At 36.5% G+C, this 128,267-nt stretch overlaps 5 protein-coding genes and 1 long non-coding RNA gene across 7 annotated transcripts; 1 reads left to right on the top strand and 5 right to left on the bottom strand.

Moving 5' to 3' along the window:
- Window positions 1-4,420: 4,420 nt before the first annotated feature.
- Window positions 4,421-22,508, bottom strand: LOC135692890 (uncharacterized). Its single transcript, XM_065211227.2, has 8 exons — window positions 22,364-22,508; window positions 22,179-22,254; window positions 20,613-20,677; window positions 14,755-19,676; window positions 13,105-13,429; window positions 11,710-11,888; window positions 10,390-10,770; window positions 4,421-7,428 (listed from the first exon to the last, which is right to left on the bottom strand). Exons 4-8 carry the CDS (start codon window positions 16,591-16,593, stop codon window positions 5,098-5,100), a joined length of 5,055 nt encoding a protein of 1,684 aa, XP_065067299.2. The 5' UTR covers window positions 16,594-19,676; window positions 20,613-20,677; window positions 22,179-22,254; window positions 22,364-22,508; the 3' UTR covers window positions 4,421-5,097.
- Window positions 22,509-28,913: 6,405 nt separating this feature from the next.
- LOC135692438 (dual specificity protein phosphatase 6) lies at window positions 28,914-36,343 on the bottom strand. Its single transcript, XM_065210555.2, has 3 exons — window positions 35,786-36,343; window positions 34,187-34,612; window positions 28,914-29,871 (listed from the first exon to the last, which is right to left on the bottom strand). The coding sequence occupies exons 1-3, from the start codon at window positions 36,201-36,203 to the stop codon at window positions 29,573-29,575; spliced, it is 1,143 nt and encodes a 380-aa protein (XP_065066627.1). The 5' UTR covers window positions 36,204-36,343; the 3' UTR covers window positions 28,914-29,572.
- A 4,996-nt stretch (window positions 36,344-41,339) lies between these two features.
- LOC135692957 (uncharacterized) lies at window positions 41,340-93,362 on the bottom strand. 2 transcript variants are annotated; one of them, XM_065211319.2, is made up of 58 exons: window positions 92,360-93,362; window positions 91,655-91,899; window positions 90,695-90,809; window positions 89,240-89,413; window positions 88,730-88,836; window positions 88,011-88,148; window positions 87,065-87,231; window positions 86,330-86,372; window positions 86,069-86,123; window positions 85,790-85,853; window positions 85,102-85,152; window positions 84,040-84,488; window positions 83,146-83,205; window positions 82,743-82,800; window positions 81,337-81,689; window positions 80,451-80,631; window positions 79,888-80,066; window positions 79,328-79,391; window positions 77,551-79,010; window positions 76,827-77,239; window positions 75,668-75,909; window positions 70,447-70,798; window positions 69,491-69,575; window positions 68,148-68,352; window positions 67,527-67,659; window positions 65,768-65,947; window positions 64,614-64,764; window positions 64,026-64,196; window positions 63,755-63,859; window positions 62,935-63,069; window positions 62,601-62,680; window positions 61,984-62,068; window positions 61,382-61,438; window positions 60,926-61,045; window positions 60,771-60,817; window positions 60,385-60,484; window positions 59,860-59,907; window positions 59,550-59,675; window positions 59,165-59,227; window positions 58,511-58,576; window positions 58,096-58,245; window positions 57,354-57,473; window positions 54,924-55,094; window positions 54,745-54,795; window positions 54,526-54,599; window positions 54,295-54,364; window positions 53,723-53,821; window positions 53,304-53,385; window positions 53,116-53,144; window positions 52,868-52,939; window positions 52,469-52,537; window positions 51,356-51,412; window positions 50,643-50,732; window positions 50,208-50,291; window positions 49,669-49,763; window positions 48,923-48,983; window positions 46,389-46,443; window positions 41,340-45,460 (listed from the first exon to the last, which is right to left on the bottom strand). In XM_065211319.2, exons 2-58 carry the CDS (start codon window positions 91,891-91,893, stop codon window positions 45,333-45,335), a joined length of 8,478 nt encoding a protein of 2,825 aa, XP_065067391.2. In that variant the 5' UTR covers window positions 91,894-91,899; window positions 92,360-93,362; the 3' UTR covers window positions 41,340-45,332. The 2 variants fall into 2 exon arrangements, with proteins under 2 accessions (XP_065067391.2, XP_065067393.2); XM_065211321.2 differs by having other exon boundaries at window positions 41,341-45,460; window positions 79,367-79,391; window positions 92,360-93,359.
- A 1,642-nt stretch (window positions 93,363-95,004) lies between these two features.
- LOC135692958 (transmembrane protein 209) lies at window positions 95,005-114,974 on the bottom strand. Its single transcript, XM_065211322.2, has 17 exons — window positions 114,642-114,974; window positions 112,563-112,621; window positions 112,325-112,456; window positions 110,380-110,603; window positions 106,537-106,607; window positions 105,122-105,171; window positions 104,492-104,578; window positions 103,084-103,180; window positions 101,620-101,680; window positions 100,694-100,756; window positions 99,991-100,087; window positions 99,447-99,572; window positions 99,169-99,266; window positions 98,530-98,644; window positions 97,533-97,627; window positions 96,972-97,045; window positions 95,005-96,097 (listed from the first exon to the last, which is right to left on the bottom strand). The coding sequence occupies exons 1-17, from the start codon at window positions 114,824-114,826 to the stop codon at window positions 96,040-96,042; spliced, it is 1,692 nt and encodes a 563-aa protein (XP_065067394.2). The 5' UTR covers window positions 114,827-114,974; the 3' UTR covers window positions 95,005-96,039.
- An 841-nt stretch (window positions 114,975-115,815) lies between these two features.
- Window positions 115,816-128,056, bottom strand: LOC135692956 (uncharacterized). The gene is made up of 4 exons (XR_010516903.2): window positions 126,794-128,056; window positions 126,041-126,122; window positions 120,693-121,028; window positions 115,816-120,065 (listed from the first exon to the last, which is right to left on the bottom strand). It is a non-coding gene; the product is annotated as an uncharacterized LOC135692956 (long non-coding RNA).
- Window positions 123,959-125,995, top strand: LOC135692955 (transcription factor HES-2). The gene is made up of 3 exons (XM_065211318.2): window positions 123,959-124,117; window positions 124,271-124,463; window positions 125,397-125,995. The coding sequence occupies exons 1-3, from the start codon at window positions 124,067-124,069 to the stop codon at window positions 125,816-125,818; spliced, it is 666 nt and encodes a 221-aa protein (XP_065067390.2). The 5' UTR covers window positions 123,959-124,066; the 3' UTR covers window positions 125,819-125,995.
- Window positions 128,057-128,267: the final 211 nt, after the last annotated feature.

The raw sequence follows: 128,267 nt of genomic DNA, 5'->3' as shown, positions 1-128,267 counted from the left end.
AGAACATTTTTAAAGAACTTCATGGAGGTCAATTTTAAAGAAAAAAAGTAAGGCTATAGGCTTTGAAAAATTTTGATTTTTGAGTCACTATTTTTATGGAAAAAAGTCTATTAAAAGTTCATAAAATAGAGATAAAAACCAGTTGAAGTACATTTAATGATTATTCAGAGCATTTAAAGAACATTTTTGAAGAACTTCAGGGAGGTCAATTTTTAAGAAAAAAGTAAGGCTATAGGCTTTGTAAAATTTTGATTTTTGAGTCGCTATTTTTATGGAAAAAAATCGATTAAAAGTTCATAAAATAGAGATAAAAACCAGTTGAAGTACATTTAATGATTATTCAGAGCATTTGAAGAACATTTTTAAAGAACTTCAGGGAGGTCAATTTTTAAGAAAAAAGTAAGGCTATAGGTTTGGAAAATTTCGATTTTTGAGTCGCTATTTTTATGGAAAAAAATCGATTAAAAGTTCATAAAATAGAGATAAAAACCAGTTGAAGTACATTTAATGATTATTCAGAGCATTTGAAGAACATTTTTAAAGAACTTCATGGCGGTCAATTTTGAGGAAAAAAAGTAAGGCTATAGGCTTTGAAAAATTTCGATTTTTGAGTCGCTATTTTTATGGAAAAAAATCGATAAAAAGTTCATAAAATAGAGATAAAAATAAGTTGAAGTACATTTAATGATTATTCAGAGCATTTAAAGAACATTTTTAAAGAACTTCATGGAGGTCAATTTTAAAGAAAAAAAGTAAGGCTATAGGCTTTGAAAAATTTTGATTTTTGAGTCACTATTTTTATGGAAAAAAGTCTATTAAAAGTTCATAAAATAGAGATAAAAACCAGTTGAAGTACATTTAATGATTATTCAGAGCATTTAAAGAACATTTTTGAAGAACTTCAGGGAGGTCAATTTTTAAGAAAAAAGTAAGGCTATAGGCTTTGTAAAATTTTGATTTTTGAGTCGCTATTTTTATGGAAAAAAATCGATTAAAAGTTCATAAAATAGAGATAAAAACCAGTTGAAGTACATTTAATGATTATTCAGAGCATTTGAAGAACATTTTTAAAGAACTTCAGGGAGGTCAATTTTTAAGAAAAAAGTAAGGCTATAGGTTTGGAAAATTTCGATTTTTGAGTCGCTATTTTTATGGAAAAAAATCGATTAAAAGTTCATAAAATAGAGATAAAAACCAGTTGAAGTACATTTAATGATTATTCAGAGCATTTGAAGAACATTTTTAAAGAACTTCATGGCGGTCAATTTTGAGGAAAAAAAGTAAGGCTATAGGCTTTGAAAAATTTCGATTTTTGAGTCGCTATTTTTATGGAAAAAAATCGATTAAAAGTTCATAAATTAGAGATAAAAACCAGTTGAAGTAAATTCAATGATTATTCAGAGCATTTAAAGAACATTTTTAAAGAACTTCATGGAGGTGAATTTTTAAGAAAAAAGTAAGGCTATAGGCTTTGAAAAATTTTGATTTTTGAGTCACTATTTTTATGGAAAAAAGTCTATTAAAAGTTCATAAAATAGAGATAAAAACCAGTTGAAGTACATTTAATGATTATTCAGAGCATTTAAAGAACATTTTTAAAGAACTTCATGGAGGTCAATTTTAAAGAAAAAAGTAAGGCTATAGGCTTTGAAAAATTTTGATTTTTGAGTCACTATTTTTATGGAAAAAAGTCTATTAAAAGTTCATAAAATAGAGATAAAAACCAGTTGAAGAACATTTAATGATTATTCAGAGCATTTAAAGAACTTTTTTAAAGAACTTCAGGGAGGTCAATTTTTAAGAAAAAAAGTAAGGCTATAGGCTTTGTAAAATTTCGATTTTTGAGTCGCTATTTTTATGGAAAAAAATCGATTAAAAGTTCATAAAATAGAGATAAAAACCAGTTGAAGTACATTTAATGATTATTCAGAGCATTTGAAGAACATTTTTAAAGAACTTCAGGGAGGTCAATTTTTAAGAAAAAAGTAAGGCTATAGGCTTTGAAAAATTTCGATTTTTGAGTCGCTATTTTTATGGAAAAAAATCGATTAAAAGTTCATAAAATAGAGATAAAAACCAGTTGAAGAACATTTAATGATTATTCAGAGCATTTAAAGAACTTTTTTAAAGAACTTCAGCGAGGTCAATTTTTAAGAAAAAAAATAAGGCTATAGGCTTTGAAAAATTTCGATTTTTGAGTCGCTATTTTAATGGAAAAAGTCGATTAAAAGTTCATAAAATAGAGATAAAAACCAGTTGAAGTACATTTAATGATTATTCAGAGCATTTAAAGAACATTTTTAAAGAACTTCAGGGAGGTCAATTTTTAAGAAAAAAAATAAGGCTATAGGCTTTGAAAAATTTCGATTTTTGAGTCGCTATTTTAATGGAAAAAGTCGATTAAAAGTTCATAAAATAGAGATAAAAACCAGTTGAAGTACATTTAATGATTATTGAGAGCATTTAAAGAACATTTTTAAAGAACTTCATGGAGGTCAATTTTTAAGAAAAAAGTAAGGCTATAGGTTTGGAAAATTTCGATTTTTGAGTCGCTATTTTTATGGAAAAAAATCGATTAAAAGTTCATAAAATAGAGATAAAAACCAGTTGAAGTACATTTAATGATTATTCAGAGCATTTGAAGAACATTTTTAAAGAACTTCAGGGAGGTCAATTTTTAAGAAAAAAGTAAGGCTATAGGCTTACAAGAAATTGCGATTTTTGAGTCGCTATTTTAATGGAAAAAGTCGATTAAAACTTCATAAAATAGAGATAAAAACCGGTTGAAGTAAATTTAATGATTATTCAGAGCATTTAAAGAACATTTTTAAAGAACTTCAGGGAGGTCAATTTTTAAGAAAAAAGTAAGGCTATAGGCTTTGAAAAATTTCGATTTTTGAGTCGCTATTTTTATGGAAAAAAATCGATTAAAAGTTCATAAAATAGAGATAAAAACCAGTTGAAGAACATTTAATGATTATTCAGAGCATTTAAAGAACTTTTTTAAAGAACTTCAGCGAGGTCAATTTTTAAGAAAAAAAATAAGGCTATAGGCTTTGAAAAATTTCGATTTTTGAGTCGCTATTTTAATGGAAAAAGTCGATTAAAAGTTCATAAAATAGAGATAAAAACCAGTTGAAGTACATTTAATGATTATTCAGAGCATTTAAAGAACATTTTTAAAGAACTTCATGGAGGTCAATTTTTAAGAAAAAAGTAAGGCTATAGGCTTTGAAAAATTTCGATTTTTGAGTCGCTATTTTTATGGAAAAAAATCGATTAAAAGTTCATAAAATAGAGATAAAAACCAGTTGAAGTACATTTAATGATTATTCAGAGCATTTAAAGAACATTTTTAAAGAACTTCAGGGAGGTCAATTTTTAAGAAAAAAGTAAGGCTATAGGTTTTGGAAAATTTCGATTTTTGAGTCGCTATTTTTATGGAAAAAAATCGATTAAAAGTTCATAAAATAGAGATAAAAACCAGTTGAAGTACATTTAATGATTATTCAGAGCATTTGAAGAACATTTTTAAAGAACTTCAGGGAGGTCAATTTTTAAGAAAAAAGTAAGGCTATAGGCTTACAAGAAATTGCGATTTTTGAGTCGCTATTTTAATGGAAAAAGTCGATTAAAACTTCATAAAATAGAGATAAAAACCGGTTGAAGTAAATTTAATGATTATTCAGAGCATTTAAAGAACATTTTTAAAGAACTTCAGGGAGGTCAATTTTTAAGAAAAAAGTAAGGCTATAGGCTTTGAAAAATTTCGATTTTTGAGTCGCTATTTTTATGGAAAAAAATCGATTAAAAGTTCATAAAATAGAGATAAAAACCAGTTGAAGAACATTTAATGATTATTCAGAGCATTTAAAGAACTTTTTTAAAGAACTTCAGCGAGGTCAATTTTTAAGAAAAAAAATAAGGCTATAGGCTTTGAAAAATTTCGATTTTTGAGTCGCTATTTTAATGGAAAAAGTCGATTAAAAGTTCATAAAATAGAGATAAAAACCAGTTGAAGTACATTTAATGATTATTCAGAGCATTTAAAGAACATTTTTAAAGAACTTCAGGGAGGTCAATTTTTAAGAAAAAAAATAAGGCTATAGGCTTTCAAAAATTTCGATTTTTGAGTCGCTATTTTAATGGAAAAAGTCGATTAAAAGTTCATAAAATAGAGATAAAAACCAGTTGAAGTACATTTAATGATTATTCAGAGCATTTAAAGAACATTTTTAAAGAACTTCAGGGAGGTCAATTTTTAAGAAAAAAGTAAGGCTATAGGCTTTGAAAAATTTCGATTTTTGAGTCGCTATTTTTATGGAAAAAAATCGATTAAAAGTTCATAAAATAGAGATAAAAACCAGTTGAAGTACATTTAATGATTATTCAGAGCATTTAAAGAACATTTTTAAAGAACTTCAGGGAGGTCATTTTTTAAGAAAAAATTAAGGCTATAGACTTTGAAAAATTTCGAAATTTGAGTCGATATTTTTATTAAAAAAAGGTTGAATAAAAGTTCAGAAAAAAGATAAAAACACACCCTGTACAGTAAATGATTATTTAGAACTTTTTTAGGACTTTTTAAAGGAATTTCAGGTAGGTCATTTTTGTGAGAAAAAAGTAAGGCCATAAGCCTTTGCCGTTTCACTTACAAGTGAGATAAATGCTTTAAAGGTTCAAATATTTTGACAAGAAAGTATGAAAAAAAAATTTAGAAAGACCTTTGAAAAAGTAGTGGAAATGCTTTTCTATCACTATGGAGTACCTATTGCGTAGCTTGAACTATACCTGCTTTTTCGATCTCCGACTGGGTATAAACATTTCATAGCCTAGACTCTTCGATGATTATTCTGGCGTTTTATACCCTGGGGTGAGTAATGTTAGACGAAAGGCATTAATAGGTCTTGCGATGTCTGCTTTTATCTAAGTTATATTGAAATATTCAACCATAGTGAAAAACCTTAAATGTTGCTTTTTAACAATGCCTTTTGAATTTCAAGATCAAATAGATTGCATATGACAAATACTTTTAAAATAAGAAAGTAATCAAAAGTTAAACGGGTAAACGTAAAACTGTCTTTCCTTTCCCCGTCTTTAGCTGCTTAACTTTGATTTAAGCAGAGTGTTTTCTTCCACTAGCGCTCGAATCGACTTCTTTTGCTCCAATAATAGTCGCTCAAGTCTGGAGTTTTCAGCTCCAAGTTTCTCGATAGTTATTTCGGCGCGCTTCTCGTCGTTTTCTGTCTTCTCGTTCTTTACATTTCTGCTGAAAACCTGCTGGCCTAACAAAATTGTGTGCATCTGTTGACAAGCTAAACTGGTCACTTTAATTAACGATCCAAATACCCTTCGTGGAACCGAACAACATCCCTTCTCTCCAAGGAGACTGGGATCTAAGCCTAGCCGGCCATCTCTTCCCAGTCCCCATGCATAAACACTATCTGCAGTTGTAGCCACAGTGAAGCCATCACCACAACCAACTCTGACAACTTCCTTGCCTAAGAGAGGGCCTTTCACAACAACCGCAGCTGATTTCTGCCTGAAATCACCGGCGCCCAGTTGTCCATACATATTATTACCAAAAGTGATCACGCGGCCTTCGTCATCAATGGCTGCTGAATGGCTTCGTCCAGCGTCGACTGCAACAATCTTGTACGACTTGAGGGCTCTTATCGGCAGAGGGGAGGTCCGGAAGTCTTGTTTGTTAGTCTTCTTGATTGCCATTCTGTGCACTGAAACACGATTGCTAAACGCCATCTTGTTAAATTCATTGCTGCCACATCCTACCACATGGCCTTGTTCAGTTAAAATCAGCGTATTGTTCAAGCCACACTTGATTGCAATGATATTATTGCAATTTGGAGGCAATGGCATCGCTTCGGGCAAAGCAACATCATCTTCTGTCCCATGGCCTAATCTTCCAAATTGCCCGCAACCCCATGTATAAACCTCACCGTCTTCTGCCAGCGCGACAACATGGGCATCTCCACAGTCAACTTGTAGAACTTTTAAGTTAGTGAATTTGTCTACTTTGCGTGGCAGCAGAACCTCGTCTCCCAATGCTCGATCACATCCAATACAGCCATCCAAATCAGAACCGGTCATAAACAAGGTTCCATCGTCTGTCAATATTGCAGTAAAATCCTTCCCACAAGACACCTGGGTCACAGGAATCCCTATGAAAAACTCTACTCTTTTTGGATACAAATAAAGAGCAGTGTCTCCATGACCAAGCTGACCTTTGATAGTTTGGCCTTTGCCCTTTTCGCCCTCGTTGACCTCATTTGCCTCATCTTCGTCTTCCTCCTCCTTTTCATCTTGTAAGATGTCTGCCCAGGTGAACAACTCTTGCTCCTCGTTTATAACAGCAAAATGCTTTCTTCCAGTTGAAACTTGCAGCCCTGGATTTTCCAAACTAAACTCCTCGACTTTCTGCGGCATTGGCTTCGATCCTCCCCAGCAAAATATCTCACCAATCTGTGACGAAAACTTGACGGGAGCATCAGCATGACCGTTTATTTCGCCATCTGTTTCGTCTTCTTCGCTAAGAAGCTTAAGATCTTTAGCAATTTTAATGAATTTGTTTTTAATTTCTACAAACAAATCATTAGACAACAGCTCTGACGCAGACGGTCTTTTACCACTCTCCTCACTCAGCATTTGTTCCAAAAGATCACAAAGCTCTTCAGAGTAATCCTCCGGTATTTCGTCATAATTTTTCACTGCGATTGAGACAGCAAGTGATACCAAATCTTCGGCATCGAAGACATGTGACAAAGTGAGCAGCTCGTAGACAACACAACCACAACCCCAGACATCGCTCTTCTGGCTATAACGCTCTTTTTTGCTTGCCACCTCAGGTGATATGTAGTATGGTATTCCGCCAGACGCCTCTACGTTCATTTTGGGAGTGTTAGCCATTACTTTTGCTATCCCAAAATTCGCTAGTTTCAATATGTGCGACTTTGTTAGGAATATATTCAAAGAGTTAATGTTTCGATGCAGAATCTTTTTAGAGTGAATAAACTCGACAGCCGACAACAGTTGATATAGATACCAAAGAACAGTTGTCTCTGAAAATGGACCACACTTGTTCATGATCTTCTGGTACAATGTGCCAGCCTCACAGAATTCCATTTCATAGCAAAGATTTGTGTCATCTATAAAAGCATCATGATACGAGACGATGTTTACATGCCTCAATTTGCTCAAAATCTGCACCTCTCTCAACGATCTTTCCTTGTCGTCCTCTGAACAGTCTCCGAGATCAATTGCTTTCCACAAAACCTGCGAGCTATCCTCTTTCTTCCTAAGAACAATTATCTCTGAAAAATTCCCACCGCCAATAACTTTAACTGGAACATGTGAAGGGTTCAACTCAGCCATCTTTTCTGAGATCTGTGTGGCAAATACAAATATCTGAGGCTATTCTCCCTCATCAATAAACAAACTACTACAATCCGAGGAATGTCATCCCTCAGAAATCAGATTAATTAGTATTGTATTCCTATTGGCTGTTTATTGCTAACTGGAGCTAATATCCAGGGATATAGATAAAGGAGGTTAAACCTCAGGCCAGGGGGTAAAAATATTCTTACATAGAAATAACAGGATAGGGCAGTTTTTTTCCAGAAAGATTATCTTTGGAAAGATATATTTCTTCTGTTTGACTTCTGTTTGACAAGGGAGAATTATTTCCCAATGGTTCGGTTTGTAGAAGTGTGATTCTTCACTAACTAAAGATGTTAACAAGTTTCGCAATGGTCTGACCAACTGAGTTGTAGATAAACAAAACAAAAAAGACGATTTATAATAAAGCGCAAATGAAAATTGAGGCAAATGTTTAAGTAAACCTTTAGCTTCTCCATGCTTGACATTAAAAGCGTCTTGCTGAGCACAATTCTCTGTCAATTCTCTGTGTTTGGCTTCTTTTCTCACCCAGAAGAAAGTCCGCCAGTGAATATAACGATTAAGAGGAACAGAAAAGCTTTCGATCTGACTGTTTTCAACATGGCGAAGAATTAAAATTCTTCAGTGTTTTCAAAATCACTTCATGGGGATATTTAGAGAATTAAATTTCTCAAAAGGCTGAAATATTCGCAGTAAATATATTGAAGAAAATAAAAGCTTAAAAAGAAGCGAAAGAAGTGGGTAAAACAAAGAAGAAAGGTTGCAGCTTCAAATAACTAATAAGTATGTTAAAATACCCGGAGGTAAAACAGTTGCCTTTGTCTTGCAATCATTTATTATGGCTTTTTTGGTTTTGTTTCATTGTTAACCTTTCCTTATCAAAGAAATTCCTGACCATGAACCATTTTAATCTTGTCAAATAAAAAGGCCACATCAGAAACATAAACAATTGCAATAATCTAAAAGCGATCAGCTTAAAACCGACTTTGGTCTTTCAGCTGGGTGATATTGGGGGCTAGATAAAGAGGGGCCCTCCTAGCCTGCGTCACAGACCATCACTACCATCACCATCTCCTCCTTGGTGGTGATGGTCTGTGACGCAGGCTAGGCCCTCCGAGTAATAACCGAAATTGAAAACGATTCTGATAAAAACAGCATTGAGCTATGTTCTGATTCGGATGTCTTGCTACACAAATTTATCTTCAGAATTATGTCAAGGGTGAAGGGGCACAGATAAGAATGGGCAGAATTTCTCAGAAAAAATGGCACATTTCCAGAAATCTGTAAGCGTCTTAGAAAAAGGAGATTTTCCCAAAAGTTTAGGAGGAATGACAGATTTTCAACCAAAGCGTGTAAATGTGCACCTTTTAGCTATTTCTCTCAATTTCTGTGCTCCAATCATAATTCGTAATAGATCAAAGAGTTGATTCAGAAGCACAGAAGCAAAAGTCGAAGCCTGAATAACATAGGGTGTTCTCGCATGGTGATGACAACAGAATGATTTAATGTTTATTTAAAACCAACATAATTCATCCAAAACTTTTATCGCTTTTAAACGAATATTGTTATGATGATGTTAAGAAGTTTAGAAAGTCATTTTTTATAATTTTTTGAACTGTGACACATACATCTTCATTTCACTGAATGGCACAGTTTATGATATACTTAAAATATCTTTGTCTATAATCTACGAGTTTTCAAGAATTCAATTCTTACTTGACGTAAATACATAAGTAAAACATAGCCTTGACTGCATTCAAAATATTAATATAATAATTTACAATCTATCAGCTCAGGTATTATGCTGTGGGTTAAATAAAACTTTATGTAGTTTATCCCTTCAAATTCGAACTTGACGCAATTGAAGTTTCGGGTTTATTACGTATTTGGCAGCTAAAATAATTTCAAAGTAAACCATAAACCTTAAGTCATTTTTCAGTGTATTATTTTTAAATATTTCAATCGTACACCCAGAATCATATCTGGTATGAACAAACACTTTATCAAGGTCTATATATTCGGAACTTTTCCAAATCTGAGTCCTGAGATTTTTGCATAAAGAACTTCTTATTGATGCCCAATGGGCCTGCTACCTATCTCTCTCTCTCTCTCTTTATGTGATTTAGGACAGTTTTGTCTTTTGGAAATCGATAGGGCATTTGAAGTCCACAGAATAGGCCCATTACATATTACTACCCTCTTAAAACAACGAGTTACGAATTGTTCGAGCCAATATTGAAAAAGAGTTGACCTTGTTAGGTTACTCACTCACCACCTAGTCTTAAGACTGAGGTAGATTAAATTTTGCATGATCTGTCGGATTCTCAAAAAATTATTGAATCGAACGATTCATAAATACAACTCACTGAATTTATTACACAAAACTAAAACTAAATGTGACTTAACTTCTTTGGCATATCGACTACAACTACGTTAAACCACAGAATAGAGATCACACGTAATTTTAATCAATTTCCATTCTTTGATTTAAAGTATTTCTCTATTCTGTCGAATGTCCTGAGCTTTGCCTAAACAACATTGGATGCAAAGACAGCATTTTGTATGTTAGCTGATGAACACATTAATAGGACACTTGTTGATGGAGGTCATCTGCTTGGACACGTGTACGACAACGCGCCATTCGAGCCTACTTCCTTCCACAGACATATTTACATATACGAGTATTATGCAGCCTTACTGTGCTGCCCCTTCGAGTAACTTTATGCATCTTTGACAACAATCCATGAACAAAATTCCTTCGGCGTGTGGGGAAAACACATTTAATGACTTCAGCAAAATTGTAAATTAGCCTACTACTGGCTACGGATATTCGAAGGAAAACAATAAAAGCCTCGTAGTGATTCACAAATTAATCGCAGCCTCGTAAGAAGCAGATCTAAGAATCAAGTAATGGTAAATGGAATAACTTGAACATTTTACTTCTCTTGCTATAATGAACGTACCTCACATTCATTTTAATCCACCTGATAACGTCAACAGCCTCTTGTTGGACGAAGCATAAATTTCGTTTTGCTTCCTGAGAGTATTGATTGTAATCTCTTGTTCTTTATTCTTCTTTCTCAACTCCTCGTTCTCTGCTTCCAGATCGCTTATTCTTGCAAGAAGCTCTTGATTTAGGCTATTTACTTGACGTAAGGCTGCATCGCTTTCTGCCGCCGTTGTCTCACACTCGTCGCCATCCTTCCATGCTTCTTTAACACCATTTTCAACTGACTCTCCCGGCATAGGTATAAAATCGGCGTCCTCAAGCTCCTGCACAAGCCACGGTGGAAGGTCATCGCCATTCTTCCCTGGTTCATCAGGACATGATCCAGAAGTCGACTTTAAATGGATGATCTGTTGACAAATAAAAAGATATCACCCTCAATCCGTCATAATAGTGTTAGAAGATTTATCAGTTAGCAGAGCTCCTTGTCTCACGATCCTTAGCACATCACCTTAAAGCCTGGTTCCCATAAAATCGTAAGAGGGTCGGCGACGGTCTGCGACAGTCTGCGTCAGTCTGCGTTGGTCTCCTGATTTTAATGGAAACACTTTCTTCCGATTGTTACGACTGGGCCGACTGTGAATCGCAAGAGTCGGGAGAGTTGATCTGAGTCCAACCCAGATCGATAAAAACAGATGGAAACACGGATCGCCGACGTCGCCGATTTACAATAGTTAAGAAACAGTCACTTGGGTGTAATTAACCAATAACAGGAAAATGATTTGGCGCGTTTTTGCTTGCTATTGTTTTGTTGTAAAGATATCTTATCGCTTTCTGACAGTTGTCAACTTGTCCCCGTTCAATGGGAACATTTTTCCTTGATCGTTATGGAGGATGGAAGAAGGGATCGGCGACACGTTCCCGACTCTTACGATTCTATGGGAACCAGGTTTAAAGCCAGGATAAGCAAAACCATCGCTAGTTGTAAGTTGTACCCCGTGCGGAGGAGTGAAAGGCCTAGAATCGTCAACAGAAACTTAATCGCTATCTTTGTATGTCTCAAAAAACTGCAAATAAACCAAACAGATAACGACTCAGAGCATTCGTAATTCGAATGATCATTATTGCTTATATCTTTTAGGATTCCATAAGATTCAAAATTCAATTCCTTCTGACGGTTTTTATGAAAGCTTAGGCCATAGGGTATTGTCGCCAGGAAGGATGACCAACTTAAAACTAAATTCAGAGAAGACAAGCCCGAATCTGAAACGGCAACAAGCATTCCAGAAAAAAACGGAAAAAACTGTTCCGAGATTGATCTATAAAACAAAATACGTGAAAAACTATACCTCTGCATCTTCAAGTTCTTGCTTCAGCCAAGATGGGGTTGTTTCATTTTTCGTGTCCTCGGGTTCCTGAAATTCGGTGGATATGTTTGTAACGTCATCAAAGCAGGAAGAGAAAGTACCGTCAGTTCCCGAGTCTGATGAATGGAATGCTGAGAAACTTTTCAATTTGAAACTTTGATCTGAAAAGCAAAAAATTATGGTTTCAATCATCCTAAAAGGCCAGGTTGTAGATGAGGATTGGACCAAAGGGAAGGGGCATGTTTCACATTTTATAAATGGGGGAACTGAGATAGGAATTTGACTGGGAGCAAGTGAAAACCACTCTTAGGTCTGGCATAGAAGAAGGGGGCTGGAATTAAGGATGGGTGGAAAAATTTCTCGAAGATTTTAGTAGAAGATTTTTCAAATAACAATAAACTCGAATGACTAGCAGCCTCAACAAATGGAAACAGAAGGAATGTAAGCAAGACATTGGAATGTAAACAGGACAAAAAAAGTGTTCATAACATATCAGTAAAATCAAAATATTAAGTTCTTAATCAGGTTCTCACTTTTTTTCTTGTTGATCTCACAGAGCTTCCTTACGCTACTATACGCTTTGTTATAAGAAGCGGAGGGGGGGCATCAAGGAAAGACTCGAAAGTAGAAAAAAGTAATATTCCATCTGGTACATACTGCATGTTTGAGGAGGAACAAAGAATATGTAAAGAATATGGGAACTTGAAATGAGAAATGACCTTGAAAATATTAAATTGTCAGATCAGTGGAGGGCTTCAGAGAAGGGGCAAAGATACCAAAAGGGCAAAGCAAGAAGGCACAAAAAATACCAAATATGAGTTTATGCCAAAAAATACCAAATATGTTCTCAGTCAGAAGAACAAGTATTTTGTTTCGAGTCTCGGTAATGAACAAACTGTTGTGCCAATGAGAGAAATTTTTTTCCTCGAAATACAAATGAGGAGTTTATTTGTTCCAGTTTCGTCCATACATGTATATATATGTATTCAACCAACGGAATGAGAAGAAACATTTGGCCAAAAATGGAAGACAAAATAATAAATGACCTTTTTGAAAGCAAAATATTGAAATGATTCGGATAAGTGGTCATTGTAGTTTTCTAGTTGGTAAAAAAAAATCAGCGAACAGTTGTCGATTTGTTTGAGGTTTTTCATTGTTGTATGCGGTGATTTCTTTTCAAGAGCAGTAAACCAGAAAATGAAATGAAGGTCGTGGCCTCTTTACAGGATTTCAGTTGGAGAGAAAAGCCTTCGTTATTATAAAAATAGGACAAAGTTTAAGGCTTAAAACAAAAACAAAATAACTAGGGCTTGAGGGGCTGTCGTCTGTCGGCAATTACGTTAGTAGAGGTTCTGATTAGAGTAATGAATAACAAACCTGAAGATGACAACATAGAATCTGGGAATGAGGCTGTTTTCTGAATAACTTTAGATCCATGAACTCTCTCACCAAGGATGATCGTGTGCCAATGACGGCATTTTAGGCTTGCCACTTTATGCAAAGAGCCGAAAATCGGACGTGGGACTGCAGAACTCTGTTTGCCTCCAAGAATATTTGGATTAACTCCCAGTCTTCCGTTATCACCGCAACCCCATGAGAAAACCTGGTTATCAGAAGTTGCAACAACCGTAAAACCATCTCCACAACCAACTTGGGTAATCTCTTTGCCAACAAGACTTCCTTTCACAATATAAGGAGATATCTTAAAGAAAAATATGTTTCAGACTAAAGTTCTCTTCAAACATGACAAGATGTGACTAACTTGGATTAAACGTGACTATCAAAATTTTGATATCAAAATACGCATCAAAATGCTAGCTATTTTAACATCTACAGAATTTAAACTGTTTCGCTAAAGAGTGATCTTACTAAAGAACACATTTGGAAACTCTAACTTATACATTTAACAGCACATTTTTGTTTCTGAGAAGATTCTTCATAAACAATAAGCAGTAATATCTGTTAAACTGCTCTATTGAAAGACAAATTTGGTTTTTTCTGAGAAATCTGTATGGAATACTCAACAAAGAAAAGTATCTCAAATGGGATCTGCTGCACATTAGAAAATTATTTCTATATAAATAAAAAACTTGTTACAAAAAACTAGTAGAAAATTAGACCAATAAAAACTTGCCATTAAAAATTGTGACCATAGTCGCAAGGAAAAACGTACTAGAATGCCACCAAATAAACATTTAAGTATAATAAAAAGAGTTGGATTATTCAACATTGAGTCCCCCCAAAAACAACAAAATTTAGATAAAAAATTGACTGTTCCCACACAGCCCTGTAGCAAGCAAATATATTTTGTAAAATTTTTGCATTTTGCTAGAAAATGGGAAGTGACGGACACAGATAATGATATCATTTTATGCACATGTGTCAAAAAACATACAATTTCAGAAGAAATTTTTGAAATTTGTTTAAGATAGACAATTTAGGAAATAATAAAAAAAGAAGCTAACACTGGATGCTAAGTTGTAACTGCTGTATGATTGTACCAACTAGTGCAATATCACACTGCATGGTCAGGGACTACTTACCCCCCCCCCCCCCCCCCCTCCCCTAACATTTTGTCTGTTGGCACATAAACGACTTTTGCCAGGCAAAAGAAGGAATTTTTGTCAGCAAAAATCATTTATGTGCCCTCTGAAAAACATTTTCTGCCGTTGCCTCTGTACATGGTGTTACAATCTCAATTTATTTCTAAACTTGGTTCAGTATTGCTAAACAAATGCAGCATGGGTGGCTATCTTTTTGTTTACTTTGCTGAGCCTGGACAGAAGCAGCAAACTGCCTTCTCTCAAGAAAACAGAAAAGTTTGCAGCCCTTTTGTAAGTGTAGAGAACAGAATTTGTGATCATCCAAGCTAATATGGAATTACAACAATCCCAAGAAAAACACCTGCCTCATAAGTTAGTGATCAATCAGAATCCAGCATAAAAGCTGGGCTGTCTTCAAGATGCATAGCATCTGGTTTTAAAAATATATAAACAATAATGGATTAAAGAATAAATAATACATCACCATTTTCTTGTAATCTCCAGTGCCCAGCTGGCCAAATTTATTATCTCCAAAAGTCACAAGCCTTCCATAAGCTTCAACAACAGCAGAGTGATCCTTCCCTGCACCAACTGCTTTGATTCTAAAACTTTTCAAAGAACGCACCATGGTCACTGAGGTTCTATAGTGAACAACAACAATATCTGTTTTTGGTTTTGGTTTGTCTTTCCTTAGCTGAACAGTTTGGTTCAGAGCAAGTTTGTTGTTTTCATTACTCCCAAATGCTAATAAAATTCCCTTGCCTGTCAGAAGAAAGGTGTTGTCTCTACCACAATGTACTGAAGAAATATCTGACCAAATGTTTGGAATCTTGACAAGCTGTGGCGTGCTTGCATCTTCTTCATTATTTAAACCAAGTCGACCTAACTCCCCACAGCCCCAACTGTATACTTCACCCTGGCTGGTTAATGCAATGACGTGAGAATCTCCACATGCAACCTGGGTAATTTTAATGTTAGAGTTAACAAACTTTTCAACCTTTACAGGAAGCAAAACCTCATCTTCTCCTGATTGACCCTGGCCAATGCAGCCCCAGTAATCAGATCCAGTCATATACAAAATCCCATCTTCAGTTAAAATGGCAGTAAAATCCTCTCCGCATGCAACTTGAATTACAGGTATTCCTAGAAAATATTCCACCCGCTTTGGCAGTCTGTACATAGCCTTGTCACCATGTCCAAGTTGTCCAACAATTGAGGTTCCACCTTGTATATTAACCCATGTAAACAGCTCTCTTTCCACAGTAACAACTGCAAAATGACTATGCCCAGTTGCAATATCCATTCCTGCATTACCTTCTTTAAATATCTCTAATCGCTGTGGAATATTCTTGCCACCTCCCCACCAGTAAATCTCACTTGTCAAAGATGACACAACTGGAACATATGAACCTGAAAAAGATCTGCTTGATGCCTTCCTGAAACTCAAAACTTTTGAATTCTCCTTCACAAGTCTATCAAACTTTTCAGCAAAATTTTGCATATATTCTAATGCAAGAATTTCATTGGCATCAGGTCTTTTCTCCAAGTCTTTATCTAGCATACTGCTTAGGATCTCTTGAATTTCTTTTGAATAACCAGCATCAACACTCTCAAAGTCATTTTCAAGAATGGCACACATAAGAGCTAACTGATTGGTGGACTCGAAAACTTTCTTCAATGATAACATCTCATACAAAACACACCCACATGCCCAAATGTCACTCTTGTTATCATATTTCTCGCCCTTGACTAACTCTGGTGACATGTAGTATGGAGTTCCAACATGTGTTTCAGCCAGCTCAACATTATCCTCGAGTACCTTCGAGATACCAAAATCCCCAAGTTTGAGAACTCCAGATTTAGTCATAAAAATATTCAATGTTTTGATATCTCTGTGAAGAATACCATTAATGTGAATATAACCAACAGCAGACATCAGCTGATAAAAGTACCAGGCACACTCTTTTTCAGGCAGCAAATCTGCTTGATCTCTTATCTTCTCAAATAATGTTCCACCATTAGCATATTCCATTTCAATATACAAAGTATAATCATCAAAGAAGTGGTTATAATATGACACTATGTTAATGTGGTCAAGCAGGGAAAGAACATCAACTTCGTTTAGGGATCTATCTTTTTCTTCATCTGACACTTTAGGCAACTCGATCTCCTTCCATACAACCAACGTATTATCATCAGCTCTTTTGTACAAAACTGCTTGTCCAAACGCTCCTTTCCCAAGCATGCGAATTGGGACATAACTCTCCTGTGGTTCATCTGAAACTGAACATCTGCCAGATCCTGGGTTTGAGCTGTCATCCATTTTGAATCCACCAGCTACAGCTATACGGTCATTAAAACGCGTAACTAACTTGGTGCATCTTTACGTGCAAAATCTTTTACAACAAAATAAAATAATTTTTACTGTAGATTATTGATGATTGAGGGAGGGCTAGACAACTTTTATTTTAACACTTAGCCAGGCAGGCAGCTCGATCTACTGTACAGAGTACATATACAGTACCTTGAAATCTCCAAAAACACCTGCTTTTAAATAACGCGACAATATCACAGTTGGTGGATCTTTGCCATCTGCAAAGTTTTTCGAATTTGATCTACTAAGTCGGCCTAAATGCACACCTATTTAAAGTTTTGGCATTATAACTCTTTGATGCACAGTAGAAATCAGGTTTTGACGTGGTAAATCTGTTCAAAGTTAGACTTTCTCACCTTAAACCTTCTCTTGGCAACGCCTCACGCCATGACTGCATCTGGATGCATCACATTTAACTGTCGAAGACGAGGCTAAACTCAAGATCGTTTCTACTTCTTGGAAAAGGAAGTAAAACAGGAGCCAAAGATTATTCTTCGTAAATATTTGTGGTATGCATTATATAAACTGAAACATCGACCATTACCAGTTCATCATATTTACAAAGTGTGATGGCCTGTTTAGTTATTTCCAACTTACAATATTGTTATTTCCAACTTACAATATTGTTACAATATCCAACTTTCGTATTTACGAAAAGGTAAATGGGGGAAACCGGTTGAAGCTTCTATGGAATTTGGTAATCGTCAACACATTCAATTCAGAGTCAACATTCGCTGGGTTTCAAAACAAACTTAAAATCTGTTTTCAACGTTGCATTCATGTTCCCAAAATAATACAGCTAACTAATAAAGCATGAAAGTTCAAAAGAACTAATCAATGAAAGAGGGAAGATATAAAAACAGAAAATTTTTCTGGAAGTAGTAAAACTCGTTGTTATTTATTTTACAGCCTGCCTATCCAAATCTGTACATTTGTACAGGAAATGGCAAGCTTGCCAATGGGTATTACTAATGTGAGTGCATTTTATTAAAGCTCAAGTATCTAAAAAACAGGCTGGGATCAACAATGGGCCAAGAGAGGTCAAATAAATGTTGAGCTGGACTTATTTGACACTAGGTTATGATGAAGTAATCGGCAAGTTGCTAAGGAGACTTTTCAATTGTTTTGTTTGCTACTTTAGATTCCTAAGATATTAATCATCAGTCCTATTGATAGTTTTACTGTCCATCACAGATACTGATTACTTATGATTATCCAGATGCAAAAGATACATATTGTTTGCCATGTCTTTATGCATATAAAAAAACTGTGCATGTCCTTGCTGACGTCATAATTTTTAATTCAAACCCGTTTTCGGAAAATTTGCCCTACCCACGATGCCTCTGGCTTTGTGGGGGGAGCCAGGAGGTTAATGGCGAAAAAGCTCTGCTTACTGAAATATTTCTACTTACTATGATGTAACATAGCCCAAAATAAACGACCAATTATAGAGGTAAGTTATATACATGATTGCCCCAGCTTGGAATCGGCGGCGTAAGCCCTGCCAAAGATACCCCAAAGTCCTTTGGTAAGTAAGATTAATGGAAACAAACTTTCAGTTGGAATATTCTTTACTGAGTCGTTAAGGCTGATCAATCATTAGATCATTTTTGAACTGAAGCCATTTCGACCTGAACCACATAGAAATCAAGTTCATCTGATTCACATTCAATAAGGGGTACACTCTCTTTACCTAATGAGAGCTCCACCTTTTCTCAATTTCCCACAATGAAGTATTAGTTAAATGTGATAATACCTGATATTTTCTTTAGTTCAGTTAATTGTATGTCTAGCTATTATTGTTAGATTCTACATAATGAGCCTTTAAATATGAAACTAATTAACTGATTTCCCCCAGTACTTTGAAAAGGAATGGAACAAGAAGTAAATGTATCTGTTCTTACATGTTGTCCATCCCAAACTTCCAAATTTAGATCAATGTTTAATTGCCTGATTTTTTGCCTCTCTGACTTTACTGAATTTCTGATCAAACTAAAAATTGCTGGTATTATAGGGATTTGTGTCAATAAAATCAAAGATAGACAAAATATTCATTCAACACCTTACCTGTGAGGTTGATCTGAGATATCACAGTGAATAACAGTGAACAACAGTGAATACACAGCTGTTCAAATTTTTTACCAACTTTTAGGTTACATTTTTATATGTATAACAAAGGGGTGTAGCCTGCTACAATAAACAGTGTTTGTTGAGGGTATCATGGAAACTAATTATTTGGTGCAGTTTACAGTCTATTTTCTCTATCAAACTATAAAAAGTACACCACATTGATTAATCATGCTCCCAAAAATACTTCTCCTGCTTTTTGAGGCAACTACAATAGAACCTCTTTACACATAGGATATTTGAAAGAAAAAATGGAGCTTTTTTAGTGGACAAAATTAGAATTACACCCAACCTAGGTACTACTTAGATGTTTATGCTAGAACAATCCAAATAAATTTAAAGTTGTGTGTGGTATTTAATCGAAAAACCTGTAATATTATTTACAAATAAGCACAAAATGAAATAAATCAAGTTTCGATTGTTGAAAACATTGAGTTTCGAGCATCTACTCTTTGACTTTGATAACATTTATTTCATTTTGGTACTCAATTTATTCACACATTCTATTATCGCTTTCCTAAAACAATAATTGCTATAATATCATTAACTTCAGGAAATAAGATCCCTATTGAAAATAATGCCTGAGGCAGAAGTGGGAGCTAAATAGAAAGAAACTCAATAAATGGATACCAAAACCTTTATTCCCTGTGTATCTACTAGTGATCTAAACTGACATTTTAACCCAATTCTTGCCTTGCATATCTTAGTTAAGGAAAAGCTGTTTTGATCCAGTAATTGTTAAAATGCATACAAAACACATTTCTCATTAAATACAAAACAAGGACAAACACAGAAAAAAACAACCTCTATTTGGTAAACAAGGGCATTCATCAAATCAACTACTTGGCACTTTTCTTATTGTGTTTCTTGGCAAACCTCAAGTTCCTCAAGAATTTTGGGTCAACCTAAAAAGAAATTAATATCACATTAGTGGCAAAATAATAGTTCTACCAAATCTGAAACATGTCCTTCCAATTATCTGAAACATGTCCTACCAAACATGTCCAATCATTCAACAGGATTCCGTTCCTACCAGCTAAAGAGTTCTGCTGTTTACGAATTTACATGCCAGTGTGATTCTGGCTATTTAAGACACACAACCCAAAGATTAGAGGATTGGATAAAACAACATGTTCCAACATAAAAAACAAAACTGTCCCTTAAAGAGAACAGCCTCCTCGACCTTGTAGGTCTAGAAACACTGTTGAAACAAGTGGTTCTGCCATCGGTTAACATCTTTTAGATAACCTAAATTGCGCAAAACTCTATAATGACAACATGTTTCAGATAATTGGCAAAGCCCAGTTGTCTTTCTATCTAGAAGTTTTTGAATCAACCTACGAAAAAGCTGCCATTGTGTAGACAGAAGGAGTTTGTTCTCTTTCTTGGACCCCAGGCGTAATTTTCTTTAAGCACGCTGCACTGATTGGACAACTATACCGGTCTTGTGCTTGCGCTTTCTGATTGGCCAATTTTGATACAAAACTGGGTATATATTTTACATTGTGTTCTTTCAGACCCTTATTCTGACGTTTGAGACTCTGAGGAGTGTCAGACAAAAAAGCTTTTAGTAGTATGTTGTGAAATGTTTGCTTTTTTCAAAGCCATTCTTAGAGTGTAATATTTATTGCAGCCTTCTTGCAATTAAACTTAAAGGTATTTTGTATATAATAAATCAATTTCTTCAATGTGGGTTCCTTTGCAGTAGGGGTTTGATAGCCTACTTTGCACCTCTAGCCAAAGATAAGATCAAATGAAAAAGAATAATACAATAATACAGAATAATACAAATTTAGAAGGGTAACATAAAATGAAGTCATAATGTTTGAATATCTACTCACTCCTTTGAGAGAAGGATACTTCTGTTTCTTTGGTTTATGAATCCCATTTCTGTGAGCTTTGTGGGCTATGATAAAAAATTTGCAAATTAACACAATTGAAATGTTAATTTCCTTAAGGCCTCACAAGCAATCATACAATTTATATGCATCATAAGGGTGGACAATTCCAGTAAAAAGGCGGTCTCTTGGCAGGAGACCAGCAGCTCTTTCTGTGGTCTCCCACAAATGGTTTTTTGTCAGTTGTATTTTCAGTTGTGTTGCTTGCTGTATCTGTCATTTATCATAACCTCAGATTAATCCTTATCATTTGCCAATCTGTAGCTTCCACTATATTGTTATACTTTTGTTATTCTGTTAATTGTTGAATGTATGTGAATGAAAGTACATTGCATTGTTTCATTCCTCTTTCAAACCCCATTTGAGTCCTCCCTTAAACTCCAGTTAGAGACACCTCAAACTGATAGAAAGATTTCTTCTACAAAAAAAGTCTACAAAAAAAGTGCCAAGGAAAAATATTAGAGAAGGACCAGGCGCTTTTGCGGCATAATCAAGTTATTCAATTTGTTTGAAATATCCTGTGAGCCCTTGAACTTCAATTTCAGTTTAAAACCAAACATGTTATTACTAAATTCTCAAATTTTGTAGGTGGATTGTTAAAAATGCTTTCAATTCTATCATTTTTTTAAATCTGCCTACAGATTCAATCTGACCAAAGGGTTTTCCAGGAAGCATCACTCACACTCTTGAACATGTTGACATGCTTTAGAAATTGATTGCATTAATTATTTTATAAGCAACTTTTCGTTAAGAAAAAATATATCAAAGAATGAAAAATAACAGTAATTTGAGCATGACAAAACCAACTGTGATTAAAATCTAGATAGCTAAAAGTATATATTCTTTTTATATGAAAGTTTATGAGAAAGTAGAATTCAACAAGTTCAAAAAAAGTTTAGAAAGTTTAGTTTATGTTAGATTTTTGAAAACTAAAAAAAATTATAAAATTCAGATACCCCAAATTTAGGAAGAATTGTTAATCAAGAGCAAACTATGGTTTGGATGAAACTTCCTTATAAAAAAACGTTTATTGAATCGCAATAATGCAATTGCATATAGATGAAGATTTTCAATTTTTCAATTTTATTTTTGAATTTTATTGACCCAAAAAATTTTTTCAATAAAAAGTGAGTTCTCCATTGTTTTTTAAATTAAAAGGTTCATAAATTAGCCTGAAAATATCTAACAAATTAGTAAACATTAGTTTATGTTTACATAGATTCGATTATTGGGGTTTCTTTGTCTGGGAACATGCATCCCATATCATGAATACCTTGCTTTCAGAATCCAGTTTGAAATCTGCCTACTAGTTTATTCTTGGGATTCAAAATGGAAGAGCTAATCTTAGTCTTAGATGAATTGTTAATAAACAAAAACCTATCATTAAAAAGCAAGGTATTCAGGTGAAACCAAAAAATATTGGGTGTCATCTGTTTGAAAGGTAATAAATATAACACAAAAATTTATTGCATCGATGGACTTGAAGTAAAAACAAGGAAAATAACTTACTTTGGTTATGATTTGTGTGATTCTTTGACTTCGCCATTTCAAATATTGGATTCAGGCAGACTAACCCTTATTATACCTGGGCAAGAAAATACAAATTATCTTTTTAAAACGTGGATTGTTGAGTATAGAAAAGTGACGATTGCAGAGATATTTAAAGGTACATACTTATAGATTAGGCCACTTACCACTCGCGATTCAATATGGCCGACAAGAGAATCTTTGCGGCCTCGCTTTCAGATTTACCGGCAGACCAAATTCAGAATCATAATAATAACTCTAACAAGATCTTTTTTGGGAATAGCCTTCTTCGGTTATCAGCCTTCTATATCAGTCTTCTTTATCGAGGAATTCCTCTGTTTGTAAAATCTGTACGCAGGCTACTGCTATATCTGCAGCTTCAATTTTTTATTCTTAACACCTGAAAGCTTGGAATTTTCTTTGTTTTATATAAACTCCATTTAACATCCCGTCACTGACCTTCAGAAACCCTTGTACTACTCGTGTTTCATCTGTGCATATTTCTTCATTGTCCTTCAGTTTGGCTGCTATCTTCAGAAAAGCATGTTTCATAAGAGAGAGAATATCAGTAGAACATGTCACTTCAAGATTGACAAATATTTGACAAATGCTCAAAGTTTCAGTTTCATTTGATCATCAATCTATACTATATAGAATACTACACAATTACATTACAGATAAAACAGTTCCAATTTAATAACATCTAATACAAGCAAAGGGAATGACATTACATGATTGTATATGATATAGAGCTCTCTAAGTAGGTAAACTAACCGAGAGAGAGCCCCCCCAAAAAAACAAAGAAAATTAAAGAAAAAACATTAATTATATAAAAAATATGAAGAACCAGATGTACCCCAAGGAAATGACGTGTCATGGTAATTCAGAGGAAGAGAGAGAGACAGACTAGACATAAGCGTCAATATAATAAGCTTTCAATTTAGACCGAAAACATAAATGGAGCCTGCTACTCGAATGAAAAGTGGAAGAGTATTCCAAAATTTTGAGCCAAGATATTGGACCGTTTGGAGTCCGTAAAAGGTGGTCCTTTTTAGGGAAAGAAATAGATCGCCCCTGGTTGACTGACGAGTTCCAATACTATGAACAGAAGAGTTTGGAGTAAAGTAGTTATGAAAGCAGACAGGTAAGAGTTTGTGAATGCCCTTATAAGCAAAAGTTGCTATATTTAAATGAAGTATGTCCTGAAGTTGAATGATCTTTAATGAATAAAGTAAAGGCGCAAATGGAGCAGTAACCGGCTGGAATTTTATAAATCTTAGAATTTTCATCTGTAGCAGGAACAACTGGTTTAAGTAAGGGTCATAGGCAGTGGCGGCTCTTGCTAATGGGCATCTGAGGCAATGCCTCCTCAAAAAGATTCAAAGGAAATCTATGATATTCATATTTAATTTTGAAGATAGTCTTACTGTGGTTAATTATATATGTTTGTATCTCTTCTAGAAAAAGCTCCTTGCTATCCCGTCTCGTCCTTAGCCTCGCTTCTGGCCCGCTAGTGCCTTGAGCGATGATGTCATTTTACGGGCAAAGTTTTTTTTGTCCCTAGCCGACATGCGCACAAGCTAATTTTCGACCTCGAGCATTGCGAAACGCGGCCTGTGATTGGCTTATTTGGAGGAATTCGGGGCAAGAAAAATTTTGCTCATAAAATGACATCATCGCTAAACAACAACCACATCTATATATGCCTTTTCTTCTGCGCTCCATGTCCATGACGATCAACATCGAACTAGAATACAGTGAACAATTTGCAAACTCGACCTTTCTATCGATTATCGCAATATTGAAGCTTTAGTTACAGAACAGGATCAAGATTCAGTCCCAACATCTGAAAACAGAACAGGCTTAGTGAAAAAAGTAATGGTCAAGTACATTACGAAAATTACAGACAATAGTTAGTTAGGCTGAAATTCAAAAGTAAATGGTGCAAAATAGCAATTCCTAAAAACTGGATAATTCTGAGGTTGAATATTTTCATAACTATTATTCTAAGAAAAAGGAATATAACAGCAGCTTTCACAATGCAATAAAATGTTGGTTTGTTCGAATGAGCTCCCAGTTTGAGGCCTTCCCAGGGGGGTACTCACTACTTTTCTATACAGGGGTCCATATCAGCAACTTTTTTTGACTCCCAAATATTGAGTTACAGTTTTGAAAAACCCCAAATATTGCGTCTCAAAATTTTGAGACCCTAAATATGGTTATATATTTTGAACTACCACTTTATTTTAAAACAAACATATTTTAAAACTGAAAATTAATAAGTGCCACCCCCGTTTATCCGGAACCTAAGAGAAATGGCTGACTTACAATTGAGTAATTTTAATGTAATTAGATAACCATCGCAGTAATGAAGAGTTATTTGAAACATTTAGGTGTAGGCAATCTCTGAATATGATTTTGTGATAAGGTTGTCATTCTTATATGTGAATGAAGAAAGCCAAATAAAGATTTGAGCCTCTACTGATTTACGTGTTTTATTGTTGTTTATTCTCGGATCTGTCATTCTTATATTTGGTTTTCTTTTACAACTTCGTTTTCACTTCTCAGACCCCAAATATTGAATTTTTCTTATACTGTAATTCACAGACCCCAAATATATTATTTCCTTTAAAATATCAGACCACAAATATTGGCATGGACCCCCTTTGTAGAAAAGTAGGGAGTACCCCCCTGCGGAGGCCTTGATCGCTTATTCGTGCAACTAGAGAGATTCTTTCATAATAGCTCGCTTCATGGGAAAACTTGCTCCTCAAATCGTAAAATACTTTGCACTAAACATTGCATTCTTGGCTAAACTTGATAGCATTTTGTTACTCCAGCGTGATGTTACTCCCCCTCAATGGCAATAAAACATCAACATTAATCTTTCGTTTACGTCAGCTGAACTTTTTTTAGACATTTTTAGCTTACCATCTCGTAAATATTTTATCAGTCACGTAGCAAAATGAGCGTTAGTGTCTTATTTTTGCCCATCTTAATACGTTTATTAATGCTATTTAACCGAGGTCGATAAAACATTAATATCCTTCAATTTATCATTTCCTGCAAATGAAAGAGCTATGTTGCGTTTTCATTGACATCCACAGAATTTCATTACTCTCTTTCAGCCTCATGTTTTTAACCGTTTATTGTGTCCTGTTTTTTCACACCACTGAAAAATCGAACGCTGAAATTATCAACCATTATCTAAATAATTTGACAATTTCAATTTTGGAAGTAATTAACTAGAAAACGGAAACAATTAAATTTATATGTGTTTGAATTAAAAATAAACATCCATTTTTGCATAAATTGGATATCAGGCCAATAAACTTCCGATTTTTGGACACACGCTGGAGGCTTTTTGCCACATTCCCACGACAAAGGGTCTCCAATTCGCCCCCAGGTACCTGCTAAGGGGACATCGATCGATCTTTTCATTTCCAACTTCCACACTCCCTCCCGAATCTTCCAATGATTCATACTGGTTCTCCTGGCTAAAAACATGAGCCCTGCTTAAACTAAATTCATAAAAGCCCTCGCAAAACAAATCAAACATCAACTAATATCAGCATCCAACATTGTTTGCTAAAGCATGTTTTCTATCATTGAGCATTGTCTCTTCTTCTTCCCAAATAGTTCTGCAAAGATTGTTTCAAATATAGCTACCAGGAAGTCAGTTCAATCAAATTGCTTCTTAAACTATGCTTGACCAACGAAATCGCCTTCCTACTTAGTTGTTGGGGATACGAGCTGAAACGGCTATTGTCTTTCCTTTTGTTTGTCGCTCAAAGTTTAAATCCAATCAGAGAAAAGTGTATTAATAGAGCATGCGCAGTCGCTTCCATTTTGCCGCGAAATACTGGTTTCATATCATATCTCGCTCTCGCAGCTTCACTCGCTTGGATAAAACTGGCGTTGCATGATGTTTTATCGTTCTGTTGTTGTTTATAAAGTACCTTTCTTGCAGAGGCCTAGATGGAGTGGCCCTCTAAGCAAAATAAGGCTACAGCACACAGGAAATTAGTCTTGTGTTTGTAGCTGGATTTATTATGAAACGAAGGAATTATCATGGCGGGGTTCCGGGTGCAGAATTGTTCCGTTTTGTTTATCTATCAAGAAGTCTTGTTATAGTGAGGACTGTGAATCGAATAAAAAGGACATCGGGTATTATCACTGTAAATTTGGGAACTATGTTGGCTATACACAATCTTGAACGGAAAAATATTTTTCGTCTGGGCCTAACAACATAAATGAAATTGCATCATTGAGCAGAGCTTCAATGTCAACCAAAGCTTTAATATTAATATTTTCGGTTATCTAAGCCTCTAAGCTCAATTACGACCAACAAATCCGTAGGAAACTAGATAACGCATGGGCTCCGACGCTGGTTGGAAAGTTCGGGGGGGGGGCAAGGGAGATTTTAACAATCATAACAAATTTTTTTAAAAAAGTTATATTGTCTCGCTAATTAGTGGGGGTATGGCACCCCCCCCATGACCCCCTTCGTCAGAGGCCCTGTAATACCCCCTGCTTGCAGCAGAGTTATCCAGATTTACCCCCACTCCCGTAAGTCTTTGATTGTAAAGAAAGGCAAAGTATCCACACGCACAAATTAGCAAGTTTAGTTTATTATCTAAACTCTGAAATAATTTCAAATTTGCATAGTGTTCTTGGTTGTTTGAAATATGCTGATTTAAAACAACTGGCAAGGAAAAAGGCAGGGGCAGAACTGATGCTGTTTACTGAAAAACCCTTACTCATTTGAACATGTCATAGACTGGTCTAATTTGAGTCATATTTTTGATGTTATTTGTCACTTCCAAAAATGGAAGTGGTACTGTAACATTGAGATTACCAGAATTCTGAAAATATGTCTTGTTCATCATAAGAAATCCCTTTGCCTGTCTTAAATAATGACCCCTTAGAATAAAAAAGTTTTTGGTGGGGTTGGATCAACCAAATGTTATTTTTTTTATTCAAAAATGTCTGAATTACGAATTAAAAACTTTTCTTTAACTTGCATGTCACTGAACAGAACAGTGAAAGATTACTTTAGTTATCAAAATGGGAAACTTAAGGGCACTTTAAGGTATTCACAGCTAAGCAAACATCCCCTTTAAATCATGCACATACATCTGCAAAAATGAGAAATGGTCAATCAGATAACTCCAGTGAATGCCATATGTTCTTGATTTATTAGGGAAAGTGAAGGAAAATTCAAGTAATAGAAACAATTTATTGGTTCTTATGAGGTAACCTATAGCTTTTTAAGCACTATCTTTTGACTGCTGAACTTATAAAAATTGCTTACTTAAAGCATGCAGCCTTTCTAAATAACAGAGAGAGTGACAGACTTCCTCTTCTATCTTTCTGCATTAGAATGAAGCCTTCTGTCTTTCATACTTTGAACTGGAGTTACAGTGTTGGTGAACAAATTTATATTAGGGGGAGGGGTGCTGCCCGTAGTGTTACTCCCCATTCAGCAAATAGTTCTAAAGGAAATGTAGTAGGGTATTATTGAAAATACACTACTTGCACAAACTGTAGTTATGGTGCAGTCCATGCTGTAGTTATAAAAGGATGTTATGCAGTGATGAATGATCAATGCTTTATCAAATCATCATCGGAAAAGAATGCATTGAATCAACAAAATCAAAATATACACTGCTGTTGGAAATCAAATTAATTATAAATACTTTGATCTATATATCCTGACAGTTGTGGACATGCACCCAATGGTAACTTTCTAAGTTCATTTGTTTTTTTCATTGATACAGCAAAATATGTTTCTGAAATTGTGCCAAATACCTACTTTGTACTTGGTGCAATTAGCAATCAACTGGGGTTTCCCTTTTATTACAAATAACAAACATTGGGTTCCTTTAGACTACCTAATGGACATACTTTGCAAAAAACTAGTAACCAAATTGATGTTTCCTTTAAACAAATTGTAAGAACTTGCCATTGGCATAAGACCTTTGCTTCTTGACATGAGGAGTTTATTTAGAAAAAGACATAAGCAACAATTCTGTGCAACAACTCCAAATAGTCCTGCCCAGTATAAAAACATTATCAGGTTATTAGCTGTATGTGGGACTCGGGGTCCTTTAAAGCACAAAATTTAAGTTTTTTTTAATTTCAATCTGGATACCGTGTTCACAAAGATTCTTGCTCCTATGCAATTTGCAGCAAATCAGTTGTTTCAAACAAATAAAAATAGATAAAGGAGAAGGAGCATTATCATCAGAATTTGAAGTGCGAGATTTCCAAGAAAACAAACGGATTTCCAGGGGCTTTCAAAAACAAATAAATGGGATTTTCAACCAAGGTGCATCCGATTTCCACGGAGTGATTTTTCCTCGTGGTAATTTGCGATTCTGGTTGTTACGCGTAGCTGCGATACAGGCCTAATGCAGACTGACAGCATCCTGGCATAGAGAACAATTTTAAGAGTGTATGGTCAATTGAAACTTTTTCCCTTGCTCGTCTGTTGAATATTGATGCCTAACTCGCTTAGAATCGCTCCTCGGTTCACTTTGCGTTGAGATAGAAGTTTCACAAACTTTCCCTCCAAAACGCTGGCATTCCCGAACCTTACTGCGCATGTTCCATCAATACATTTTTCAAAAGTCTCGTTTACATTTTAAACTTTGGCCGTTCGTATCCCCAACAATTAGCAAATTGTCGAAAGCAGGATATGAAAAATACTCACAATTTAAATGTCATCCCAACCATTATATACAAAATTCTAGTACAAAAATTTACACTGCACGGCGGTCTAATTATAAAATCTAGAATCGAGCTAATCATAAATTCTACAGAGTTAATCAAAACTGATGAACATGAAAATTGAAAAATAGAATTACAAAAATATGCACCATTTAATTAAAATTGAAAAAGGATGTGTGCTTTCATTGCAAAACAACTTCTCTGCATATCCGAACGAGGCAAAGGTCAGAAAAAGAGGCAAAGGTTAGAAAAAGAGGCGCCACTCTCGACTATCAAGACGGGAACATCATCTTGAATTCGTGTTATGTCACTGATTCACGCTTCGACTTTGACTCGTTCGGTATTCAGATCCCGACATTATGGTATTCCGTTATAGAAATAGTTCATCTAAAATTCTCAAATAACATATGTAAAAAACACAACATCAGTAACTAAAGGTTTTTAACCTCAATTCTATATACATACAACAGGCGAGATATTTAACATGACAGTAAAAGGGAACGATCTACTTTGTTACCCTTGATTCACATTGAATTGCTTTATTTGTCCACATCATCCTCCCCGCTTAGTTTATCTTACAAAGGTAAAAATCCATTGCTTGAGGCAGCCTCGTTTTAAAAAGCACTAACTGTTCTCAATGTTCTCTAACAGCTTTTTGATGAATAGTCAGAGGCCTCGCTCTTAACAGAATATGGACTTGACGTGCCCACCTCGCTTCCACTTGGGGTGCGAAAAGACACCCTTGTTCTTTCCAAATCAAGCAACTGCTGCATGAAGTTGAAGTTTGGGGAAATGTTGCTCTTCTTTGCTTTCACAAAGTCGTAGGCATCGTTCAAGGAGTAGCTATGTTTGAGCATCAGATATGCTATTACGATGGTGCTAGAGCGAGACACGCCTCCTACGCAGTGAACCAATACGTTCTCTTCCGAGTCTCTGGCTTGTTCTAAAAAAACAAAATTTTTGTCAAAAATCGATGGTCCTTTCGATCAACTCTAAAGTTCACATTAGATATGCATGCTAGCTCTAAACATACCAGGTTTAGTTACAGTTTTACAAAGAAAGGTGCTAGGAAGTAGAAACAAGAGGCCGGAATTGAAACTACGACTACCCTTCTAGCCCTGATGAAGGAGGTTAAAAGGGGCAAAAGGTCCAAGAACCGTACTACTTTCAGCAACTAATGATATGGAATCAACGCGTGTAAGTAAATCACAGAGACAAACGATGACCACATGTCCTTGAAGCTTGAACACAATGTTTTTGCATAATCTTGTTAAAATCCTTAAAAATATTTGTCAAGCGTTTCCTTAGTTCTAGGGGAGACTGAATTTTCTTAGGGGGAGAGGGGGGGTAGTGTTGGGAATCACTCTTGGGCTCGTGAAGGCTCTCGACGGCCCTGTTAGTGAACATCCCAAATTAGTGCTGCAAAAAGTCGCGGTGATGGAAAAAGTAATTTCGTCAAGAAATAAAAAATACAACACACCAAAGAACTCCCAACAAAAAGATGTCATGTCTCTGACCAAAATGCAGCTAAGGATACATTTGGAATGCATTTATTCTTAGAAGGAGAACATTTAGGTAGCGACATTTTTGATATAATGAAAAGTGAGCCAAACATTAAACACAGAGAACAGTTGAGTTGCACAAAAATGAGGAAGAAAGGACAGTGGCGGAAATTTAGGCTTTCATTTAGGGGGAAGGTCTACGATTTTACGACAAGAAGTCATCTTGGATCATGTCTAATTTCAAGGAAACTGCAAATTATGATGAAAATAGGTGATTTTTGGCGGGAACGTGTAGAAATCTATAGTGTGTTTGATTATAGGGGGCGGGCTCGCCCCCCATACCCCCATAATTTGCGTCCACGAGAAAGGACGTTTTTCAGAAAACTGAAAGACGACATGCCAGAAACCTAATTTTCATGCCTCCAGGGAACCAGTTTTAGATCGAACGAAAGCAGGACACTTCCTCTGGTTGTTGTTCATGGGGCAAACAAATATTTGTATCGCTAGAGAAATAACAAATTTGCGCATAAACGTAAACAAAGGCTCTCACTGATTAGGAAAGTTTGTTTTTTATCATTTGATCCTCAATGACACAAAAGAGCACCGAGAAATGAATGACAATTCTGGAATGATTGTGGAAAATCGAAAGGACTTCGAATGAAACACATTATCACAGCAAATTACTCACATGATACAAGGGAAGAAAAACGGCTCATCGCGCGAAACAAACGATTTCCTAGCAATTATTTCAGGCCAAAGCACCGCTTTGAATAAAAGGACTGCATGAATTCGTAAACTCTCGGTTGGATCATCAACATCCCATTTAAAATCTTTAACGAGCACTTAATATTTTAATTCAAAACAGATGGTACGATTCTTTCATTGAAGTCGAACAAAATTATCCGAAATACAGTGTCATAGTGGGACAGGAAGGTATCAATCATCAATTCCTTTCCTTTAAATAATATTGTTATGGCTAACTTGTCGACGAATGAAACTTGTTTCGTAGCAATCATATCCTATTTTTAAGAACGAAAGCTTGAACTAGGTTCAATTTTGTTGATACACTACTTCAAACAATTTACACAGTTGACTGTTCAAAGAAATGGCTAGAAAGATATTCTATAAACCTATAAAACATCAAAAAAATTATAAAAGCAGAATTTACAAATTTATACAGGGAATAGTAACAGAGGTATGTACAAGCTTCGGTACAGCGCCGTTGCGAAGGAGCAAACAATAGAAAATTGAATGATTCATTGTACAAAGGCCTGGAAGATTAAGCTGTGTTGGCAAAAAGATTTACATAGCTAAAAGATTTTTGTTATTAGATGGAAACATAACGAATGGTTTAATGGGGATTATGTCAGGACCAAAAATAACTTTTATCTAATATCTAGCAAGAATTGAAAGGACAACACTGGGCACTGACCAGAATAAAAACAAAGGGCAACACCCTGGGACTTCTTGCAAAGAGGTCTGTGTACTGCATAGAAATTCAAGCAGCTAAATTTGAATGAACACAACTCAGGGTTCTGTAAAAGCCATTCAAAGAAAAACTGAATTATCCAAGCTCTGAATTGCTGCCAAAACAAAGGAGATTTTGGCTGATATTTCAAGTATGTCATTAAAAATCATGAATGATTCATTCATCTTCATGGAGCTCAACCAATAGTTTATGAAAGAAGTGTTATTTTAATAAAGCTGCAAGCCACAACACCTCTAAACACAAAAACAGGCTGCTGAAGTATCTTGAAAGATAACAGCGAACACAGCAGAAAAGCACAAGGAAAGTTTTACATCTCAAGAAATAACATCTTTCTTCTGATGTCATCACATTACTGAGAGTCTCTCCAAACCACAACTCATGGACAAAAAAGTTGGTCTTTGCAGCCAAATTTGTTTTGAGTCCTGATATAATTGCACTCTCATGTTACGTGATACTAGCCCTATTCTCTGGGTGACATGTGGCTCACAACAGGTTATGTTACATGATCAAGTTTTATCAGCACAGGATTTCAATTTATCTTTGGAAATTTATCTTAGGATTGTGAGTCTTGGTTAAAATTTCTTAATCCAATCATCCATACATACAGTGAATGGACCATTCAAAATATCTTTTTTGTTCTTTACAACAGCATATAAAAAAATGATAATGCGAGGGTCATTCCATATCAAAGGGGACAGCCATGTCACCCACCCTCTCAGAATTTGCTAATTTTTTGTGCAAATGTAGGTAAAGATGGGATAAACAGAAATTGAAAATTTCAAGTGAATATCTGAAACATTTGAAACTTTATGTTTTTCGTCGCAATTTTTCGAGATCCACCATTTTGAATTTAAAGCGTTTTTTGAACAACCTGAACTGCCAAACGCACTGTGTTCCATGTGTGTTTAATGGCAGCAATTAACCTGAAAACTGTGCATGGGAAGATTATCTTCTGAATCACACAACTACATTTCCATCACAATTTAGAATTCTAATAAGTTTTCACACCACAGTTTCTAAAATCAGGATTCTCTAAACTCTGTAACAAAATAATTTTGAATCTTTAGAAGCAATTGCCATATGGTGAAATATCCAGTCTTTGCTCCAGAAAACCCTGTCACGTTTTATTGAGCAGCTTGGCTTAGTGGAATGATCATAGGTTTAGATGCAGCAACTAGGAGTTTGAATTCGACCAAGAACAGTAATAAGAAACTTGACATAGATAATGTGAAAATATATTTTCACCTGTGTTTTTAGGGGTGAAATGATCACTGGACATGCATGCAAAGATCAAGGGGGTTGGATTTCTTTCTTAGAGTAACAAAATTGAAACCTTAAAATGTTGGTTCCATGATTCTGAAAGAATTATGCAAAAAGCAACTTGACTCAATAGGTTTTTCATAGAAACATATTTTCTTAAGAAACATATCATCTGAAAAATATTGGACTCCATACAAAGTAAATTGAACATTACTCTAGATATTTAAAGACCAAAAAAATTGGCTCAGGCCCTTGTGTTATAAGGCAAGGAATAGTCCCTGAGGCATATATAGGCCCATGGCAAGCAGACACATATTTATTTCTAGCATTATTCCTACTAGAAGCCACTGTGCATTCCATATAAACCTCACTCCCAAGGTGTATGCCAAAGTTCATATGCAATCATTTCTCCCTATTATATTCCTAAGGCAAATTACTAATACAAGGGCATTTATGTAGTAGTTAACACAAAAAATCCCAGAAAGAGCTTTGTGCTGCGTAACTATCCCATTTCACTAAAATTACAGTTTACACCAAATGCCAGCAGATGGTATTCTCACAACAAAGCCACAAAAAATAACAAAACTCCACTGCAAAGATCTTCTGGGTTTGCTACATGGAATGCACCCTGGACCACAAGGTATAACAGAAAGAAAGACAATACAACCAGCAAATCAGCAAGAATCATCCAATCTGTGTTACTTTATGAACAGAGTCATAAAGGTAACAGAGTCAATATATACCAACCAAGCGGGTAGTTGTAGTAAGTAAGGTGATAATTGAGATGTTGGGATACAGCTTAACATGATAACCTCCCCATGCTAACAAGAGCATGGTATCTCAACCTTACCCAGAATGCTAATTAATGCAGCCCTTATTAATTTCCATTCTCACAGCATCAAAAGTACAGGAACCCTTGAGAGCACCTGGAGGGGCAGAGAAGAGCAAGATTAATACAACATATGGAGCCACATTTAACTTAGAAATATGTAAGTAATTTAACTTACCAATAAAAGCAAATGCTTGTGGAAATAGGCTTATGAGGTTTCCTTCCCAATTATCTTCCACAGGTAACTTCAGATAATTAAAACTTGTTTCATTCTCGAATTCATTTGGCAAATCATGTGTGACATTCAAGACATATCTGATTTTATGATCCTCCAAGCACTTCCTATCCACAGAATCCTTCTTATTGCCAAGAAAAAGATGGGGAATGATCTCAATTGGCCCTGAGCTCTCTGGCCTGTACCTGCATGGCTCCTTTCTCATTTGAGGGTACTGTGGAAGTTTGAAACAAGGGTTGTTGTTATTGTTGCTATCATTTGAATCTGTGATCTTCAGCGCTGAGATACTGAAGAGAGTTTTACCGATTTCATTTCCTTCACCACATTGACAAAGGTGAGGATAGCATTCTTCAAAGCGACTGAAACCCCCTGAAAAATCAATAAAAATAATACTGTTTACAAAAATGGTTGAAATACACAATCATAGCCATACGCATTAGTGGTGTTTCCCTGATCCCAAAAAAGTTACACATACTATTTAAAGTCTTTATATTGCCCTGCCAAAGTAAGAAACTACAGAAAAAATCAATTTGTGTCTGGATTCACAACATTCTGAGTACAACTGCTAAGCCAAATGAGAGAAAGAAATATGATTTCCAAGAGGGCCGGGTTGTCTGAACAAGCCCCTGTTATTGAAAATTTTCTTTCATTCCAGGAAAGGAGCTGAGTAAAAAGAAAGCCAGTGTTGACTGGTCCAAGGTACATCATTTTGGCGTTTCCGCCATCTTTGCCAATGCATCTCACATTAGAACCGACCACCAACCATAAAAATTACAACGTCCTTCCGTTAACACAGTATGAATAGGACAGCCTTTCTTTTCCCGTTGACCTTCCGAGTTGCACTCGTGCTGGCTACATTTATGTGTGCTCTTACTCGTTACCTTTTCCGTCCTGTGGTTGTCTATAAAAATCTACCGAGTTAGAAACAGGATGACCAAACCCACATTGTGGTAATAGGCGATTTCCGTTGCAGTGACTCGAAAAAATACTCCATAACATTCCCTTTAGAGTGTTAAACTCGATTACAATAAAACAAAAAGAAATTTTTGAGGGATTTTCACCGTTTTGAAAATAGAGCATATCTTTGTGCTATAGCTCCAAGGAATTCGGCGGAATATCCTTACCATCTTCAATGACCGTCCGTGATTTTTGAACATAAATTAATAATTAATGTTTTTTTACTACATTCTATTTATACAAAAAGGCTAAGTGTGCTAATAAGATTCCAAAAAACGTCAAAATTAATTGAACGATTACTTTCAAAACACAAATGCAAATAAAAATTGCAAACTTTTCATTTAGTGAACATATAATTTGAGTCAATGCACCGACAGAGTCAGAAAAGATACAGTCAAGCAACAGGCCAGCTACATCTCATTTATGTAAACTGTTGATAAAATTAGTTGAACTGTAAATTTCAATTTCATGATGGATTTTCTTGTAAATTGCATGGTATCAATTTCATGCAAAGCGAGCTTCACTGGCATGGCGGTGTTTAGTCCATGGCTCAAAATAAAAAACCATAATTCTAAAGAGACTTACCCTCAAGAAAGCATACTCTACAATCTTCTGACAACTTGGAAATAAGGAACTTCAGGACGTTGTTCTGCAAGTTATCCCTCTTGCTATTTGAATCACAAATAATGATCCTTTCAAATTGAGCACGGCGTTGGAATTTCTCCTTCGATGCATCGGAATTCAACAAAGTTGAAAGAGATATGTTTCCTTTCCGAAGCCTTCGTAAAACAAGGTCAGATATTTGTAAATTAATGGCACCTTCAATGTGAGCTTGGCAATATTCTGAAAAAGGTCTACAGTCAATTATAAGCAAATTGGCACCTTGATCTAGCTGGCAGTAGAGCCAGGACGGCTCTTCGGACGTGCAAGTCGTAGGCCCATTATCTCTTTCTATTCTGGTGTGTGACTTCGGGGTCTCGCCTAGAACTAGGCAAGGCATCATGTCAGTTATGTATTTAAGGCAGTGGCTTTGTGATGAATTACTTGCTTTTGCCAATCTTCGACTTTGCGACCTGTATCAACCGATTGCAGTGTGTGCAACTTCTCCCTTGATCAATGTTCCCCTCATATTTATATAAATAATAGCGCCTCTCTGAAAAACATGATATTGTCTCTAAAAAGCATTCATCCAATCATGAACCGAGTTGAACAAAAGATATTATTCGAACAGCCAATGAAAAAACTGTGACATTTCTTTTGTTTTCTGCAATTGTCTAGTAATTATTTGCTAATTTTTGTATAAAGAGCAAATAACCCAATCAAATTTCTATTTCAATACAATACGTATTATTCTCATGGGTCGCTAGCCAATCACAAAACGAATCCGTCTTTTGTTTGTGAGGGCCTTTGTTATTCATTACGATCGGGGTCGGATACAAAACAAGACAAATATGATCTCCTCACATCTTGTGTCAAACGGTCTCTCGTTTTACCGGATGTGGCCTGTTTTCAATTTTTCTCGAATCTTTTTTGATGGTTTAAATAATTACAGAAGACGGGGGTAAATGATTTCAAAAGGTTGCACCCATTTCACAGATTTCTGTACCCATGATCACTTTTAAAGGAGCTCTTTAATATTTGTTGAGCCTAAACATTCTCAGAAATTTTTTTTTCTGTTCTGAACCTGAGATTATTTTCAATTTATTCTTAAGAAGAAGATTGAAATCTTTGCCATTTTTTCTTCGGGCTTGTTAGCTCGAGAACCTCATGTAGATGAAAAGTCAAATTGTCGATAAGATTCGAGCTCTTATTAAAATTTTGTCGCAATTGGCTCATTTCGTTAATCTGAATACTGTGAAAAGAAAGTGTGGTTTCAGTTTCAGATTTTCTAACATATTTCTGATTTCCAATTAGGATGTCTTGAAAACTGGCTATATAAAAAGGTATTAGGCTTGACTTTGATTAAAACTAGGCCTAGATTACTCTTAGAAATAAATAGCACCAAGCGGCATATAAAGAGGGATAGAGGGTGTTATATGGGACAAAGGAAACTCAACTGCATGCTTTAATTCGTCGCCAATGGTTTAAATTGCCATTTTCTGTCATCTATCATATGTTAAATCATATACACCACGTCTACCTATTTGTTTTCTTTTGCGAAAATGATTGTGGTTCAGTTTAGGTGCCCCGGGTACAAATCTTGAATGAGATACTCGATAATATGGTCAAGATTAACTCACGGAAGAAAATCATTTTTAACAAGCGTTGCTAGATTTGAATTAGGATTTGTCCGAATTTCAGTATATTTCTAGAAATTGAACATAGCTGCTCAAAAAAGTTATGTCACCCCCTGAAAATGTGAGTCAAAGATTACATATTTGTTTTCAAGATTTCTGGCATAGCTAAAAAAGATAGGTTTGCAAGATTTTTCCAAAATTGGTCATAACACCGTGGCGCCACAGTCTAGGCCACTGGCAAGTACGTAGTTTGTGGGAGGGAGCTTTGCGGCAAGTGAGCCGCTATGCTGCAGCATTGTTTTATCGACGTCACACATATCTTCCGGAAACAACAGACATTTTTTAACTTGGCGTATTTTTTTTGACTCACTTACTTCAAAATACTTGAAAACATATGTCTATCTTAGTAAAACTCTGTTGTATATGTTTGTAACTCCAGCCATTTTTGTCTTATGTAACTTCTCTCAAACCTGTAATTAAGACACCGAGATGAAAAGTGATCAGAATTACTTTATTTATCTTCTTATCAGTAGTGTAGCGAGAGGGGGCATAGCTCAGAAATTTGGTGTCTTCAAAAAGTGCAAATCTGCAATAAAAATTACTACCTCAGAAGAGGAGGGGGGAGTTTATATCTCAGACAAAATCAAAACATTCTTAAAGAATGCAAGCAAACGACTGTAAGAAATATTCTGAAATTTATTTCAAGATAATCTAAAGGGCGTGGTGGCAAAGCTTTCTTCTCGCTTCGCATGCAGGGGCTTCTAACTTAAGGTTTAACATAGAAAAGTCTTTCACGCTCTTTAGACCTTCCTAATAAAATAGAAATTAAGATGCTAAAGCGCTTCAATCCTTGAAAAAACTTGATTCTGAAATGCTTGTCGGGGCTTTTGCAAATTTTGCTCCAAGAATAACGGACTTAGTTTTAAACTTTTGAATACTGTTTATTATTTTTTGGCTACTTTGGAAAATCAGTTTTAAAGGGTGTTGATATCAAAAATTGTCTCCTCTTTGTCCCTCCAGTCTTTCAACCCTGGCTACGCAACTGCTTCTTGTCTTCTCTACCTTAGAGTTGAATACCGAATCTATTTACCAGTGTCTAACACCACCCAATCATTTTCGCTTAAATCCGTTCCTGCTCATGTTTTTTTGCAAAATGTTCTTATAAAACGTGTGTATGGTTTCACAAGAGACAGTTTGTAGAGTACTGGCATATTAATATGGTGAAGTATGATAGAGGGTCTCCATGATACGCCTCATCATGATAGAGGGTCTCCTAGGGGTTTCCGGGAACAAGGGAACATGGTAAATATTGGACAAGAACACGGGAACAACTTAAATTTTCACTGGGAACATGGGAGCATTTTTACTAGTTTAAGTGAATAAGGGAACATTATTTTATTTTTTCACGGAATTGACCCTTTCTTGAAAACTACTTCTTGTTCCTGAATATTTGAAGAACGTGTCAAAAATTGAATTAAAACAAAATATACCCTGAGTACCGGCAAAGATGGTACCGGAGACACAAAATTTCGAGCGCGTAAACAGAATGCCAAACTGAGGAGCGTCTTCTTCTTACATCTGCCAGTTAATTTTCTCTAATGGTTTCAGATTTGTAACTGTGATCAATTGTTACGCAAAAGTCGAAAGTCAGTCCAAGAATACAAGCAATTTAATGGTTGAAAAACGAGGCAATTCAACTTCTTGTTCTTATCATTGTAACTCTTGACGCCTATGAAAACCTTTAAAAATAACCTCAAAACGAAGATGCGAAGTTGTGACAGAATAATTTCATTCTCCACATTCCAAATCGACGTCAGAGAAAATTATCAGCTTTCGTTAAAGTGGTCAATGGGCGTTGATCCGTTTAATCCGCGCGTGTTCGACTTGACGTCATCAAAACATTATGCAATACCATAACAACGAGTAAATCATTCGTGTGAAATTCCTCGGTAAACAGCGTAAAAATGGAAACAAACAAATTATAATATAAAATGTATTAGCACAGTTGCTAAGCTACTAGAAATTCCTATTTCACAGGAACTGTTTTAGCTAATGCAGTTTTCCGTAATTTCCCCATGGTGTTACCAATTATGGCGATGTGTGAAGATGCATGACGTTAAGAATTATGCAAACAATAATCACAGAATTGATAGACTAATCTCTATTCTGTGCTATATATAATCTCTAACTTTGATTTGTTCTTGTTGTCGTTGCGTCTTGCGTTGCATTGCCTTTTTACGATCTTTCTTCACTAAAGAACGACTTACCAGATCAAAGAATATAAGTTAGGTCATATTCTGTGACCAGATCTTCAATACGATTGGGTATCGCGTAAGCCTATGTGGTGGCGAATTATTTCCTACACTACACTTTTGGTGTATATAACAGGGCGCGGTTCTAGTTCGTACTCCGAGCTTCACGCTTAATGCGATCATCAGGCAACAGAAAAATTCTGGGACTAGATTTAAACTTTACTTCTGTCACTAAATTATAGAAACTCTGGCACTCAAGGCAATATCGGTCATACAACACTGTTATTGAAGAATGGAAGGGAGGAAGGGGGGAAGGGCCCTTCAAAGTTATGGCCGACACTTTTCAAGGGCCTTCAGAATTTTCAATCTTGAACTAAAAAGCGTTCTTTCCATATTTCAGTATTTTTATGTCAAACTTTGCATTCTTCCCAACTTCACAACACCAATATTGGCAGTTTAGCGCTGACGTCAGTTGCAACGTGGACATTTACGAATGAAAATTTTTCAATTTTTGAATTATATACAGACGATTCAAAAAATACAAAGACTAAAATCGACTGAATAATAACAGTTATCAGACTATCTGATTTTTTTAATCGGTAATGTTAGGTAAAGCCAAGGGAGCCTATAGAAAAGCCTTCACTAGAAAAAGGAGACAGGGCTGATTACAAAAAGAGAGAGCCCGCACCGTGCTATGGTGATTCATGATTGCTACTGTGATAATGATGAGGATAATTAATGATCGAAGTGATGATTGTTGATTCCTAAAACCTTTCGGCTCCCCAGGAAGGGCTGGCAAAAGTGGGACCATGATCCATGGCAATCTTGGTTTCTTTCTCCCTTTTAAGTGTTTATCTGCTTGATGTAACCTAGCAAAGGAAAGGCGGGTGCCATATACGATATATACGCAGATACGGAAAAATTGTAGTTGATGCATGACCAGTAAAGATGGTCAGTTGCTCGACACGTCGCCCTTGATCGCTCGCTGCTGAGTCTAGATCATCACTGCCCCCCCTGTCATGATCTTATTTTCTTCATTTTGCCCATTCAACAATCGAAAGAGTTATCCGTGGTCCATTAAAGTATGTAAACCGAGTAGTGGGGTTCAAAAGGATAATAACAGGTGTGCTACAAGAATCTATACAAAGAGTGTTTTGAACATTCTGCTAAAAATATATTTCTTTGCAAAACTTCGCCCGTTATTAAAAGCATGTTTCAAATAGAAACAGTCAGGAAACCAGAAATCTCAATAGTTTTTGTCTTTAGGCGGTACCTAATTACATTTCATTAATATTCTGAGTACTTTATGTTGCATAACTTACATATCTCTGTTATGATATCTTGAAATAATAAGGGATCGATTATGTGAAGAAAATGCATAAAAAAGTCAACTACACTATTTTCTTTATAAGAACAATTTTATAAGAACACGAGTTTCAAAACTGGTCAAAAGTTGAGAACAAATTAAGAACAAGCTGAGGCTGAGCTTCTGCAAAATGCAATTGTGAACAACGTTTTTTCTCAAAATCGAGGATTTTTAGCGATGTCTGGGTGCTTTTTCGGTGAATATTCAAATTGTCAGCAAAGTAAGGCTGTCTCACTCACTTTGAAGCCTGAGGAGGCCTGAACACCTCATTAGAGCGAAAAAGCTAGCAAAAGCACTGCTTACAGCCTCTTAATTTAAGAACAAATTAAGAACAATCCAGCCTCAGATTTTCGAAAATATTAAGAACAGTCAGCCTGAACTTAAATTTACTGGTTCTTATAAAAAAAGAGTGTACATGTCAAGCGCATTTTCGCAAAAAATCACTTTCACAATGACTTCTAGGACACATAACTTAAGTTAATTAATCTCGCAAATAAAGACACACTTTCGTAATCAACCAGGCCAAATTCCCTCGAATAAAATTGGAAGTTGGTATTGGAAAACATTACATTATGCAGCTAGTTACATTTTTCGGGCAATATCATACTAACAAAGTTCTAATGGCTAGATAAAATTTTGCAATTTTTAATTGCAAGCCTTGAAATCAAAACAATTATCTGAAAAATATGATGGTCCTAACACAACGTCACATCAAGGTGGTCCTAACATATTAACGTCGCATCATAGTGGTCCTAACATATTAACAGCCTTCATTTTACAAGAGATGTATGGCCCGAGCACTATTACTCGTTGGGGACACTTATTTGTTAGGGACCCTTACTGTAATTTGTAAGATTTCAACGGCCATTGAAAACCAGCGTTTTTTGGCAGACGGGGAAATCTTGTTTAAATATTTAAAAATGAAATTGTTTTCCATTTATGATTTCGCTTGAGAATTAAGAAGCGTAGTTCCATTTAATGGCTGGCATTATGAAGTCATTATACAGCAAAAAGTATACCGCTGAACACGCTCCTTTGCTAGTTCCAAATTCTTAGCAATATTGCTATCACGTGATACGCAGAGTTTTCGTGTCTTTTTACGAGTTCATCGCCAGCTTTTGCTAACGCTGCTCCATAAAATGTACACAGAACTTTAGAGTCGACATTGCCTTCCTCGTTCTCCAGCTCTGGCTCAGAAAATTTCTTCAAATTCTCCATTGTTGGCGCTCAAGTTACTTGTTCAACACTTGCTCAACAGGCAAATTGTCAACATGTTCTCTGCAACTTCGTCAGTTTTCCCGTGCCAAGATGTGATAACTTTCATCGAACTAAAAATCAGGCGTCTCTTTACATACACAGCACATTAATGCCATACCTTGTGTGCAGTGCAAACCCTAAGACTGCATTTTTATATGCAGGGAATCGTTTGATTTCGCCGTTTATTCTCTGCTTCAAACATAGACTCCTTCATGATAATCGACCATTCTACACACTTTGTTACCAGCCAGACACAATAAATAAATAACGACATGAAATTCTATCATCTATAGCTAACTTTGTTTGAAAAATCAAAATAAGCTCACGACCGTTTTCAATCATATTACTATTCGAAAATACGCGATTGTGTTTGCATTTCCTTATAATTAGGCCGCATAATTTAGCGCGCTTTTTTAGAACAGCATGCCAATCTGTTGTTAAGTTTTGCCTTTAAAAATTAGCTTCAGAAAGGATCTGCCGTGTTCCTTAAAGTGGCGTCCGATTGCCTAAAACTCTTCATTTCATTCACATTTTCACAAATGCAACGAAGCACGAAAGAAAATTTCAAATAAAATCGTTAATCCAAGGACACCGATTGAACAGTTTTTTCGACCATTTCGTGAACTCTGTTTAAATTGCGCAAGTTATGGAAGAAGAAGTGAAAATCTACAATATACAATCGCCACAATACATCTTTACATTGTCTTTGATAAGCTTGTGCAAAAGACGCGAACCGCATTATCACAAGGAAAGATGGTAGAGGCGATTGTTGTTCAGAAGTTCTCCCATTGCCCTCTTCATGCTGACACTGCTTCTTCGCCAAAACGCATATCCACTGCCTGATTCAATTCAGAAAAGCGTAAGGGTAGATAAAAATCAGGGAAAGTTATATGCTTGACATTGAAGCCCAAGAAAGGCGAGTGCTACATACGTTTTTTCCGCAGACGAGGAAAATTGTTGGTGCCAACATCATAATTAGGAAGTGTGGTCATTTCCTTGGCATGCTTCATTTGCTCGCTCACTGCTGAGTGCACAGACGGTTATTATCCCATCAAGATCCAAATACGCAACTGATAATTAGGATGGCATTTGATAAAAAGGCAAGCATCAGACTTGCTAGCCTCAGTTTGATTTACACAGTCATCTTCTCTAGGTGCGGGGTGCCTTGCGAGCACATCCAAAGAGAATGGGAACCAGTAGCTAAATCACGTCAGATTTAGTGTTCCTAGAAAAGGTATGACCGCTAGACTTCTAAGAAGAGAGGTTAACACCGATATAAGGTGGGGTCTTTAGGGCGGACATTCGATACCCGGGTGTCATTTTACAGGAAGAACCAAAATAACCATTCGTTTCATAGTACCATCATTTGCTTGTCTCTGACTGACAGCAGTATGACCCTAGAATTTGTGCTTTCCCCACATATTTGGAGTGATCCATGGAAACCATTGGCTGATTTGTGTATACCAAAATAACAAAAAAAAGAAGTGTGTATAGATCAAACAGGCTCCTTTTCAAATGCTGTCTGCGCCACCACGTAAAAAGCCCATCTGTGACGGAATCAGTAGGTGAATGGAGGGGTGTGGAGGAGGGGTGGTTAGCCCGGGAAGCATGGTTCACAAGTGCCAATCTATTACCAGAGATTGCAAGGTACATTAAGTTTGTCGAAATTTTATTGAAAATATTTACGGTGACAATTTCCTTCTCGTCACTTAAAAAATGTACTTCAAGCAATTTCACTTCTGAATTTTGCATGTCCCTCATAACAGGGATTACTTTAAAGAGTCATTGCTAACAATGAGCCATGTCGCTACGCAAGCATCCCATAATGCATTTTTAGACAGTCTGGAATCAATTTTGGTTAATCCGTAGAAGTTTAATGCCATTGTTTTGATCGTCGCCACGCATTTAGCTAAAACTTTATTTTATGGGCGTTATCTTTATGGGCGTTAATGGTACATTCTTCGAGAAAGTGCTGTGGCAAAAAGAGCGTCGCAAAAGTCGGATGAACCAATTTGTTTCGGAAACAAAAAGTTATAATAATGCAATAAGTTAGGAATTTTTGTTTGCATTAGAAAAATTCAAAGAGAAACAGACTGACGCTGGATGTAATAGCAAGGCCCGTTTTTCCAACTTCGTGAAATTCAATCCAGCAAGAGATGGCATTTGTAAAGTCCATGATGTAGTTGCACCTGACATTGACTTTGGTGTCTCAGCTGACCAATACGAAGATGTGAAACAGAGCAGTATAAATAAAAGAAATCCGAAAACGGTATTGCGAGCTTTTGGAGTTTTGGCCAGGGTTCTTCTTTGCAAGCCCCATTCTGCAGATTGCGAGTAGCTAGTGTCTGCATACAGTCTCATGAAAACAAGTTTAAAAAACCGACTTCAAAGCCCAACAATCAGTAACAATTTGTAAATAAATTTAAATATACCTGTACGCTTTTTTTATAAGAACCAGTAAATTTACGTTCAGGCTGGCTGTTCTGAATATTTCGAAAATCTGAGGCTGGACTGTTCTTAATTTGTTCTCAAAAGAATAGGGTGGCTATATTAAAAAAAATTATCACTGCACAAATTTGATTTTATCGCGGCACATTTATGATTTATCATTGCACAAATTGGTTATCAGTTTAAATTAAAATAAACCCTGCCCCATAATATGCAATGATTTTGTTGGAAAGGTTAGATGAACACAAAAGCACAAAAAGTATTCTTCGCATTTAATATTGTCAATAGTATATTACACAAGTTAACAGTTTTAACATATTTGATATCTTACAGTCCATAACCTTCTGATATAAAAACAAACATATTACTATAATTCAAAACTTTTAGGTGGCATTTAAGAGTAAAAAGCAAATAATTGTCAATGAAATATTGTTACAATAATTATTATTTATTGTTTGTAAAAAACAGTTTGCCAAACTCAATAAAAATACCCGTAGAAATAGTTTATTCTTGGAACCAGTGATACTGAAGTATACATTAAATTTTAACAAACATACGTGAAGCGATCTTTATCAACTGAGATAATTTCTGTGGTAAGTTGGCCAGAAGTCTCGATTCGCGCTACTGACCCTTGAGGTTGGTGTTGTGAGCGAACTGAGCGGGTACTGGCCTGTCGAAATGAGATCGGTTTGCCGAAGGCCTGAAAGAAAATTTGCTAACATTAGCCTACAAGACCAAGGAAAAACATTGTATTCAACGAAAGAAAAAGTAAAGGGATTTTGGTTTAAAATATTAAAACAAATTGGTATTAGATATTCAGCTAGGAATGGAAATGGCAACGTCGTGACACAAAGTTTGGAAACAGACAAGTGATTTTGTCCCGAAAAATATTAGGATTAAACTTTTAAAAACCCCATCTAGCATCGAACTTTTTTTCACTAAACATACCAATGCAACGGAACTTCCTCTTCTTCTCTCTTACGAGTATAAGTAATTCATTGATAAGCCCCACCCAGTAACCCTTCAAAAAACATCGTAAAAGTCTTTTGAAAACACAAATTTCCGACACGAAACCTTCAAACTAACTTTTGACAACTGAGTATCAATGAAAATTTTCTTGACAACAGTAAATTAAGTCTGAGTTTTCGCTTGATAAGAAATGCTGTCATAACTGACTCAGAATAATCCGGAATCTGTTCTGAAAATGGCATTAATCCCGGAATTTCCTTCAGTTTGTTCCGCAAAATGAGTGGCGGATGGAGGATTACTAAGGCTAGCGAATTGCTGTTTATCGTGAGAGAAAAGCCATTTGCTTAATGCAATCAATTACAGGGGTGGGGCTGCAAGGGTGGGGCTGCAAGGGGGTGAAATGGAAAATTCTTGCTAAGGGGTGAAAACAAATAATCTGTGACAGCTATCAATGGTCTTAGGGAAAATCAGGATGCCTAAAAGAACCTTCAAATTTTACCAGTTAGCGGCTGTTTGATCCCTCCCCACAATGCAATGAGGACATCACAAAAATGGCCAAAATAGATTGACTCAAACTGTTTGAGTTTTCCGAAGCAAAACAAATGGTTTCATTTTATCACAATAATGTAGACTAAATTCAAAGGACAAAAAATTAATACCAGGTCTAGACGCAAAATCGTCACGTTCTGCAGCGAGAAACTTTCCATGGGTGCTCTGGAAGTAAAAATCATAAACCATGTTGTAATATATGTGACATAAAACATGAGGAACAGCGTGAAAAGGGTTCTTAATGAATAACCCAAAGTTCGTTGGTTGCATCCATGAATAGGAAAGGGGGGGGGAGTTAATCACAAGGAGGGAGCCTACCACAACTTTTTGTGAATGGGGCAACACAATATGGCCGATTAATGTTTCCAAAAAAGGTTATGTTGATGGCTCAGAATTCCACGAGATGGTATGCAGACCATGGACATTCTACGTAGTTGGGTAGAAGAGTAAAAAAGGCTTGGGACGGGAATAACGTCCTAGAGTTTCCATTCTGAAACAAAGTGTGATGACAACTGCGCTCAAAATACACGGTCTAACAAGATTTGTGTGTTTACTATAATAATAATAATAATAATAATAATAATAATAATAATAATGATAATAATAATAATGATAATATATCTCGCCAAATCTCCGTTTCGGAGCAGTTACTATAGCACAAGCACAGAATTATGGGAAGACGTCATGTGCAGTATCGTACCACAGGCTAATTTTCACTATTTTCACAACTTTCACAGGCTAAAATTCAACCAATCTCTCGATTTCTATCAGGCCTTTTGCTTTGCTTTTTAGAATTTACTTCATTCCTGGAAGGTGTCTTTTTAATTTTTCGCATTGCCATAAATGTTCTAAATTTTCTTCATGTAATCCACACCTTCTGCAACTGATATTATCATATTTTTTTCTAATTTTTCCTTGATAGATCTGAAATTTGTTTTTCTGAGTATTTAGTTCAATCAAGTCATTCATTATTTCATCATACCAACCATTTCTCAGGTTAAGCTGCTTTTGTTCTTGGTATACTTGATTTGTTAAACGTGTTTCTTTCATGTTTATTAGTTTATGTAAGTACAATAGTCTTCTTAGTTTTATTCGATAAACCATTGGCATAAGTCCACATTCATATAGTATGCCTTGATAGGCTGTTGATTTTGGCACTGAAGTGCTTTGGGTTTTCGCATCTTTTTGTATATTTTCAAGCATTTTTAAGATTTTTTGGTCCATATTAGTCAATGTTTCATACCCATATAAGATTTTCGGGATAAGTGCACTCTCAATCAATTTTATGCTTATTTCCATGCTTTGTTTTTTGAATGCTGGTTGGCTGATTAAGAATTTGATTTCATTAATGATTGCCTTTGTTGAATTTTTCCTGCTATTAATGCTGTCCCTCTGTTATTTTTTATATCTCCTAGGTATATATATTTGCTCATATCTTTTAGGGTTGCCTCATTTAGCTTTAGTTTTTACCTTGGTCTTTATTCTGTTTGTTTCTAAAATTCATTATCATTCTTTCATTCTAATCAAGGTTAAAGTTTAGTAGATTTTTACTGTAGGTAATCAGAAATAGGCCAAACTGTTTTGCAAAAGCCTAAATGTCGTCGCCATAAAGACACAAAAAACGAACACAAAGCTTCAAAGAAATTCGTATCCAAGCCATTGAGACGCTTTCAACCTTCAAACCTATCTGACTTGATGTATTCGTGATATAGCAAGAACCAGGCTAGCTTAAGAGATTTCCTTTCCGTGATCAAGGATTACCAATCGAAGGGAATTCGCTTCAAAACATGACTCAAAAACGACAATACCTGATTTTTGGAGGCCGGATACTCTACAAAATTAGCCTGTTGAGGCAACGAAGGCGTGCAAATACAACCCATTTGATGTGCTATTGGCATCCTTAACTTAACGCATGAAAATAAAAAATAATCGTGCTGTCCTATTCTTTATCAAACGAGGAGCGCGCTTTAAAAACTAAAGATATCTTAGTTAGACCTGGTGGGTTTGCATGCAAATGAACTAGTTTTTGCCTCAATTGGGTATATTAAATAGCTGATACTAAAAACTATGCCAAAAGGATGTTAAAAATCCATAATCTATATTGGTGAGAAAAAGGGTTTAGAAGTTGTACTTATGATCTAAGAAGGAGGGTTGAAATGACTCAAAACTGAGTTGCTTGAGCTAACTGTTGCTTTAAAACCTGGTCCTCGCAAACTCCTAGATGATATAATCCATAAACACATTATTAAAAGGTTAGCATTAAAAGCAGGAAAGCTAGCGGTTTCCTCGGATTTTATTAACAGGAAGAAAGAAAAACACTATTCTTAGAAATTTACAGCTCCTTCTTCCTTAACAAAATGCGCTTTTAAACCACAAGCGCCTGGATCTTTAAAGCTTTATGTACACCTGTTAATAGAGATCGCGAAGAAGCAACAAGGCGGTTAAAGGAAGGATGCAGGCGTCCAAGACACAAGTTCCTTGTCAACCAATGAGGATTAATGTTGCTCGAATAATGATAAACAGTTTAATCAGTAAACCGTTATATTCCGGTAAATTTTTTGATGTGAATCATTACACAAAAGTAAGCCTGTCAATTGAAGGGTGTTGCCATTTAATAACAAAAAGAACTTAGCAAGAGACGTACTTTAACGGGACTTCCTCGTGGAGATAAGTCCATCAGCTTTTGATTTCGAGACTTCTCCAAGCTGAAAAACGAGTCAAATTGCTTCAAAATAACAAAATATAGTTAGGTGGAGGCGTTGGAATGGGAAGGTCTGAATCCTCTTAACAATTTCAAAGTAGTTTGTTTTACAATGAACTTGAACATACTTTAGTAAATGAAACTTGTAAACTAACATCACAACCCCCTCCCCCATCCAATTAATAACATACTCCGCGTTCCCTCCACATGGCTTCCGTAGCAAACGTATAATGTACATGTTTTTTTTAGACATAAGACAAAAGACATAAGAACAGCCAGTGTAGCCGTTTCAAAATGATTGCCAAACTCTAGGCTTATATCACCTTTCCGAGCTGAAGTTTATATAATTTTCTTATTAAATTTATAACTGTCATGTTTTAACCTCTAGAAAACAGTCATAGCACCTTTGGATAGCCTGTAGCTTCAAAGAATATCTATAATTTTCAAATTTTTTGGCCTAGAAGTGTCGAGACAAATAAGGCAGACAACCTTAAAGGACAAACTTCGTTTTCCTGGGTGTCTACACAGTCTTGACAAGTGAAAAATATCATGTGTCTATATGGGGGTTTGTTTGCTTAATAGGTCACCCCACCAGTGTTTGACAAACAAAAAGATGATAAATGGAAGTATACATTTGACGGACTAGTGATCAACTCAATTACAGAGGTCCAAAATAAAATGCTGTGTACCTCAATCGAGCCGTTGAATTCGTGAATTTTTCACTAAGCTTGCTCATTTGATCAGACAATTTCAGCTTTTCTGCGACCTCGTTTTGATACAGTTCCTATAGAGAGTCAAAGAGAGGTCAATAAACAAATTGTATGCGTGCTCTTTGGTACATGCAACAAGTTTCTGACATCCCATATTTTGTCACAAATTCTATCAGCTTTTTATCATTGGAAAAAGTAAGGAGTTAAAATGAAATCAATAAGATAACAATCAACGGAAGCTATCATCGCAAATCTATGTCAATCAAAGAACAATCATTTATTTTTGAGCCTTTTAACAGAATCCCAAGGTTTAGAAAATTTCAAATTCAGCTTAAATATGATAATTATGAAACAAAAGTTTGGAAACATAGTATAAAGAATCATGGAGTGCACAAAGACTTGTTAAACTTCAAAATGTGCATTACAGTAAGTGTGACTGAATTTCACCAAGGCATGGTAATTCATTAAATACGGGCCGGCTGTAAGGCTAGCACTGTTAAGCACCCATAAGAACCAACCCTGATTCTGCTTGCTTCAGTCTCATATGTCGTCTTCTTCGCGATCCCTTCCTGAAGGGCTGATTTTACGTAAGAGAGCTCCCCCTGAAAGTATAAATATTCGTGAAATCATAACTACAATACATTAATGTAACAAATTGTTTTCAGGCTTCCTGTTTTGTCTTCATACTTTCACAAACAAGTACATATTTGCAACCGAACATGCAAATTTTCTAAATTGCAAAGAAAAAAGATGGCCGCATACTGCAAAAAGTCAGAACAATAATTGAAAACATTATTTATAACAGACGATGAAATCTGCGATATTTTTCTAGTCTCTGACTGATTTCTGAAAACAAGAACAGTAGAGAGAGCTGTTGGGTGTTTTCATTTGATTATATTGATGTAGCTTAACGAGAATTTGCAAATTCGTTTAGCGTGAGATGAGTTACTTACCTTGAGTTCGTTTATAGTATCCTCTAATTCTTTTTTGGATTTCGACTCTGTTTCAGTTCGCACACGATCATAGGCTTCTCTTGCAACGGCCTGCAAAATGCAATCAAAACAGATTTTCATATACCTCTGACTTATCCCATTCTTTCAAAATTAGCACATCAAATGTCACTATAAAAAAAGTTTTGATTTCATTTTGCATTTTCAAATTCTTTAGGGGTGGTAATTCAAATTCTCAATTTCGACTTAATTTTAAAATTCTTTAGGCAAATTCGGATCCTCCAATTCTAAAAAGGTAAATTTCGAGCTTGGCTTTATCGTTGATCATCAAATGCCATAGTTACAAAAATGGTGTCCGCTGACTTCTATGTGACAAGATTCCGTTTATTCTCCAAGCTGCTTTAAGTGATGCACAGTATTGGCAATCGTTATTTTATCGTTCATAAAAGAAACTACAATAATTTGTATTCGTAGGCTTATTCCAGGCTTTTGGTGAACAAAATAAAAGTCATAGAAATCTCTTAAACCTAATTTTTCGAGACTTGAGTAAACTGCAGATTATGAACGGGGAGTGGTACAGACAGGTCAGGTCTTATGGGTCTATGACACCAACCTTTGTACGTTAAGGGATTTCAAAGAGCTGGTCAAAGAAATCATGACGCAATTATTGCAAACGAAGATATTATCAGTTTCTTCAGGAGAAGCAAACGGCATACCTGCTCTTCAAGTTGCATGTTGACATCTTGCAGTTTTTTATTAATCTCTAATCGGGCCTAAACGAATAAAAAGACAAAGAAATTTTACTATCGGATTCACAAATACATTTCGAGGTTTTAATAAAACCAGTAATAATAGTAATTTTAAAAACGTTTTGAAGAACTTTCCTCATTTTGTGGTTTGTGTTCGATTTATCGTATTTAATCACTGCATTTGTAGTTTGAGTTATCCATTTAACGTGTCAACGTTTATGCATTTTTCGAAATAATTTGATCATCAAATAAACAATCTAAATTTACATACAAAGCAACAAGATACTAAGTTTTAAAAAACCCAAAAAAGAATAGAAATGGCAAAATTCTTCTAGACCAGGAAACTCGTGTTAGGAATAATGTGCCCAAAGATCTTGGGGATTTATCTCGCTAGAAAGGATTTGCAAAAGGCTTTTTTGTCTGATTAGAAAAAGCTTTATACTATTAACCAATTTTGCAATATTGCTCGGTATGACTAATGGTATGACAATTTCTTAACCTGGAGCAGCAAACTAGTGTCATTGGAAGATCGCTAGACAATAATTATGATACAATAGAATTTATATTGTACATCTATTGAATTGGTTATACCTGCATTGGGTAGGCTGAGGACACTATCAAATATGATCGACTTTCGACGGTAAAAATCGAAAGTGGGTATTTCTAGTTGGCGCTTTGCATTTTAAACAGAGGCAACATTCCTGAATCGTACTTGATACATAAGGTTTTGTTTGAGATAAGAGGCAGTGACAAAATTGTGACATATTGCATTAAGCACATGGCCAGTATCGCGTTTACTTGCATAAGTGCTGGCATTTCGTTAGCAGACTTCTTACTATAAGTTACTATAAGTCTGAGCTCCAAAATAGCATGTTACTTTAAAAAATATTGTGATCTCAACGGAAAATATTGATCGACATAATTTATGAATATTAGTAAGCCACCCCCGTGACTCCCTTGTACTATTATGACTGAACTTTAGAAGCACATACAAGTCTTATCACGAGCTAAGGCAGAGGGAAACATTGTTTCCGGAGGTCGAGGTCAATATATAAATAAAATGCAATAACAAAGACAAACCTTGGTTTCAATGTCTCTCTTGAAGGATTCTAAGTTACTTTTATTTACAAAATTCTGTTCGTAATAATCCTGAAACAAATGAAATGAGAAATTTTCAACAAAAACGTTAACGAAAGGTGATCAGAGTATTAACTAAACCAACAGATCACAGTAGAGCAGGCAAAACACAGTTATCTTCCCATCGGGCTATATGGTTGGTATGGAATTAAATTTATCTTTACTTCTTTGACAGACAGAAAAATATAAACAGAAGTTAACATCAACTGTGAATTTCTTCCTAATAACAAAGCTTCTAACGATCATTTTCAAAGTGTTACCAACAAGGCAAGTAACGCGTAAACTATGCTACATATAACTAGACATATTGTAATTTGACAAGAAATGAAAATCAAATCTTACTTTAAGTCTTTCTAGTTCATCTTCTAATAACCGATTATCATTTTCTAACTTTGATTTTTCGAAAGATAAAATCTGAAACAAAGGGATAAGCATTGTTGTTGAGAATTGAATGACATAATATATTACTTACAAATAATAATACACATTTCCAATATATCATAGCAAAAGCGTAGTCCTTGAAATTTTTAATACTTCATATTTATTGGATCCGCAATAGTCATTTTCAGGAAAAAAAGTTGAAATATTACCTTGTCTCTCGTGCGAAGGTCGGTTAACTCTGAAAACAAAAAAAAACTCAATTTGAAATGCATTCCCATTATAACAAAGCCCAGAACGAAGACTAAAACAACAAGCAACTTAATAAGCAAAAAACAAGAATAAATCAACTTGAGATTGCATTTAAATGACGTCACAAGCAAAGTTCTTGAGATCTGACCTTGCTCGTTTCTCTTAGAGCCTATTTGTGCTTGTGATCTGCCATCTTGCTCCTGCCTCAGTTGGTCAGTTAAAGAGTCAACCTACAAAGAAGCAAACTGTGAAATACCGTCTGTACAGAGAAATATTTTAAAGCACTGAAATCTTTCCGGTGCAACTAGCAAAGTTCTATACTTATCCTTGTTCGATTTCTCAAAATTTTAATTAGCAAACTCTTTAGAAATTCTATCTGGCACCATTGTAATAATATTGAAAATTAATTACGGGTCGAAACTACGTAAAAAGAAATGCATACACGTATGTATGTGTCCTAACCAGGAACCACACGAAACATGAGTCGAAATTTATAGTTCCAATGGTGAAAATACTATCGTCAGAAAGATAGAAAGCATCTGGAAGATAAATTTAAAGATGATTAACCTGTCTTCTAAGATTGGATGCGTTATTCATCATGACTTCTCGTTCACGCTCGAATTCGGAATAAATCTTCGGTATACGCGACTCTCCATGCTCAAAGTCCTAAAAAACGAGGAAAGTCAATGCAATGGAATAGAAATGCAAAAATGGATCATTTGTGAGCATGAGCCTTCTTCGTTAATCCAAGTGGATTCTTGAAGCATATTTTACATTAACTTAAAAAGTATAAAAATACACACTGGCAACTGTAATGGCAAAAAAGAAAATGCAAAAGATTTAAGAATCTAACTTGATACAAGTCCTAGAGTTTGAAATAACTGAAAGAGCAATTACGAAAATAGCACACAAATTACGGCATTTTTCGACACTGTATTGAAAACTTCAAACTTCCGAAAAATTGTAAAAGACGACACCATATAAATCATTAGGAAATGAACTTTAGTAAAAAAATGATTGAAACCGTAGCCAAAGGGTATAAGTTTGATCAAAAATTGTAAAAAGCAGATGCCAGATCTAGTCAAGAATTCCATACTTATAATCAACAAATGAGATTCTGAAGTAACAACAACAGCTACCTTCAGCCTCCTTTGATACTGCCTAAGTTTGCTTTTCAATGCATTGGCCTCCTTTTGATGCTGAAGAGAACTGAAAAAAAAACATTTGAAGGTTACTTTGCTAGAAAGCTATGATATAGCATAAGTGTTCTCTTGAAGATCTGCTATGCGAGACAGAAAATTATTTATTTTTGTTGGTTCAACAGAGTTTAAATCTGTCCATAGGACGAGATAATGTGATGAAGGGCTTACCGTTTATCGTATAAATCTAGTTTGGAGTCCAGGCTTTTTTTCAGCTCGTCTGCTTGAGATGATTTCCGTTTTTCCTAGAAAAATTTTAGCGAAGATTCTTCATAAGAAAACGAAAGCCGTCTAATATAATTACATCAAAAAGAAAGAGGTAAAAGGGGCTTCAAGTGAATGTAGAATAACGACTTAGAAAGGGATCATAGCAGCAAGAAGGTTGCAAACCTCTTCCAGTGCAGATTTCAGTGCCTGAATTTCTTTCTCCATTGTTACAAGCTAAATAAAGAAACAGAAAAAATAAGGTACAATGAGAGAAAGAAAGATAACTAGAAAATGAGTCAAAACAAAAAGCAGCATTAGCTGGTATTAAGCAAATGGAAACTTTGAAAAGTTTTCAAAACTACCTTTAAGCCTAATTTTGATCTGGATCTGACTTCAGAATTCCAAAGATCCTTGTGGTCTTCTGCATCTCTTTCGCGTTGAACACGTGATAATGTTTCAGACTGCAATTTCTCCTCTAGGTGGACGTTTGATACCTTAAGGTTTGCAAGCATCTTCTCAAGACTTTCCCTTGCCTATGATTCGAAGAGAAATGAACTGTTATTTGAGCAACATTTGAAATATTTATGACCAGTCCAAAAACGTTACATGACTGCTTCTAATTGGCTTGAAAAACATTTTCTGTTGGAAGAAAACTAGAACAAAATTTCAGCAAAACCACATCAAAATCAATGCTCCTTTTGATCGCTGTCCAAGGGCTAGTTTTAACACAATGTTGTGAAATAAAAACACCATTTCAAAGCCCGTTTAGTGACCAAACCACCAGACCTGAGACAAATCCTCCTTGGCACAAACCAAATCTATTTCCACACTCTCAGGAATCGATGTATCTCTACATTTAAAAGAACTTTCATTCCACGATGCAGAGGCCATCTTGTATGAAAACAATCTCCCGAAAGTAATCTCATTATGATTAAGAGGCAAAGGCCATCCTTTAGCTAATGCAAGTTGATCGTAATTTAGGCTTATCATTGAGAAACGGGTGGGCTGATTCAGGTATTCAAAGAGGGCAGGCGAGGCCAGGGCACTTGCAGCAGGTCGTTAGATCAACTTAAATCGCCAGCCTACAGACTTGCAAATCACTTGATTCCGCAGGCTGTGAGTGGAGTTGGATACAGTTGAGTTGCAATCATTATAACAAGCGCATTGTAGACCTGAACTCGATAGAGTGATTGCATTTAAAACACGTGATACAGTTGTACTGGGCGTCTACAGGACATGGCTCAGTGACAACTTGTACAAACTTAATTTTAATCTGTGAGATACCACCTGTAAAATGAATTGTTTCGCATAGCTTCACTAGTTTGTAGCTCGATCGAAAATATCTTTCATTTCAAAAAACAGCCAGTGAATTTATATTGCTGTGCAAAGCTATAACGATCGAGAAAAAATTGCAGAAAGGCTTTCTTGTGTCTTCCAGGGTCAAATTGAAAAGTACCAAGCAGAACCGTTTTTGTGGTTCAATGCGAGATCAAAATTAACGCATATTTGAAACCTTTAGATACACAGGTTGAACAATTTTCCTTAACCATACAGCGAAACGTGTACCAATCACAAATAATGTAATTTCTCTAGATAACGAGTTATTTCTACCTTTAACTTGAACTCTGCGAGTCTTGTGTCATTTGTAGGCCAAGAAAGTTTGCAACGTTTTGTGCCCAGACACATAATGAGCATGTTTTCTCCTTGTAATTGGCTACCAAATGATCGACTTCGAGAAACCAACCGTCCATTAGAGCCTGTATAAAACATTTCACTTTTGCCTCTTGGCACAAAAGTCTGATCCATGCCGAGCTGCTTTGCAAAGTGCTAACTGAATCTCGAAAAACTCTTGTTTTCTACTTCTTTATTAGCTGACCAGCAACAAAACAGGTAATAAAAGATAGGCAAATCAAAGCCACAAACTGCTGTCAACTTTATATGAAAAAGTCGGAAAACATCCAGTGCTTGGCGAGGGTACGTTTTTATGGTTTGGTACTTACAATTGACTCATTCATGTTCCAGAACAATGCAATCCTTCAAACACTATAAATTAATAATTTGGCATTGTTTTGTTTGGAATCAATTACAAGACAGGGTTTATATCATGTATCATCCATAATTAAGTTATTTCTCGTAATTATCGACCAGATTTTCAGAAATATAACAAAAACATGATCATGATGAGCTGTTTCTTTATCAAGTTCGAAAGTCAAAAATGAAAAAAACAATTGAGTTGAAAGCTAAGAACAAAGCTATAACAACAATCATTTTTGCTTCATCGACTATCATTCAATTTGTAGCCTGATCGTTTTTGATTTGCTGTCTGTGGGAACGGGCACATCAAGGCTACTTTAATTACCCATACACCTAGCACATCAATTCATCTATAAGCCAACACAATGAATGAAAGTAGATCATTCTCTCTATACAATTCTTGGGCCAGGCCAGCTGCTTCAATGGGTACCCTCATCAAGTCACAAATCAACGACCTAACCCAAAAGATTCCACGCAGTTCCCTTCGGCTTGTTACGCGTCACTGCAGTATAATGGATCTTTGCTATTATCCTCCGCTATTGAGTTGGACTCATACTCTCAATATTGTACTTTTGAGTTTGACGGCTGTCGTTGCAAAGTTTTTTGTTGCACTATGGAGAACTTTGGGGCAAACAAAACTAGACTGGGCTACAACATGTTTTTGTGTCAGGCCATCGTGAAATAAGAATTGGGTATTTAAAGTGATGAATGGCTAGCTTTCTATTACATAACTGCATAAAATAAAAAAACAGACATACCTCGTTTGACTGTCTTAGATCACTTAGAATCATTTCACATTTTCCTTGCTCTTCTCTCAACTCACTTTCCAATTCGGCCTTTTCTACTTTCAGCCTAGTAATCGCTCTATCTAATTCAGCCTGAAAATAAGACAATAAAATACATGAGGGAAGGAGGCAATGGAGCAAGAAGGCGATGGGGGATGAAATCAATATCGGAAGGAGGCAATAGGGGGAGGAGGCAATTGGGAGAGGAGGCAATGGGGGAAGGAGGCAACGGGGCAAGAAGGCGATGGGGGATGAAATAAATATGGGAAGGAGGCAATAGGGGGAGGAGGCAATTGGGAGAGGAGGCAATGGGGGAAGGAGGCAACGGGGCAAAAAGGAGATGAGGGATGAAATCAATATGGGAAGGAGGCAATGGGGGGAGGCAATTGGGGGAGGAGGCAATGGGGGAAGGAGGCAACGGGGCAAGAAGGCGATGGGGGATAAAATCAATATGGGAAGGAGGCAAATGGGCAATATAGCGATGGGGGAAGGATCATGAAAATAGTACTGCAAGAGGGCCCTTGGAAAAAATGAGTAAATTTGGGAAGGAGAAGGTAACAGGGTAAGAAAAAGAAATTGGGGAAGAAGGAAAGAAATATAACATTCCCAAATAAAAATCTAGATTATATGAAACCAGACCAGAAAACAATGCAAAAGCTCCAGCTGTATAATTACTGCGATAGATTAACAGAAAAATGAACTGAAGAATTCTTACCCTTGAAGACTGTGCATTTTGCACATCCGCAGCCTTCTGCACAAGTCGGCTGTTAGTGTGGTTTGTCACTTTTAGGGCGTGTTCAAGTTGTTCTGTGAGATCGTCGACTTTGATTGCAAGCTCATTTTTTAACGATGAGACTTCATCGAGCTGTGCAGAATTCAATAAAACATTTCGAAATCACTTACAAAAAGTAACAGGCAAAAATTGTTACCTAAATTTTCATTTTAGGCTTCTAATCACTGAGAAGTTACGTCATAGTATAGCAGCCAGCAGTCAACCTTATTATACCCTTATAAACATCAATGTTATCATTTCCAAACCCCTATTAGGCTTTCGTAATTACCGACAGGGTAAAGCAATGAACTAATTTCATATTTTCAATTCAATGACGACAGAAAGACAATTTTCCTACCTTCTTCTCCAACATAACAGTTTGTCGATTCAGCCTGCTGTTTTCATTCTCCAATTGTTCTTTAGTCTTCAAAGAAAACGCCAGGTTTTCAAAGTTGAGTAGTCAATAATCAAGCAGTATCGATTAAATAAAAAAGCAAAAGCAAGGGAGCAATGTTGTGGAAACTGGCAGCACAGAAAAAACAAGGAACCGAATAAAATATCGTTTCAAGATTTCTAAAATTCATTTCTCTATCTCGCCGTCCAAGGACTGGGCCCAAGGGCAAAGATAAGGTTCTATGACTTCACCTTTCTTCAGGTTCTTCAACACCTTAAAGAATTTGAAATCAATTACGTTTCGCTTGACAAAAATTTGCTAGCAATTAGATAATATTGGGTGTATAAATCTTGAGGATTGGGCTTTTTACACCAACAGGCGACCTTTAAAAAGTGCCAGTTTCGTGTAACTATACGAAATTCTACAATCTTGGCTGCTTCATGCTCGGCTCGTTTGTGACCAGTGATGCTACAAAATTTGCGTCCAAACAAACTCAATATTTAGTGTGGTATCAATGAAAAATCGCAATAAATCAGTTTCCCAATACGTCGTGATCCATGATTATACAGCACATTTATCATTCAGTCATAAAGTAAAGTCAATATTTGCAGGGTTTACCTTTGATTGAATTTCTTTACCGGCTTCACTTGCTGAAAGCTGTCTTGCCAATTCGTTCATTTCCTGTATAAAATTGAAATATCGTGCTCTGTTACTAGCTTAAATACAGGGTATATAGCGTGTAAAATCTGTAAAATTGATGTTTGTTCGGAAAAATGGTGGTAGAAGTTCATCAAAGCACTGTTTGTCTTCTCAAATTTCAATTACGAAAAAGTGGGTGTAAGCTACAGAATTCTCTCTGAGCATCTCACCAAAAGGCTGCACCCGGAGGACCAGCGCTACGTCATAAAAATGTTATTTCTTTTTCTTCAAAGTACAGGTATGGCTTGCTTCCTAGCCAAGCAAAGACTATCAAATTGCAAAATTACGACAAAATAAGCTGTACCTTCTCAATAAGGCGGATTTCGTTGTCTTTTCCTTTAAGATCCTCTCTCAACTCGGCATGTTCTTCTCTATACCGCAATGAAGCCTCGTTCAGTTGCGAAATCCTCTGCTCGAGGTTATTTTTCTCCTGTTCACAACAATCAAATACAACAGTTAAAACGGAACGGCTATTTCAACATTCAAATTAAAAAAGACTGAGATCTACGTTGCTTATCTACTTATTCTAAAAAAATCGCAAAATTCAGTTATTAGGTAAAAGAAATTAGATAACTCAAGGCGATAGTCTTGACAGCAGCAAAGATATTGCTTACCTTTTCAAACTCTTCTTTTGCTTTTGACAGCAAAGTCTGGAATTTCTCCTAGAAAAGGGGGAAATTATTCAAGTTTAGAGTTACTAAAGAAGTATAAAAAAGGCACAGAGCAACAAATCTGCTAACACCTTAATTAATATTTTAACAAATATCTCAAATTGTCTGATGTTGAAAGAAAATGACGAAGAAACGAGGTTATCAATATCAGATGGCTTAGATTACCTGCTCATGACAAAAATTTGCCTAATACAAAAGGGCTCTAGCAGATATTCAAAAACCCAGCATTCACAAGGATAAATGCAATTTGGGAAAATGCCGTTTATATCAGAAGCCACTTGTTTGGCAGACAGACAGAAACGAAGAACTTCCAGCTGCGAAGGAGCAGCGTCCCTCAACCATTGCAAAAAACTATGCGCGATGTCACACATGTTAAAGGAACCCGGCATTGTCATGGAAACCGCATTATCCATTCCAAGAAAAGCCAGCAGCTGGGTCTTATAAAGCTAACTTTTGATCAAAGAATACCTGTGCGTCTCGAGCAGCCCTATCACAGTCACTCGTTCGCTGATTGGCTGTTTCGAGTTCCCTTCTGAGGTTATCAATTTCCCTTTGCAGTATTGATGTTCTTGAAAAAACGTATACAGAAATCCATTAAATCAGAGGAAATAACACAGAACAAAGGTAACATCCAAAAGCTGAAGCAAAAAACCATAGCTGATAGAATTGTTAAAAATGCCTGGGTGAAAATGTGTGACCATAAGGTTACGTACAGCAAAAGAATTTATAAAAGGGTTTTTAGAAAGACGACCTGATTGAGTCATACCTAGCATAAAATCTACTTGCTTAATTAAACAAAAGTGCTTAAGATTCTCGGGGCTTCACTTTAAGTTATACAAAACTACAGTATCTACCTCTCACTGCCACCTTCAACTTTTGAAGACAATCGGTTGCTGATTTCCTAAAAAGACCACAAAACAACTCAACATGACAATCTGCTGAGAAATTCCAATTTAATTTTCAAAGAACTCGAATCCTGAAAACTTCAAAGAATAAATAGCAAGCAAACCTTTTCATGCCTCAGCTTCTCTTCCAGTTGATTTAACAAATTTCCCCTATACTCCGCTTCACGGGCAGACATCACAAGCTGCCCAGACTTTTCAGCAAGTGAAATTTTTGCTGATTGCAACTGAAATAAGATATATAACGAAAAATTGAGAGTTTAAATAAAATAAATTATTAGTTCTTTGAAGAGAAGGTATCAACGAAAAAGGTGCGATAGCCCACCAAATAAAAGTGCAAAAAGGGAAATGTATCCATTCAGAAGCAAATTAATTGATAATCAAATTAAAGCAGAATGTTGGAAAACTGGAAATCGAGAAAAACTGAGACTGAAGAAATTTGAAGAATTTAATAGTTCAACGTAAAATAACCAGACAAAAGATGGCAGGTCTAGAAGTCGTGTGTGTTTATGATTCAAAATGAAATGAAAAGAGCAAAATGAAGTTTGGTTTAGAAAATGAACCTCAGATTCAAGTGCATCACAGCGTCTCTCGGAGGCATCAAGCTTGACAAAAATTCTCTGAAATAAAATGGGTGCAGTTCCACGTTAAGTGTACAAAAAATAAAGTGAAACGGAAAAACTAATCGCATCTAGAACAAATCTGAAATTAACGTTAAATTTGAAAGAAATCTAAACTAAAATAACGAATTCAGTGTCTCTTGTAGGGATCGAATACATCATTAAATTATATCAACCATGGAGTAAAAATGTTTTGGGTGGCTATGATAGTGATATTTTACAGCAAAATAAATCAGTGTACTGCATATGCAGTATTATAAAACACAATGATGATTTTCACGTTATATTGGTACATCCAAGATGGACAGCAAAAAGCCCAAGTAACAGGTTGCTGATACGCAGCCGTTTGGATAAAGTTAGGCCCATTAACAAATGTTACGGTAAATCCTTGTTTATGGTGCCAAAAAAACCTATGGATTTGTATAGATATTTGAAGAAGACAGGTCTTGTAACTGTGGTGTTGTTTTAGAATTTGTAAAAGCAAATTAATTTTGATCGTAAGCAATGAACAGCTCATAGAGAATTTCCATTGAGAATAAATGCACCTGAACTTCATCCTTAGCACTGGCGATTTCCCTATCTTGTTTGTTTCTGTCTTTGAACGATTCTTCTTTAAACTTACTAACTTCGCTGCAAACAAGAAAGATGAACATGAAGATTGGATTTGACTTACTTTAATGAGACAAATAAAAACGCAGTGATGGAGACCCATATAAATGTTACTTGTCATGTATGCTTGGTCCAGAATTATTAAAGATTTTTGGTAGATTGGAACGTAAGGAGGTTCGAAAACTGTTGAAATGACATGGTTTGTTCAATTTGTAATGTCAAAAAACACAGCGGGAAGCTTAGATGGAGTTGAGGTCTGCAGTTCTGTTTCAACAAAACACTTCACCTGCTATATCATTACATTACAAACTGACAGACCCATAACCCCTTCCTTTTTATTGCCCTTGAACGACCAGATGAAACTCTTTACTAGCACCTAAAGCCTGACAATGATGATTTACTGAATTCATTGTTATATTATTATGGTAAGGACTAAGACAGTAACGATTTTTATCTAGAGACTCGATTTTGAAAGGAAAGCAGCTGAGATAAGAAACGCAATGAAGAGCGTGATATCTTGATTAATTAAAACTCTACATAAAAGTCGACAAACCTCTCAGTTATTGATTTTGTCTTAGAAACCCTTTCCAGTTCACTACTCGCATTCTGCAGTTGTGTCTTCAGAACACTTATCTAAAAAAGATGCTTCCAATTAAAAAGTCGCATTAAGCAGGTAATAAAAAAAATCCTCAACATTTTTTGCTTAAACATAAAAAATACTTCTTAACGTTCAAACTACACGACTAAGTTACAGAATAATGCCCTCTAGAAAGTCAAATTGAATTATCAAAGGAAATTGCAATGGAGCTCTCTGCAAGAATTTTGACAAAGTTTCTTTTGTCAAAATTAGTCGGATGACTCGAAAAGGAGGAGCAAAATGTGCTTACCTCTGTTTGAAGTCTCTTTTTATTAGCAGCCTCGTGTTCAAGAGCCGACTGCAATCTCATTTGTTCCGCTTTGGATGACGATTTTTCAGCCTCGATCTGCATATGAGCTTGGAATTGTTCTCGTTCAGCCTTAACCTTGGTCAAAGAGCACCACATGTTAGCAAAAGAATACAAAAAACAAGAATTGGTTACATATACATGGGGAATCGTTAATTCTCACTATTTAAGTATGCTTCACTTTTAATTTCTGAAGCTTTGGATGAAGTCAGAAGATGGTGAAGTCAGTGGCGGGCACTTGGGGGGCAAGGAGGGGGGCGACGGCCCCCCAATACTTTAGAGGACAATGGTCTTTTGTTCGAAAACAATGGGAAATGTGACGTCATCTTATTAAAACAATAGGCTTGCCCCCTCCAATATTTGATCAAGTGTCCGCCCCTGGGTGAAATGACAGAGTATTATTAAAATCAGAAAATCATTGTTTCACCCAAAAAATCATTGTTTCACCCTGAGATAGAATGATTTTTAAGAATTCTCAATTTTTGATGATTTCAGGCGAATTTTTTCTAAGCAACAGCCCTCGTGATTTTACATGCAAAGATCAATGTAAATAAGATGCCTGTCAGAAAACCCCAGGAACATAATGTGAATAGTCTGCATGTATAAATGCTAACTTCTTCAACTGGACTCTACTCTTTGACAAGAGGTGGCTAAAATCGACACGTGTGAATGGGGTTTTAAGTGTACCAAGACTTTTGGCAGTAACTGTAGGGAAAAATATCTACATTTGTCATTGACTGGCATTAGAAACAACTATTCTTACCAGATCATCAGATTTTTCCTGCAGCTTGTTTCTAAGTCTTGATACTTCACTATCGTACGTGGACTTGACTTCTTCTAACTGTGCACTGACTCTTGTAAGTTCACCCTACGACACAAATCACAAATGTCAACCATGGAGTTCTAAGCACGGGTAAAGATTGAGGCAATTACAGGAACTGTTTCTAATGTTTATACAAATGTAAAATAAATCTGCAAATGCACGTTTATCAATGTTTCGTGAAGTGAAATAGAGTAGTGAAACACCATCTTACCTTGGCTTTGGCAACTTCAACCTTTAATTGATTGGCAGCTGACTCGGCTGATTGACGGTTTTGATCCACCACCTCTAGTTGATTGACAGTTTGTGCATGTTGAAATGATGTTCTTTGGGCTTCTTCTAATAACGCCTCGTGTTGCTGTAGCTGGTCTCTGTACAATTGCTCCTAAAAAAACACCCGTTCATAGAAATAAATGAAATGGAAACTTCACAAGCAAATGGAGAGAGCAAGAGAGCACAGATACAATAATGAGACATGGAGACATGAGCTCGTGGTAATTGTAGCAGCAGTCTGGATGCTAAAGGAAATTTCATCGACATAGGGTCAAAAGGAAACACCCGGTGACGATACAACGATTGAGATCGCAGAGAGAAAGTGGTTAAAAACTGGCAAAGTGGTGCAACAGCCCCCTGTATCATATGATGTCACTTTTCCTTGCAGACTTGAAGTTATTTTGATGACGCGTTCTTATCCAGTTCACAATGTCCAAATTGACACAATCCTTCCAACATCTCTAGAAAGACTATTATTCAAAGATTCAAACAGTGCATTTACGTTCAACATGACTAAACATCTCCCAACCTGATTAAGGCGAGTTTCTCTTTCATGTCGCAATGTGTACTTCAGATCATTGATATCACTTTGTAACTGACTTGTTAGGCTATCACGAACTTTGAATTCCGCTTCCAGTGTTTTGTAGGCCAGTTCAATCGTCTGGCGGGCTTCTGCCTCTCTGTTAATAAAGTCAAATGATTTATTTTTATTAAATATTGATCAAACATCAAGACACCGTTGTTAAAAATTCAATTTTTATTCTGTTTCATACCAATAAAGAATAGTTTGCCAGCTGATATTCTTGACCTGACTTCAATAACTAATGCAAAACCCAACTCATAGCGAATTAACACTGGGCTTTCATTATTCATTTCTGCAACGGGATTTGCATAGTCTATTTCATCGTAAAATGAAATTTTGATCTTGTTGATGAGGATGAAAGGAAGCCAAAGCTGATTGTTTCAAATTAAGCCTTTTCAGAGACGCTGTCTCTTCAGTCATAATGCTGTCTAACAATACAAAACTTTGATGACTTAAAGATTAAGATCGATCGTGTATATATACTGTTTGAGGCTACTAAAAGGCATAATTATTCCAAGGGGCCAGGTTTCGATTGGTTTTCATCTAATAAATGCAATTTTAACAGCTGTTTAAAGATAAATACTAGGTAATTAGCTTCCTGATACCTCGATGGATACCATAAAATTCTTCAAAACTGGGCAGAAAAAAACACTTTGTCATATTTGTAAATTATGAATCTGAAGCACTTACGCCTTGGAAGCTGAAGTTCTTTTTTGAAAAACATTTACACTCTCTGTCTTACAGACGGGACTTAAGTCTGAATCTAGTAAATCTACTGAAATTCAATAACTAGCAAGAGTTATCAAAAGATTATGAAGGATTTTTGTAAAATAATTATTGGGAATAGACGTTTACGATTTTGTGAAGAAATGCGAGGAAATGTTGTCTTCAAATATCCTTTTATCAAAAACTAAATTTCAAACTTAATGCGTCTTAAATAATGTTGTTAAATGTTCTAATTCATGAAAGTAAGCATAAATAAATATTGTCCTTGAAAGTACCATTCAGATCGCGATTTCTTCAAATACAAATTAATTTTCCCAATTCATTGGAAGTATAACTGCAAAAATACATGAAAAAGGAGAGACGGGAGGACTTACGCAGTCAGTTTCTCGTCTCCTCTCTTTATTTGATCCTTCAATTGAGAAACCATCCCTTCGGCGGTTGCCTTTGCCTCCACTTCTTGTTCCAGTCGATATTGCAGATCCCGCACTTCCATTTCCATGTCGAGACGATGCCGCTCAAAATCTGTCTGCGACTTACTCAAAATTTCCACAGTCCTGTGATAAATGAAATGTAACTGATTTGATCAAAAAATCTTTTTAAAGCTGCTATTGTTTAAGATTTAAGATCCTCTGCCAGGTCAATTTTAAACGCGTAATCATAATCTAATCCGCGCGGCGCATGCTTCTATCCATGGGTCACGTTTATCTAGCGTTCCAAAACAACAAATATCTCAATAGAAACTTCTTATAAAAGCCATACAAACAACATACCCTGGTTTTCCCAGGTCTACATATAACCTATCCATGCCTGCAAGCCAGCAAGGTAACCTTCCAACATGAAAGTCAAGACAACACTGGAAATACTGTTTCTGTGAACTGATTTCATCGTTTTAAATTTGACGTCAAATAAGTTTGATAGTATTTGGCGTCAATTGCCAGACGGACACAAGGAAACAAGAGCTTTATTTACGCAGAAAAAACAATTATTATGCAACAAAATCAAATAATTTGAAAATGGCGAGGGAAAACCGGACACATGTCTTACTGCTTTTCGTGCTATTTTCAAATTTTGCTGTACAAAATTCCCATCTACCAAATATTTTATGCTTAAATACTGTTAGTTGTACATCTGCATTTACTATTAGATTTATGCGAAATAATATTATTGGAAAAACTATAAAATGAAAATCATGGCTAGAATTTTGAACGTAAAATAGCGGACCATTGAGAATTAAAGCAACAAGTTGAAATATGCCTGAAATAAGACCTATAAAAACTCTGTGTAATTCAAGGGTGGAACATAGCGCTCACGTAAGTGCAAAAAATTTAAGCTGTTCCTGCTTTTCATGTCGGGTCGATTTGGTTTATTCATGTGCTCACAAAATGTGGGCGCAAGTCATCTCTTGGTGACCTTCTTTGAACCGATTTACAGATTTAATGGCAATTTTTATAATTATGAATACCATTTAAGCATAATTATTTCATTCTTCCTGTTGACTTAATAAGAAGCGACCATCGTGAAAAGAACTGGTCAATCATCCTTTAATCTCATCGCTTTAGATTCAAATTACTGGGGGCATTAAAAGTTTCATTTAAAAAGAAATCTGTTTAGCACATGAAGTCTGATTACTGTATGGAAATGTAGAAAGCGGACTATCCAAGAGCGTCTGATTGAAACAACATGAGCAAAATAACTGAGGGTACAATACTAAAAGTTGCCTAATCTGGCTTATGACGTGCTCAAAAAACTGATTACCCAGTGCAAGCAATCGATCTAAAAAATGTAGTGTGAAAATCCACAACTGTCTCAAATGTGAGTTTGAACATTATAAAGTTGCCTGGAAATTTGTTTGTGCTCCGGCTCCGTCGTTGGAATATCAGAATTTACTGCAAAACTGATGTAGTTAACTAGATCTTTACATTACCATCTCAGTCAATTTTAACAAACACGGTCCCTCTAAACAAACACGTACAATTCTTAAATATATATATTATGGAATACCACTATACCAAGAAAACGGTACACAATGGTGGTGGAGTTTAATAGCAAAAAACTCAGACTTTGATGTGTTTTGAAACATTGCACGTAAAGCAACAACTTTATCTTATTTGCCTCAATGGGCACTTGCCTTACCTTTGCATTTCCCTGATATCTGCCTCCATAGTTCTCTTCATGTTTTCCAGAGTCGCGTTTCGTTCTTTCAGTCTTTCCATTTCTCGCTTCGATTCGCGTAAAGAGTCTTGCATTTTCACGAGTGCCTTTGAGTCTGCAAAAGAAACATTTTCCAAACATCTAAATTCAGCGAATTCAGTTGTCATGTAGAAGTATAATTAGTTCAAAAGACACAATCAAAAGCCAATGTCAGCATCAAAGCTCAGTACAGCAAACTGATCTTTCTCCGCAATCAACTTTGGATTTTTAAATTACGTTGTTCTTGTGAATCAACACCGACGATAAGCTTGTCTGAAAAATACACGTGTACCGCAGCAAAGCGTTAAGATAACATCTTAGAGTTAATACTGAAGTCTCTAGGATCAGTGAAAATTTTTAACTTTGATCGTATCAATTTTCTTGAAGGTAACACTAGAGGAAATTTGCCTCTTTTAAAATGCTTCTTTGTTTTAGAATTAAAGGCTATCTTTCCAAATTTAAGTTGGCCTGTAAATATTTCCTACTCGTGCTTTGTTCCTCAATTCGCACAAAAAGCATTAAGGGTAAATTCAGAGTTGCAGTGAGGTAAAATTGCGGTTTTACCTTGAAAGTGGCCAGTTTGGCTCAATGACGTATACAGAGCCAATGGGGTGGATGATTTAATCTGCGAAGAAGCTCTGTCCGATTCATTTTTGCCAAAAGAAATCTTTGAGATGCCGGTCGGACTCCGCTGCCCACTTCGATTAAACTCCTGCACAGGTGAAGAATCGTACCGCGCATATGGACTGTTTGGTGTGGGTGATCCAGCCTAAAACCAAAAAACATTATAATGAAAAATCATGCGCAACCTGACCAAACAGTCCTTCACATATCCCAAATTGAGCACTCAAAATATAATTTTTTATTCTTGACATGAAAAACTAAATAGAAATGCACGCGAACATTTCTTCCGACAACCCGTAGGCTGACAGCTTTCAGACTTGCTCAAATCAGGTTCAAATCAGGTCTATCAAAAGTCAAAATTCAATTTCGCTGATCTCGTTTCAATAACATTTTTAGAGCATCTGTAGCTCAAAATGGCCCAAAGAGGTCACAAACTTTATTAGTCCCCTCAGCAAAAATTTGGCTGGAATAGGACAGCAGTGTTTAAACTCAAGCCACATGAAATTGAAACAACCTTTTGCATCGAGGGTCAAATAAATCAGACTTACAAAATAGCATTAATATTTTACAAATAAGCGATATCTGAATAAACGCCTTGCAGCTTTGCCAATTGAACCTGCTCGCAATTCAAAGTCGACATCGTGTAAATGTTTAACATAACATTTCCAGCAAAATGTGCAAAATATTAGGGTCTTACTTAGAAAGGGTAAAATGTACATAATCTGAACACTGGGTACAAGATCTTTGAAACTGTAGACTTAGAACCAATGTGGAAAGCTTAAGTTTGATGATTTTGAAGATTTCACGTCAGAAGATAGTATTAGAATGCCAAAAGTTTTTCCATATAATTTTAAAATCAAGAAAGTCGCGTAGATCATAGGCAAAGAGCCTTGAAAAACCTTAATGCTATGCAGGTAACAAAAACCTGGGTACAACCGTCAAAGACCTATATTTGTTTCATCATCAATGATCTTTATCCAGTGATGAAAAAGACATTTACACGGATTTTTAGACCTTTAAAATAGTGACAAAATTATGAGAAAACAGGAAAATTCCATACATTGAAGTATTAGTTATCTGGGAGATATCACAAATATTTTCTAATGTTTGTTAATTGGCTCGGAAATCAACCTCACCGACCGCAGCCCTCGGCTTGGGTATGCAAATGAAAAGACTAAAATAGGTGAACAATCCACAGGTTTTTGTAATACATCAGGGGCGTCAACGTAACAACAGCTTTAGCATCTTCATGAGAAGAAGAAGAAAAAACGACGAATACATACTTGGTTTTCATGACGAAGATCAGCATTGATCAGATCTGAAGCAGGTGTAGGAATCATGTCATCTGGATGCTGCTGGTAGGCGCCGCTTTGGGGAGGAATAAGAACGAGTTATTCTCATGATGTGAAATCAGCCTCTTGCAAAGCGGTATGAACTTAGAATAGGCCGTGGCTGAACAGGAAAAATGCGGGTTAAAATTAGCTGTATACAAAAATATTGAATCACAGCACCATCACAATATTTCGGAAGATGGTTTCAGCATGAAGAGTATTGTTTATTGAGCCTTAAAAGACCGAGGAATTCAAGTACCCACATGAATCAAGATCTGTGGTCACGCACTCACAAAACGTTGACTACATTTAAACTGAAAACGACTCAAATCACATTGATATCAAAATCTTGAAGAACAAACACAAAAAAGTGTTATGATAAGAAACCATCTGTAACTCTAATCGTGGTTTTGTTATCACGACCAAGAAACCCGAAAATCGGAATTGAATTTAATGTATTCTATTTCGATCGGAATCATGATTTGAAAAAGTGTATTCAAGTTTTTGTTTTTCTATTTTGGTCAGTTACAAAAGATTCCATCTAATCTTTTCAGTTTTTATAATGGCAAAGCCGAAGAGCCTAGAAACATTGCTGAAATATCATCTAATTACACTCATGTCAATAAAATGTAACACTGTAAAGGTTAATAGGTGAAGGTACCAAAACGTAAAAACGATACGTTTCCGCTTTGGTCGCCTAACTAAAAAGTATTGTAAAAGGTTAAAGATTCAAAATTATCGAGAAATGGCACCAAGATCATTTTTAGAAGAAGTGTATGGATCCAGAGCTAGACTATGCCCTCTTCACACCTGAAGTATGATTGTTAAGGTGTCCTGATATACGGTTAAGAGAGAATCTATCACTACTTGCTGCATAAAAGCCCGTTAAAAGCCATGGGTCTGCTTACTTTCCTCTGATGATCTCGTCCACATCAGCACTTCCATAATCGCTCATGTCTTCATACGAGAACGGTCTCTGCCGCGGTGACGTCTTACTAGATCCAGTCCCCCGATCTCCATTCATCAATGCATTGGTCTTTTCGCGTGTAGCCTGCAACAGCAAGGCAGCCTCTTCTCTCATTTTCTTGGATTCTTCTAGCTTTCGCTCGGCTTCTGCACTGCTTAAGTCGCTCCTCGTGGGCTGTGATCGAAATTCACCAACAGGGCTGATATGGAGGGGCTCTAGTTCTAACTGATCGTCAGCATAGTCCCTAGTTGCTTTTATTGGGCTGATGTAATCTTCTCCTGCTCCAAAAAGACCTAAAAAGTCATTATCGTGTTTTTAATTTCAATAATACAGATACATTGTCACGAGAGAAAAATTTAACGAATAATATATGACATGCAACAAATATGTAGTTCGAATGATATCAAAAGGTTGAGAGAAACTAATGAACCTAATTCAAATTTACGCGGTCTAAACTTCATTACTATCTGCAAGTTCACTAAACGCCTCACGCGCAAACAAGTGTTACACAAACAATAACAAGCTTAAAGCCCTGGTCAAACGATCCAACATTACACCCAACATTTTTTAATGTTGTAATGTGCCCTGTGGTCACGCACTCACAAAACGTTGACTACATTTAAACTGAAAACGACTCAAATCACATTGATATCAAAATCTTGAAGAACAAACACAAAAAAGTGTTATGATAAGAACCATCTGTAACTCTTATCGTGGTTTTGTTATTACTACCAACGTTGGTGGTCAAACGATGCAACATTTCATCCAACATTTCACCCAACATTTTCACGCGCAGATCGAAAAAGGACTGGGTAGAAGGTCCCGCTGAAGGCTGCACAGTTTCGCGACATTTCGATCCAAAAAAACGAAAGGCAGGGATCTTGATTCAAAGAACTGTTCTGCGAACTGGAGTCAGATAGATATTTTCACTGTCATTGCGGTCTTTTAGGATGAGCGTCGGCCGTCCTATCAAGGCCGTGGCCTAAATTCGTCCTCCTGCGCTTTCTGGTAGCTCCTCTGTGCTAACAGCTCTTCATTGACGCCCGGGGGGGGGGGGGGTAGTCCCATTATGGCCTGTCAGGGTCAAAGAGGGCCAACGCTGAAATTTTAAAAAATTACCCTCAAATGGTAGTATTTGTTGACAAAAACCCTCAAACGGTGGCATAAAAACCGAAATTATTTCCTTGGTAGCATCCATTTCTTTGTGCCTTCCTGGTCCTTTTTTGACAAATTTCTTCATAATTGATTGTTGTTGTTTCGGGAAAGACAAAACCTTGTTCATTATCTATGACGAAACGCAAACTAAACTGAGCAGTTCAGTTATTATCGGAAATGGGCCATTTGGTAGCCATTTGGTAAGACCCTCAAGACCATAATGGGAGTACCCCCCCCCCCCAGGATTGACGCTTAATGCCTCTTCTTTCGCACAAAATTCTTTATATTGCGTTATATTGTCCATAATTAAAGGGTAACTGATTGTAAGCAAACGCGATTGTTGAAATGAATGAAACCAGCCAGAGAAAACAACGACGATGCGATTATTGAAATGTGACGCTTTTTAACCAAAGTTGGTCAAACGATCCAACATTTCACCTAAAATTTCAAAACAATAGATTGTTGGATGTCGGCTGCCAACATTTTTGACCTCAATCAAATTTCTTCCAACATTAAAAAATGACGATGTTGGATTACCCAACATAGTGGTCAAACGATCCAACATTTCAACCAACATAATGCTTAGCGAAATGTTGGGTGAAATGTTGGATCGTTTGACCGGGCTTAAGGGGGGGGGGGGTGATGGAAAGTGACGCCCCTTTAGGGAAAAAGCAAGGATCGCTTTAGCACCACTACCCTTTGCTAAATGAATAATTATCAAGTAACAGCGAAGAGGATTAACCAAAAACTGCTAATGGAACTTAACCACTGAGAACTGATTGGTGCTTTGCAATCTCTATTTACAATTGATCTTACAAAAATCCACCCAAATACTTTGATCTCTTTCAGCAATCCTTAGCCACACAAAAGATCAAAATATTTATGCGGTTGGAGCAACAATATCTCCTTAAAAGTGTTGTTCACTCCCTACAGGTAAACATAAATATTAAAGCTTGACTTTAAACAAATGCCAGCTCCAGTAGTTTATCTCCAGGCACGCGCCCATAAAAGGCAACAGACCAGAGCAAACTGGTACTGAGTTGAAAGTACCGAATCCTTTTTGCTTTTTTCTTTCGTCCAGTTCTCAATAAACAAGAATCTTCACATCTAAAATGCATTACATCTCTTGAAATGGAACGAACGCACATGTAAGTAAACGGAAGTGATTGTTCGATCACGCAACTATTTCTTGGAATAATTCAAAAGAAGCAGAAATTTCAAAAAGGTGCATCATATTTTAAAGAACTGTGAAGCAGCAATTGATTCGGCTGCTGGCAACTCAAAACAGACGAAATAACAATCAAGGACAAATAAATAACACAAGTAATGAGTTGAGCAGTTGAAAAGGATTTGGAAACTAATCTCTACTTACAGTTGACGTGTGTGCGGGGTTGATTGTGAAGTATTTAAAAGAATATGCTTTAAAAGCATGAAATGACTGCCAAAAAACTGTAGCCACGATGTTTAAAAACCTCCATGTTTTATATAGCTTATTTTAATGTGAACACTGAAATCGTTAAAAACTGTCGAATAGGGTGGTGTTGCTTATAGCAACCATTTTGACGCGAACAGCGACTCAATGGAGAAGAAAACAAAAGAGCTTAGCATGGACTACAGACTTTGACCGCATTAAACAAGTAACAATGCCTTTTGTTGGATCACGGTAGGACGAACCAATTGAATCGTGTTCTCAAACAAAAGACGCGGATAAGACAATGCACGTTTCATGTTACAACAGCAAAAGGGTTGGGTATAAAAATCTTTTGGGGATATCAATTTTCAGAGTAATTAGCAATGGATGATAATTGGACACTCGGGAGGCTGACGTCATGAAAAAGGAAATGTCATGGAAAAACGAAATGAACTCCGTACAATTTGTACTCGTTTTGATCATGATTTTTTCTTTGAACGTTGGCCGACACTTAGAATGCGGAAAACATGAGTGGATCCTCTCTCTAACCACATAATTCTTTCAGTTATGCTGATTGTCCAAAGCTGGTGCAGATCTTCAAAACTTAATGCTGATCAAATGAAATTTTATCAAAGTTAATTTCACGAAGGTTGCTGTAGAATTTTATTCGCTAGAGGTTCTTATTTTAGCTTATTTGTATCATTCTCATTTGGGTGTCAATTGTCATGCTTCAATTTGGTATGTAAGTCCTTATGTGCTTCTTTGATGCCATTTGAATAATAGAGAAAAAGCAGTTTTGTAGTTTGGGCTTCTGCACGAAAGTGTGGGTCCCTTGACTCAGATGGGTGTATTTAATTGCGTTCGGTCGGAATTATCGTGCTTAATTCATATGCTGTTTCCACGCTATTCTCTTCTACCGTCCCTCCCTCCCCTTTTGATATCAAGCGTAGTGTGTATCTTCAAATCCTTGTTAATGCTATTGTAATAAGCTAGGGCCTATTTTCATCACGGGATTAATTTATAAGTTCTTGTTATTTTTCGTTCAGGAAAGACTAGGCTCTTAATTCAGTAATTATTTCTCTTCCCCTCTCATACCTTAGGTGTCAAAGGTTGGACTAGTGCATCGGCTTCCTGGTTGGGAAAAGTGGACTTCTCTTCTCCATTCCCTGCCCAGAACTGTAAGCTGCTTGTACTTGAGTCTATTAAGCTATATCAAAGTTTAGATTTTTGCATGGGTTAGGTGAAGCAAGTTGTGTCGGTCCATCAGCGGCTGTGGTTTTGGAGCAGCTGGGATGTTGTCTCGCTGTATGAGGAAGTCCCATAACAGACGGATTCAGTTTACGCATATCGTATTCCCGAAAGAAAAACCCTTATAGCTTGTCTGATTTAATATACATTGGACATATACCGTAATCTATCTAATGAGCGCTCTCTCTCTAATGAAAGCCCTCTCCCCAATGAGTGCCCCCCTCTAATGTGCGCCCGTTTTTTGAGCAAAAATCTGAATGACCGCCCCTCTCCCATGAGCGCCCCCAAATATCATAAAAACAGACGGAGATCAGCAAATCATCGCAATAGTCAGCTAAACATATTTAAGAAAACCTTTGCTGTTTCAATTGGGAAAGTTCTCTTCAAATACCAACAGAACCAGATAAAATACATCTAATGGTATTGAAAATCTAGATATTCAGGATGCCCCACCAGTATTCATGCAAATCGACAAAGGTTCTGTCTGAGAAGAACTGACATCTTGCAAATGTTTTCCCTTTAGCCAGTGTGATGCAGATGGAATATTATTTTTTTCAAAAACAATGATCGTGTGAATTTCAACTCTCGGAGCCAAATGGAATGAGAGCCCCCGGCGGTCATCAGAGAGAATGCGGTAGAACAAATTGATTTGGTAGGGGGGGGGGGGTTTACTTTTGCAATTACTGAAAAAAATACATATATTGTATAATGAGAGTTGTGAGCTGAATTTATCCAGGGTTTAGAATTGAGCAAGGATATTTCCTATTGTAGCATGTCTTCTGACTTCAACGAATATTGTTACAAAATTCGGCAAAGATGCCACGTCTATTCTAGCAATTTGCGATCATCAAACTTTCACTAGACAGGAGAGATTTCATGGTAAATTTCGAGGCAATTTCTCAATAAAAATGCTATCTTTGTAAGTTTTAAACTGAAAGCTGAATTTTCCCTTTGGTTTTGTAAGTTCTTATATGCTTCATAACAAGACCATATACAACGAACAGCATCGCTGGAAGCGTTGAATCTTCATGAGGTTTTCATGTGATCAGTTGTGTTTAATGGTCATTTCTGCTTACACAAACATGTGATTAGTTACACAGTGGAAAGTGTTAGCCAATCACACAGGCTTTCTCATTCTCATTTACATGAAGGCAATGTCTTTACGTAATACTTTCTTAATACTTGCCATTTTCACAGGAATCCGCAGTGCTAGTGACGTAGACGTAATACTCAACCGATCAGTTTGCTACCACTAACACAAACAACTTTTGCTCAAATAAAACAACAATGAAGTATCATTAATTTCAAAACAGAAAATAAATTCAGAACAAAACTAGCTCGTAATTACCTCTATGCCTCATGACAGGGGGTGCGTAACTCATTCCAAAATCACCCTCCTCCACAACCTCTTCGTTTACTCTCCTCTTCTCCGCTTCTTCTTTCTGTCTCATGAAACTGTCGATTTCCAGTAATTCGTCCAGTGCTCGGAGTTTTTCGCCCTCGTCGCCATTGTCAAAATTATCGCCTGGTTTTGGACTACTTTCCGAACTTTTTTTCCTCTGTTCCCACAATTCCTCTTGTTTTCTGAGACTGTTGATAAATAATCAAAATTAAAAAACTTTCAAAGAAAACAAATGGTATAGGCATACAGAAGATTCAGGTTTTTTAAAACTTGTCTTGCTATCGAAAATTGAAAAATACTTACGTAAACAAATTATAACAGCTTGGAAAAAAATATATTTTTACATAAGTTGACACCGGTATGTTATTTAACTTAATGTGGTATATGCGATGGAGCAAATAAAATATCTACCGTTTTTCTAAGGTAAGGCTCTTTTGATATACAACACTGATTCACAACATATATTTCATGCTTTCAAGGAGAAGAGTCGGACAACAAACTGCATTTCAGAAAATTGAGTTTTGAAAACAAATAGAAAAATAATATCTTGGAATGGACCTTTACGTGTTAATGTTTGGTAAAAAAAGTGTATGGGTGTTTCTAATCAGCTCTAATCTAAGAATTGCAGGCATTTTCTTAGCATTAGCGATTCATGTTATGTTGAGGGAAAGTCGACTCCAGTTACAGTCACCCAAGCTCAACGCACTTGCACAATTCGCACTTGAAACCTTGACCCAGAAAACTAAAAAGAATGAAGTTTGTAATCATTTAATAGGTGTAATGTCAAAAGTTGGTGCCACTGTCAAACGAAAAGGTTACGTATATCATAATTTAAGCAATTTCAGAATGTTCTAAATGCAGGTAGGTGTGACAGTACACCGGGTTTGGACAGTAGTAATCACTAGTTGGGGCCACAAGAATGTTTGGGCGTTATGATAAAAATGCCAAGATTGTTATAATACAAAAATGGTAGACAATCACAAACGGCGGGGCTGTGCTAAAACGTGCAAACCATCACACACTTTGCCAGCTACAGTAAGGTAGCTTCTGATTGTTCCTTTGAAGAGCATGCTCGTCAAATTCAAAGTTATGATCATGCAAATACCTCTTCTCTGCTTCTGCAGCCTGCAGCTCTTCCTGTATCCTTCTTCTGGTTACCTCTTCGAACTGCATTTTTTCTGTCATCAATCTTTCATGTTGCATTTGCTTGTCCTTTTCCCAGGCCTTCTTCTCTTCCTCCAACTTCTTAATTTCCTCTTCCAAGTTTCTTTTTCTTTTTTCCTCTAAATTATTCTTCTCTTTTTCCCATTCTTGCAACTGTCTTTGCCGTTTTTCCTTCTCTGCCTCGTCCCTTCTTCGAAGTTCGTCCTCAAATGCTTTCTCCCTCTGCCTTAGTTCTTCCTGATGCTGCTTAATTCGCCTTTCTACTTCCAACCTCATCTTCTGCTTCTCCAATTCCAGTTCTTTCTTCTTTCGCTCCTCTTCCTCTTCCCTTTTCTTCCATGATTTCTCCAAATCCTTGAAACAAAGAAAATGAGTAATGAAGACACGAAAAGGTCTGAAATTTAAGAATACTGGAGCAATGAAACTCCAACCAAGCTCAGAACTAAATAAAAAAAGGTAATGGAGATAGTAGCAATACGTTAAAAAATATTTATACTTTGACAAACTAACAAACAAAACTGGGCCACGGATTTAAATTTTCGAAACTGTCTCGAAAGCATTGTACAAAATTCTATTGAAAATGTACCTTAGAAAGAGTTATCTAATTGAAAACATTTAAATAGAAGACTTAACCGCGAAATTCCTGGAAGGTGAAGTGACTTTACCTCGCTGTTTCCGACAACCTTGGCCCTCTCCCCTAAGACAGCTCCTGAAGGTTTATCACCTCGGCTTCCTAAATCCTCCTTCAATTGACCTTTCTTACTCTCCATTTCCGTTGCTAGCAATTTTCTTTCAAACTGCTTTTCGATATCGTCTGAACTAGATTCCTCCTCCGTCATAGCCCCCAAATCCATCTTCGCCTCCACATTGTGCACCACAACAGACTCAATGGTGGGCGGTTTTTTCATGGCTTCTAGAGCCTTTTTTCGTTCTACGTCGCTCAACTTCCGCCCATTGTCTACAGATCTCTTAGGTGCAACAGGATCTTGGCTTGCATTTGCCATGGCCTCCAATGCCTTTTTTCTCTCTACGTCACTTTTCTTCCTCTTAAGATCTTCATTGGACTCAGACTCTTTAACCACGCTTGAACCATACAGTGGTGGTTTGTCTACTGTTCCTTTCCTTCTTTTATCCTCAGTTTCTTTCCCTATGCCATGCTCACTCAGATCACTTACCGTGCCATCAACTGATTGTCTTTCGTGTTTACTAGATGCCTCGCTTTCGGATTCTACCGAATCATCTTCATCGCTGCCCGAGACAGAGGCCTGCTCCTTGATACTGCCTCCAATAATCTGCTTTTTGGCATCTTCTTTAACTTCTTCGTGGCTCAACCCAGCATCGTTACCGATTTCGATTTCTGACGATTTGTCAGTGGTGTTACTCTCTTTTTTATGAAATGATATCTCTTCGTCCCCATCTTCAAGGCTTGCATCGGGAGTGCTTTCCTTAGAAATGTCCCCCTTTTCCACCTCCGCGTGTCCTCCTGACACATCAGTGTCTTTCTCCCCATCTTTTCCTGCACTTGTATCTTCTCCTTCCTTTACAACAACTTCTGATTCAGATTCTTCCATTGATTTACTTTCACCAGAATCGTCCAACTTTGATTCATTTCTAGCGCTTTCCGTCAAACTGAAATCACTGTCATTAAAATCTTTCGCAAGTTCGTCTTCAGCATCTTCTTCCTCCCTGTTTGCATCACTGTCGTCTGCCTTTTTTATTCTGTTTTCTTCTAGTTCTTCGAGTTGGTCTTCTGTATTTAGACTGAAACTTTCGTCGCTGATAAATTCAGAATCATTCTTCAATGACCCTTTCTCTACAATATCCTTCTTTTCTTCCTTGCTTGACCCCTTTTCCGACTCTTTCACCTCCTCGTCAGCCCCAGATGTCTCAGCAGATTCACTTTTAACAACATTTTCTGACTCCAAACCTCCGTAATCCGTGTTTTCCTCTTTCTTTGCATTTTCTTGCGATTTCTTCTTTCTCAAACTTGTTTCCCATTCGCTTTCTGTTTCAATGACGGATTCTGAATTATCAGAAAACTCAATACCCAGTGCGTCATATTGGGCTTTTGACGATTTCCGTCCTTCTGCTTTGCCATTTTTATCTCCTTTGCCACTCTCTTTTTCTACAATAAAACGAGGAATAATGAACCGAATTCGTCACATAGGTTGCTAACATAGTCATAAAAAACCCAACCACAATTCTAAACAGCCGCACAATTACAGATTATTTCAAAGAATAAAGAATAATCTTTCTTTAAACTCATAACTGCCCAAAGGAAAACTTTTTGCTACCGATTTAAGACTTTCTAACGAAATTCATTAGATTATCCTTGAGGTCCATAAAAAATAACTACAAGTGATAATTCAAATACAATTAGATTAAGATCAATTCCCAACGAATCCATAAAATCATAAGCAGATCAGTGTTTCAGAGCCTAACCTGTAGATAATGAATGATCAAGAGGAGAAGGAGACTCACCAGCTGCATCTTTCGATAAATGTACCTGAAAGTGACAAACCAACATTAAAAGTGAGCTGCAAATACATTTTTCAGCGGCATCAAAAGTCTCCATGATTCTTGTGTACGCGAAAACAGGCCAGCAGACGATGGAAAAATTCTCTGGCGAGCTACGAAACTTAACAAGTGCCCAAAGCAGATAAAGAATATATTTGAAGGGAGATATGGATATATAATCCTTTTATTTGAAATTCATTGTTATAAATTATGATTTGTTATTTCAATGCACACATTTTCTCACTACAATATTTTTTTGAATTTTTGAGAGAAAAAGAGGCTTACTTTAGGGGACTGCGTACAATAAGAAATGAAGTTTGGCTATAACTTCCGATCTCAATCTCCCTCAAAACTAAAAACTTAAAAGAAATGAAGTCGAAGTCCTTCAAGGATATCTTGTGCAAAGCAAACGTTAATTTACTCTTACGAAGCTTTGTTTAATCAAAAATTATTAAATGAATATCATTTCGGGTTGGTTTGCTTACCTGTGCTTCAGGAGACATGCTGGTATCTTGTTGCTCAACATGCTTGGAGTTTGAAGGAGAAAAGAACTTATCGTGTTTGGTTATCGACGCATCCAGCTCTCCGATGTTTTCTGCCTCTGAAAACGAGCTTATTGAGCTACCGAACTCCAAACCCAAAGCTTCCATTTGGGCTTTCAGATCTGGAAACGTAATGAAACATTAATAAGGAAATTTGGACAACAAAAACAACGACACATGGCACAGAAAATTGTCCGTTCTAGATACAGAACGTCGAGATAAATCTTTTATGGGCAAGAAATATTTGCTCTCTTCCAGTCGCTACTAAAGTCGTTACTCTTAACGGCTATTAACACCAATACTGCTATGAAAGACTATACACAAGAAATAGTTCTTTATTGACATACATTGCAACATCCTTTGCGATTTAAGCTACCTTGAGCTTTCACACTTGATTTGTGTGTAGTGAGCATATCAAATGAGAAGTAATAAAAATCCAAAACAGGGACAAACAAAGTCACTGATCATATAGTAAGCTGTTGAATGAATGAATGAAATAACCCAACCTTTGCTCATCTTACGACTGTTCTTCGATTCATTATCTCCGCCCGCTTCCATTTTATCTTTTTCTTTGCTATCGTTGTTCCCAATGGCTGTTTGGTCATGTCCTTCAGTCAAACTGAAATCGCTAAATTCAGATTCAACATCGACTTTTGGTTCATCGGCTTTTGGAACAGGGCCAGATGGCTACGAATCGAAATTATTTTTCAAGTGTTAATTTTTTAGCTAGAAGGGCAAGCAGCTAAACGGAATAATGCAAAAACAGTGAACTACAGGGATATTGTTACAGGGTTCGTCAACAAATCCTTTCATTTGACGCAAAGTAATTGCTGCCTGGGTCATCTGTTGAGTGAACTTTTTCCATTGGTTGAAATTTCTTCAAAAACATCTGCAGCAATTGTTACAATGAAAAAATCACCCTGTGAAGGGACAGTCGTTTGGCATGGCGATAACAGAGAAATTCAGGCCTTGTCCAGCTGCATTTCGAAATAAGAGCGATAGCATGAAGCAAACTTTTGATTGCATTGCACAGTTAATATCATCACTAACAGACAAACAAAGGAGCACTTATAAGATTCAAGAAGGCAGCAAAAAACATCCATTTTTTTCAAGATATTTTCCCACAAAAACCGGTATACAAAAGCCGGCAAATGAACTGAGAAAAGAGGTTCTTGACAGGGATATTCTCTTCTGGCAAACAAATAAATTTTATGGGGAAAATATATTTAAAAAAACAATATAACACACTTAATGGAAATACTGCAAAAACTGGATAAACTGGAAAATGACTACGCCAATTTTCGGAAACCACGTCTGGGGACTAGGATTATGCAGAACATTCCTTGTGCCATCAAAAAGCTATTTAAGAATGGAAAAGACTTTTCACTTCACCTCCGATGATTTTTTGGCTAATTCCGGAGAAGAAAACTCAGTTGTTCCTACAGACGAATCGAAATCAACTCCAGATCCGAATCCTTCTTCCTTTCTAGAATCTTCTTTATTTTGTGAGCCCTCATCCTTCTCGGAAACATCATCCTCATCCTCCTCTTTCTTAAGAATGCTTGACAGCACTGGCTTAGGGGGCGTCACATCTTCAGATGAACTTTCGAACTGACTTGCTTCTTCCTCATCTTCCTTTTTACTTTCCATTAATTCATTTTGTTTATCTGCAGTGTCGTTCTGTTCTTTAGCATATTCTTCATTCTCACCTATATCCTCACTTGCTTGCTCTTCATTCTTCTCAACTATTCAAGAAAGGAGCCTTTATAAAAACGTGTACCACAAAATACACCAATTTAACTTACAGCGTCGGGTAACCGGACACTACAATATATTTCATTTAATTTTCGGAACAGTGTTTCATGATCGCAATAAGCGTGAAACACGTAGCAACAAAACATTGTCCTGTTCTATACACCAAAAAGCGTGTACAGCCCTGCCTATACGGTATCGGGCACTTTATGGCAGACCGTTAAACAGTAATTTCCATTATTTCATATCATTACATTTCAAGTATGTCGACATAAAACCAAATTCCCGAGCACCAGCATCATGAAAATTTACATTTAACTAAAATTCTTCGTCACCAATCCAAATCAGAAGTCAAAAATTTAGTACAAGAAGTTTGAAGTCTTTTTCAAGCGCGGTAGTAAATTGCCTTTCGTGCATTGAAGCAACACGATGACGCAATTCTAAAGCCTCGGCTGCGCAGATTTTTCAAAGATTGCATTCTCATTTAAAAAATGAGTAATTTTCGCCTTACAAATTTGTGCCTTATAAGTCATAGATTTATTTAGATATATAGCCTTCTTTAAATCTGTACATTTCTAGTGGGTTTACTTTTGCTCTGACGAAGCCCCGTATGCATGCCGATTCGAAATATTAGCCATTGCTGATTTTTATGTGTGTTTGTTGCTGTTCATTCTCGTCGCGTTGCGGTGTTCCTCATTTACTTCACACGCATAGATTTATTGCCGTCGTGTAAACGGAGTGCAAAAACGTAAAGATATTATTGCGTCTCCTTTTGATTGCGTATTCATCTAAACGAAGCCAAAGGCCAGTTGAGATATTTGCCGCTTTACATAAGCAGCAGAAGCCGTTATAAAACTTTTTATCCTTTTTGGGATATCGATTTACTTAAAACTACCTTTTGAGGATAATAAGGAACATTAATAACAGCAAAAGAGCAAAACTTTTAAGAATTGCAGCAAGTACAAACAGTCCCTTTTGCACAATTTAAATAGAAATATCGTTAAAAAGGTTCAAAGTCTAGTTTACAATTAATTGATGCAACTTACCTTCAGGAGAATCAGACGGGTCCATTCTGCTAAGCTTGCCCTGGCCCTTTGCAAGTGACTGAAACAGCAGAGAGAATTGAATGAAAATCAACACAAAACAGCCACTTAACACCTTTGAATTCTGAAAATGAATCTATTAACAGCGTGATTGCTTTTCCTGGCACTTTTTTAATTAAAAGTGTCGGAAGACAACACGGTTGTGAAAAAGACAATAAAATCTGGAAAATTAGCAGATACAAAAGTGAGAGCAAATTTTTCCCAATTTGGACGTTTGCAACTCATGCGCAAGCAAATACTTGGTTGACGACAACAGAAACACACTTAAAAAGTACTTTGACTAGTGTTTATTGTAAATGCTTAATTATTTCAGTTTTCCGTTTAATCTCAATCATTGAATGCCTACCTTCTTTGCAGGGCCTCCAGTTAATGCTGCGAGTAAATCTGTTTCGGATACATCTTCGCTCTGCAAAACAGAAGGTTTTCGAGCTTGGCTCAAGTTCGAAGGAAAGACAAAAGCTGAGCTATTCTTACAGCCGGAAAGGTATGCAATATTCTCGCAAATTTCTGAATAGGGGCTTTCCCAACAGAGCTCTTAACAAGCGCCAAAAAACGCAAGGCAAGGTTTTCGTTGATTTGTATGTTTTAACAATAAATTTAGCGTCTATTTACAAATGCTAGAAAACTTTGCAAATTTCGTAACAACACCCCCACTAAACCCCTGGGTGTCCATCAGTTGTCCATTTTAACAAAAATCACCAGGACGGCCTTTCATCTCGATATTTCAGAGTATCTTTCAAAACCAGGTACAGATTGAGCTTTCGTTAGCTAGCTTTCGTAAATTCTCCCTTTCCTTTTGTAGGGGGTGATTCTTGTCGCCAATTAGTCGAATTAGTCGGGAAGAGCAATATTCGACATATTCAGTACAAGTCGAGCAAAGGCATAGAAAATACATCGTCACCTACATTTAACTTCGATATTCTAGCCTAAATTACTCAATAGTTTTTAAGCATGGTTTAAAGTGCAAACCATTTATCCGGACTTCAATTAAAGACAGACGTCTAAATTATCTTTAATTACTAATATCTTTTTTGTTTAAAGTTTCTCCATAACAGTTCTCCACAACTGTTCTCATGACAGCTCGAAAAATCGTTCCTCAGACAATTAGGAAAACTTTTAACTTTTAACCCTTGATTAAGGACAGTTTTGGAATCGGCAATTACGGTGATAGTTTGAGATATAAGAGAAAACATTTGAATAACAACACACAACCCACGTTAGAGATAAAAGCGGTACTTACATCGCTATCAAAGTCTGAGAAGTCTGCATTTTCCCAGCCAAGTGAATCTGGTCTGCCGTCTTGAAGAGGGCTTTTAGCTGGAGAACTATCTTTAGAAACACCCTCGGTTTTGAATGCATTCTCTTTTGAGACTGACGAATTTGACTTTGATAGTCGCGGAATCCTGCTTTCATGGCTAGCACTTTGGCTACTTTGAGAATCAACAACCGTCCGGCTATCACTTTTTCCGGCCTGATGGGTAGGTGACAAAGAATCCGGATTGCTCGAATTTGGCGACTTAATCTTGGTCTGCATTTTAGGTATACCAGAGGGTTTAACAGGGACAGAGCCAGATGGCTGATCAGAAACAGCTTCTTTTGAAGCTGCCTTTTTCAACTGAGGGATGCCAGATTCAAATTTTGGAATCTTCGATTCTTTTGGTGCACCAGGCATCTGTGTGTCGGTGCCATCTGCAGATGGTAGAAATGTACCTCACTTAGTGTGGAGGAATCATTATTAAGGAAGTTGGCATTCAAGAAACTTCGCAATAACAGAACGTTATAGGCGATGAATGGAGGTTAATATAATACCACTGGTGAAAGAAGAACTTGGTTACATCTGGTCCTTTTAACTCTTAACAACGCCGTTTTAACCCTTGATTGAAGATTATCAGGTTCTTCATAAATCATAGATACATTTTTATCAAAGGAGATACTCGTTTTTAAACACAAAATCAAAACAAACCAAGTAAAGAAACTGAACTCAGACAATGGTGTCGATTTAATGACATCAATGCTATACATAGCAAAATATCAGAAGTGTCTTACACATGTTAGACCTGCATGATCACATTATTTACCAATTTATTGTTCGTTTTACGACAATCGTAAAGAATTTTGGCTGATACCCCTCAATCATTCCCTAACCCTGAGTTAAACCTCTGATCAAATGATTCTCGTGGCGCATTACTTCTCTATCAATCATTTTATCAATTATTTATGCAATAATTTAATCACTTACCCCTGAAGCACGTCAACTAGAGTCAAAATTTCATTGTTTTCAAAATGCAAATAGTCTTGTTACCTTTAAGTTGCAATTTTTCTTTGGATGAAGCCACAGGAATTTTACTAGAAGCTAGAATAAAAAAACAACTTATAAGTTTGGGGCAACACAATTGCTGGGAAATAAAAATAGTTAAAATAAAAGAGGTCTCAAAGAAATATTAATGTAAATTATCAGTGGTATCTGGTGATTGCGCAAGAACACCTGTATCTATAACTTACGTATTGGTAAAGTAACGTGGCATAGGTTAATAGGATATAATTCTTGAATGGCATGTTTAGCAGCAGCGAAAAACAATGTCTGGCTGACAAAAGGCTAAGCAACTACGCAATCTTAACAGCAAAGAAGGTATCCATAATCATGCCAGAAAAAAGGCTGGATGAGTACATCCGCCGGATTTTAAGAATGCTGTGCTGACAAATTTAATGACAACCATTTTACACACATACACACAACACACAAAACACACAAAATAATCTACGTTATTCAATATTTTAATTTTTCAAATTATATTTATTTATACTTCGGTTCTAAATTCAAATTTGCTCCCACTATGAGAAAATTTGCTCCCACTATCAGCTACTGACCAAATTCCAAATCAAGGGCAGCTCACTACCGGCCTACATAGAGACGAAATTAACAATAATACGATGGACCATCGCCGACATCACTGACAATAAAGTTGAAAAATGAGTAGGTCATTGCTCACATTTTGTGCTTTGTGTTGATTCGTTTCTTTTCAAAGCCACTGCAAGATTTGGGACTTGCTTTTGCTAAAAAACAAATTTTATTATTACTTTACAAAGTCCCATGGACAACTTTCTGGGCCTGAACTTCTGAAAAAATGAATAAAGCTCAACAAACTTCCCAGCAAAGAGGCCCCCTCAAAGATTCCCTAATAAAGATCCCTGTCGTAGATCCCCCCAAAAAGATATCCCTTAAATACCAGACCTCTAAGCAAAGAAAAACCAAAATAGCAGTTCTCTACCGTTTCTTCTTCTACTTCGCTTTCTGAATCTGCCCAAGAATTCTGAAAATCGGATCTGAAACAGAAACGATATGAAAATGTCGGTTGCGCATACAATGAAGAGAAATTCAACTGTAGGCATCAAGGATCTGATTGTATAGGGAAAGTATTCAAAAATTCAAAAGTCAGCAGTTGTTTGAAAGCTTTGCAAAATAGCAAAGGAAGATATTTTATCAAAATTGATAACAGGGTTTTGCTCTGGCAATATAAATCTTGACAAACCTTCTAGGAGAGTCATTTTCCAACGAATCATCTTCAGAATCAACTAGAAGCAAACCAAAAATCATAATTGTGACTGGTTCTCACTGAGGCATACTTTGTGAACAAGTTCACTTTGGGGCACACTTTGTGGACCAATTCACTGTGAGGCACACTTTGTGAGCCAACTCACTGTTACAAGACACGTGGATCTTTTCTAGATGGGATTTTGAATGCAGTAAATATTCTTAAGATTCAACATTTTAGCATTCAATATTTTCACCCCTTTTGACCAAAAACAATGTGGTTCACAGTGCTTTCAAAGTCCAGTCCCTGCAATTCCTCTAAATATTCATCTTCAGTATAATTGTGCAAATTTTAAACTTAAAGCAGTTTAAAAAAGGGTATCTGATTACCACGGGTATCCATCTTTATTTTGAGGCTTTCGATAAAAATTGTATACAGAGATTCTCTTATTCAGTTTGGTAGATCAGTTTTAAACATAAAAGTCTAAACTTGCAACAGAAGATTGTTTCAAGATGTAACTATGAATTTCAATCTTTACTGGGATGACGAAACAATACTTTTTACAACTGAGTGTTACAATTGAATTAACACATTTCTGTCATTACACTGATCACTTAAAACCCGGCCAGAAAATATTTATAAGGATTTTTCAATACATCAAATAATTTATGTACATCAACTTTTTACACATGAAATCTTAGGCACATAACAGAAAACTAAATCAAAACCCACCGGTTATGTTTATAGCCGGTCCACCAAATGTACTGGACCCTGGCTGTGTGCTTGTTGACCGAAATGGGCTTCCAACTCCGGATCCAAAATTCGAATTGACTTCTTGTGGTGCTGGTTTCGGCTCTTCTCGTTGTTTGTTGACATGCTCTTCAATTAAATCCGATATTCTGAGAGAAACGCAACAAAACCACTCATAAAAAGCATAGGCTTTAAGGATAGGTTGAATTATAAAAGTGACCTGCAAATCACATTTCAAAATAACATGGCTACTAAAAAGTCACAAACATTGTTACTTTCGTAAATTCTTGTTGTCTCTGAAGAATGTGACGAAAAAATTCCTTTCGTATGAATATCTCAGTGTATATTGATACTTTGAAACTGTTCCTTGTTGGTGAAAATTGACAAAAAGCAGCTGCATAAATATTGAATTTAAAAACTAAACCCGCAATATTTCCCAAACATAGAGAAGAATGAACTTTGCCTAATGTAAAAAGAGGAATGAACTTTGCCTTAGCTTGCTTGAATTAAATTTGCAGCTGAAAATCATGCGAGAATTGCCGGAAATTTGGTATAACTGATGCTGATAATACCAGATGATTGTATTTTGAATGCTAATCATTGTTTTTCGTTAGTAGTGTAGAACAAAAATTTATAGTATGTATGTTTATCGCAAGAAAACAGCGTTTGGTAGAAAGAGAGTAATATAAATTTAATGATCATATCAAAATCAAGCAATGATGAATTCACGCTTAAAATTTCCTGGCAAACAGCAACAATTTCCTGCAATGGATTTATGCTTAAAATTGTCTGGCAGTGTCGCTGCCGGTGCTGCCATACGTTTTCCAGCCCTGATGCCCAGTTTCTTGAATGGTTCATTGTGATAAAAAAAAGCAAAGGAGAGAAAAATATTCCAAACAACAAACAACACAATAGTTAGCAAACTGACTCGTGGTGTCCTGACATTGCAGCATAGTCAGTTGCTTTCCAGTGTTCCTTATCTTTCAATTCGGTATCAGCACCATGTCTCAAAAGAACTTTTACCACCTCAGTATGCCCCTCCATTGCTGCAGCTATCAATGCCGTCCTGGAAAAATATCCACTGAATTAACAAATTTGCAATTTTATGAGGTTTAAAAGACAATGAAAGGGGAAACGCAATCAATATGTATACAGAAGAATATTGTCAATGCACATTATTTTTTTCAAAATGATGAAGTTGCTTGAAAAATGGCTGATTTACATAGATCCTACCTAAACCAGTTACCAATCCACATTTCAAAGGTGTCAATGAAAATAAGTCAAATTTTGAGGATGGTGATTTGGAGGCCACTTCCACAACAAAATGGATGCAGCAATCAAAAAATAAATGAAAAATAAATTTTGCCTTGCAAAACTAAAATAGTTCCTAGATCCTGGAATCCAGCTGTTTCACTATTTCATTGTATGCTGAATCCAAAAATTTGATATTTCCTTCTGGTTAAGGAAGAAAACAACAACAATCTGAAAATTGTTAATGAAACATTTATATATGCATGACCAATTTATTTCTACGGTATACTTGTTTCACATTAAAGTAATTAAGATCATCAATTTCAAAATGGTAAATAAACTTTTATTAACTTTCTGCCAGAGTTTTAGGGAATACAAGATTAAAACTATGTATACCTTCCACTTATATCTGGCTCATTCAATGGTGCATATTCTTTTAAAAGAAAATCTACAAATTCAGGAAAGCCCAGAGAAGCAGCAACATATAGTGGAGAGATTTTGTCCTGCAAAAGAGGGAAATAAAAAGACTGGAATGATTACAAGTGGTATGCAAAAATGTTAATTGTTGAAAAATCAGTCTTTTAGAGATAAAAATCTATATATTTAATGAGTTTACAAAAAGAAAATCACCCTAAAACTTCCTTTCATTATCACCTCTGGCTTCCTGAATATTATATCTACACTAATAAAATAATTGGAAAATCTAATAATTTGCCTGAAACAGCTTGTTTCCTGTTTGATGATATGATATTATATATGCAAATTGTTTATTTTTTCAATTACATACAACCTGATAAGGAAAAGGTTTATTTAGTGAATTAGGGAACATCTTCTAAAGTAGTAGGAATGAACCAGTGTAAAGTGTCTAAGACATTTTCATTACAAATTTCAAATTGCAAAACATACAGTATCAAGTGCATTGATCCTTGCATCTCTTTCAAGAAGTAATGTTGCAATTGAAATGTTTCCATGTGTTGCAGCAAGGTGCAGAGGGGTGGTTAAGTTCACATCAACAACATTTGTTTCAGCTCCATGATTCAGGAGAATTTCAGTACATCTCTCTGATGCACATTCGACAGCCTATTGGAGATGTGACAGAAAATGAACATACAAAATAGAGTTTCTGGAACTGTTTGAGGACAAAACATAGTTTCAAAAATAGAAGTTCAAAAAACCAGGGACTTTTTTATTTTGAAAAATCAAGTTCAAAAGGAAGAGAAAAGCCTGGCGTTTAAAAGGTTATAGCCTAAATCATGCAATTAAACAACTAAAAAATTATAAAATAAAAATTATACTTTAAAGTCATTAGATTTTTAAAAAAAATTGAATTTCAAATCAAAACGAATTAATTTGCTTAGGTTTGGCTTTGTTGCAGCCAAAATTTTACTTTCAAAATGCAGCTGTGATTCTTTATTTCTAGTTATCAAAATTTGAAATGCACACCTCAAAAATCAAAGAAACTTCATTTTCCTTATTGCTTACCGTAAAAGCTCTATTAAGCCCCCTCTCCATTAAGTTCCTGTCTCTACTAAGCCCCCTTATCAAGCAAAAACTTTAAATAAGCCCCCTCTCTATCAAGACCCCCTCTTTAGCCTTTGATGTCAAACAAAGAAAACATGTGCACTTAATGGGTCTCTTGATGGGTATGATGATGATAAGATTGTGTGCATTAAATACAGCCCACATAAAGACTTATTTAGTGCAACTCAGAAGTCAGTCAAAATTTGTTTTGAAGTATCCAAAGGTTATCTATTTATCCTGGTGATGCTGATGAAGATGAGGACCTAATAATTGATTAATTACACTACTGAAGCTGCTACCAAAGTCTTTTGAGGATATTTGTATGACATTTTTAATAAGCCCCTCCTCTCGAATAAGACCCCTCTCTTTTGAGCACCTTCTCTAGGACTAAAAAAATAGGTAAGCCCCCTGGGGGCTTAATAGAACTTTTACAGTATCTATGCTATGTACAAAAATTATTATCAACACAAGAACCATTATTTGATACAAAAAATGTACTTGGTTAAAATCAATTTCAGCACATCATGTTTGACTTTATTTTGCCAAAAGCCATTCAATGACATTTTGCAGATGATACATACATCAAACAATAAATGTTGTATTGTCTATGGTTTCAGAGGCTTCCAACCAATCTAAAGCACCCAAGCCTTTCAGAAATCGGAAACCAAAAGACTTATGTTTGAAACAAATAGAAACAAGCCTTCTTTTCATAAGAGATTTCTTCTTTTCTGAGCATGATATGAGCTTATTAAATAATTCAATACCTTTGCCACATTTACAAGTTTTTGAACAAAAAATCAGCCTTTCTCCAATGAATTATTCAACCACCTTTACACTTACCCTCATTAGAGCAGTTCTCCCCTCTTCATCACATATCCCAAGGTTTGCTCTGTTTGCACATAGCCATTGAGCAACATCACCGTGTCCCCTCACACATGCATAATGCAAAGGGGTCCTGTCAAAGCAAGAAATTGAAATGAAATTCATTGTATATTCAAAAGCTTCTAAGAATAATCCTCATTTTGACAGTATGTTAATTCAAAAGAATTTAACCATGAGATCACAACTTGATAACATTCCCAATGGGTATTATCAACTAATTTCCAAAGTTTATATCTTTTGACTGTTTTCTATGATAAAATATAATTATCATTATCAATAATAAAAAAATATATCAAATATTCACATAAAGATTATCTTAGGTGATGATAAGGATTATTATTTGTGGATTTCCTTTCAAATATTTCAGACGAATAATGGAAAGGGAGAAATAATCAAACATAAAAAAAACTTATTTTGAAGGCAACTCCATTTACAGTAACTTCAAATATTAGCAGTTAGAGTGCCTCATTACATTTCAGGCCTTTACAATTCAATGACTACTTCATGGCAGGCATTTGAAGATTACTTTCTTTCAATCGCTTCTTTTCTTTGAAGTACTTCCAATTAAGCTTGGCATTGTTCTTGCATGAAGTTGTCACTTCATACACCACTATGCAGAGGTGAGCAGAAATGCACACAAACAAGACAGGTGTCGCACTACACATCCAAAATCTAAATACCACACAGAATGTGTGATTACTGTATCACAGCAAATAGTTTGTACACACAATATGTGGCTGGATAAACATGCAAGATTTTCCAAACAATCAAGAACTACCTTCACAGCAAACTGGCCTATACATATTTTAAAAATCTTGAGGCAAAATGTCATTAAACTCGCTAACTTTCATGTAGCTTTTAATTTTAAGGCAGTCCTTTTTACTGGGTTTTACACTTAATCCATTTTAAGCCTCTTACCGATGATGCTTGTCCATCAAATTCACATCGCCCTTTTTGACAAGCTGCTTAATCTTGGACAGGTCACCTATCCAAGCAGCTTTGTGCAACTTTGGTAAATCTTTTTCTTTTACATTGTGATATCCAGGAACATGTCCAATATCTGTAATATTTTGTTCACTTGTTGCAGATTGGATTGAAGCAGTTGTTGATTTCTTTTTCTTTTTTCTTCCAGGGAGAAACTTTTTTAAAGCAGACATTTTGACCTTGTATAGGTAAAATAAAAAAATTATTATAGATTCATAGCATTCCAAGTCTTCAATTAGAGAAAGAAGGCCAGCAATTGCCTTGCTATTAGTTCCATCTTATTCAACAAAGACCACGCTATAATTCCTTCGTTAAATATTTAAACAATGTATAAATGCCTACATGGAAAATAAATTTGACTGAGAAAACCAATTTAATCTCCGTTCCTTGCTGCACGCGAATTGCAAAATATCCAACCATTCACTCGAGTTATACCGAGTAAGCAAATCTCAATCCATCAATCGAGTTATACCCTATGTCAACAGGTAAGCAAAATGACTCATTTATGCATAGGGTAAGTCGCGCGTGCAGGGCTGGTTGTGTTTGAAGAGATTTAAAACTAAATTTAACAACCAATTTATTTATAAAAAAAATTATTGTGTGGTATTTCATTCATATCTCTTTAAACTAATCACTTACTGTCGATTTTCAAGCTCGCTTTAATGCGTTTTAGGCCAGCTGTCTAGGAGGAATACATTCCAACACTCTGTCCGCCATTAACAAGAAACCGTTGTATGTTGTTGTGATTGTGCATATTAACTGAAACAATAGTAGCCTTGCGGTTGCTATGATACACTTCAATTCTTGTTCGAATTTCGAACATGAGAGACAGGTTTGTTTGTCATTAAGACCTCTAACATTCACGTTAATGTCCTCTTGAGTCAAAATAGCCTTGACATTATATTTTTATTAACCCCAATACTCCCATTCAATGCCTATCGATTCCAGTACTCAACTACGAATGCAAGCAATTGTTTTTCTACCCATGAAGATAAAGTTCGGGAACAAAGCAAAACGGGGACGACAATCCAGTGTGATAGGATTAATTTTTTTAAATGAATTAAATACATAAAATGCATACTAATATTTCGCCCAGGCATCCAGGGCTTCATCAGAGTGAGTTTGCCGTTTCTAGGCCACACAACTCTTTTTCAGATTTTGCTATGCTAGATAGGAAAATTGTAAGAGTGCAGTACTTGTTTTTATAGTTATGATTCAAAAGTTTTATTTGTTTTTCAACTTTTAACCGCATCTTGGGATACAAAGGCCTAAGATTATTTGACTGCTCATATCTCGGAAAGGTTCCGTTGCAAACCCGAATAGCGCAATGCTATAGTTCTTTAATCAAATTTGTCCCAATGCTTTTTGAACGTGAGTGTATAAAAAAAGAGTTTAATTCAATCATTTGAAACTTTCATAATGATGCAAATAAAACATTAAGTAAATGTTGGATGTTTTCTTTCAATCGGAAAATAGATTTTTATATAATGCTTATAGAAAGAAACTGGAAAGAAATATGCACCTTGCTGTTAACAATTCTTACACATAAGCGAGTTTATTAATTGAACGAAAAGTATAGGTAGCTATACTCTGGCAAAAGTTTAAGTTGGGTCTAATTTCATAGGTTTAGAAGATGTGACCTTCCCAAAAATTGAACAAATTCCACGTTTTTGGTCTATTTCCAATTTCGAAAAACTACTTTTCACATACTATACTGCCTAAAGATTTTTGTCTTTTGCGATAATCTTTGAGATAAAAGATGTTTGATATTTGTCTCTGGTCTTTGCAACGAATGCGGACAGCAAATTCTTTCGAGAAAGACAGAAATCTTCGTCTTTGCGACAAAAATCTGCTGTCTGCGCAAGGCAGGAGAATTACTCGCAAACCTCAGCCTTGTTTCCTTGGCTTAAATTATTAGAGCGATGTTTGGGGGACTTTTAAGTGTCAGGAAGATCAAAATAAACTATTCGAATCTAAAAAAACCTCAGAGCGTAATTGAAACACAGTCGCTATTCATCTCTTCTTCTGCAGCTTCCACATTTTTCACTTGGTGAGGTCACCGGTGCGGATAATCCTCCTCCACCTCACCCCATCTTGAGCAACTTCTTCCTGTTTCCCTTTAATCCTCAAGTCGTCATCGATACCACCTTTTCATCTTCTTTTTGGTCTCCCCCTCTTCCTCTTATTCCCCACTATCCTTACTTAACCTCCTTCCCACGTTCGTCTCCTCTCTTCTCACCACATGCCTCAGCCGCTGCAATCTCGTTTCTCTTAGCATCTTTCCCAGCCCCCTTCTTTTCACCTCTAACATCTTTCAATCAGGCGAAGTGGGCAAATGGTTAACCCACTGAACTCCAGTGCCGAGTGAGGATTTCGTTCTGTGATTACGTGTTCGATTCTAATTTGATTTGAACTTCTCGACTCGTAACCATGGAGCAACAGGTTCCCTGGTCGTATCAGTCAGAAAGAAGGAAAACGGCTGCAAGCAAAACAGAGGGCCTACACCACCGGGGGAGGGAAGGGGGCGGAGGGGCAATGGCCTCCCCACTTTTTGGTAGGTAAAAATATTTACAAAGAGGCTTGGTTTGAAGCACTAAATTTTAGTTCAATTAATAGCACTTGGCCTTTCCACTTTGAAATTTGTCACGTGGGCTCTGAAGCAACAAGCTACCTTACCTCATCATGCTTTCAGTTGAGGCTAAGATTTCTCCCTACGAACGGGTCGTATACATACGTACTTTGTTGTTGCCTTCCATTAAAAATGGCTATGAAAGAAGCAAGCATACTAAACACGATAAAGCTTTCGTCTGACACTCGTCAAAATAAGGATCGAAAATGCGAAGCTAGAAAACCGTTACCGTTAGAATCGTTAGAAAAGTAGATCGCTAGAAAAAAATTAGAGACGCGAGCACTTAACTGTAAAGGTTCCCTAGTTTTATCGCTCGGCTTGCCTATTGAAAATATTAGCACTGTGGCGTAACGGTAAAAATGGACTCTTCATTTCTCATCTATATAAGGTGATATAATCAAACTAGTTAAGTATCTACCAGGTGGCCAAATTTGCATTATAAACGCTTTGGAATCTGTTATCTTTAAAATACCGTCTATTAGTGCCTTCTGGTGACTCAAGTATATTGATCTGTGCCGCAAAAGTATTAACGGGCATGAAAGTGGTGAACCCGAAATTTTTTGACGTGTAGGCAAGCCTTTCCAAGACAATTCATGAACAGATGGTATCTTTGCAAAATAAAGTTATGGACCAATATGAGAAAACACACAGCCAATAAAATATTTCAGAATTACCATCACTTAGAAAACAAATCAAGTTAAAATGAGACGATTCGATTAATACAACCTCAAAAGATATTTAGGGTAGCCATGAAGATTACACAAACAATATGTTGGTAGCATTTTGATAAAAGAATAAAAGATTGGTGCACATTATTAGTATCCATCTCAAATAGAGAGAACTTTTTATTATACATTTGTAGAACGAAATCATAAATGTAAAAGAGTTTGGTTAATTGTAGTGATGGCTTCAAGCAGACTTCATAAAACTTTTCAAAACAGCATTTTCTTACTTTCGATCGATCGCCGAGTTGACGAGGTAACACTGATATTGTTGTTTGCGAAGCTTCAAAGCGATCCAATTTGATTGATATGATAAGAAATAATCATATGTTAAACTTTAACTTTAATACATTAGCCAAATGGCTAGGTAAGTATGTTATGCTTGGTTCCAATTCACGCATCAATCCAACTCAATAGCAATATATGGTCATGCATTACCTTAAAACAGAGCATGCTATTTTGCTGATACCGGCGAAGGCTGAGTCCGTCGCAACAGCATGGTTAGGTGATCACGACGTAAAAATATAACTTTCCAATTGTCGAATTTAGAACAAAAAATCTTAAAGAAAACCAAGGATTACCTCTTCGTGTGTAAAACCATCGAAACCTCCTACACATTGACTGAGGAACAGCTAATGAAACTAACTACAGGAGAATCGCCGTTTTGGCTTGGTTAATAAATGATAGAATAAAAAAATAATTCAATAGAAAGTAGCCTGTGCGTATATGGCCAGATCTCAGACAGTTAGACCAAGCTGCTTTGTTAAAGTCAGGACAATTTATATTTCAACATCATATGACTACTATCCTATCAAAATTAAACAAAGGTAGATTTTTAAGGCATTTTTACATGGCCACTCTATTGCAGTACTAAACTTCAGCCATAACCCAACTGAAACAGAATGAACTGAACAACTAGTCTGGCAATATGGTTCAACCAAACCATTCCTGTTCTGTCACATGCACCTTCATCGTTTGTTCAGGATCCATAAAATGTTGAGGCCAGACGGACCAAGATTTACACGCCTTGAAAAGAAATACAATAGAAACATGGGTGCCTTCGTAAAAAGTAAGGAAGGGGGGCTGTGCTGTAATGAACTCCTAGAAGCCACACCCAAGATCCCACCCATGGTCACACCCTCTACAATTCCATTTGCGTTAAAGATTCTCTGTTATGCATATGAAATGATTAACAGTGTTTGCCGCCTCTAAAAGGGCTAATAGAATTCACTCATTCACCCAAAATCAATAGCATAATGAAGAGTTAGTTCAAATTGCCAAGTACAGAATTCGCCCAACCAAACATATACTAGCTTGCTAAGGAAGGCTAAGCTCCCAAAATCTCTCTTAATTTTAATTGGCTGAGCCCCCCGTGCCCCCGAGCCCCCCTCTACGGCACCACTGAATAGTAAGTAATTAAAAAAGATAAGGAGAGCAGTAATTAAGAAGCTAGGATATTTGTGTGCGAGGATGGCTCAGTGGTTAGGGTTGCGGACTGTGCACCCAAGGGTCCTGGGGCTCGAGTCCCTGACCTGACAAATTTTCTCTTATAGGGAATGGAGCTTACCAGCTCACTGCCATTCCAGGCGTAGGAATATGAAGTGTGGTCACATCGAGAGAAAGGGCCAGGACACTGCTTGATAAGCTAAGCTGCTAAGTGTGCTAGAACTACTTTCGGTGGCTAGGTTGTAATAAATAAAAATACAAGAAACAAAAGATAGGTTCTCACTTTTATCATAGATGAAAGCAAGAGTAAACACACCGTTTGCATTTTGTAAATGTTGCACATTCAATTTGGTGCGTTTAGGGGCAGTTTAGCACTGACACTTTAGATAAATCTCTAGGAGTTCATTGAAAAACATTTTAAAAAACAACAAATGAAAACAAGATTAACACTTACTCTAACATTCCGTGGTTTTTTGTTTTGACCAGGTACAAAAATACGCTAATAGCCATGAATAGATTATGGCGGCCCTACAAAAAAATTAAAATAGATTTCAAATTCACATTGAACTTTTATATTGATCCAGCCTTGATTGTAACTTAATTCCAGCTACCAACTACACATTAACGTCTAAAATTAGCGCTCATGCTCTTCTTTTTAGATCATAAAACATTGAGGTCAAAATCTCCAAGCATGGTGGTGTGTACAGGGGCGAATCCAGCGGGGGGTGTAGGGGGTGTAGCACCCCTGATACTTCATTAATTCGTCGGCTAATCTTAATTCTTCTCCATCTATGTCTCGGTTAATCTTAATTTTTCAAATAGCATCGAAAAGTTCTCGTATGAAAGTTCTTTAACTAAGAAACTTTAAGAGGAATAAAACCCCTTATTAAAAAATATACTCATTATATCGTGTGAGTTGTGAGAGTATCTTAGAGAATTGCTCCGGGTCGCGGCAACTTTCATAACACATCTAAATGTATATTTATTCTTAAGGATATTTCTGAGTGCATTTTACCCGTGGAATGTCATGTGTTTCCTCAGCCTCGACTACTTTAAAATGCGGTGGGTGCGTTCTCGTATGTAGAATACAAAGGTCACTTCTACGATCGCCTGAAATAAAATCAACTTTTTAATGAAATTTCTATCAATTATCAATAAGTATTTAATTGAATCCTATTTAGGGCAAAACTTTGTTTGCACTTGAAATATTGAAATGAAATTTAAAACTAATGCAAAGAGACATCGATGGACATATACCAAACAAAAAACTTTTACGTAAGTAAACAAAACAAAATAAAAACCTGTTCGCCTAAAAATGGTGACCGAATCCAAGAATTGGATCGTTACATCAAACAAAAATATGTGCTATGGGCTTGACTACCAATGCCAACAAATTTATCATAGCCTTGAAAATTATTTTTGTTGTAGCCTTCTAAGCAGCTTTCTCAGCTTCTAATGATCAATTAAGGTCTTTCTTTTCATCAGAAAAATTTGTTGTGAATAACAAACATTTATGTCATCACTAATCCTCCTGCGATCGGATGGATGCTTTCCCTACTTCACCAAATTGGTGTTAGATAGATTTTCCAACTCTCCTTATCCATGACGTTAGCATAAAAGTTTTACGAGCTTCGTTTTACAACTCGGCTGACTTTGTAGAAAGACCCTTTCAGGTTCTTTCAGTTTCTTTTTTCAGTTTAAAGATAATAAGATAAATTATTGTCGATAAAAGTTCAAACCAGCCATTGAGCAGTATACGCCCTAAGTACGCTGGGATCTACCTTGGTTGGATCAATCATGTGTGTTGATAATCATTCAAGGCGTGATCATTGACAATTTAAGGACTGATCGTTGATCATTCAAGCAGTGATTGTTGGTCATTCAAGCAGTGATTTCTGATCATTCAAGCAGTGATTGTTGATCATCTAAGCAGTGATAATTTATAGTTCAGGCAGTGATTTTTAATCATTTAAGCAATGTTCATTAAACAGCAAATCAAAAAAGAAACATACTTGGTTTGCTTGGCGGCTTAAGGAAGTGCAGTCCACTGAAACTATTACCGTCCTGGTATCTTGGATTTGAAGGCAAATGTGTGTCCATATACGTGCAGAACAAATGGGCTATGATCTACAATAAACATCTCAAATAAACTTTGTAGAGAACAAGATAACAGCTTTCACAATTCGAATTTGTTTCTGCGTGAAATAATGTGAAGGCCTTTATGGTCTATATAAAAGTAAATCCAGTCCTATAAAATTGACTTTGTCCTATTTTTCACAAACAATTCAAGTCTACGTTTGCCATAGGTAAAATATATCGTCCTATGAGTGTTAAAAGCGTTCTAAACTTTGATGAGTGTTAAGTGAGCACTGTTTCAGTTTCATGGTATGATGTTCCCCTGGCTTAAGCATTGTATTAAATAGTTTTGATTCTTTTACGCATTTAACCAAATTCCTTATTAAAATCATTGTTTGGCGGTTTGATTTATAGTGATCGATTCCGTATAGACGATCTGTACATATATGCTCAGTAGTGTAGAAGAGGACGGTTCTAAGTTGCAATTGCAAGTTTCACGCTTACTGTGAACATGAAGAGAAAATTCCTATAAAATTCAACAACAAAAATTCTAATAACAAGGATGCAGCTTTCACCTGTGCATCTGTAGGCAGTTCTTGGTCCCAATTCTTTCCTTTATGAAGTCCACCAGAGTCCCATTTGTACAATCGTAAACATCCTCCGGTTGATAAATCTGCAAAAAAGTATCAAACAGCTCTAATTAAAATGACTGGGTACCGGTCTGTCATAGTAAGTGATCGATGCCCTATAGGCAGACCTGTAAAGGCTTTTAGTGTGTGGAACATAATGCGATCAACAGGCAACTGTTCTGGGTTGTCAGTAACATTGGAAAATCCTGGCAATCGCTACTCACCATCGAGTCTCTTTATCAGGTATTCTTGATTGGCAGTGATGTCCAAATAAGGAATGACGGACTTAAGAGATGGCACAAGATGCGACTTGGTTAAGGCTACATTTCTCAGCGAGTTGACACTCACAGCTGCGAAAGAAACAAAACATCCTTGAAATTGCTTCATGTTAGTCTTAATAAGTGTATATTCACTATTGAAGAAACTAACATTAAATAATCTACAATACAATACAATCATCCCTTAATTGCAAGTTTTTTAAATATGATCTATGCTTAGAAGTCCAGGTTACACACAAACATAAGATAAACAAGATAAGGAAGAGCCTTCAACAATAAACCCCTGCACAATAAACTTGAAATAACAAGGACAAAAACGTCTACGAGCCCCTGTACCACCCTGCTACCCCTGATGAACCCTACTCCTATCAGTGCTAAAAACCTTGGATTGAGCAACCAACCGAAACAACCAACCAGAATAGAGAAAAGATGGAGAGGGGCACTCTGAACAGAGCACAATAGAAAATGGATAACAAAATGTAAAACTTACATCCAATTTTGAGCTCTGTAATTCCATTTTGCGCCAGAGAATCGTTGATAGTTTTGATTTCTGCGATCAGCTTCTCCAGGATTGTCTCTGCTATCCACTGCAATGAGGAAGACTCTTGAATCCCTTTTCAACAAAGACATTCACAAAAGATCTACTGAGCATTCCTCTCCAGGTTCTTCCCCTCCAGTAAAAAACTATAAGCAAGCCCCCTCCCCTTTATTAACCCAGTCATAAAATCTCGTACAAAAGTTGGTCAAGCCAAAGCCTTCTATCTTTCCCTTTTTATTTACATTAAACTACTTTTTCAGAAGGTTCACGACATCAAAACAGGCATGAGTTCGTAAGCTAGGAAACTAACAGTCATCAGGTTGGATATGGAAAGGGCCCCCCACTCTATATGCAAGCCTTCTTTACAATTCCCCTCCCACAAGAACCCGAGGGGTCTTAATATATCTTAAATAAAGGTGTACTAATGGGGGCAATAGAGCCTGTGGTCACAGGAAAGTTTTCGTTTTCCGGATCAGTTCTTTAAATTCTCAATTTATAAACCCCGATCTATCAAAATGTTTTTGTCAATCGCCATGAAAGTTATTTTTCATTCATAAAAGCAGCTGCCATTTTCGATCATCTCTGGCATTCTGACAAATTTTCGTTTTGAAACTATTAGCTCAATTTCATTTTTATAAAAGTTGCTTAGGCTCACTTTGCGAAGATTTTCAGTCCAAAAGTCGAGCTCTGCTTTTCCAATGTTCAATTGCCTCCGCATCTGAAATGAAAGATTAATTAATTCAAAATTTGTTAAGGGAAACACAAGAAAACCTGAAATATAAGGAAAGGTTTGCACAAGTAGCTACTGTACCGACTAGGGGCGATAAATCAATATAATAACTGAAAATAGGTTTATCATAGATTAAGATAGTAAAAAAATTTTGGCTTAAGGTTGTGCCAACATCTAAATTGTTGTCCTAGCAACCCCCAATCAAATCCTTTCAATAAAGAATAAGTAGTGACTTATTTGCTTTGGGTAAATTCAACTGCCTATATGACGAATATAAAGTCACAATTGAATGCGTAAGACCTCTTCCCCGTTCCTTCGGGCGTGATGTATCGTACGTCCTCAAATAAGCTGCCACCTTTGAATAAACTTCCACCTTCGAATAAGCCCCACCTTCGAATAAGTTTCCCCCTTCGAATAAGCCGCTACCTTAAAATAGTTATTGTGAATTAGCCCCCAACCTCGAATAATCCCCCATGGACTGAGGTTTTGCCTCGACAGCAATGGGTTTATCCAACCCCCACTTTCGAATAAGCCCCCACCCTCCAAGTTTTTTATGCGAAACAAGCCCCCCCCCCCCCGAGGGCTTATAGATGACTTACGGTATCCCTTACTGTCGAAGTTAGAGCAAGAGATAAAGATATTTGAATAAGTCAAAGCCTAGAAAAGTTTGACTCTTTCTTCAGGCAAAACTCTCAAGCTGTTACAACCTTCTTCAAAAAAACAATTAAAACAAGGCATGGGTGTTGCAATATAGCTTCTTTTAATTTCACTGGCCTTGGCAATTAGCCTGATACGCATCATACAAACTCTGAGTTTCTTAAAGCTATGCTGCTCGAGAAAACAACACTTACCGTTTCATATTCGAAAACCTGATTGACATCATCACTGTTTTGGCCAGATGATTGCGGAGACCTGAAAAGCAGGGGGGAACTACAACATGGTTTTTATTGCTAGACACTGGATAATAAAATTGCAAGATATTCAAATGGGAAACCTGAGGCGTAATAATGCTGAAAAACGATCTCAAGTCTGATCAAGGCAGTTGTTATACATATAAATAAGACACTATATTAATAAAAATTGATTCTAATGTAGATTAAGTAACTTTAGGTAACGATTATAGTTTAATATAGATTAAGTAACAACAACCGATGAGAAGTAGATACATATTAGGGGCCATAGGGGGGAGGGTGGGTTTACGGTTTCGGTGAAGGAAGGTGACACTTTGAGAGGGAGGATGGGAGGGGGTTTTCAAGCTTTGGTGATGTAGCCTTGGTGAAAATTTGATCATCTTTTCCAAGGAAAATTTCACTCAAGTTGCTATTTACTTAAAGGAAGGGATAGTACGTAGCAACAGGTTTTATCTCCAGCAGAATATGAAGGCACAGAAAAACTCTCTTCGAAATCTTTATCAAAACTGCTTTATGATGCCTCACGACAGCTTCCTCGTGATCATATCATAACATGTTATTGCCCATACATTCCTTGTTTTTATATAAAACACTCCCTAAGACCCCATGCTGGCGATGCCCCTGTCTACGACTGTCTAAAATACACCCAACATTTCTCATAAGTTGTGAATGAAAGTTATCATAGCAGCGTTAAATATAAACAGGTTCACGCGAAGAAAACAATGTGCCGAGTGGTTGCGTTTTAATAAGATCCACTTTTTGAGAAGGGATCAACATTCAAGGTCAATTTTCTATGTATAAGTCCTTCTCATAGGAAATTTTACACGAACCCAACTACATTTTCAGCTTGTTTGAGGCAAATTGGTAAGAATTATTGGTTAGAATTGAGGGTGTCTATTACCCCTGCCACCTCTTTCTGACCTAATTTCAGTTAATGCTTTTGTTGATGGCGAGTAATTGTGAAAATGAAATATATGCTACGAATAAATTATGCATTATTGCTTTATTGTTCCTTTTCAAATGAATATTCAGCGGTGGGGGGGGGGGGGGTAGTGTGAGAAGTGACGCAACTGGTTATATAATACAGGGGGGTTAGAAAGCTAGTGACACAGTAGTGACAAGGGGGAGAGAGGGTTAAAAATCTTAAAATTTTTGGTGACGTCATTTATGTATGACTCTTTATACTACATTATATCACCATACGGGTTATAAAGACATTGTTGGGGAGACGAACAGAAGAAAGCTTTTTGGTGTGTGGGGCAACCCCCCGTTCTGTCGTCAAAGGACATGCGTATGGAGCGAAATCATTATTAGGCATACACTTTGACGATCGGACGGGGGGTTTTCTCACACATTTTAAGATTTTTGCTCGTGCATCTTCCCAACAAGACAATCCATACGAACCTTGTTGCCAACTGGTAAATGCCAAAACTCGGCAGAAAGTCTAGCGCACCTCGGCCATAATTCCAAAAGGAAGTACTCCAACTTCCCTCAAACTGGGCTAGAAATATAAATCAATTTACAGGATTTTATAAGGTATATGCCGCCATTTTAAAAACGCAATTTGAAACAGGCTGTCAACAATGAATTCCTTCCTATTGCCATACTGAACAACCTTTCTCCCCTTTCTAACTCCCTCACCGTGCTGTTATTTTCCAATGTATAAAATTCTTTTTTATTGGCCACAATTGTTAAAACGTGAATGGCAAAACTATCGGTCGCCGTTGCTTTAAACAAAAAACGATTTCAGAGTCTTAGAAATTCTGAGAATTTCTAGGGGCCATGAGATTCAATGTCGGTGAGTGAAGGTCTTCTAAAAACCATCATCCCCTCAAGTCAAAGATTACGCTGGTCCACCTCATACACTACTGCGCATGCGCCTTGGTTGCATCAACAGTGGCTCGTTCATCAGAACAAGTTCATTAAGTTGTCTACATAGCAACGTCAATAACCTTAACACATCAAGACATCAAGACCAATACTCACGTGTTGTGTTCAATTGAATCTTATTGGCTTCATTGAATGGTACAATCCTTTAATATTTTTTTCGTATAATTTCAGCCTCACGTGTTGCTCATTTTGTTTCATTTTTAAAATCGTGAATTTCCTCTGCATAGTATTGTCCGGAACATGTGCTTGATAACGTAATTGATGCTTTTTTGCTAATCGCTTTCAGTTGTTCTGTTGAAATTCTTTTATTTTTCGACTTTTTTGTGGTATTTTATTTGTTGAGTTTTGAAGATGGTACCAAGAATTTTGCGGTTTACATGTTTTCTAGAGTTTTGTTGAATCTCAGCCTGCCTTATTTCTTATGTTGTTCTTATATTTGAGCAAATCTCAGCCTAATGTTTTTATCTGACTGAATTTATCTGAATTTATCTGACTATATCCAGCCTTGAAAAAGGCTCTTTGCAATGATACTAGTAAATTTTGATGCATCTTGATTGACATATGTGGAGCGCTCAACGTGCTTTATTTTCTGCAAAAACCCTTGAAGAACCTGAAGTTTGCACACTATTGACAAATTTAAATAGTTATTTGGTGAAAGTGCGATGACCCTCTCCTTTGTAATAAAAAGATATATACAGGAGATATTGCGATACATCTGTCTAGCGGAGATCAAACGGACGTCACCAAAGCAGTGAACCTGATGATTTAATAGGGGAAGGAGGTTCTATTGGCGATTTACATCAAACTAGTATAGTGTACCCATACATTTGGCATTTATTGAAGCTTTGTTAACGAAAAGGGGCTATTGGCAACAATATTAAGATAAGATAATATTTTGGTATTTTCAATTCAGAAGTCTTACCTCGTCTTGTGATTGCATCTTTCTCTTCTTGTGTTTTCAGGTATCGACTGAGAGAGTCTGCGTCCGTAATCTGGTCTTCTGGGTTGACTGCAAAATATCAATGCTGGTCTTATAATAGAAGAATGCAAAAGAATATGACCAAAATTTCATGTAGTTTACCATGACTTTTGGCAGAATTTAAGCAAAGAATCAAGAGTTATGTGGACAGAAAGACTTTTTCTCTTTAAGATGTATCAAAAACAAGGAACAGAAGAAAAAGCCACCTTCCCTCTCAGGTTATTCTCGACTTGCATATTGATAAACTATGCTATTTCTGTTCAGCATTTGGTGCTTATCTCATGTTTTATACCATTTTTGTTGGCCTTGCAACCAATACACCTCATTGGGGAAACTTAAATAAAAAATGCACCGAGCTCTAATTAGAAAGAAGAATGCCATTTGATGTCGTAGGAGAATGACTAGATTAAGAAACCCAAATCCTTCCTGACTGATAGTAATAATCACAGATAAACTGGAAAGACATTGTGGTGATGGTCTGGAAACGTCATCAACATTCTTTGCTTTAAAATGATAAACCGTTATTGAATTGCCCGTAGAACTACGTAATAGGCTATACAGGCTTGCGGTTACCTGGTGATCGTCCTGGCGAGCGCCCAGGGGAATGATGCAGCCCCAGCATGCTAAAAGAGCCAAAAACAACGCTTACGCTGGTGAGTATATCAGGGACAGAGTAAGGCTTAGACCAAAAGATAAAAACAAATTATTCAAAGTAAAGAGCTTAGCATAAAAGAAAATACAAACACGGAAATACGTATCTGAAAATAAAGGAAATGCGGGACCGGGGGACTGAGGGGCTTCCCCAGTACAATCCAACATGTTGTACCGAAACTCTTTATAGCCCCTCGGTCCCTGCTGAACATGGACACATTTAAAAGTCTTTGGTGGCTTGTCAAGATTTTAAACACTGGTTCGATACTAAAATTGTAACCAGTCCTCTTTACTCTACACTCCTCAGATGTATACGTGACACCGTTATCACTTCATAGCTAGCGTTTTTACTTCATACCATTTACTCTTCCTACTTTTTTATCATTACCTTCCTACTATGTCTCTGTTTATAAAGGAAGTCCAGTGCGGTATGATATCACACCGTTACATTTGAACACTAACTAAGAGACCTTACACATAAATACCCGAAACGAAAGGTGTTGTTGAAGAAATGAAAAGGCTCAGTGTTTCAGAGAGAAAGGTACTATTGAAGAAAGGAAAATGATTAAAAATATTTATGCATAAATAATCAAAGTGAGATCTTGAACTAAATTATGACAGGTAGTACAGTAAATTCAGTTTAAAGTCACACTAAATGTTCCTAGAAAAAATGCAACTGTAAACGAAGCTGAATTGAACATTTTTGCATAATTGGACCAAAACCTTATGCACTGGATCAGCAATGTAACTTTAAGTGAAGTGGGTCTAAGCGAGTCGACTACAGTAACAAGACTCGATAAATGTAACTCTTATATATTGATACATAACTTTAGAGATGCTGCAGCCCCCTTGTGGCCCATAAATGGGGTACGGAACACTAAATGCTGTGTTGCCATTCTTATAATAGGCCTATGTCTAATATTTTCATTATTGTAAATGCAATGTACTATCTCGTGGATTTCCCCCTCTAGTGAGTTAATCTTTCCTTTACATCCGCCTGTATTGCGTTGAGTTATTATCCAATAAAAAGATACTCGAATTCACATTTCAAGATATTCGTTTAACTTGTATTTGCTACATGGTCACAAGGTTTACATGAATTGCCAAGCCCCCTTTGCTATTGTCATAACAAATAACTGCAAGTGGCTTAGTTTCATGAGAATGTATGTAAAAAATTGACCGAAGATTTTGATTGAAGAAAAGTGAGCAACATCCCACCTTTTTTACTAAGGTCGGGTCACCACAACACCATTTACTCAAATGTTCAAAAGGTTGGGCAGGCCTTTCAAAACAAGTGACAAAGAACTTTCGTGAGTACGACAAACCATCATACTCACCTACTCGACGACGAACTTGCTTTCTTGACAGTGCCTCGTGTTGGAGTCGTCTCGAATGACCTGTTTAAGACCTTTAAAAGAAGAAACAATTATTAGAAGCCCAGGATTGCCCTTGCTATCGAATAACTTGACCCTTTCTAATCTATCAAGTCTGCAAAGCACTACAATCTGGGCCAATAAGAACCTCCAAGCATTAATTCTTTATCAGTAGTTCATAAAACACCCCTATGTCAATCAAGTAAGCTCTAGTAAATACGGTCAAAGGCAAAAACACTCTAGGCCAGAATCAAAGTCGGACTTAGATCTTATTTCCTTTTTCCAGACCCCGCCATAATTTCGACAGGCCTATTCGTTATGCAAAAATTACAGTCTACATTACGTATGTGATTCATTCAAAACATCAATTCAATGCAGGCTCTGGTTTTGAAGACTACTTTAAACTCCTTTGTATTTAATATTTATTTTTTAATTCGGATCAAGGACCAGACGTTAGCCTTAATGTGAGGTTTCGCGATGCTTTTGACACGAACTTCATGATGACATGAAGATAAAACTTTTATAAGGGATTTGACCATGATAAGCGACTGTGAGTGAACAGTTTCACCCGGCGAGCTTTTAGCTGTAAAAAGTTTAAGTTTTGTGTCAAACATTAAGAAAAATTGCACTCATGCTAAGCGAGTGATGATAAATCCTAATCGCAGCTGAAGATGTCGTACATAAATGGACGTGACCTTAAATTGAATCGGTGAATTGCTATTCCTAACTCGCGTGGCTTTCTTGCCCGCATTTCCTGACTTGCTCTTGCGCAACCGGCACGCTTTGCGACTTTCTTGCCCGCATTTCCTGACTTGCTCTTGCGCAACCGGCACGCTTTGCGACTTTCTTGCCCGCATTTCCTAACTTGCTCTTGCGCAACCGGCACGCTTTGCGACTGTCTTGCCCGCATTTCCTGACTTGCTCTTGCGCAACCGTCACGCTTTGCGACTTTCATGCCCTCATTTCCTGACTTGCTCTTGCGCAACCGGCACGCTTTGCGACTTTCTTGCTCGCATTTCCTGACTTGCTCTTGCGCAACCGGCACGCTTTGTGACTTTCATGCACGCATTTCCTGACTTGCTCTTGCGCAACCGGCATGCTTTGCGACTATAATTCAAAGAACCGGCCTAATATCATACTGCATGAAAATACAAAACAGTCAATTTCTCAAGACAACTGCTGCTAAGCATGCAGGTTGGGCAAGAGCCTTTAATCATAAGTAACTGACATATTACACCATTTCGTGACGTCACTTCAGACACCGCTTCATCATTAGAATCAATCATCAACTATCAACTGATTCATGGTAAATCAGAAGAGGTGCTGCAACATTCGATCTACCATCCCTACCAGTCTTTCGATCTCCCCTTACGTGGGGTTTTGAATAATATGAAAGTTTCGCAAAAAAATGACAGTTATATAGTTAAATATCACAATAATATGACAGGAGTTGATTTGAAACACCAAAGCTTTTTAAATTTCATAAAATAACTTGTTTGGAGAGAAGAGGTTGTGTGCTAGTGACCGAGGGTTGTATTACTCTTTCCAAACAACGTAAGGATCTTTTAAGAACAAAGAGATTTTGGGAAATTTTCTTGAAAACAAAAGGGGTCTTTTCCAAGACGCACAGCATTTCGTAGACTGCTACAGGGTTACCAGATTGGCCTTTTCAGACCAAACTTTCCAATTTTGGCCTTACTCATAGTTAGAGTGCTTGGAAACTTTGCATGCCTAAATTTGGCCTTTTTGGCCTTTTCAGCGAAAATTCTAAATTGAAAGAGTAAAAACAATATGAATGGAGTAATTAGTAGTTTACTACATAGCGATACCCAATTGTAAAATATTATCACCTATTAGTCACACAAAGAGTCTAACTATCAGCAAATGAGTTTTTCAAAGAAGAAGTAAGTTTCTTATTTGAGTTAAGAGATTATTTGATAGACGCATGCGTAGAAATTCAAACAGTGCCCGTGCAATGTATTTTTGGGAATTTTTTCATTTGGCCTTTTAGTGAGCATTTTGGCGTGAGTTGCAAACCCGTCTGGCCTTCTTTTGTAAATCCCATCTGGTAACCCTGAGTCACTGCTACGCCTCGCACTACTGAAAATGTGAAAGAAATCGTTGTATTAGCCTTGGCAGGGATTTTCAATCCATTTGAGTTCGGGCCTCGCCTGATAATTTAGTGGTTGGGCCTCCACGAAGATTCACTCTCTCAGTGAATGGATCTTTCGCAATCAGCATTACCAACTTGTTTAGTTCACCGTGGGGCAAATTGTCTCTCCATCCGCCATCAAAAGAGAGGAAATGATAAGTACTTTGATGCAGCGAAAGAATTGTATACAAATGACAGATCAAGCACCATTCAGTTGCCTAATTTCGCCTTAATGTCTTTCCAACATTATAGACTGATGATTATAACGATTGACTTTATTAATTTCCCAAAATAACGTTAAGGATTGTGGAAAGAAATAAAATTACATTTCTTTCAATCTGACCCTCCTCCCTTCCGCTCAGAGATCAACAGCAAATAAATTGCACTTACAAATGTTAGTGGGATTGTTTACCAATTGATTACATTATCACTCTTAATAACTTCTAAACTGCAGTATCCAGGCAACACCATGTGGTATTGAAAAACAGTACTTTGATTGCTTTAACGACCACTTCAGTCTTTCCTGAACGCGGAATTCTATCGCATGCTTTCAATTTTGAAGACAATGTATCAATGTGAATAGGACATTTAACGGAATATGGACCACATTCAACATTCGACCTGTGTTGTAATCAAAATGAATTTGACTGTCAAAATATCATTTATATCAGAAAACAGCGTTTGTAGTAGAAGAGCAGTACCGAGGGGCAAATGACTCTAAGAAAATATCGTACCCCTTTTGTGAAAATCCTATTGTTTTATCTGAAAATCCTCGGAAATCCTTCTGTTTTAGGCAAAATCTCGTACGCTATTTGCAAGAGTGAATCGCCCCTCGAACAATACCCTGATTAACGTTTTTAGAAATGAAGCGACAAGTAGCAGTCACTTGCCCCCCCTCCGGCCCCCTTCCCCCCAGCATCTTTAGCGAAAGCACTGCAACGATTAACTCTTGACGTCTCCGCACCATCTCCCTTAGTTTGGCTTTCTACATTTTCGCAAACAAAAGATGCACTAGCCTCTAGTATCAAATACTGGAAACCTTATGAATCAGTTTTTATGAATCAAACTTTCTTTCCAACCAACAAACATAAAAATCACATTGAAACACATCCAATTACAAATTGGTTTCATTCAGCTTCAAATGAGACATTATTTCCTAATCAGTGTGCAATTCCAAGCGACTTTCAGCATGTTTTGATGAAAAATATAGGAAAAATGTCCAAAGCTTCGCATGCTCTGCATATATCGGTTGGCCAAGAGTATTAAATCGACCAACTTTAATCTGATATAATTTTACCACTTGAAAGCGGTTGTACAGATTTAAATTGTGGTCTTCAGGGTTAAAGAGGTCTTATAGAAGTTTTACGCTCTACCAAAATCAGTTGACAGTTTAAGATCATGGAAGCCTATAATGCTTGTCAAGAAACATGAAACAAAAACAAGATTAAATCAGGCTGGCTTCTTCGTCAGTAATATTGCTGGGGGTGCACATTTTTTTAAAAGGACATGCTTCTTGTCCAGCACTGTGAAAAAATACCCCTTTGATGTGTTACACATTTCTTGATACATTGAATAAACAGGGCAAAAGGCGTTGGTAAAATATATAGCAACGTCATCGACTCATGCAAAATAATAATTCAAATTGAAGGAGCTACCTTAGTTGTAGGTGATTGGCTCATATGGCTGCCCAGGCCTCTTCCATCAGCCACTAATCCTGGTGAGTAAGACGAAGAACATCTCTCTGGTGTAGTATCTTGAACCAATGTTCCACTGGAAGTTGTTCGAGAAGGCTGTCTTCTTTTAGGCCAAGATGGAGGTCCTCTGGAAATTGGTGTCTGTGGCTGCTCAATGAGTTGCTTCTTCACAACAAAAGATTTGTCTGTAACAGGCGGGAAAAATTTTTGTTAAATCTAAAAGCATTGAAGTAATTTGATATGTTACTGAGACATTTACAGTTATAACAAAAACAAAGATCAAAGGTACAAATCTATTAAGCTTATTTTAAGATGCTGGGAATAGTCAGCTAGGCTGTTATCGAAGAACAGGGACGTGTTTAAACAGCTATGATTGCGAGGGAGGGGGGTTGGAATACTAATTGGATTTTAGAGCCACACCCTTCAGGTCACTGGAAAATGATGGACACGCCCATTTTCAAAACCTGGTTTTAACTTAAGGTAAAGAAGATAAAAAGATAACTAAAGTAAACTATTGGCGTTATTTTGCTACCACCGGATACCAACAAGTGATTTTTACCGAATGAAACCAATATTTACCGAAGGACACAAAAATATCTGGGGAGTGTTGCACCCCTACACCCCCTCCCCCGCTAAATCTGTCCGTGTCTAAGAATCTACTATTCTAATTTTGTCAATGAATAGAATATCATTCCAAAATATTGGAAATAAACTAATAACTACACCAAAATTTAAAACAGCTCCGACACATGACCCGTCTGAGATCAGCTTAACACTTACCCTGGGTACCAAACTCACTTCTTATATAGTGAGTCTGGTACCCAGGGTACTTAACACTATGCACAAAATGGTTCGTGAAAGTCTTTTGAAAGATTTCCAAGTTCGATATATATATTTCATATGCGATACTTTTTAACCAAACCATGTTTGACACTGCCTGATGATAAGCAATGTTAGGGCAATATGTTTACTGCATTACATTAGATTTAGAAACATTGCCATGCCGATTTGTGGTCCCACTTTGTTAGTTACTTATCAAGCATCCTTTTTTATTTTTTTAATTGTTGTTGAGAATTAGTTTAAAAAGAAGTTGAGGGAAAACACTGCCTGGCTTTCATTTGACTCCCTGTTAAACTCTTCAGCAAATTCAATTTTATCAAAATACTTTGCTTTGGTATTGTAATTGCTTTCATAAAAATTATTCTTCCCCCTCTTTTTCCAGCTTTAGTCCCATACATTTCTGGGGTCAGCTTCTCAGATCCAGGCTCTCCAATGCCCTCTGTCTTTGGTGCCCATCTCATTGAGACCTTCTAACATTAAGCCTTCGCCTGTACAGTCTTTCCATCTCTGTTTTGGCCCTCCTCTCCCATTCTGTTCCCCACTAACTTTTTAGGTTTAACATGACAACATTCAAAGTAACAGAAAGAAATTTTTAGAAAAACAAACAACATGACAGTAGGCAAGATTGTTTAAAGGCAGAAAGACATCAAAAGTGTAACATACATAGCTTCTATTTTTCCAAGAAACATTGTGGAACAAAACTTTATTGTGCATCATCACAAATAAGAGGATCATTTTCATAAAACTGGTGATAAAAACAGCCTAAATGAGAGAACACAAGGAATGATTACCTTAAAAGCCCCTTTCTAGTCTTGTTAAATATTGCTAACAACTTCCCAGTGGAGTTTTTGCAAAGAGTCTTTCATGTGTATTTGCCTACTGCCCACCATATGCTTGTTGATTTTGGTTCCAAACCTCTCTCTTGAAATACAGTATACAAAGACTCAAGCTTTGCCATAGAAACTTGTGGGATATTCATCATTATTCTTATTCAAAGCAAGCCAGTAACAGTAACTTATCCTTGCTGCTTGATAAAAAAGTACTGATAAAATAGAAAATTTCATACCTTTTGGATCTATTTTCAGCAATCGCTGCTGCTCAGGACTCAGCACAACCACCTCATTTTGAAAACTTGGCGACAGATAGAGGTACAAATTGGCCAAAGAATTCCACAGGAAAAAGAGACATAAAAACAGGTCTGCAAGAAAAAGAATGTCTTTACCTGATTTGCATTTTGAATATCCCATACCAAATGGCATGTATATGTAACATCAAATGTTTTAAAATCAAATAAAAAACCATACCAATTTTGTTGCTGTATTCTTTCATGACAAAGTCATATTTCTCCAGACTCTTATGTATTCTAGAAAAAATGCACAAATCTCATAATATGTTTAAATACATAGTTATACATCAAAACCAACCTAAAGAAGCCATATGCTATTACATATGCTAGGAAATATTTCCTAGCATAGATTTTTCAATCTATGTTCTGACTTTTATACTCTGAAGAGTACCAGATGAAAAGCTTTAGTTTATTCAAATGTTTGCTTTTGTTCAAGTCCATTTTTTAATTTTTTTATCACCAAAAGATTGTTCACTATTACATAACTTGCCTATACTTCTATAAAGATGCTAAATCTGGTGTGTTGACATAAAACAATACAATTTACAAATAGAGATGTGACTGTTGTATTTATACTAATTTTTTCAATGACAGCTGCAACTTTAATCGTCTAAGACTCTTTGGTCAGGTCTTGCTCTAAACAAAATGAAGGTGCTCTATAAAACAAGCCCCTTAGAAACTCTAGGCGCTCTATTTTGCACCTCTAAATAAAATGTCCTTGAAAACATCCTTGAAAAGCTTTGGAAGATTGAGATCTTCATATCGAAAGCTTTGGAAGAGTGTTAAATGAGAGATTCAACGGTGATACCAAAAATCATCATAATATGAAATAACAAAACATGCAACAAACACTATGTTAATACAAATATTGAAATATAACAAAACAAAGTATCAAAATTGTTCAGATTTTTCTAGATATGTAAGTTGCCATCATTTGATGAGCTTTTATCACTGTCAGTATCACTATTGTTATGTTCAGCTTCAAATATTGCTTCAACAAAAAGCATGGCTTTAAGTCAAACATTAAACTTTGTTTCCAATTTTATGCTATCCATTCTATAAGACACGCTAGAACATCTACTACTAACGAAAGCAAATGAAAACTGAAAAGTAATCCTTGGTAGTTATTAGAGGGTTATTAGATTAAAAATGGTATCGGAAACCCAAGGTTGAATTTGCTGAATATTTTTCTCAAGGGGTAATCTGACGCAAATCATAATATTACGGTCTATTGGGAAGATTGTTTATGCTTGATCAAGTTTGTTCAACAAATTCCAAAAATTTAGTTTGCTCCGTGGTAATATTGTTTGTACATTTTGAGGGGCTCTATGAATGGCTCTCCAAGGCTATTTGTCAGGTGCGCTCTAGGCACGCGCACTCAATCGAGCACCTTTCCAGGCAAGGCCTGTTTAGTCAAAGACAACCAACGGCATTGAATACTATGCATATAGCCATCAATACTAAAGGTGTATCTTTTCAAATTTAGATCATTTCCAAAAAACAGTGCCTTTTTCGAATCAAAGGGTGTTGTAATTAATTATCCTCTTTAATGCTACTACAATTGTTAAAGATTGGTAGAGTGGTATTAATATTAATCAATCAGTTATTAGAAGCTATTTAACAAGATCTTTTGCTTCTATTGAAGTCCACTTGTGCCCTAGCTATAGGTTGCGATTTCCATGGGTCAAAGCCCCAATATTTAACTGATGAAAACAATCAAATTCATTGAAAAGTTTGATTCAAATTTTAATCTTTATGTTGTTGAATGTTTCCTTGCTGGAAAAAATTACTTTTTAAAGACAATCTTCCACTTTGCAATTCAAATTTGGGTGGTTGATAAAAATGCACTTGTATCACAAAAGAGCACTGATGTTACACATGGTACAGAACTATAGATAAGAAGATTTATATTTCAATTGTTTTTCTATTTCACTTTTTTATTGCAGAAGTCCTTTCATCAGTTCGTTTCTTCACTCCTTCCTTGTAAACGATTCCCTTGCATTTAACCATTGAACTTTAACTGAATTGATCAGATTAAAAGTTATTTAAAGAATTTTACTTCAACAGTTTCTTCTAAAAATTCAACTAAATCTTCAGTATCACAAAACTGGACAGCTAAAATTGGCGGTTTATTTGACGATGTGAATTTGATGCTGGTATGACCTCAAATAACTACGCGAAAAAGCCCTATAACAACGTTATTTGCAAAAAAGGTAACGGAAATATAGCTGGAAACTGATCTCAAATATATACTTACATTCCAAAGTAAAAAGTCAAAGCAAAAAATAGGTTTATTAATATCCATTTCCAGCATCTCTTAGACCTTTTACGCAATTCAAATATCTTGCCAGCCTCAGTGACGGCTGAAGAACGATACTTGTTGAAATCATTTGAATGCACCTCGGAGGACCTGAGTCTAGACCCCGCTTGCAAAAATGCCATTTCAGCTAATGTCAAGAAAACATGGGAAACAGATTCTTTAAAAAGCCATCATTATCTGGCTTCTATCTTGAAAGTACTTTTTTGGATCTCAACGGTGCATCCTCCATTTTGTGATGAAAATTCGAGTGGAAACCGCGCGTTTTTTAAAACGAGGCTATCAGCCTCTTTTTGTTCCCCGATTTGTGTTGCCATACCATGTTACCAAACGGGGGGTGGGGGTCACCTGCTATAAGTAACTGTGCTTATTATTCCCTTAAATACGACCTTAGCTTAAGCTTGGTAGCTATCTCTTTACCATGGTTAATCTACTTAGTCGGGAATGAAATACCAATGCAATATAAAGGGCATAAAACTCCCTCAGAAAAACTGACATAGACATTACATGACACGGAGAGCGAGTTGGGCCGTTGGCGCATTGGTGCAAATCGCTCAACCTACCATAAATTACTGATTGACGATTGGGAGGGAATAGACAGAAAAAGCCTTTTTCCCTACTAATAGCCGACACACCAGTCCTACCTAATAGCATCGAAAAACGCCATAAAGCATAAAAGATGCCTAAAGGTATGAAACTCCAAACTCAAAGCTATACTGAAAATGCATCTTCCATAAGAAAACAAAATGAGGGAGGAAGGGCTGGAAAAAAAAGCCCACCTTTATTGTGGCTTCACCAAGCAAGGTGAGACCCAAGCTATGCCAAAATCTTAAATACCCCTAGATTAACCAAGGGAATGAAAACGCCACAAAACACACATATTTACCCTTAGGAGGCCAAAGGACTTCCCGCATTGCCCATAATCTAATGGAGCAGATACAAAAAATACGTGAGGAAACATTGCATAAGAGACCATAACGAATATGTAATTAAAATAATAAATTGAGCATGGGAGTTTGATCGCAAAATTCTGTCATCATCCAAGTTGCACCATGAGTATTAGCTTGGCTTAGGAAATTGATCAATAAACCTTATCCAGATTAACCAGGGGCGAAAATACCGGGGGATGTGGGGGGGGTGTGACACCCCCCCCCCAATCCAAAAAATAGTCGATTTCGCAGGGCAATCGAAGATTTCGCAGGGCGCCAAGAAGAGCTTTATTGCCACGCAGAAATGCCACCTTTGAAGTTCGTAAAGGGCCGTTTAGGAATTTTTAAATGGAAGTATCGTATTTTTTATGAACCCCCCTTCCTGACATTGTATTTTAGAGAACGGAACAGGTATGTAAATAAAAGCTCCGTTATTTGCAAGGCGAAAGCATTTCTTACCGAAAGTCATAGCCAATGGATGCAATGATGGATGCATATGTTTATGAGGGCAAAATTGAGTCCATGCAAATTAATTTAAGTTGTAAATTATTTTCGTGACAGGCACGGCGTCACTGGGGGGAATAGGGGGCTGAAGGCCCTCACTTTGATCAAGATAAGAATTTTTTATCATTTTTTCTATTACTTTTTAACAGTGCGTGAACTAAAAAACATAATAAATCGTTAAGATACCGAATTTGTTTCATCGAATTGCTAACTTTTTCACGTATATTTTTATCATTTTTCTTTCATTTGCATTAATTCAGTAAATCATTTTCTCTATCATTGCAATGTTTTAATTTTTTATGTGTAAACATGTCCTTCTCGATACAAGAAACTGCACATTTCTGTTCAGGAAAAAAAATTCCTCAAATCAAAACAACATCTTCCTCTGTCATTCACAACTACGTGCAATCTGAAACGAAAGGTTGCCGTTTCTTTCCTTCCCCAACGTTTAACACTAGAGTTTTAGCATGATATTCCCCCTCCCTATTTTTTCCAATAAACAATAATATTTTCAATAAACAATCAGTTTTTTTAGCACAATAGTATTTTGCTAAATTTTTGTCTGAAAGATGCTTTTTAGCCCTTTTAGAAGGTATAATTTCAAAATATTCTTCACGTCGGACCCATTCAGTGGGTCCTCCTACCTCACTAAACTTGATTCTTAGTCCCCCTGAGCTAAATTTCGTTGCACTGTCTGCATCATGTATCCCCCCCCCCCCCATTAGCTGTTTATTAGCTAGTATTTTGCAAACCAACATTAAATGAAGTGAATATAAAAAAAATTACGCTCACGTAGAGAAATAGATATTTCATAGGCAATGAAGTTTCAAGTTTGTTTTTATTGCTTAGAAGTTTGTCCTTGGTAAAGACCAGTGTACACTGGTAAAGCTTTCACTAGTAACCTATAGACAAGCCGTTGCTACGAGGTCTGCAGGGCACCACTCAGTTTTGCAGGGCAGAAACCCTTTTCACCCCCCCCCCCCAAACCTATTGGCCAAGTTACGCCCCTGAGATTAACATGGTACCAACACCAAATAGCGGAGTTACATTATACACGGCTTAAACTTAGTAAAAAAGACTTTTTAACAGACAAATACGTTACAAAAAGAAAGAAATCAGCTGTTGAAAGAAAAAAACTGCTGGCAAGAAAATTTTTGAGAATGTCAGAAGTGATCGGCAGATTTGTTCTTGGAAAGAATCATCAAAAAAGCTTCAAATTTTCATTGCATTAATAATCAATTCCTTCCTACTAAGAAAAAGAAAATCTAGACGTGATTAAAAATTCTATTAACTCTCTTTTTCACCAGCACAGTTTGATAGCTTTTTCAAATGAAGAGTTTTTTAGTTGTTTTTAGTCGCTCTTGTTTTGAGTTGATAGTTTTTCTGCTGACATTTCAATGTAAATGTTTTTTGTTAAACTGTGGTTCGTTTATTCTTTCGACTTTGCTTTCATTTTACATAAGAAGTTAGATTTTGAGCTGCAGTAAAAAGTTTATTTTAAAACATTGCAAGATCTTTCCTATTTCATTTCAACATTACAATAGACGAAACTATGTGACATAATTGATGAAAGCAAGATTGAAAATATTGCCTCGGGTTTTCCTCCAGGCAGAGTCAGTAAGATACAGTTTCTGGCCATCCCTAATATGCCATAATTCGGACATTTTTCTTGCCGGCAACCATGGTGGCGGCATTTACTAGACCCTTTCAAAACTCTGATATTTTAGCCCCTCCACTTTCAAATATGTTTCGCAGGCCCTGTCTTGTTGACATCCCCCCCCCCCCTCATCGCAAAAGCCCCCTCGAATTAGACCTCATCGAGAAAGTGAAAATTTCATTAAGCCTCTCAAATTATTCCTCATTTTGATAGCCCTTTCAGTAACCCATGATCAACAACACCATGAACGGAAATGGGACGAAATAGTTGCAGCAAATCGTTTTAGTACATCCTCAGTCACCCTTCCTCATTCCCTCGAAGTGGCAAAGATGTTTCGAATTAATAATGAGCTTTATGATGGTTCAATTCATAAAACCAGACAATTTTGGAGATTGTAGATCTGTATACTCGGTGAAGCTATGTGGTTTTTTACACACACTTTATCCAGTCCTTTTCTCTCAGGGTTTATTTTAACGTACAGTGATAACCTATTCGTGCAGTGATAAATTGTAATTGTGCAGCGATAAACTCAAATTTTGTGCAGTGAAAAATTACAAAAAGAGATTGGGTAGTGAAAAAGTAAAATTGCAGCAACTACCCGTAGACACATAAAAAAAGCTTATAAAAGAGCATTACAATATCAAAAATGAGAACATAGCAGTAACAATGATCAAAATCTATGGAATTTCTCTAAAATGTTATCGATTTCAGTATCTAGAAGCCATCTAGTTTTTTGTTCCTCATCTTCTATTGAGATCTTTGTTCTCAAAAACTTGTTTAAACCTATAACACTTTTCCTCCTCGAAATCTCTTGTAAAGCTAGGGTGAGAGCTGGTGTAATTCGATAATTTCACTTACAGTTAATTTGATAGGTGTGGTCGTCAAAATTTTCAAAAATTTTCAAAATGTGCAGTGATAAAGATTCCTTGGAATAAACCCTGTTTTCTCTCGATCAGGGAATTCATAGTATGAGCCCCGGACTCTTATAGTAAGGGCTCTGGAACGTAGGCTAGGAATTAAGACAAACGGAATTTTCTAAATATGTTATAGTCGGTCCTTTTGACTCTCGCTACTTTTGTTTTTTCAGTTATTTATTTATTAGCTATTTAGACAGGATTTTGTAGATAAAGCTATCAAACTGCTTAACCTCAACTTTCATTTCACATTCAATCTAAATTGACCATGAAAATTTCAAATCCAAGATGGGCCAATAAAAATATACACCGGAAGCTATTTGTTTTTGATGACGTCATCAAAGTTGTAAAAATCAGCCAAGGACTTGACCTATATGTACTTTTATTGCATTTTATTATTCAATTAACTATGCAAATTTCAAATCCAAGATAGAATAAAAAATTTTGAACAGAAGTCAAACTGGGAAAATTTACTTTCAACCATCTTTATTGGTTCTCTCAACTGTCATTGTTCAAGTTCCACATTCGCATAGCACATACTCAGTGCTTTTGAAGAAATATATAATTACTATTTTACTTACTTCTAAACGTCTTTGCAAGACATTATCATCATTTTATGACGTCATCGTTCTTTACGGGTAATTGAATGTCATTGCAAAGTAAGCCTAAAAAGTAAGCCTGAGAAATAGTCGACAGTGAATTTTGTTGGATTGGAAATGATATGAATCCATTCATTCTCATCCCTGTCTCCTTTGCTTTAACACCCGAATCAAATAAAATGAGTTCAACTCCAAACTGACTTTGGGAAACGCAGCTCGATAATGAAACTTGTAACCATCACCACGACAAAAAAAGACATCGTAAGTTCCTTTAGCTTGAATCCATTCGACAATTCCTTGTTACATTTTAGTAGACGAAATCAGTATATACAGAAAATCCGTCATCTTCAGTATGTAAAATAACCGGCGAAAAAACTCCAAACTGATCACCGTAATGTTATTGAAGCTTTTACTTTGCAGTCAAAGAAAGAGGACTTTTTTCTGATTCAAACAGCTCAGACATATACGTAGATTGATTCAAAGTTACAAAGAAGCCGTTTAAATATCCTAGGAAGTTCTTCTAGAAGGTTCTAGTGAATACAATCGTCCGAAAGTTCTCGTAAGTTCCATTCGAATGTTCTAGCATAAGGAAAGAAAGCTAGTTCTTTCTTCAATGTTCTTTGTATATATCTTACAAGAGTGTTCAATTTCCAACAAATGTTCCATGACTTGATCTTCATTGGTTACGAAATCCTCCTCAATTTTATCGCTATAGCACTGTGGATCTTGCTGCTGTTGGGTGGTGTATATCTGCAGGGGCCCTTTCAAAGATAAAAGTGAATTGTGTGAAAAAAGATCTTAGGACATTGGTGATTGACTCCAATATTTTTTGCAGATAATCACAGCGGTTTTTTAATTCAATAATCGGATATTGTTGCATCAAGTCGTTAAAAGCCTGTTTCTCTGTAAATCCTCTCTGTATTAAATCTTATTCATTTATCAAATATATATGTATTAGAAATTGAATAAATCAAGAAAATTTGCTTCTGTAAACCAGGAAGGTATGATACGCTCATGCTCTCCATCGTAAGCCCAACAAAAAATTTCAAAGGCAATTTCTTATATTCTTCTTTTTACAATGAAGCTAATAGTAAAGTCTTGTCTCAGTGGGTTTGGATCTGGCTGTAGAGCTACTAATCACTTGTCCTTTATTGCCTTGTATAGAATTTCTTAACATTTGCCTTTTTATAACATTTTTGCAGAATTTTTTGCATTCGAGAGAATATCTTCGGAGATTTCTTGGCCCATCCAAACTCCGAAGAGCAATTCTACCCTCCCAGAATAATTCTTTAACGTTTCGATAAGTTTACTTTCCTTTTTTAAAAAATTTGCCAATGTTGTTTTACAGCCAGTATCTGGTTGTATAGCTGATAAATATTTGAGCATACCTTCGCCTTGGTATCCTACAATTTTTGTTCATTAACGTACATCTCGTGGTCAATCTTTTAAAGCCATTTTCTTGAAGGCTTTTCAACGAAATAAACATGCGACCGTCAAGACAGGTACAACGATGTCTTCATAGACAACTACAACGTTGTTATCGGTGATGCAAGAATAGAGTACCAGGACGTGTGTCAGTCTCTTCATGGTTACAATTTAACAAGTGTGCATTGGCCTCTTTGGTTATCTCTAAAGCTTCGTTCTTTATTGGTGAGTGCAGATAGATTCCAAGTAAAATGCTTTCCTTCTTGGCCCGGGTTGAAACTTTAAGCAAGTTTTGCAACCTGCGAGATAGGATTGATGTCGTAAGCGAGACCAAATCAGACCTGATATTATTGACAAGTTTTCGAGTCAATAAAGAGGAAGAGTTTACATAAAAATACAGTTACTTGCTAAATCAATAACCTGGGCACCAGAACCACAAAATTTCGAGCGTGGAATAGGAAAACCAAGCGGAAGTGCGGAGGAGCATGTGAGAAGCATTCTCCGCTTCTCCGCTCCGAACTTCTATTTCCCAGCCTGCGTGCAGACTCTACGGAGGAGAAGAAATCCAGAGGATGAGGAAAGTGAAGGCTACTATTTACTCGCTCGAAATTTTATGGCTCTGTCACCCATGGTACTACTAAGTCAATGGCTGAAACATTACCATCATCTTTGTAAAGCAAAAAGCTCCCAAGCATTATTTACAACGACAAAAACCCTGAAATGGAAACTACCAGAGGTAGGATTTTATCCATGCGATAACCCATTAGATAACTTGACTTTCCATTCGATAGCTGGTTCTTAATTTCTTCTTCAATTTTCATCCATTATTTGTCGACAAGTTTAAAAATTAATCAAAAAAGCACCCCTAGATAGGAAAAAAATTCTCATTTTGGTAATGAAATTTTTAAGAGGGTGTAGCTAATTATAGGCTGGATCTGATAACTGCTGTATCAAGTCTTGATGATTAACAAATTCTCGTTGAAAGTGTTTATAATTCATTTTAACAGCGAAATTTTGGCAAATTGTTACTGCACTTTCACACTACCAAAAACAGTAATAAAATTTGCAATGCTGTTTTATAATATAGTTTTGCTCTCATCAACAAAGGGACAAGTTGTAGCGTTCCAGTTTGCTTCATTGTACCCTGGGTACCAGACTCAATATATATAAAAAATTGAAGATATTTTATTTTATACATAGTTAGTCTGGTACCCAGGGTAGCTTTATTGTCACAACAGGGTTTTCTGTCAAAGGGATTTTCGAAATTTTTATTGTCTGAGAATATAATTTTGGGTGACTTGCTAGTAAGATGATATTTGTGAAAGTTTATTGTAGTATATAATAGCATTTTTCAGGAGGCACGACAAAAGAAGATTTGGGGTGTGGTGAAGGGGGGTGCAACTTGTAATCTATTACACCAAAGTTTTAAACTTCAAAATATTACTGATCAACAAATTAATCCATACTACATACTCAATGTGTGAATAAAGGAAAGGCTGCTTTAGGACGCCGAAGGAATTCTTGCGGCGAAAAATCGATTTAAACTACACTTTTTACATTCTTGGGGTTTTACTGCTGCAACGCAGAGGTACACAGTGTCCTCGTCAAATTGGCCATGTAGGCCATCCCCACACCAAAAAGAACACCAATGCAACGAGGTAAACACGCTGAGAGAGGGAAAATTCCTGCGGCAAAACGAGCGAAAAATTGCAATTAGTGGCTATTGGTAGACATTTTATGCAGAGGAAAATGGGGCAAAAATTGCCTTGTTATTGAAATATTGAGAGAGAGGCTATCTGCTCCCACCCAACAGCATGTCGGCTACATCCACCTTCGAAAGATTAGCGCCAAATTGCAAGGACCGAAAATTTGAAAAAATCAGCCAATTTCTAATTGATTTTGCACATTTAAAGTTTCTATGGCGTTCTTTCAATCACATGGCCTCAACTCATAAATTCCAAGAATAAATTTTGATTATCGTCGCTTTTTATCTCAATCTTACTATCATCAAACTAATCTATTTCATTCTGGTACTCAATTTATTCGCTGACTATGTTATCGTTTTACTATCATGGTGATCAGAACAAGAATCACGATCAGTATGTAAAAATTTGATTACTGTGGAGGAGCATGTGTGGGTCAAATTAATGAATCGTCATTATTTTAATTCGAAATGAGGATACACAAAATACCGAAGGGGAAAATTTGCCTTTTTGTGTACGAAGAATTGAGTACACTATGTTTGGATTCGTCTCTTATACCAAGCGCACTCTAAACATGGGTATAGCGGATGCTTAAGGTTTAGGGGGTCTTAGTACGGATCTTGCCCGAATATTATTGCTTCATACAGGTAACACAGCCCGAATGTGGCCTGAAATTTGATAAATTTTGCATGATTAGGGGGCTGTAGCCCCCCAGCCCCTTTGTCTCCTACACCAATATTAGTTTTGAAAATGCAACGAAACCTGTTTGTAAAAAACAATTATAATTATTTCATACAAGTTTGTTAAAACAAAGCAACAATTATTATTATGAACTCTAAAACAGGACAGCCATTGAAGGCACCCAGTAGACTTGCTTTGATCGCACCTAGACACTCCCATTGTTTATTGCACAAAAAAGGCACGTGTATCTTAATATTGAATGAAACCGCAGTGCATTGATACGTGTGAAAAACAAAAATAGTACAAATAATGGATAATGAATTCATAACAAGGAAAACAATCGCCAATGGCCCTGAGGAATCGCATGACAACATTTCTTAAACTTAACGACGCATAATAATAAAAGCGCATTTAATTCGCTTGAAATGGATAAACTATCAAGGTTAATCACTGCGATTTATTTCAAAGAGAATCTGAATTGAATAGGCCTTTTGCAAGGCGATAATAGCCTTGGCTTGTGCGAAAGCCAGTCTGCATTCGTGGCTTTATTTCAGCTATAATAATCTCTTCATTGTGGCCGATCTTTTGTTTCCATTCATGACCAACTGACCAATCATAGTTGAGGGTTCCCACGGTTTTCAACGTCCCAGCAGCGCTGTTATGTAAATAGCAAGGTGTTGCACGCGACTCGACCGTAATTGACCAATCAGAGAGAAGCGGTCCCACGGCTATGCCTGAATGCGGTTGACTCCTTAATCCAATTAGGTCCGTAGGGCCCATTTTGGCCATCAGCAAGGAAACTTTTCCCACGCTATAGCGCGCGCATGACTATAAGAGGTAGTTAGCCACGCGAGCGACACACTTCGTATCCAATACGCTGAAAGAGGGCAGGCAGGCAGGCCTAAAATTGTGCAGCTCTAAAACTAAGGGAAATATAAAGAAGAATAATAATTATGAAACCCGGTGTGGACGAACAGTCAAAAAATGGAGTTAACAAGAAAAAGGTAAAAAATAATACTCATTTTTTATTGATTTTTTGAGAAGAGTTTTTCGAAATTTAATGTGATTTTTAGTAAAGTAAGAAGGTTGTTTACCAACAAATTGTGCAAAATTTCAGTCATTGGTTGCATCTATTAAAATTTTCATTTACTTTCCAGTTCAGTAAACCACTCATGGAGAGAAGAAGAAGGGCGCGAATAAACGAAAGTTTAAATGAGTTAAAAAGCCTTGTATTATCGTCGTTAAACAAGGATCATTCAAAATTTAACAAAATGGAAAAGGCTGATGTTCTTGAATTGACTGTAAATTACCTCAAGTCACTGAATGCCAACGAGCAGCGCTCAACCAATGGTAAGTGTTCTTGCTTTACCTGTTTTTAGGTACTTCAACTCTGTGTTATTTTTGACCTGAAGCATTGATACCAACCACTTTCTTTTTGAGAAACACATTCCTTCTAGATAAATCTAATGTCAATTGGAGACGTTGCCCCTTTGATTGATGTCAAAAATAGGACAATTGCACCCTTGAGGGCTATGTTACTCTTTCCTCATAATCAAATTTCAGAGCTCACTCAACCCCGCTCTCTGGGTGAACCCCATTAAGTCATTTACCTAGGGGCTAAAAGATTCTTCTAAATATACACGTGAAAAAGTCTGATTTACAGCAAGGGTACTTTCGTTTAATGAATGCATGTAATCGGCACAAGCACATTCCGCCACGAGCGTGGCGCAAGACCTTCCTGTCAACAGCATCTTTGTTTGCAAAATTTACGCGGGAAACCGTCAGCTCGCGTCAGCAAACAAGACGCAATTGTCCGTTTACATTCCACCATCTTCATGTTCATTGTTGGACACCTGGGGTGTGTGGGGTAGTACAAAAGGTTATTTGATGACTTGAATAAGAAAAGAAAAAACCAAATTAACAATTAAATTTTGTAATTATGAAAAGGAAGCAACCAATTTTCATTCATCTTGCACGCGGCGCGTGTCAATTGTATTTGGGAGCTGGAGAATTACAGCCTTTGCATTAAGTTAATTGTCAAGACGTCCTGTATTGGGTTGGGTGGTTTACAAATCTTACGGTTATATTTGATTGCAGTAACGATAGTTGTATGCCTAGAATACATATGCAAATGCTTCCAGCATGAAGTACGCTTAGTTATGTAAACTAACAACACGAGAATATGAATTTCATACATATGCCGTTTTCATTTAATCTTCACTTGTATTTATGAATGATAGATTCTTTTCAAGTTCTTTTTCTAATCGTTTGATTAATTTACAGATACCGAGCAACATTTCGTAGCTGGATACAACGAATGCGCCCGCGAAGTTCAGAGTTATCTTCTACGATCTAATGAAGTCAACCCACAGGTCAAAGCACGCATGCTTAGTCACATATCTGCACCCCCACCGGAAATGACGTCAAGATCGAACTTGCATTCGCAAGGGAAGCGAGATGAACATGCGTTTGTAGCAGGAAAACCCGGCTTCTCTCCTGTAATATCAGCTTACCCATCGCCACCTGCTAGTCCAGTTGGAGTGCTGTTGGCAAGGGTACCACATTCACCGAACGAAACAACATCGTCACCAGAATTCCAATGGACCTCTTACCTTGAAAACAGGCTGTCGAGCTCTCAGGAGAGACAGGGACTTAAAAAATCATTTTCAAGCCAAAGACTATGGCGGCCTTGGCAAAGTCTTTAAGATGTTATTTCGTTTCCTAGAAATTGTAGTGTAAATATTGTAGTTGTTTTGTCATTCTGGTGTTTATATCATGTACATATATTTTATATTAACTTATGAGAAATTTCAGAAGTCAGATGTAAATATGAGGGTATAATGTAGATTTGGAATTGAATTTCAATATTTCATAGCAAAAATTGAACGATTTTGTCTTGGTGTTACACCTGGAGTTCAATAACTTACCAACTGTCAGTGTCGAGCATTGTTGACGAAATACCATCTTGGGGGTATAACACTTTTGGAACAGATGGTCTAAGGGCTTCTCCTGAATTGCAAAAGTATGAATTTATGTAAATAAAAGGGATAGGACAAATCCAAGAACACCACTGGAACAGCATGTGCTAGAATTATCCTTAAGGGCGTGACCTCATTTTCCAACTTTGGGGCTTTTCGAAATATGACAGACATGACAAATATTTTGGGTGTATGTTTGAACGTTTTCTATTCTGTGTAAACAGAGATTTATGGCATTGAACTACCGCAAGTCCTAGGGTAAGCCCCACCTTAGAATAAGGCTCTTTTGAATAAGCCCCTTAAAGTAATTTGTGTCATAAGCCCCCACCCTCATGGGCCCCCATTGATTGAGGAATTGCCTCGATGGCATTAATTTCATCCCATTATGTAGCAAATAAATTCGAGGGCCTTGTCAGATCACGCCGGCTCTGTTCCCATTGTTCAGTTAACGTACGAAAACGAACCTGAAAGAGTCAGTTCTTTATCTGCATTCCAATTGACATGTTCGAAAGAGGATTAATTTGATACCAAACCGATGTTCAAAGTGAATTCATTCGAAGACGAGTCGTTTGAAAAAAGCCATTTTAATGGGAACAGCGAAAACTGAGTTACTCGAAAAATAAACAGCAACTACAACAAGTAACTTAATTCAATTTTTTCTTCGGATTCTTCCAATCAAAGGAAAAAAGCATTTGAATGTACCTTTGGTCATTTTGTTCTACCATGAAATCTAAAGTTGTGCTTAGAGATCTAAAGAAACTCCACTGCATGATCATCGTTCTTTTGCGGCGGCATTGTTTATGAACACCGAAGTAAAAAATCTCGATTGTACAATTGGCGCCATTGTTGGCAACGTCCTCAGTTTCAAAACGAGTCCGAACAAAAAATGGGAATACCTTAGTTTCGTTTTTATGTCGACTTCCTTGACGAAGCCAGAGTAGGCCGGAGTAATGGAAACAGTTCAAGAAAATATGAAAATGGAATGATCTAAAAATGGAGACATTAAAAAGGGGTAACGGGAACAGGGCCTGATTGTAGTTGTAGGAAGTAATGTTGTTGTAAAAGCTTAACAACGGGTCTCAACAATTCCACTCAAAATATAATTAAAACATAGGATAAGAAGTAAGAAAGAATCATGTGATCGTGTAAAAACAAATTTATTGTTTCTTAGCCTAAGGACCTAAAAGAGGGAAGAGTTAAGCAAAGGAATTTACTGGCAGGCTGTAATCGGGAAGTTTTTATTTCAGTGTATAAATGTGTAAGGCGAAACTGGCTGCATGCTTACGTACCTAACCTTGTAGTGCCTCTACCACTAAACTGCATAGAACGGTAATCAGAGTCCTCACTATCGATTGGGGAAATTATCGTAGTTTGCCCTCAAAACATGAAAAAGGCCATTTCATAGAGCAAATTTTCGATGGAATAGAATTCTCTCACAGAGCATGTCTAATTAGCTTAATGAAATATCTTACATGTTGAAGAAATATAAGTTGCAATCCTCGAAGCAAAGCAAATTGGGTGTTGGTGATTTTTCAAAATTTGTTGAGGCCCTATAAGGGGTATTTGAAATATGAAATAATTGCGATTTTTGGAGAAAAAATAGAAATATTTAGGTTTTTAAGCTTTGAAATATGAAATAATATTGATTCCCAGAATGAAGTTTCAAAATAGCGAAATAACCGAGTGTTTTATTAAACTCTATCTGAGGATTATTAATTTGATCGCAGAAGCCACACAAAACAGTGATAATTGAGCTGTTTAGATTTGAAGTGTTTCCAGAACCCCACCCAGCTATTCAGAGATAGAGTGAGTAGCAAGCATATACTTCAGTTTAGTTGGTATCAAAGAATTAATAAATCCAATTCCTTAATTGGAAGCAGGATGGGCCTTTTGATAATTTTGAAATATTTTATTTGTTAATTTTGAAATATGAAATAATGGCAAGATTTCGTTATGAAATATAAAATAATGTCAACCCCCCTTGTAGGGCCTCTTTATTTAGCAGCCATGTACATTGATTGATCAAGCATTTCGGTATGTTGTCATTTGTCTGGTTGAACGGCCAAGAATATCGTTGGGTTGAGTAGAAGCCAAAAGGAGAACATCGGTACCATAGGCTCTTATAGTGTAACAGGATATTTCTTATATTGTATAACCTCGGTTTCATTTGTACCTC

Source organism: Rhopilema esculentum, chromosome 3 (genome assembly GCF_057945365.1).
Source record: "Rhopilema esculentum isolate cy_ngs chromosome 3, ASM5794536v1, whole genome shotgun sequence".
NCBI lineage: Eukaryota > Metazoa > Cnidaria > Scyphozoa > Rhizostomeae > Rhizostomatidae > Rhopilema > Rhopilema esculentum.
This window is presented reverse-complemented; position numbering and strand designations above follow the sequence as displayed.

Excerpts from the sequence above, each read along its gene's own strand:
- LOC135692890 (XM_065211227.2), bottom strand. The coding sequence starts at position 16,593 with ATGGATGACAGCTCAAACCCAGGATCTGGCAGATGTTCAGTTTCAGAT. Across the intron at positions 13,430-14,754 it reads CTGGAGATTACAAGAAAATG|ATATCTCCTTATATTGTGAA; the intron begins GTGATGTATTAT and ends TTTTTCTTTAAG. Across the intron at positions 11,889-13,104 it reads TTCTATGTTGTCATCTTCAG|ATCAAAGTTTCAAATTGAAA; the intron begins GTTTGTTATTCA and ends TTTGCTTTTCAG.
- LOC135692438 (XM_065210555.2), bottom strand. The coding sequence starts at position 36,203 with ATGATGCCTTGCCTAGTTCTAGGCGAGACCCCGAAGTCACACACCAGA. Across the intron at positions 34,613-35,785 it reads TAGAGTATGCTTTCTTGAGG|GGGGTTTCAGTCGCTTTGAA; the intron begins GTAAGTCTCTTT and ends TTGATTTTTCAG. Across the intron at positions 29,872-34,186 it reads ACAAGCATTTGCTTTTATTG|AACAAGCCAGAGACTCGGAA; the intron begins GTAAGTTAAATT and ends TTGTTTTTTTAG.
- LOC135692957 (XM_065211319.2), bottom strand. The coding sequence starts at position 91,893 with ATGTCTGCTTTAAAAAAGTTTCTCCCTGGAAGAAAAAAGAAAAAGAAA. Across the intron at positions 90,810-91,654 it reads TTGATGGACAAGCATCATCG|GACCCCTTTGCATTATGCAT; the intron begins GTAAGAGGCTTA and ends TTGCTTTGACAG. Across the intron at positions 80,067-80,450 it reads CAGTCGTAAGATGAGCAAAG|ATCTGAAAGCCCAAATGGAA; the intron begins GTTGGGTTATTT and ends TTACGTTTCCAG.
- LOC135692958 (XM_065211322.2), bottom strand. The coding sequence starts at position 114,826 with ATGGCATTTTTGCAAGCGGGGTCTAGACTCAGGTCCTCCGAGGTGCAT. Across the intron at positions 112,622-114,641 it reads TTGACTTTTTACTTTGGAAT|AATACATAAGAGTCTGGAGA; the intron begins GTAAGTATATAT and ends CATTTTTTCTAG. Across the intron at positions 99,573-99,990 it reads TACAGAGCTCAAAATTGGAT|CTGTGAGTGTCAACTCGCTG; the intron begins GTAAGTTTTACA and ends TTTCTTTCGCAG.
- LOC135692955 (XM_065211318.2), top strand. The coding sequence starts at position 124,067 with ATGAAACCCGGTGTGGACGAACAGTCAAAAAATGGAGTTAACAAGAAA. Across the intron at positions 124,118-124,270 it reads ATGGAGTTAACAAGAAAAAG|TTCAGTAAACCACTCATGGA; the intron begins GTAAAAAATAAT and ends TTTACTTTCCAG. Across the intron at positions 124,464-125,396 it reads CGAGCAGCGCTCAACCAATG|ATACCGAGCAACATTTCGTA; the intron begins GTAAGTGTTCTT and ends ATTAATTTACAG.